The sequence below is a fragment of the Pleurodeles waltl genome, unplaced genomic scaffold, assembly GCF_031143425.1.
Source record: "Pleurodeles waltl isolate 20211129_DDA unplaced genomic scaffold, aPleWal1.hap1.20221129 scaffold_54, whole genome shotgun sequence".
In the NCBI taxonomy this organism is placed as follows: Eukaryota; Metazoa; Chordata; class Amphibia; order Caudata; family Salamandridae; genus Pleurodeles; species Pleurodeles waltl.
In genome coordinates, this window is record NW_027150248.1 from 2,327,519 (window position 1) to 2,433,632 (window position 106,114).

At 47.9% G+C, this 106,114-nt stretch overlaps 2 protein-coding genes across 3 annotated transcripts; one reads left to right on the forward strand and one right to left on the reverse strand.

Annotated features, from left to right (window-relative positions):
* Positions 1-7,196: 7,196 nt before the first annotated feature.
* Positions 7,197-41,104, reverse strand: LOC138278705 (zinc finger protein 664-like). 2 transcript variants are annotated; one of them, XM_069219280.1, is made up of 3 exons: positions 40,743-41,104; positions 28,021-28,141; positions 7,197-10,392 (listed from the first exon to the last, which is right to left on the reverse strand). In XM_069219280.1, exon 3 carries the CDS (start codon positions 9,447-9,449, stop codon positions 8,844-8,846), a length of 606 nt encoding a protein of 201 aa, XP_069075381.1. In that variant the 5' UTR covers positions 9,450-10,392; positions 28,021-28,141; positions 40,743-41,104; the 3' UTR covers positions 7,197-8,843. The 2 variants fall into 2 exon arrangements, with proteins under 2 accessions (XP_069075381.1, XP_069075380.1); XM_069219279.1 differs by lacking the exon at positions 28,021-28,141.
* A 90-nt stretch (positions 41,105-41,194) lies between these two features.
* Positions 41,195-76,511, forward strand: LOC138278701 (zinc finger protein 850-like). The gene is made up of 3 exons (XM_069219274.1): positions 41,195-41,303; positions 65,812-65,866; positions 68,792-76,511. The coding sequence occupies exon 3, from the start codon at positions 69,501-69,503 to the stop codon at positions 71,583-71,585; it is 2,085 nt and encodes a 694-aa protein (XP_069075375.1). The 5' UTR covers positions 41,195-41,303; positions 65,812-65,866; positions 68,792-69,500; the 3' UTR covers positions 71,586-76,511.
* The last annotated feature ends 29,603 nt before the right edge of the window (positions 76,512-106,114 follow it).

A 106,114-nucleotide genomic window follows, 5' to 3' on the forward strand; every position in this document is an offset into this window, starting at 1 on the left:
AGGAATCTGCGGATCATTCCATTAGGAGGCTGGCCTGGCTTATAGTGGTACTTACACCTTGTGCCAGGTCCAATTATCCCTTATTAGTAGAATAGAGGTGTTTCTAGCAGCTTAGGCTGACAGAGGTAGCTATGGCAAAGCAGCTTAGGCTGAACTAGGAGACAAGCAAAGCTCCTACTATACCACTTATATCATATAGCACAATATCATAAGAAAACACAATACTCAGAGTTATTACAAATAAAGGTACTTTAAAAGTATCTCAGAGGATACCCTCACTTAGGAGGTAAGTAATATACACAAATTATATGTACACAAACCCAAAACAAGTAAGTAACAGTAAGAAAAGTAGGGCAAACAATGTAGAATCACAATAGAATGCAATAGGTAGGAATAGGCCTAGGGGCAACACAAACCATATACTCCAAAAGTGGAATGCGAATCACAAATGGACCCCAGGCCTATGGTAGGTTGTAGAGGGTCGCTGGGACTGTAAGAAAACAGTAAGGGTGTCCAAAATACCCCACCCCAAGACCCTGAAAAGTAGGAGTAAAGTTACCCTACTATCCCAGAAAGACAGTATAGTCGAGATAGGGGATTCTGCAAGAACCACAACCACCAGCAAAACACTGAAGACGGATTCCTGGACCTGAGGACCTGTAAAGGAAGGGGACCAAGTCCAAGAGTCGCGCAAGTGTCGGGGGGGGCAGGAGCCCACTAAACCCCGGATGAAGGTGCAAAAGGGCTGCCTCCGGGTGGAAGAAGCAGAAGATTCTGCAACAACGGAAGGTGCCAGGAACTTCTCCTTTGGTCAGAAGATGTCCCATGGCGTGCTGGAGGATGCAGAAGTGTTTCCACGCAGAAATACTGCAAACAGGCCTTGCTAGCTGCAAGAGTCGCAGTTGAGGATTTTGGGTGCTGCTGGGGCCAGGAAGGACCAGGATGTCCCTCCTTGGAGGAGGAGACAGAGGAGGTGCTCAGCAACTCAGAGAGCCCCTACAGAAGCAGGCAGCACCCACAGAAGTACCGGAACAGGCACTTAGAAGACCTGAGGACAGCGGTCGACTCGGAGTCACAAAGGAGGGTCCCACGACGTCAGAGTCCAACTCAGCGAGTTGGGCAATGCAGGACAGAGTGCTGGGGACCCAGTCTAGGGTGTGCACAAAGGAAGTCTTGGAAAAGTGCACAGAAGCCCGACGCAGCTGCAGATCACGCAGTACACAGGATTACTGTCTGGCGTGGGGAGGCAAGGACTTACCTCCACCAAATTTGGACAGAAGGGCCACTGGACTGTGGGAGACACTTGGACCCAGCTCCTGTGTTCCAGGGACCATGCTTGTCAGGATGAGAGGGGACCCAGAGGACCGGTGATGCAGAGGTTTGGTTCCTGCGTTGGCAGGGGGAAGATTCTGTTGACCCCCTGGAGATTTCTTCTTGGCTTCCAGTGCAGGGTGAAGGCGGCCAGCCTCAGAGCATGCACCACCAGGAAACAGTCGAGAAAGCCGGCAGGATGAGGCGCTACAATGTTGCTGGTAGTCGTCTTGCTACTTTGTTGCAGTTTTGCAGGCGTCCTGGAGCAGTCAGCAGTCGATCATTGGCAGAAGTCGAAGAGGGAAGTGCAGGGGACCTCTGGTGAGCTCTTGCATTAGTTATCTGAGGAACAGCCCAGAGGAGAGACCCTAAATAGCCAAAAAAGGAGGTTTGGCTACTAAGAAAGGAGGCTTGGCTACTGAAAGAGGTAAGCACCTATCAGGAGGGGTCTGTGACGTCACCTGCTGGCACTGGCCACTCAGAGTTGTTCATTGTGCCCCAACACCTCTGAATCCAAGATGGCAGAGGTCTGGGACACACTGGAGGAGCTATGGGCACCTCCCCTGGGAGGTGCTGGTCAGGGGAGTGGTCACACCCCTTTCATTAGTCCAGTTTCACACCAGAGCAGGGCTGGGGGATCCCTGAACCGGTGTAGACTGGCTTATGCAGAGATGGGCACCATCTGTGCCCATCAAAGCAATTCCAGAGGCTGGGGGAGGCTACTCCTCCCCAGCCCTTCACACCTGTTTCCAAAGGGAGAGGGTGTAACACCCTCTCTCAGAGGAAATCCTTTGTTCTGCCTTCCTGAGACCAGGCTGCCCAGGACCCAGGGGGCAGAAACCTGTCTGAGGTTGGCAGCAGCAGCAGCTGCAGTGGAAACCCCGGAAAGGCAGTTTGGCAGTACCCGGGTTCTGTGCTAGAGACCCGGGGATGCATGGAATTGTCCCCCCAATACCAGAATGGTATTGGGGTGACAATTCCATGAACCTATACATGTTACATGGCCATGTTCGGAGTTACCATTGTGATGCTACACATAGGTAGTGACCTATATGTAGTGCACGTGTGTAATGGTATCCCCACACTCACAAAGTCCGGGGAATTTGCCCTGAACAATGTGGGGGCACCTTGGCTAGTACCAGGGTGCCCACATACTAAGTAACTTTGCACCTAACCATCACTAAGTGAGGGTTAGACATATAGGTGACTTATAAGTTACTTAAGTGCAGTGTAAAATGGCTGTGAAATAACATGGACGTTATTTCACTCAGGCTGCAGTGGCAGGCCTGTGTGAGAATTGTCTAAGCTCCCTATGGGTGGCAAAAGAAATGCTGCAGCCCATAGGGATCTCCTGGAACCCCAATACCCTGGGTACCTAGGTACCATATACAAGGGAATTATAAAGGTGTTCCAGTGTGCCAATGAGTATTGGTAAAATTAGTCACTAGCCTGCAGTAACAATTGTGAAAGCAGAGAGAGCATAACCACTGAGGTTCTGGTTAGCAGAGCCTCAGTGATACAGTTAGGCATCACACAGGGAACACATACAGGGCATACATTATGAGCACTGGGGCCCTGTCTGGCAGGATCCCAGTGACACAAGGGCTAAAACCACATATATACAGTGAAATATGGGGGTAACATGCCAGGCAAGATGGTACTTTCCTACAATTCCCTTCCTCAGTCAGAGAACTTGGAACAAACTTGGAACTGGGTGGTCAGCACCTCCCACTTTTATACACCCAAAGGAAACAAGGGATGTGGATTCTCTGTCTGCACTCTCAGAGTGTGTTTGGGGTTCTTCTGTCTTGTGTCCTCTCCAGGCTGTCTTCCAAACTCAGCTTTTGCTCAGAGTGATGCTCCAACAAATGACAGAGCTCAAGAAGACTAATCAGCAGACCCTTGCGGCAGAAGGAGCTAATCCAATGTCCAAAGGGAGCCCTGTCTCCTCTTCCCTCCCTTCAGTGTCCAGGTTTCCTCCCTCTACTTCAGGAAAGTCAGAAATACCCTTTCACTGTCCAGGAAAACAACTGAAACGCCACCCTGTGTACTTGGATAGTCCATTACTCTTGTTCACTCTTACACCGCACTGGCTACACACAAATACACACACATAACACACACTGGAATGTTAGCACCAGGACCTGGGTAAGAGCACAAAAGCAGAATTTTACACAAGTGGGCTGGCAGGCCTCTATTGCTATGACTCGGACAAAAAGGTATGTTCATCAGAACGATTTCACAACCCACAGTATGCTGTCCCCACTGCTCCACATGCTAAACCTACGATGGACATCTACTGTACAACACATGGCGGCATGCTTGAGTTGCTCCTCCAGATACAGGGCAGGTCCTGGACCTCACTCACATGAAGGGATAGGGTTAGGCCTTCCCTCACCCACTGGATTAGTGTGAAACTGGGGCAAAAGCAAAACCCAGGATCCAAGATACTCGAGGTTAGGCAATCAGGGCAGGGATACATGACTGTCAGGGCAGGGATACATGACTGTTAGGGCAGGGATACATGACTGTCAGGGCAGGGATACATGACTGTCAGGGCAGGGACACATGACTGTCAGGGCAGGGACACATGACTGTCAGGGCAGGGATACATGACTGTCAGGGCAGGGACACATGACTGTTAGGGCAGGGATACATGACTGTCAGGGCAGGGATACATGACTGTCAGGGCAGGGATACATGACTGGACATTCCCAACTCAATACTAATGCTAACCCTATTAAGCATCCTACAATATTGCAGATACTTAAACAGAGGGACCCTAAACCCTGTCATGACACTGCACAGATTTACCAGGAAGAGTCCGCAGCCTATCTCCCCAAGGAGGGTCATGTATAAAGGCCTGCCACCAACTATTGGTAGTGTCAATGCCTAGTCTTTGGGGCAGTAGTCACCCATGCCTAAAGATGTACCATATAGAGATGCTTGTAACCCACCAGAATATAGCACTGCTTCATTAGCAACTTGCTACAGTCACTTAGAGCACTTGTGATGGGACTCGTGAGGCAGGTCTCCTGCACAAGAAAACATCCTAGTTGTGCCAGTGTGCTAAACTGAAGAACAGGTTATCACATGAACATTGTGCCAGGAACTTTCACCTAACCCGACAGACAGTGTCTGCTGTTCGCCCACCAGTTTGGTCGTATGTACTACCGTTTTCTAAGAACTAGAATCCTTTCTTGGGTCGAGTCATATCTTGACCGCAGAGCTAACTAGGACTTTGTTTTTGTGATATTCCCGATTCTACCTGCTCCACCTACATATACATTTATCCTTTTAAAAGTAGCATTCCTATGAAAAGTAACATATTTTTAAAAGTAACCTCTCTAACAGGCCATTACAAAGTAATTTGTCTAAATTGACTCTGTCGTACTTAGGATGAGTCATGTCCTCAAGATGGCCCTTTTCCAAGCCTTCTCTTTGCTTTTACATATCGTTGTTATTGGATGTGTTGGCCAAAGAAGCTCAATTAGAATGAACAAAGACCGCAAATCCGAAATTACACTGAGAAGTTAAATTAAAACCCAAATCTGGAAAACGTGTCACCAGTGACACAGATCCATCTTGTCGCCCGAGTCATTCCTTATGTTGAGCTCCAAACCTATAACCTCCTGAAGTAAGCCTTCACTTCTCAGAAAAGTGACCCAAATATTTCTGCAGGAAGATCTTGCATATTGTAAAAATGATTGCTGATCCCTCTAAAGGACAGCCTGGTAATGACCGATCAAAAGAACCAGTAGAAAACAAGATGTTTGAAGTTTGGTAGGTTTCCCAGGGTCAGCTCTGACTGCAGGGGTCTAGGGAAGATTACCTTTCCACCTTCAAGAGTCTGCACTAGTCGGTGTGATAGTTATCTGTAGATTATCAATATATTACTTAGTGGAGGCCTAGTCACTGTCGGTCATAAGAACTCTGTGGCCAAGTCCTTCCAGAACAAAGTCTGCCCATTCCCTGTGCACATCAAGCATTTCTGGACAGAAACCAATTAAGGCCCATATTTATACTTTTTTAGCCCCGTATTTGCATCATTTATTAACGCAAAAGAGGCGCAAACTTACAAAATACAATTCTATTTTGTAAGTTTGCGTTGCTTTTGCGTCAAAAAGCAACGCAAATGCAGCGCTAAAAAAGTATAAATATGGGCCTAAGTTTTATCCACACTGTAGATGGCTGGCCTGGCTTATAGTAGGTACCTGATGGTACTTACACCTTGTGCCAGGTCCAGTTATCCCTTATTGATAGATTAGTAGTGTTCTAGCAGCTTAGGCTGATAGAGGTAGCTATATTAGGAGGTGTCTCTGACGTCACCTGCTGGCACTGGCCACTCAGAGGCCTCCATTATTCCATTAAATTGATACATCAATATTATACAATGCTGTTTCCCAAACTGTGGGTCGCGACCCACTGGGGAGGCCACCAGCCAATTTCTGGTGGGTCGCGGAAGAGTAATAAATAACGGTGCCTTTACATTTTGTATTTATCTTGTCACATTTACTGTGCTGTAAAGGTAGAGGTCAAACATTAGGATACGTCTTGTGACAATTTCCTGCTTATTCTGTTAACATGGTGAATGCTGTTTACTTTTCTTACTCTGGCTGCAAGACAAGAGGAGTTTTTAAAGTGAACTGTGTTGCAACCTCGCTGGTGCACATGAGGTGTGAAAGGAAAGGCTGTAGGGTGTCATTTTTTTAACACTCAACATTTAAATACCTGCACCTTTCTTAACTGCAGATATAATTCAGACTATATCAACAGTTAGGAAAGCAAAAATGAAACCAGTTTTTTTGTAATCCTGAAGTGTGATGAGAACAAAGATTTTAAAATGATCAAAACAAATCAGGACAGTTTTACTGGGTGATGCACAAAGGATATTCACTGAAACTCTAATTCCTTACATTATCATTTCTATGCTATAAACCTTTTTCAGTAAAGCTGTATGTCTGCTAGTTTAGTGGTCATTTGAATGGATAATGTGCTGTCTGTAGATGACACTGCGTTACTGTATGATGCTTTAATAACTTATTAGCGACTCACGCCCGCCATGCATTGTTCTGTTTTCAATGATGAGATTTCAAATGTTGCACTGATGGTATCAATGATGCTATTGAACATGTGATAAATGATTTAATATGTGCGGTAACTGGCTGTGCATGGTGAGGGTGTGAGTTAAAGTTACTTTAGGGCATGAGTTATGGTTACTAGAAATAATTAGAACTGGTGAATTTCAGTGATTTGTGAGTTTAAAACATTATGTTGTCACTGGAATTTTTACCTAACTATAACACCACTTTAAACTCTTTTTTCAGTGAATTTCTAAGATATTTTTTAAATGTAAAGCAAGATATAATAACTCATAACTATAACATCACCTTAACCTTGTCTATTTCAGAGAGTTTCTAGGTTTGTTTTTAACATAAAGGCTTATATTTTACTACTATACGTAAAGCCAACCCCTGCCACACACAACCTTCGTACATGCGTGGAATGGGGTTACCCACAGGGCTGGCCAGCTACCAGAGGGAAGCCAACACCTGTCATGCACAGTTATTACAGTCATTAAGTTGAAGGTTTTGCAGCCAGGCCCTGCATCCAACCCCTTGCACAAAAGCAACCCCCGCCACACATCGCCTTTGGTCGTGTACATCATGAGGTGGGCTGCAGCCCTGGTCTATGGACAGGTCCTGCATCCAACACGTTGCAAGCAGCCAATCCCATGCCACACAAGGTCTTCTGGCATGCGCAGGGTGCAGCATGTCCTGGTCACACTCAGGAAGACTAATAATGTTGTTAAAGAGTCACAACACCAAAATATAACAAGTGGCCTATTGGTTAAAAGAAAGACCCGAAGACATATTTTTTTTTAATAAAACCAAAATGTATCTGAGTCTTTCTTTGAACATTTTTCAACTCACAAAAGAGAATCAGAAAAAAACACATAAGAGCCTTAAACTCCAGACCATGGAGCTCCTGTTAGGAGTGTTTCTGAAAAATATGGTAAGTTCTCCTACAGTCATGGATTCCAAGCCCTCGTCTCTCAATCATTATTCTTTTCCTTTTTATTTTAGGTGTTTCATGCAGCTCCACTCCACCGCCCTTTATAAGCCCCAGGGACCCCATCCCCAGGGCCGTACTCATTTATTTAGGGGAGGGAGCGTGTACCTCTGCAGGACCAAAACCTCTGGGCTGTTTTCTACTGTACATGGAGGTGGGCTGTGCATCCTCTGAAGATTCACTAAAACAACTCCCACAATGTTTGCAATGGTATGGTTTTTCCCCAGTGTGTGTTCACTGATATCTTTGTAGGTCTGATAATTGACTAAAGCTCTTCACACGTTCACCGCACCAGAATGTATTTCCCCTGTTTGTGGTTATTGATGTCTTTGTAAGCCTGATAAGTGACTAAAGTTATTTTTCAGTGCAATTTCATGGTTTTGCCCCAGGTGTGTTTGCTGATGAATCCTTAATGCGGACTTGTGACTAAAACTACTTTCACATTCATTGCAGTGATATTGCTTTTCCCCTCTGTGGTTTCTCTGATTTATCCTTAGGTTTGAGGAATTACTAACTCTACTGCCACAATCCCTCCTTGGTATGGTTTTTCTCCAATGTGTGTTCATTGATGTCCTTGTAGGTCTGATAATTGACTAAAGCTCTTCACATATTCACTGCACCTAAATAGTTTTTCCCTAGTGTGTGTTCTCTGATGCTCCTTTAAGTGTGCGGGTTGAAAAAAGCTCTTCACATATTCACTGCATTTAAATGGGTTCTCTTCAGTGTGAGTTCACTGGTAAATCCTTTATGTTGCAGATTCACTAAAACTACTTTCACATTCACTGCAATGATGTGTTTTTCCCTATTATGTGTCTGATGATATCTTTGTAGGTTTGCTAATCGACTAGAGCTTTTTCCACATTCACAGCACTTTAATGGTTTTTCCCCAGTGTGCGTTCGCAGATGAATACTTACGGTTGAATAACAACTAAAACTACTTCCACAGTCATTTCAATCATATGGTTTTTCACCTGTGTGTGTTCGCTGAGGACTTCGTAGTTGTGATAACCAACGAAAACTTCACACATTCACTGCAATGGAGTGTTTTTTTCCCCTGTGTGTGTTCGTTGCTGTTTTTGTAGGTCTGATAACCGACTATAGCTCTTTGCACATTCAATGCACTTGAATGCCATTTCTTCTGTGTGAGTTCGCTGATTAATCCTTAATCACGAAGAGTCAATAAAACCACTGCCACATGCACTGCAATGGTATGGTTTTTCCCCTGTGTGTGTTTGCCGGTGTCTTTGTAGGTTTGATAATTGACTAAAGCTCTATACACATCCACTGAACTTAATTGGTCTTTCCACCCTGTGTGTGTACGCTGATGCTCTTTTAGGTGTGCTGTTTCACTAAAGCTCTTTCCACATTGATTACACTTGAATGTTTTTTCTCCTGTGTGTCTTTGTTGATGAATCCTTAATGTTGATTAGTGACTAAAACTACTTCCACATTAATTACAATCATATGGTTTTATCCCCATGTGTTCGTTCATGCACTTTTAGGTTTGATAACTGACTAAAGCTCTTCACACATTCACTGCAACTGAATGGCTTTTCTCCTGTGTGTGTTCGCAGATGGTTGTGTAGGGTTGATAACTGACTAAAGCTTTTCATACATTCAGTGCATTTAAAAGGTTTTTCCTCTGTGTGTGTTCGCTGATGAATCCTGAGATTTGAGGAATCACTAAAACTACTTCCACATTCATTGCAATGGTAGGGTTTTTCCCCAGTGTGTGTTCGTTGATGTTTTTGTAGGTCTGATAACCGAATAAAGCTCTTCACACATTCACTGCACTTGAATGCCTTTTCTCCTGTGTGACTTCGCTGATGAACCCTTAATTGTGATGAGTCAATAAAACTTCTTTCACATTCACTGCAATGGTATGGTTTTTCCCCTGTGTGTGTTCGCTGATGTTTTTGCAGGTGTGATAACTGAATAAAGCTCTTCACACAGTGACTGCACTTGAATGTTTTTTCTCTTGTGTGTGTTTGTTGATGTCTTTGTAGGACTGACAAGTGACTAAAGCTCTTCACACATTCACTGCACTTGAATGGCTTTTCCCCCATGTGTGTTAGCTGATGACTCTACAGGGTTGACAAGTGACTAAAGCTCTTCCCACATTCACTATACTAGAATGTTTTTCTTGTGTGTGTTCGGTGATGTCGCTTTAATAGAGATGAGAAACTAAAGCTCCCACTAAATGTGTATTATTTTCTTTCTTGGTTGGTTTCTGTGGGTTGGGTATATCTTTGTCTACATCCCAAGACTTTGTTTCCTGATGGGCCAATATGGCTGATAAAGCACTTGTGCTATTCTAACGTCCTGTATAAGTGTGGCGTTTTGCACATTTGATTTCTGGTTTAACAATAATGTGCCATAGCCATTAAATACTTGCCACACTCATAATATGTATAACGTTTGTTTGTAGGCGATTGTGTCTTTAGATTGAATTATGGTTTTGTACGCTTGTGGGTAAAGATTCATCTTCCCTCTGGCACGTGCAAGTTGGGACAGTCCATTGTATTGTAGATAGCTGAACTCCTCGTTTCTTTACCCTTTGGTTGTCTGGCTCCACTACGGTGTGCCTTTCTCTGGTTGCTGTGGTTTGACCAGAAAGAGTTTACGATACACTTAGAGCAGTGAATTATGGTCTATTATTGCTTTAGAAAACAAAGAACTGCTGTAACCACTTCATACTGATCCCACGATCACAGCTGGTGTTGGAAACCGGTTTATTCAGGAGGTGGTTTGTATTTGTTGTTGTCTTTATTTTCTAGAGTTCATTTCTTAGTCTTGTGACATGGAAGCGCACAGCTCAGACACTTACATCCACTGAATTGCCCTCGACTGCTTCTTCAAGGATCTGTCAGTTTATATGCAGGTTCTTCTGTTGCTGATTGCATATATGTTTTCCTAAATACCGGAGCTTATTGTTGGTGACTGTTTATTGCAGATTTGCAGTTTTGTCTTCATTAATCATAATAATGTAATGCATTCAAGGCTTGTTTTCTGTTGGATGTAAAGAGATTTAAAATTACTAAATGGAAACATAATGGAATGTGAATACATAATATTTAACTGGTTGTTAATGACATTTCTTCTTTACTGTCTCTGAGACTTAGCAAAGAATATTTCAGCATACATGGATATTTAACTAATAATTCTGTTGAACACGTCACATCTTATTATCTTCAGAAAAGGTGATTTACCAGTGTACACAGAGTAAGTTGGGGAAAAAAGCGCGGTCATGGAGCACCCACGTGCTAAAGGTACAGTTTTAGGTAGATGCACATGGACTCGATTTAATTTAAACAAGAATAGATTATGGAAAAAAGGATGGATCAGGCTGGGCTGCTGTCTTCAGGAAGTATATAACAAAGGTAACTCATCAGGAAGTATATAACAAAAGTTTATCTTCAGTAATTCTATTCACATACTTCTCAGTCTTTTTCTGTTCACATTGGAACACCTCAAATCCTGTTCTTTAAGTCATCCTCAACACTTTTAACAGCTCCCCTGGTTCAAGCATTTTTGGTTTCTTCTAAGCAGGAAGACTGGAGCATTACTGCAAGTTAAGGTAGGATTCCTATAGCCATAACGTCAGTCCATCTGCCTAAAACCAGTGTAGCTCACAGGGCCTGCTTCTGGCCCTGAAAGACAACTTAAAAAAGGAATCATATGCACAGATAAGGCAATCAAACATTGATTAATAACATTTAATATTCAACGATATCAGTCATTTAGTCCTTATAGTGAATCCATCACAATCAATAGTTTACTCCACCTATCTCAGCATCAGATGTGTGCATATTCATCTTTTCTATTCCCTTTTTTCTACCTTTACATGATATTTGACTTAATGTTGTCCATCTGGGGCCCAGGATGCTACTTTGTGGGTGTACATTGTGCCCAGTGTATTTTCAGTGTTGGAAAGCCTCAGTTTTATTAGAGGCACTGTATTATCTCACCACTGCTGGGGCTTGCAGTCATAAGGCCATTACCTAAGTTGGGAGGACCATGGACTTTCAAGATGGAAGTGAACAGATTTCAGCATCTACTTTGATCCAGACTGCTTGTGAATACTATTAGGAAATAAAAACTTCTGAATTAGCACGAGCCTGATAATTGTATCACTATAAACACTACTGGACACATTGGAGGAGATGTACAGTGTGATTTGCCTGTACCTGACTGAAACCCTTCGTCTTCTGCTAGTAGAGAATGAGCCCTGATGAAGTCCCGGAGTGGATGATATTCTGCGTGAAAAGTGGTTTATTATATGGTGTGGTTGTGCAACCTCATCATAAAATGAAGGCACAATCCTGTGTTGAGACAAGTCAGGTTTGTTTGTAAAACCTCAGCTCAGTCCTGGGCAGCCGTAGCTTGGAGCAGTCAGGCTTGATCAAAGGAACAGGTGTAAAGCACGAAGATGTACCAGAACTGTTGAATAAAAAGAAAACACAATAAAAATCCAACACCAAATTATAAAATAGATTGTATTTCTATCTTTGAATAGACACTTCAATGACAAACATCTGGAGATGTTAACTAATAAATCAATGCTTTCCACTAATGCATTAAATATTTTTAATCTACGTGACTCATGGTTAGGGTTAGCCACAACAGGTAACTTGAATATAGGTACAAGAGCACTCTTGTGTGGTCCAACTCCAATACGGAACCAGTCAGGTCCAGTAGTTTCCTCTTGGTTTAAGCAGTCTTAAGTTCCAGGTCCTATCAGTGAACTGCTGTTGAAATCAATGGAGTGGTCCTGATGCAAGAGATGCAGGACGGTGAAGATTCTCAAGGATCCTGAGGTGGCTGAGCCAGTGTTATGGGGTCCTCATATGGCAACCCCTTGGCCCACGAGTTTGAGGGAGCGACTTTAACCTCAGCGGTCGAAGTCCTGCAACTTCCAGTTGGAAAACAGCACAAAAACAGTTGCCACTGGTCTACTGTTCTCCTGTTACAACAAATTCAACAGTTCCCTTTAACTTTCTGTAACGTCTGTACAGAGCCACCAAACTGCACTCTGACATCTCTTCCTGGTCCAACAGACTGAGGCGCAATGTTTGAGGGTCAGAACTTGGTCTCCCAGGCTGCACCTCAGCTTTCGGTGATGTTCAGGCTTGCTAGTGTCGGGCTCTCAATGGTGCAGTCAGTTAATTCCCTGCGGCTGTAACTGTAACAGATAGTCAGCCATCTGACTCTTGGTGTCACCTTCTCTGCCAGGGGCTTGTAGACAACTACAGGCAGAGCCCTCTCTTTGCTAGTTTAAGGTCCAAGGCACAGTCCTGTCTTTGGTGCAGCCTCTTTTTGCTGGGTCCAGGGACAACAGGGCAGCCTTTCTTTGGTCCTCTCTCCAGTACAGATGTTACCTGAGAAATGGGTGTCAGGGGTGCCACTTTTATGCCCACTACGAGCTAGGGGGATGTGGCTACTAACTAGCCAATGGGCTACCAGGTCCCTTCCGCCTGATGACGCCCACTCCCAACATGGCAGAACTCTTTTCTCATTGTGATGAGCACCCTAGCACAGCCCAGAGGTGTGGCTACCTAGAGGTGCACTCTCCTTCAAAACACGGTTTGACAATAGCTTCTCCCTCTATGCCCGCGATGTCTCCTAAAACAGAAGAACCAATGGGACGATGGCGAGGACTTTGGATTGGCTCCATTCGATCCATGTGAGTCAAAGCACATTCATAGCAGAAAGTCTGAGCACTGGATTATTTCCATGTTTGCTCGCATCACAAGAATGGGCCTTTTAAAAACACCTCGAGGACAGACCAGAGGTTGATGTACCAGTGACTTTGTTTTTGGTTGTAACCGCACTACGGCGGCTTAATTTTATGATATATGGTCTGATTTATTATACAATGCAGTCTGGCCACCTTACCACTTATAAAGGCTGTATTAGTGAACAAGATTTTGATATCCAGTCTTTTGTTCATCCTGAAGAGGCCTAAAATTATTAAAGGCGAAACATGTCAACCTATCTTTGTAACAGAGGATTTACTATAAGATGAATGATGATGCAAATTTCATGTGGAAGGGCCTGGACCATTTAATGGCCTTTGATATTGGTTTCACCTTCCCTCCTTTTTTTTTGCTACCACCAGGTGGATCATAAACTCAAATATATTTGATGTACCACCTACTCTAAAAACAATGAATGTTTGGAAAGACAAGGAATGGTTGTGTAGGTAAGAATGTACAAATAACAAAAGCATTAGATGTTGCTTTGTTATTGTGTATTCATGTACATGTAATTCTTTTGATAATCCAGGTTATTGTTGTTCTTTTTATATGGTTTATATTATTTGTTTGCTAATAAAAAGGAATCATTAACAAGTACACACAAGCGATAGAACAGGGAGAAATGAGTTTTCATCAATTACGTGGTTGAATAATTTGAGATGAGAAATTCATACTAATGTAATCAAATTAAGTTAAATTTGTGGTCAAGTCATCAGGATATTTTTCTCATGCTTTCCACATCATATGTTCCTGCTAAAACAAAAGAGAAGCCCCTTCCATGAGTGACTACTATTTGCCCTTCAATGGCAGCTTCGCCTCTGAAGTTCACCTTTGGGAGCACACCTACTCTGGCCATCTTGCCAGTCGCACCTCTTCCTTCGGCAGGTCCTTTGTTCCTCTTCCCGAGAGTCGTTCTCACATCTCCCCAGGAGGGCAGAAGGCTACCTCGAGGACAGCAGCCTTTGTGGAACCATAAACGGCTACAGGAACACTTTGGGCAATAAAGTGGCAACTTTTGTACAAAAGGTACATTAAATTCTACTTGAGCAACAAGTCAGTTTCATACAATGATTTATTTGATAACTTCAAGTACCATATTCAGTAGTATCATTTTGAAGACACCACTTCTGAGTTGTTAGAGTCTAACTCCATACTCGCCAATGGGGCTACTAGCCTTTCCACAGTAAAACAACAATGTGGAGTTTTTAGTGTCAGGACATGTAAAGTCAATAAAACACATGTCCTTCTTTTCAATATAATGCCTCCTACCTTTAGAAAAAGGAAGGTGTTGGACTTTGCCATTAATTTAAAGGGCATACTCAAGTTAACAAGTAGAAAGTGCTCTGCCAGCCAGCAGCGGTGGGCGGGGAGTCATGTGTTGCTTGGTCACACTTGTGGTGGTACAATAAGTGCTGGAGTCCACAGGGGGCACTTACCTTACAGGCACTAGGTACCACTGGTATAATATACTAGGCATATATGAGTATTTTAACTTATGCCAGTTGTGGGTAAACCAATTAGACATACACATGTTAGGGATCAAAGCAATGGCACAGAGGTCTGAGTGGCAGGACTCAGTGCACCTTCAGAGTCAAAAAACCAGCAGCATCAGGCCAAAGGTTTGGGGTTCTCATGCCAACACTTTGGCTGTGTCTTTAAAAGTGGATTTGTAATTAAGAAGTATTTTTCACTAAATGGCGGACTGGCAATGAATTCTTCTGTCCTAGGAATTCCAATGTGCTGTTCACCTCTCCTGTGCGATCTGCATGTGAATAACAAACAAAGAACACTTGGGACTAGCACTGCTCAATGCTGGTGGACTAAATACAAGAGACATCTGTGAGTTCTGGCACTTTTATTGGAGTAATGTTAGCTCTATAGTAAAATAGGATTTATGCTTGAAATTTGGACCCGGGTATTGAGTGCTTCTTCTACTCGGATGTATTTCTGCTTAAATTCTGGATTTAGTGGCAGTTGATAGCAGCTGGACTCCCAAGAGCTGAGCTCCAAAACATTCAGTCGCCACATCTGGGGTTAGGTGCAGTATGGGTATGCCATGACTTCATTTTTTGTGTTATCTGCCACCCTTGCCAGACTTCTTTTCTCTTCTTGTTCCAGTGCTTGTCACCCATCATCATGAACTGTCCAGAGTCGACTTCACTATTGGTTCACTCTGATGCTTCCATTGATTAATGCTCTTTATCTTACTGACTTTTCTCCATTTTTTTACCAATGTGCATCGTCAGAGAAGAAGACGGGTTGCATCAAGAGAGCCAATGAGAGCCCATCTGGTTTAGACTTTTGTAGTCATGAATTCCAATGGCAGTTGGGAACTGCAGTCTTTTGGTAACTGCATTTAACTTGACTACTCTACAGACAAAGAAAGTAAAGTAATTCATAATACTTGCCTCTGTGCTTTTAATGAATTTGAGATTTTCAACGCTTTCCACTCAGGAAATTCTAAACTCAGAGCATTCACACAAGATATGTCATGGTGTAATGTTATCTGTATTTGACAACCGACTATTTTGACCACTGACTCCATTTTGTGCTTAGCTTCAGTTGCCGTCACAGTGGCGGTGCAGGGTTTTTCCACACCGAGCGTGTTTTCCACATAGAACTTGTTTGCGCTTTTCTCACCAGCACAGGGTTCACCGTATTGGAACAAAACATGGGGATGTGAAAGGTGGACGTTATAAGAGAGAATCTCAGCCTGGGAATGTTTTCATCAAGGAAAAGTACATCTCCTCTGTCTCTGGAATGCGCACTGGGGCAGGGCTCATTCCTTTGAGTGTTTACGACGCAGACCGAGTACAGCCACCACTTGAATGTCATAACAGAAAGGGGGGGAGATTGCCAGAATCTTCCTCTTGAGTTTGTTTAAGGTATATAAGGTGGGCAAACTTGGCACTGAGGTAGAAGGAGCTCACCTGAATGTGGACGCACAGTTCAGGAAAAACTCTAATGTTGGGAATACCTCCTGTCTTAGCCATCCAGGGTTCCTCAGCTTGATCCTGGCCAGGATGAAGAATTTAACCCCCACATGACACATTTTAATTCTTAAGTATTTAACCTGACTTCGTGTGTGTATATATATATATATATTCATTGTCGATGTATTAAACATTTTCTGTCTGTCATTGTTTAACTGCTGTGAGTATTTTGGCATCTACACGTGGGTCACTGCATTCAAGTTAAACGCTCATGTTCATATTTTTGTGTGCTTTTATTTGATATCTGGCAAGTGTCTTAATAAATTCAGTACTCAGACTGAGTGTGCTACATTCTTTGGCATTGTTTCCTCTTAGTTTAAAGTAGAGCAACACACATGGGATGTGCATACTTGGTAGATAACATAGTCAGATGGTTGTAGGAGGCTGGACTGGTTTGCAGTGAGTACCAAGGGGTACTTACACCTTGCACCAGGCCCAGGTATCCCTTATTACTGTAGAGGGGTGTCTAGCAGCTTAGGCTGATAGATAATGGTAGCTTAGCAGAGCAGCTTAGGCTGAACTAGGAGACGAGTGAAGCTCCTACAGTACCACTAGTGTCATATGCACAATATCATAAGAAAGCACAATACACAGATATACTAAAAATAAAGGTACTTTATTTTTATGACAATATGCCAAAGTATCTCAGTGAGTACCCTCAGTATGAGGATAGCAAATATACACAATATATATGTACACAATACCAAAAATATGCAGTATAGTAGTAGAAAACAGTGCAAACAATGTATAGTTACAATAGGATGCAATGGGGACACATAGGGATAGGGGCAACACAAACCATATACTCCAAAAGTGGAATGCGAACCACGAATGGACCCCAAACCTATGTGACCTTGTAGAGGGTCGCTGGGACTGGAAAACAGTGAGGGTTAGAAAAATAGCCCACCCCAAGACCCTGAAAAGTGAGTGCAAAGTGCCCTAAAGTTCCCCAAAGGACATAGAAGTCGTGATAGGGGAATTCTGCAGGAAAGACACAAACCAGCAATGCAACAACGATGGATTTCCAAACGCGGGTACCTGTGGAACAAGGGGACCAAGTCCAAAAGACACAAGCAAGTCGGAGATGGGCAGATGCCCAGGAAATGCCAGCTGTAGGTGCAAAGAAGCTGCTACTAGGTAGTAGAAGCTGAGGATTCTGCAGGAACGACAAGGGCTAGAAACTTCCCCTTTGGAGGATGGATGTCCCTCGTCGTGAAGAGTCGTGCAGAAGTGTTTTCCTGCCGAAAGACTGCCAACAAGCCTTGCTAGCTGCAAATCGTGCGGTTACGGTTTTTGGATGCTGCTGTGGCCCACAAGGGACCAGGATGTCGCCAATTGCGTCAGGGGACAGAGGGGGCGCCCAGCAAGACAAGGAGCCCTCTCAGAAGCAGGCAGCACCCACAGAAGTGCCAGAACAGGCACTACGAAGAGGAGTGAAACGGTGCTCACCCGAAGTTGCACAAAGGAGTCCCACGCCGCCGGAGGACGACTTAGAAAGTCCTGCAATGCAGGTTAGAGTGCCGTGGACCCAGGCTTGGCTGTGCACAAAGGATTTCCACCAGAAGTGCACAGAGGCCGGAGTAGCTGCAAAAGACGCGGTTCCCAGCAATGCAGTCTGGCGTGGGGAGGCAAGGACTTACCTCCACCAAACTTGGACTGAAGAGTCACTGGACTGTGGGAGTCACTTGGACAGAGTTGCTGGATTCAAGGGACCTCGCTCGTCGTGCTGAGAGGAGACCCAGGGGACCGGTGATGCAGTTCTTTGGTGCCTGCGGTAGCAGGGGGAAGATTCCGTCGACCCACGGGAGATTTCCTCGGAGCTTCTAGTGCAGAGAGGAGGCAGACTACCCCCACAGCATGCACCGCCAGGAAAACAGTCGAGAAGGCGGCAGGATCAGCGTTACAGAGTTGCAGTAGTCGTCTTTGCTACTTTGTTGCAGTGTTGCAGGCTTCCAGCGCGGTCAGCAGTCGATTCCTTGGCAGAAGGTGAAGAGAGATGCAGAGGAACTCCGATGAGCTCTTACATTCGTTATCTAAGGAATTCCCCAAAGCAGAGACCCTAAATAGCCAGAAAAGAGGGTTTGGCTACTTAGGAGAGAGGATAGGCTAGCAACACCTGAAGGAGCCTATCAGAAGGAGTCTCTGACGTCACCTGCTGGCCCTGGCCACTCAGAGCAGTCCAGTGTGCCAGCAGCACCTCTGTTTCCAAGATGGCAGAGGTCTGGAGCACACTGGAGGAGCTCTGGGCACCAGGGGAGGTGCAGGTCAGGGGAGTGGTCACTCCCCTTTCCTTTGTCCAGTTTTCACGCCAGAGCAGGGCTGAGGGGTCCCTGAACTGGTGTAGACTGGCTTATGCAGAAATGGGCACCATCTGTGCCCATGAAAGCATTTCCAGAGGCTGGGGGAGACTACTCCTCCCCTGCCTTAACACCTTTTTCCAAAGGGAGAGGGTGTAACACCCTCTCTCTGTGGAAGTCCTTTGTTCTGCCTTCCTGGGCCAAGCCTGGCTGGACCCCAGGAGGGCAGAAACCTGTCTGAGGGGTTGGCAGCAGCAGCAGCTGCAGTGAAACCCCTGAAAAGGCAGTTTGGCAGAACCCGGGTCTGTGCTACAGACCCGTGGGATCATGGGATTGTGCCAACAATGCCAGGATGGCATAGAGGGGGCAATTCCATGATCTTAGACATGTTACATGGCCATATTCGGAGTTACCATTGTGAAGCTACACATAGGTAGTGAGCTATGTGTAGTGCACGCGTGTAATGGTGTCCCCGCACTCACAAAGTCCGGGGAATTTGCCCTGAACGATGTGGGAGCACCTTGGCTAGTGCCACGGTGCCCTCACACTAAGTAACTTAGCACCCAACCTTTACTAAGTAAAGGTTAGACATATAGGTGACTTATAAGTTACTTAAGTGCAGTGAAAATGGCTGTGAAATAATGTGTGCATTATTTCACTCAGGCTGCAGTGGCAGGCCTGTGTAAGAATTGTCAGAGCTCCCTATGGGTGGCAAAAGAAATGCTGCAGCCCATAGGGATCTCCTGGAACCCCACTACCCTGGGTACCTCAGTACCATATACTAGGGAATTATAAGGGTGTTCCAGTATGCCAATGTGAATTGGTGAAATTGGTCACTAGCCTGTTAGTGACAATTTGGAAAGGAATGAGAGAGCATAACCACTGAGGTTCTGGATAGCAGAGCCTCAGTGAGACAGTTAGGCATCACACAGGGAACACATACATATAGGTCACAAACTTATGAGCACTGGGGTCCTGGCTAGCAGGGTCCCAGTGACACATAACAATCATACTGAAAACATAGGGTTTTCACTATGAGCACTGGGCCCTGGCTGGCAGGATCTCAGTGAGACAGTGAAAACACCCTGACATACACTCGCAAACAGGCCAAAAGTGGGGGGTAACAAGGCTAGAAAGAGGCTACTTTCTCACAATGGTTGAAAGGAAAGAAGCTGGAAAAGAGAAAATGAAGAAGGGAAGATAAGGGCAAAAGAAACCCAGCATCTCCAAGGGCTCAGCCTCTAAAGAATATAGGCCCTCATTATGATACTGGTGGTAAACACCACCTACTGCAGCGGCGATGGCTGCCAAAAGAGTGTCGACGCCAGTAGACCACCGGCAGCTGTATTATGAGAAATAATACTGCCTGGCGGTGTTCTACTGGGGGACACTGCTGGTGGCAGCAGTGCCCCGTCCCATCTCTTTCCGGAGGACCCCCTGCACACAGGTAAGTGGTGGTCTGACAGGGGAGGCGGGTGGGGGTGTTGTGTGTGTGGGGGGGTGTGGGGGCACATGTCACATAGTTAAGAGGTCCACAGTAAAGTAAATCTCTCTTGTTTTATGCCCCATCTTTAGGTGTTTATAAATGGTGGTGTGTGTATATGTTTTAAGGCCACACCTGTTAGATAACATGAGGTCGTCACCCTGCCGCCACAGACACACCTGCCATACAGCCTGAATTGCAACAGAACAAAGGGCAGAAAAACATGGGGCTTAACCTACATGAGGAGACTTATTCCCCTGGGCAAAACCTCCACACAGCTTAATACCTGTTAACCAAGGGCTGTAAAGGACATTGAATTAGGCTTTTCCACTGAGTGAGACTCTTTCCAGTTATTTGCACCTGTGCCTCATCCTGATCTTCTTCATATACTGCTGAGAACATGCAGAGACACAAAATTCATGTAGGAAGAGGAACTTAGCTAAAGAGGGGGGTGCAGTGCTTCACTATTAGATTCAAGTGAATTACAATCTCATTGTGTTGTGTAATAGTTTGTTTTACTGCAAGATTAAAGCACTTCCTTTGGACATTGAGGCCCTCATCGTGAAATTGGCGGTAAATTCCGCTAACCGCCATGGTGACAGCTGCCAATGTACTGCTGAGGAGGCGGACATCTGTGATACTATTAATTGTGTTTGACCAATGACTTTGTGTTTCACCATTGCGCATATTAGTTGCTCAATGTTCACCAGTAGCACATTATGGGGGTCATTCCGACCCTGGCGGTCCAAGACCGCCAGGGCCGGGGCCCACGGAAGCACCGCCAACAGGCTGGCGGTGCTTCAATGCCCATTCTGACTGCAGCGTTAAAGCTGCGGTCAGAAAAGGCAATCCGGCGGTTTCCCGCCGGATTTCCCCTGCTTGGGCTGAATCTCTATGGCGGCGCTGATTCCGACCCCCTTCCCGCCATCCTGTTCCTGGCGGTTTTTACCGCCAGGAACAGGATGGCGGGAACGGGTGTCGTGGAGCCCCTGGGGGCCCCATAAAGATTTTCACTGTCTGCATTGCAGACAGTGAAAATCGAGGTGGGTGCAACTGCATCCGTCGCACCCCTGCAACTCCGCCGGCTCCATTCGGAGCCGGCTTCATTGTTGCAGGGCCTTTCCCGCTGGGCCGGCGGGCGCTCCTTTGGCGGGCGCCCGCCGGCCCAGCGGGAAAGCCATAATGGCCTCCGCGGTCTTTTGACCGCGGAGCAGCCAAATGGCGGTTTCCGCTTGGCGGGCGGTGCCCGCCGCCCGCCAATGTCGGAATGAGGGCCTATATGTTTTGTTCAGTTTAGCTGCCTATTGGCTTTGACATGGCATTAGCCATTACATTCTGTATTCAGTTTAGCTGCCTATTGGCTTTGACATGACATTAGACATTACATTTGATATTTAGGTTAGCTGCCTATTGGCTTTAACGTGGGGTTAGACATTGCAGATGAGCTGTGTTTTTCCAAGCTGTGTTTTTCCACAAGATGGACCAAGCTGTTTTCTTCACACCAGATCTTAGTTGATAAGAGCACGTAGATTTTGTGTTTACCTCGCAATCCAGTCTGAAAACGAGGAGCTTGGGAGAATTGCCCACTCTCCAGGTTTCTCCGGTTCTCACACTGAGTTTGCTTTTAAGTATGACTCTGGGCTACAGCAGAGGTAGATTGAATCTGCTTGACTTCAGACAGGAACGGAGACGTCAGTTGCCTGTCTCCCGTTTGGGTAGAAAATCTCTTTCTCGCAGTTGACCGGAGTCATCAACTTGCAGACCCCAGAAAGATGAAGCTTAATATAGGCTCTACAGCCTAGCCCACACTGTGATGAATTTTGACTTTTATGCTTTGCTTTGAAGTTATGCTATAATATAATCACATCTATTTGCTGTGTACATTGCAACTGAGAAGTACTTTGATATATTTTGCTTTCATTGCTGTAACGACTTTTGAACGTGTGCTTCCAATCTATTAATTTCGTCTCTCAAGAACCTTGTGGTGGAGAATTAATAACAATAAATGTCTTCTTTAAACTCAGAAGTGCATTCCAGAGAGGTTCTGTAAGCTCGGTTATGAGATAAGGGCAGGAAAGCAGAACAACATCCGTTCGCCAAATTATGATACACACACACCAATGTAACAGAATACTGCCACATACACAAATCCACTAACCCAAAGGTCAGTGTTAAAGTGTCCGTACCAACACCCATACCGTTACGCCAACAAAACAACACCCACCACATCATGATCCCAGAGTCACCATGGTGGACATTCAATGGCGGTAAACCATTGGCGGTACACACCGGCACGCTCAGAATGGATACCCAAATACTAAACTACACAACACTCGCCAATACCAAAAACACACACCGGACACCAATACGCACACCACACCCACCCACCCACAGCACTATAAAACACACACACACATTACCCACAACCTTTTACAACTACAAATTATTGGACAACACATACACCCATACATCCCTCACACACCTCAATTCACAGACCCAACCCCATTACCCTCATACCCACAGCCATGTTCGAGCGCTAGAAGAAGAGCCTTAAGCTCGGCCAACTGGGCTGTGCAGTCCCCTAAGGTCTGAGTGTAGGTATTATGAGGATGGAAAACTCCGTCTTCCATTACCCCGCACACGGCCGCGCAAGCTGCCGAGTATTGATGTTTAGTACCCACAGCCGGTTGTGCCGATCCGTCAGTATAAATGATGGTATCACAACTGTCTATTGGCAATATATGTAGAGGAGCGGGGTACTCCTGTTCATACTGGAGAAATTCTTGCGTCTGAAGTCTTGGGTCAAACACATAATCAACATCAGTGGCGGTCAGAGACGTTGCCCATTGAATCCAGCGTGGATGTAATGCCTTAGCATTTGGAACGCTCGTTTTAGTGACAGCCTCTAAGGCCGGTACCGGGGAGACAACAATAATGCGCTTCCCCTGGGCAAGTGGCCTCTCCTTTATGACGGCCATCTGAACTGCTGTCAGAATTTTTTCAGTAGAAGCAAAACGTTTCTCCGCATTGGAGTACAAATGTGATTTGTATGCTATCGGCACCGTGTCACCCTCATTAAAGGTGACATAGGTAAATCCAAGGGCACCAGCTATTATTCTGATGACCAAATTTGTTTTATTATCACGTGTGAACAAGTGTCTAGCTTCCAGCATGTCCTGTTGTATGTCCCTAAGGATGTGTGTGTGTTCAATTGTCCATCGCCTGCTAGAAAAATTGGGCTGAATTAAGTCATAAAGCGGTTTGATGCGTTCAGCATAATCTGGAATGTATGTTCTGCCAAAATTAAAGAAACCCAGTAATGACTGTAATTTCTTAAGCGTGTTTGGAGGCTGTAGCTGAGCACACTTTTCTAGGAAGTGCGGGCCAGGTTCTTTCCCTCGTTTGATAGCTCATATCCTAGTAACAATACACTAAGAAATGCTATCTTGCTTTTCTTAAAATTAAATTTATAGCCGAAGGCTGCAAATCCCAAAATTATCCGATCGACCCTTGCAAGATGAATGTCAAGGGTGTCGTCAGTGAGATAGATATCATCCACATAGGATAATGCATCGGAATCAACCTTGTGCAAGATTGATGTTACACGGGCCGAGAACAGTCCTGGGCTGTTTTTATAGACTTGGGGTAAACGACAAAAGCGTTTCTAAGAGCCAAAGGAAAATGCACTTAGGTCTCTACTTTCATGTGCTAAATTCTGGCAGAAAAATCCATTAGATATATCCAATGTAGTTTTGTATTTTTTATGCACTATATTATTAATCAGCGCTGTGCTGTGTGAATTTTGTATAGCATATGTGCGTGTATGACTATTCAAGTGTCTATAATCAACCACTATTCTATATGAATGATCTGGTTTCGCAACGGAAAATAGCGGATTATTCATTGCCAATGTACAGGGCTAAATTACTCCCTGGTATTTAAGTTGTGACAGTATCTCCGTCACTGGAGCTTTTGCTTCATGTTTAACAGGGTATTGTGGCAGCGGGTGCGGTGTAGACCGAACGGGAATAACATGACAAGGAGATTCCTTGTCCCAACCTACATGATTACGGTATAATGCAGGTGCCTGCGCTAAAGCCCATTCAGCAGCATAGGCTTTTTTGTCTGCCCCCGGAACAAGATCGGAGAAAGAAGGCAAAATGACATCTTCCCCATGTGTGCACCGTTTGTGGATTAATCCCAGTAGCCAATTGATATCCACCAGCTACTGGCGGTGCTGGACGCGCTGGTGTAGTGTTCAATGTTCGCATTACGAACTGAACCAATCGTCTATATAATGCCACTAATTCATTATATAATATTCTCAAATCTACAATCGGCATAGTCTGTATGCCTGGGTGAGGTGTATATGTGGCAAACATGGGCCATGTAGGCCCTTCATTACTTAAAGGACCTAGCCTCACCCGTCGTAGTACATGTGGTAGGGCGCCTTCAAACCAGTTCTGATGCTCTTGATACGTGAGCGATATTTCATGATACTGGTATGCTTCGTATCTTACGGGTACGTCAGCAATGTCATATGTGTGAAATGTGTGCGTTCGTTGGTCAGCCTCAGGAAAGGCAACCCAACAGTAAAAAATTTCTGTTTGGTAGGCTTCAGTCGCTTCTATAATCAGAGTAAATTCCCTGGCCTCTTCTGTAAGGCCATGCGCTAATAAATGTTATGTAAGTGCATGTCTAGCATTTGCAGGAATGTCTATGGTATTAGCCATAGTTGTTTAGAGAAACAGAACACCAAAAAATAGGGGAAGTTTTTCCTTTTGTGAGTTCGAGCTCAAACAACCTACAGCTTAAGTAGGTGTTACCTGTTTGGCTGAGGAGGATTCTCCCAAAGACCACGGACGTCTCCGTATAATGGTACTGAGGGTACCTGTTGTCTGTGAGACAGTGATAGTCAGGGTATCCGTAAATTAGTGCCTAAACACCATTGTTGGTGGCGCCATGTCGTAGTTTGGACTCTTGCTCTGAGCAAGACTGCTGGTCTCAGGATGACAGTACTTTCGTTTGTAGGTGACTAAGTTTCTTCCTACAACTAGTTGTAACTGTTGTCCAAACCTTACCGGCTTACTAGCAGTACCTCACCAGAAACACAATAGTAAAAGGTGATTTGTAGCAGTCGCTTACGCATGGACTCAAAACTAGATCTCTCAGGGTTGTCGTGGTTAAACGGAAATTACCCTTTTCTCACAGATTTATTATGTCTCATACAAACAAAGGCAATAACACGGATGCAGTGAAGTTATAATAGTTTTTATTCAACATAACTGCAATTTGCGATAAGTTGCATGAACTGCAATGATTAGGATAATGAATATACCAAGCAATATTATTGTGAAGAAGAGAGTCATTGTTATAAAGACCACCACCATTGTGCAATATATGAGAGAAATATATGTATATGTATAAGATGGAATAAGCCCTATTACCCTAAGGAGAATAGGTCTAACCTCCTACCTAAAAGAAGAGCTGGGTTCGTTAAACCTAATCTGTCAAAGCCGTGTCCATGAGAGGAGCCCCCAACCCTCATTACCTTGGAATGAGGTCTCTATCTCAGACTCCGCAGGGACACGAAGACTGGGTCAGCGTCAAGATGACTGCAGCATCGGTATCAGCGATGGTGGCGATGCCCTCTGGTCGGAATCCCTCTGATTATCTGTCTAAAAGTGTGTTGTATTTATACAGATCTACAAGGTCCCCTGACATAAGTGTTATTCATAACAATAGGTAACAGGCATGCTTGGGGCGGCAATTAATATCAACAATCCCTCGAAAGTATGTAGAGGGAAAATCCCTAAGTGTGAATGCCTACTGTATGTTTGTCTTTCGTGCTTGATCTTGACGCCTTAGCGCAGTGACACTGATAACAAGTGGCCTAACTATAAACAAGGCCGCCATCTTAACGGAAATAAATAATTAAATGGACTAAGACAGAGCAAGCTAAGTAGGTTAAAAGTCACTGGGTGACGGGGGCACAAGTTTACAAGCCTACGGCTAAGCTAACTCCTGTTATCCCATTAAAATAAACTAGGATTCACTACACATACACCACCCAACACACATGTCCCCACTAAGGCACCCCCGTTTTACAAATGAGGAGCTGCGGGTCATGGTGGAGGAAATATTCAGGGCAGAGCCACAGCTGTTTGGAGCACAGGTACAGCAAATATTCATTGCCAGGAAGATGGAGCTATAGCGGAGGATCGTGGACAGGGTGAACGTCGTGGGACAGCATCCAAGAACATGGGACGACATCAGGAAGAGGTGGAACGACCTACTGGTGAAGGTACGTTCCGTGGCAGCAAGGCACCAGCTCGCCATCCAGAAGACTGGTGGTGGACCCTCACCTCCTCCCCCACAGCTCACAGCATGGGAGGAGCAAGTCTTGGCAAACCTTTCATCCTGAGGCACTCACTGGAGTAGCTGGAGACCTGGACACTGGTAAGTCAATATTTACTACTTATCACCCCCCATACCTGCATGCCATCTCAACCCCTCATTCTCACTCCCATAACTCCACTCCATCCCACACACTGTACCTACACATCTGACTAACCCCAATGCCAAGCTCTGCATGCTATACCATTGCAGGGACAGCCCTCCCAGCCCTGCATGTACACCCATCACAAAAGCATGCACAGCATAAGGGAACTAACAATGCCACAATACATCACCATAGACATACAAAGGTGGCAGGGCAATAGCAACGATAGAGGGGAAGCTAGGGATGTAAAATATGTCACAGACATGAAGCATAATACATCACTTACATCCCAAGAGGTGCCCCAGCCAATCTCAGCGGAAAGGAGGTGCCATGACTAACCAGTCCCCCAAAAGAAGATGCCCCACGTGTTAACAGTAACTCTGGACTTCTGGATCTGGATGAACTACCTGGCCCATCAGGGACCACTGGTCAGTCGGTCACCCCAGCCCACTCCCAGTCAACCACAGAGCCTCCCCCACCAGTATCCAATACCACATCACCCACCCAGTGTCGCCACACCTTTGTCCCCAGAACACGTCAATCAGCAGTGTGCCCACCTGTACAGGGACCCCAGTCCACATGTCGCCCCCAAGACAATCAGGGACCTAGGTTCAGTGGCAGTGGGCACAGCGTTCAGGGGACAGAGGCACAGGGCAACAGGGACAGTGGAAGGACCACTGTGTGCCAGGGGAGTAGAGGCCCAGGGAACCAACTCTCCAGGAGGCACTCACCAAGATCCTGGGGGCCTACCAACAATCCCAGGACATGATGGACCAGCTCCTTATCAACATGCAAGAGAACAAGTGGCTGCAGGAGGAACACCATCAGGAGATCACGGAGGACTTGCAGGCCCTCAACACCACCATGATCTCCATAGCAGGGGTGCTGGCAGACATGGCCAATATCATGAGGGAATCGACAGCGCAGCAGCGGGCCCCTACCACTAGCCAGTATATTGACCAGCCCTCCACTTCCGCTGCAGCTAGTGGGGTCGGAGGTTCTGCCACAGGACCCACAGGCCACCAGCACCCCTCCCCTGCAGAAGGTGAACCACCCCAGAAACATTCCCTGTGGCCCAGACAGAAGCCAGAGACACTTGCCAAGACCAAGACCACTGTCAGGAAATGAGACTCTCCTGATTGTCCCCTTGTGTCCCATCCTGTCATCTTGTCCACTTTCAACTGCCTTTGCTCCCCTTCCTATGGCGCCTTGGACACTGGACCTGTGCTACAAACAGACTGGAACATTACCCTGGACTTTCCTCTACCATCACCCCATTCCATTGCACCTTCTCCTCAATTATTTGCACTACAATAAACCCCCCTGAACACAACTTGAGTGACAATGTTTTATGTGTTGAAAAAGCGCATTTATGGGAACAGTCACATCTAGTGCAAATGGTCTGAACACTGTGATAGCATACTAATAATGAACTGTAGCTGTCTGTAGTAATCACATCAGGACACTGTTGTCATATCACCAACATCTATACAATTACAAGCCATAGGTGACAGTAAGTTGAGATGCAAATTAAGTGAATGCCTTCATGCTACAGCCACACAGATAAAATCAATCGTCAGAGTAATGGTCAGTTCCACCGTCTCACCTGTGTGTCATTGGAAGTATTGACGTATAACTGATGTTCTGTTGTCCTCATCCTCTGCCTCCTCAGCCTCACCGTCCTCAGGGTCCACTGCTGCCACATGGGCATCTCCAGTCTCCTCCTCCTGCAGAAAAGGCACATGTTGTCTGAGGGCAAGGTTGTGCAACATGCAGTATGCCACTACTATCTGGCAGACCTTCTCGGGTGAGTAGCACAGGGATCCACCTTCAGATGGAGGCATCTGAATCTGGCCTTCAGGAGGCCATAGGTCCTTTCGATTATTCTCCTGGTTCGCCCATGTGCATCATTATAACGGTCAGGAGCCATGATAGGCTTAGGTGGCCAGGGTCACCTGCAAGTATTGAGGGACAAACATTAGCCTTACACAATGCTATGGGGATAACACCTGAAGACATACACTGACATACAGTGGGTGGGGACTCTGGCTCACCTATTAGCCACACCCTGTGCCATCACATTTGGGATGCTGTTATTCCTCAGAACAAAGGCGTCATGCATCGACCCAGGATACTTGGCAGTGACATGGGAGATGTGCTGGTCCGCCAGGCACACCATTTGCACATTCAGACATTCAGTGAGTGGAAACTCTTCCGATTCCTTAACACCTGTTCATTCTCGTGGGGGGGGGGGGAACAAACGCAATATGTGTACCGTCAGTCGCTCCAATAATAATGGATATATGTCCCATTGCATAGAATCCAGCCTTCACCGTGGCCAAACCTTCCACCTGGGGGAAAGCAATGTAGCTGCACATGTGCTTCACCAAGGCAGACAATAGCCTTGCCAGCAAGACTGAGAACATTGGCTGTGACATTCCTGCTGCCAAGCCCACTGTCACTTGGAAAAAAACAGTGGCCAGGAAATAGAGCACTTACAGAACATGCACAAGAGGGGGGATCCCAGTGGGGTGACGGATAGCTGATATCAGGTCAGGCTCCAATTGGCAACACAGCTCTGTGACTGTGGCCCTGTTCAGTCTATAGGTGAGTATTATGTGCCTGTCCTCCAGTGTAGCTAAGTCCACAAGGGGTCTGTACACAGGGGTTTGTTTCCTCCTCCTATTCATCCGCTGTGGTAGGTATCTAAGGGACACAAGATTGAGTAGGCTGTCACAATTTGAACAATGGAACCACCACCTTAGTGTACATACAGCATTAATGTGATGGGACAGTGGGAATGTGCAATTTTCAGCAATGACGCAGTTATGGAAGTTCTGAATGTTGTCCACCAACATGAAATGTCAACCGCCTGTCCTGTATGTAGGGACAGGTGCAAGTAACATTGGGCGTCGTGGCGGAAGGCGATTCTGCACCGCTGTGCAATTCCTCATTGGCTAATTTGGAGCTCTATGGAGTACAGTGACCAATGGGGATCAGAAGTGACGGTGTACACCGTGCGGACGTGACCGCCATTTTCTATCTGAATACTCACTTGATTCCTCACTCTCCACAGGACAACACCTACACTGCGTGTGCTGCTGTGACCTGTGTCTGGAACCCACCATGGCTCGTATGACTGGGGAAAGGGCCCCAGCCTTCACTTCGATGAAGTTGGAGCGCTTGGTGGATAGGGTCCTACCCCAGAATGAACAGCTGTATGGGCCTCCAGACCAACAGGTGAGTATACCTTGGGCACCATGCATGTGGGAAGGTTGCATGGAGATGTGTGTGCAGGCATCGTGTCATTTGGGGGGGGGGGGGTCTGTTGGTAATGTCCTAGTTGGGCGCCGGTCGATGTGTGTGCCAATGGAGCTGGAAATGGGATTTGTGGGCCATATGTGTGACAGGCTGGATTGTATGAGTAATGGTGTTCTCCTGTCTGTATTACCTCTGCAGGTCATTGTAGGAAAGTACCATCTTGCCTGGCATGTTACCCCCATTTTTCACTGTATATATGTTGTTTTAGTTGTATGTGTCACTGGGACCCTGTTCACCAGGGCCCCAGTGCTCATAAGTGTGCCTGAATGTGTTACCTGTGTAGTGACTAACTGTCTCACTGAGGCTCTTCTAATCAGAACCTCAGTGGTTATGCTCTCTCATTTCTTTCTAAATTGTCACTAACAGGCTAGTGACCAATTTTACCAATTTACATTGGCTTACTGGAACACCCTTATAATTCCCTAGTATATGGTACTGAGGTACCCAGGGTATTGGGGTTCCAGGAGATCCCTATGGGCTGCAGCATTTCTTTTGCCACCCATAGGGAGCTCTGACAATTCTTACACAGGCCTGCCACTGCAGCCTGAGTGAAATAACGTCCACGTTATTTCACAGCCATTTTACACTGCACTTAAGTAACTTATAAGTCACCTATATGTCTAACCTTTACCTGGTAAAGGTTAGGTGCAAAGTTACTTAGTGTGAGGGCACCCTGGCACTAGCCAAGGTGCCCCCACATTGTTCAGAGCCAATTCCCTGAACTTTGTGAGTGCGGGGATGTAGGAGGCTGGACTGGCTTGTAGTGAGTACCAAGGGGTACTTGCACCTTGCACCAGGCCCAGTTATCCCTTATTAGTGTATAGGGTGTCTAGCAGCTTAGGCTGATAGATAATGGTAGCTTAGCAGAGCAGCTTAGGCTGAACTAGGAGACGTGTGAAGCTACTACAGTACCACTTAGTGTCATATGCACAATATCATAAGAAAACACAATACACAGTTATACTAAAAATAAAGGTACTTTATTTTTATGACAATATGCCAAAGTATCTTAGAGTGTACCCTCAGTGAGAGGATAGGAAATATACACAAGATATATATACACAATAGCAAAAATATGCAGTATAGTCTTAGAAAACAGTGCAAACAATGTATAGCTACAATAGGATGCAATGGGGAAACATAGGGATAGGGGCAACACAAACCATATACTCCAAAAGTGGAATGCGAACCACGAATGGACCCCAAACCTATGTGACCTTGTAGAGGGTCGCTGGGACTATTAGAAAATAGTGAGAGTTAGAAAAATAACCCTCCCCAAGACCCTGAAAAGTGAGTGCAAAGTGCACTAAAGTTCCCCTAAGGACAAAATAGTCGTGTTAGAGGAATAATGCAGGAAAGACACAAACCAGCAATGCAACAACTGTGGATTTCCAATCTAGGGTACCTGTGGAACAAGGGGACCAAGTCCAAAAGTCACAAGCAAGTCGGAGATGGGCAGATGCCCAGGAAATGCCAGCTGCGGGTGCAAAGAAGCTTCGACTGGACAGAAGAAGCTGAGGTTTCTGCAGGAACGAAAAGGGCTAGAGACTTCCCCTTTGGTGGACGGATCCCTCTCGCCTTGGAGAGTCGTGAAGAAGTGTTTTCCCGCTGAAAGGACGCCAACAAGCCTTGCTAGTCGCAAATCGTGCGTTTGGCGTTTTTGGACGCTGCTGGGGCCCAGGAGGGACCAGGAGGTCGCAAATTGAACCTGAAGAGAGAGGGGACGTCGAGCACGACAAAGAGCCCTCACTGAAGCAGGTAGCACCCGAAGAAGTGCCAGAAACAGGCACTACGAGGATGCGTGAAACGGTGCTCGCCGAAGTTGCACAAAGGAGTCCCACGTCGCCGGAGACCAACTTAGAAAGTCGTGCAATGCAGGTTAGAGTGCCGTGGACCCAGGCTTGGCTGTGCACAAAGGATTTCCGCCGGAAGTGCACAGGGGCCGGAGTAGCTGCAAAGTCGCGGTTCCCAGCAATGCAGCCCAGCGAGGTGAGGCAAGGACTTACCTCCACCAAACTTGGACTGAAGAGTCACTGGACTGTGGGGGTCACTTGGACAGAGTCGCTGGATTCGAGGGACCTCGCTCGTCGTGCTGAGAGGAGACCCAAGGGACCGGTAATGCAGCTTTTTGGTGCCTGCGGTTGCAGGGGGAAGATTCCGTCGACCCACGGGAGATTTCTTCGGAGCTTCTGGTGCAGAGAGGAGGCAGGCTACCCCCACAGCATGCACAAGCAGGAAAACAGTCGAGAAGGCGGCAGGATCAGCGTTACAGAGTTGCAGTAGTCGTCTTTGCTACTATGTTGCAGGTTTGCAGGCTTCCAGCGCGGTCAGCAGTCGATTCCTTATCAGAAGGTGAAGAGGGAGATGCAGAGGAACTCGGATGAGCTCTTGCATTCGTTATCTAAAGTTTCCCCAGAGACAGAGACCCTAAATAGCCAGAAAAGAGGGTTTGGCTACCTAGGAGAGAGGATAGGCTAGCAACACCTGAAGGAGCCTATCACAAGGAGTCTCTGACGTCACCTGGTGGCACTGGCCACTCAGAGCAGTCCAGTGTGCCAGCAGCACCTCTGTTTCCAAGATGACAGAGGTCTGGAGCACACTGGAGGAGCTCTGGACACCTCCCAGGGGAGGTGCAGGTCAGGGGAGTGGTCACTCCCCTTTCCTTTGTCCAGTTTCGCGCCAGAGCAGGGGCTAAGGGGTCCCTGAACCGGTGTAGACTGGCTTATGCAGAATTGGGCACCTCTGTGCCCAACAAAGCATTTCCAGAGGCTGGGGGAGGCTACTCCTCCCCTGCCTTCACACCATTTTCCAAAGGGAGAGGGTGTCACACCCTCTCTCAGAGGAAGTTCTTTGTTCTGCCATCCTGGGCCAGGCCTGGCTGGACCCCAGGAGGGCAGATGCCTGTCTGAGGGGTTGGCAGCAGCAGCAGCTGCAGTGAAACCCCAGGAAGGGCAGTTTGGCAGTACCCGGGTCTGTGCTACAGACCACTGGGATCATGGGATTGTGCCAACTATGCCAGGATGGCATAGAGGGGGCAATTCCATGATCATAGACATGTTACATGGCCATATTCGGAGTTACCATTGTGAAGCTACATATAGGTAGTGACCTATATGTAGTGCACGCGTGTAATGGTGTCCCCGCACTCACAAAGTTCAGGGAATTGGCTCTGAACAATGTGGGGGCACCTTGGCTAGTGCCAGGGTGCCCACACACTAAGTAACTTTGCACCCAACCTTCACCAGGTGAAGGTTAGACATATAGGTGACTTATAAGTTACTTAAGTGCAGTGTAAAATGGCTGTGAAATAACGTGGACGTTATTTCACTCAGGCTGCAGTGGCAGGCCTGTGTAAGAATTGTCAGAGCTCCCTATGGGTGGCAAAAGAAATGCTGCAGCCCATAGGGATCTCCTGGAACCCCAATACCCTGGGTACCTCAGTACCATATACTAGGGAATTATAAGGGTGTTCCAGTAAGCCAATGTAAATTGGTAAAAATGGTCACTAGCCTGTTAGTGACAATTTGGAAAGAAATGAGAGAGCATAACCACTGAGGTTCTGATTAGCAGAGCCTCAGTGAGACAGTTAGTCACTACACAGGTAACACATTCAGGCACACTTATGAGCACTGGGGCCCTGGGTTACCAGGGTCCCAGTGACACATACAACTAAAACAACATATATACAGTGAAAAATGGGGGTAACATGCCAGGCAAGATGGTACTTTCCTACAGGGGACACCATTACACGCGTGCATTACATATAGGTCACTACCTATATGTAGCTTCACAATGGTAACTCCGAATATGGCCATGTAACATGTCTAAGATCATGGAATTGCCCCCTCTATGCCATCCTGGCATTGTTGGCACAATTCCATGATCCCAGTGGTCTGTAGCACAGACCCTGGTACTGCCAAACTGCCTTTCCTGGGGTTTCACTGCAGCTGCTGCTGCTGCCAACCCCTCAGACAGGTTTCTGCCCCCCTGGGGTCAAGCCAGGCTTGTCCCAGGATGGCAGAACAAAGGACTTCCTCTGAGAGAGGGTGTTACACCCTCTCCCTTTGGAAAATGGTGTGAAGGCAGGGGAGGAGTAGCCTCCCCCAGCCTCTGGAAATGCTTTCTTGGGCACAGATGTGCCCAATTCTGCATAAGCCAGTCTACACCGGTTCAGGGACCCCTTAGCCCCTGCTCTGGCACGAAACTGGACAAAGGAAAGGGGAGTGACCACTCCCCTGACCTGCACCTCCCCTGGGAGGTGTCCAGAGCTCCTCCAGTGTGCTCCAGACCTCTGCCATCTTGGAAACAGAGGTGCTGCTGGCACACTGGACTGCTCTGAGTGGCCAGTGCCACCAGGTGACGTCAGAGACTCCTTGTGATAGGCTCCTTCAGATGTTGCTAGCCTATCCTCTCTCCTAGGTAGCCAAACCCTCTTTTCTGGCTATTTAGGGTCTCTGTCTCTGGGGAAACTTTAGATAACGAATGCAAGAGCTCATCCGAGTTCCTCTGCATCTCTCTCTTCACCTTCTGCCAAGGAATCGACTGCTGACCGCGCTGGAAGCCTGCAACACTGCAACAAAGTAGCAAAGACGACTACTGCAACTCTGGAACGCTGATCCTGCCGCCTTCTCGACTGTTTTCCTGTTTGTGCATGCTGTGGGGGTAGTCTGCCTCCTCTCTGCACCAGAAGCTCCGAAGAAATCTCCTGTGGGTCGACTGAATCTTCCCCCTGCAACCGCAGGCACCAAAAAGCTGCATTACCGGTCCCTTGGGTCTCCTCTCAGCACGACGAGCGAGGTCCCTCGAATCCAGCAACTCTGTCCAAGTGACTCCCACAGTCCAGTGACTCTTCAGTCCAAGTTTGGTGGAGGTAAGTCCTTGCCTCACCTCGCTGGGCTGCATTGCTGGGAACCGCGACTTTTGCAGCTACTCCGGCCTCCGTGCACTTTCGGTGGAAATCCTTTGTGCACAGTCGAGCCTGGGTCCACGGCACTCTAACCTGCATTGCACGACCTCCTAAGTTGTTCTCCGGCGACGTGGGACTTCTTTGTGCGACTTCGGGTAAACACCGTTTCACGCATCCTCGTAGTGCCTGTTTCTGGCACTTCTCCGGGTGCTACCTGCTGCTGAGAGGGCTCCTTGTCTTGCTCGACGTCCCCTCTCTCTCCTGGTCCAATTTGCGACCTCCTGGTCCCTCCAGGGCCACAGCAGCGTCCAAAAAAGCTAACCGCACAATTTGCAGCTAGCAAGGCTTGTTGGCGTTCTTTCGGCGGGAAAACACTTCTGCACGACTCTCCACGGCGAGAGGGATCCGTCCACCAAAGGGGAAGTCTCTAGCCCTTTTCATTCCTGCAGAAACCTCAGCTTCTTCTGTCCAGTAGAAGCTTCCTTGCACCCACAGCTGGCATTTCCTGGGCATATGCCCATCTCCGACTTGCTTGTGACTTTTGGACTTGGTCCCCTTGTTCCACAGGTACCCTAGATTGGAAATCCACAGTTGTTGCATTGTTGGTTTGTGTCTTTCCTGCATTATTCCTCTATCACGACTTCTTTGTCTCTTGGGGAACTTTGGTGCACTTTGCACTCACTTTTCAGGGTCTTGGGGAGGGCTAATTTTCTAACTCTCACTATTTTCTAATAGTCCCAGCGACCCTCTACAAGGTCACATAGGTTTGGGGTCCATTCGTGGTTCGCATTCCACTTTTGGAGTATATGGTTTGTGTTGCCCCTATCCCTATGTGTCCCCATTGCATCCTATTGTAACTATACATTGTTTGCACTGTTTTCTAAGACTATACTGCATATTTTTGCTATTGTGTATATATATCTTGTGTATATTTCCTATCCTCTCACTGAGGGTACACTCTAAGATACTTTGGCATATTGTCATAAAAATAAAGTACCTTTATTTTTAGTATAACTGTGTATTGTGTTTTCTTATGATATTGTGCAAGTGACACTTGTGGTACTGTAGTAGCTTCACACGTCTCCTAGTTCAGCCTAAGCTGCTCTGCTAAGCTACCATTATCTATCAGCCTAAGCTGCTAGACACCCTATACACTAATAAGGGATAACTGGGCCTGGTGCAAGGTGCAAGTACCCCTTGGTATTCACTACAAGCCAGTCCAGCCTCCTACAGTCATCGCCCAGCAAAAGAAGGGATTGTGGCATGCCATCGCCAAGGAAGTGCAGACCCTGGGGGTCTACAGCAGACGGAGCACCCACTGCAGGAAACAAAGGGAGGACCTGAGACGCTGGGCATGGAAGACCATGGAGGCCTAGCTGGGGATGGCCTCCCAACAAGGAAGGGGTGCCCGTCGGAACCTGACCCCCCTGATGGCCCAAATACTGGTGGGGGCCTACCCATAGCTGGATGGGTGCTTGAGGGCATCACAGCAGCCACAAGGGGGTGAGTACAGTGGGCGTTACTACAATAATTGGTAGGTGGCATGGGATCCGGTTGGTGGGTATGAGTTAGTGGGTGCCCCTTAATGCCAGGTCAGACATTGCAGCGTCATCCTGCTCAAAGGGTAATGGGTGTCTAGCAAATTCAGGTAACCTAGCTCAGTTGCATTCCATGTGAGTCAGGGCTTCGTGGGTCCCAGGAGGGGTGCAGTTGGCGGTGGTTGGCCCTCATCTTGCTGTGGCATCTAGCCAATTGAATGCCAGTGCAATGCATAGTGCTCAATCCTGATCGCTGTGTGTGATGGTACTGTGAATGCCAATTGTGGTGTTGGTGCTGTAATTGACCCAGTGCTCCCTTTCTCTCCCCCTTTCTCCTTCTGTCATCCTGTTCATGTGTGCATTAGCATCATCTGGCGGAGGAGCAGGGGCACCAGTGACAGAGGGAGCTGCATCCCACGGGATGCAGGAGGCAGAGTCCACTGATGCCGAGGGAAACAGTGGGACGGAGGGCGAGGGGAGCACCATGGCGGAGACAGGAGGTGACAACACAGACTCTGATTCCTCCTCTGATGGAAGTTCCCTGGTGGTGGCGGACACCTCTGTGACCACCCCAACTGCAGGTACAGCCAGAACCCCGTACTAGCACTGCCCTCCCAGTAGCCCCTCAGAGAGTTGCCCGTGCCCGCTCACCCAGGAGGGTGGGCATCAACTTCGCCCCAGGCACCTTAGGTCCTTCCCCAGTGAGCTCTGCTGCCCTGAATGAGGAGGTTATTGACCTCTTGAGATCCATCTCTGTAGGGCACTTAACCATTGTGAATGCCATCCAGTGGCTGGCCTCCCAGATGCAGCAATGCAATGAATTCCTGGAGGGCATCCACAGTGGATTGGCGGCCCAAGGAAGATCAATTCAGGCTCTGGCCTCCTCTCTGATGGCAGCCATTGTCCCTATCCCTACCGCCCCCCCTCCAACTACCACTTCCCAGTCCCAGTCTCCTCAACCCCAACCCATCTCATGCACACATACAGACGAGCATGCACACAAGGCATCACACAAGAGTGGCACAGTCAAACACAGGCACCATACTTCAGTCCACAAGCACTCACACAAACAACAGACAGTTCACATCCACATCCACTGCCTCCTCTGTCTCCTCCTCCTCCTCCACCTCCCTCACAATCACGTCCACACTCACACCTGCATGCACTCACACCTGCATGCACTGCTTGCTGCATGGCACCACCAGCATCACCACACCAAGCAGCACATGCACCTCACTAGCAGACAACTCCACATCAATCCATGCATCCCCTGTGTCCTCTTGCACCCTGTCTGCCCCCCCATCCTAAAGGACACAAACGTAGGCACTCAGACCCCCAACAGCCATCCACCTCACATCAGCACACTGCCCATGCACCTGCACCCAAGTCCAGCAGACGTACTCCTCCAACAACCACCCCCTCAGCTTCCACTCCCATCCCTTCTCCCTCAACCCGCCTCAATGTCCCTAAGAAGCTTTTCCCTGCCTAACTTGACCTCTTCCTTCCCCCTATCCTGCCCATAAGAGCAGGGTCCAAACGACCCAGCCCAGCACCTCAGCCAAATAGTCCACGGGTGGTGAAACTGACTTTCAAGGCTACCAATGTGAGTAGTGATCAAAAACTAAAAGAATCCTAGAATGGTTCAGGTGGGAATGAGTAAAACCGGGGCACTCAATTCCATAGGTCTCCTACCCATACAATCTAGATGTGTGATGGATCCATGCTCACAATGTCAAGGTGTCACACAGACAACAAAACACACAAACCTTAATGCATAAACATGCCACAGGGAAATGGCACACTGAACATTATCAGTCCAAATGCACAGGCCTGAATGCCCAAGTCAAATGATTTGCATTCTTGTCACTGCAACATGAATCAGTCTGCAACATGTCTCATACAAGAGCCACACCTCCTAGAAAAGGACTGATTTAGGTCCAAAAGGTTCCTCCATTAATGTTTGTCTTCCTCTAAGTCAGAGGAGTTGCAATACTATTTGCTACATCCTTCTGCCGGGAAGCATGGAATAAAATATTTGAAGAAAAGAAGAGTGTGCTGGCCGTACCAATCCAACATCACTCCATGGCCCAAAGATTGCCAACATTTACTCATCTACCTCTTCCTAAAAGAAATTTCTGTGACAAGTAGTGTCTGCAATACCGCATATATAGAATTATAGATGGCTAATAGTAAACTACGGGGCTGTTTTTCACTGAGTAGTTCTGAGTGACATCAAATAGACAATGAGAGCAAAGCTCAAGTTGTCGGTGATGTGAGTCTGCTCCATTTACTTTCAGAGGATTTTATTTCAGCACAATGGAACATATCGCCTAATTTAATGCACCTCGCCTCTCCCCACTGCCCGAACACCTGTCTGTCCAGCCTCAAGCTGAACTCTGTGTTTCCACAGAGGGGTATAAATGGGGGTGAATGTTTAGCAAGCCGTAGCTGTTCTACCATTGCATCCTACTGTATATTTGTAGTGGTATCCCATTTATTGGAGAATGAGTCAAGTCGTGGCCCTCCATTTTGGAATTTGCCAGAAGTCTGATTCCGACCTCGGTCACTATAACAGGAAGTTCTATTGTGTTGCTTAATAACAGGCCTTATAACTTGGGATCTACAGGCCTCGCTTTCTCACTGGCTGGTTGCAGCCCCAATTTTAACTCGCCTTTATAAATCCTTTGTAGATATAGGGCAATGCCTCCATCTATGAAGAAGGCATTAATTACTGTGCTGCCCTATAAGGGAAAGAAAGCATACAATGATCATCATAAAGATTTCTCATAGTGTAGTAAGATGCAGGGCAGGTTGGCCAGATTATCTATAGTGCAGTAAAAAGTAGTGCATGTTACGCAGATTTCTTATAGTGCAGTACGGCGCAGTGCAAGATGCACACATTTCACACAGTGCAGTCAAAATCAGTGCAGCAGACACAGAGTTTTCGCAGTATAATAAAAAGCAGTTTAGTGTATACAGATTTCTCATAGCCCAGTACAATGCAGTAGGATGCAGTGCAGTGCACAGGCTCCTCATAGTGCAGTAGGATGCAGTGCAGTGCTCAGATCCCTCTCAGTGCAGTAAGATGCAGTACATGCACAGATTCCTCACAGTGCACTAAGATGCAGTGTAGTGTGCACAGATTTGCAGTAAGGTGCAGTGCAGTGTGACAGATTCCTCTCAATGAAGTAAGATGCAGTGAAGTGCACAGATCCCTCACAGTGCAGTAAGATGCACTGCACAGATTCCTCACAGTGCAGTAAGGTGCAGTTCACAGATTCCTCATATTGCAGTAAGATGCAGTGCAGTGCACAGATCCCTCATAGTGCAGTAAGAAGCAGTACAGTGCACAGATTCCTTACAGTGCAGTAGGACACAGTGCACAGATTCCTCATAGTGCAGTAAGATGCAGAGCAGAATCCTCACAGTACAGTAAGATGCAGTGCACAGAATTCTTACAGTGCAGTAAGATACAGTGCAGTGTACATATCCCTCAGAGTTCAGTAAGATCCAATACAGTGCACAGACTCCGCATAATGCAGTAAGATGCAGTGCACAGATTTCTCACAGTGCAGTAAATTGCAGTGCAGTGTGCACAGATGCCTCAGTGCAGTAAGATTCAGTGCAGTGCACAGACCCCTCAGTGCAGTAAGATGCAGTGCAGTGCACAGATCCCCTCTTTAACACAAATGATGCCCACAAACACCCCCGGAAGGAAAGCCCCACAGAGGTCCCTGGATAGAATAGGCCTAGCTCAGCCCGGCTCCTGGCAGAGATTCCTCACAGTGCAGTAAGGTGCAGTAAGGTGCACAGATCCCCTCTTTAACACAAATGATGACCACAAACACCCCCAGGGCCGGAAGGAAAGTCCCCCAGAGGTCCACGGATAGAAGAGTCCAGCTCAGCCTGGCTCCTGACAGAGATTTCTCACAGTGCAGTAAGATGCAGTGCAGTGTGCACAGATTTCTCACAGTGCAGTAAGCTACAGTGCAGTGCACAGATCCCCTCTTTAACACATATGGTGACCACATACACCCCCAGGGCCGGAAGGAAAGCCCCACAGAGGTCCCCGGATATAAGAGCCCTGCTCAGCCTGGCACCATCCAGAGATTCTTCATAGTGCAGTAAGATGCAGTGCACAGGTTCCTCACAGTGCAGTAAGATGCAGTGAAGTGCACAGATTGGTCACAGTGCAGTAAGATGCAGTGCACAACCCCTCAGTGCAGTAAAATGCAGTGCACAGATTCCTCACAGTGCAATACGATGCAGTGTACAGATTTCTCATAGAGCAGCAAGATGCAGTGCAGTGCACAGATTCCTTACAGTGTAGTAAGATGCAGTGCAGTGTGCACAGATTCCTCAGTGCAGTAAGATGCAGTGCACTGCACAGATCCCCTCTTTAACACAAATGATGACCACAAACACCCCCAGGGCCGGAAGGAAAGCCCCCCAGAGGTCCCCGGATAGAAGAGCCCAGCTCAGCCCGGCTCCTGGCAGAGATTTCCTCCAGGATTATTCAGTCTATTTCTACAAACACCGCAGAAGGTGCTGACAATCTCCTACCTGAGCAGAAACCTGTGCAGACATTTCCAGGCTCTCTCCTCCTCCTGGGGCTGGGGGGCAGGTGCAGATTTGGGGTCTGAGGGGGCGAAAGGGTCTGTGAGGGTCTGAAGATGAAGATAACTGCACAGACAGACAGGGGGTCCTTCCTCCTCTGCAGCAGGCTGGACACAGAGGGAGAGGCCTGAAGTGATGTCAGCATCCGGTGCTTGTGCTGTCTCTGCCACCAGTGACCTGGAAGAAGAAACTTCTGTCCCTGTTAGTAGCAGGACGGGACCTTGTGTTGGAGACAAACATTGACGTTTACTAGACATCCTTTTCTCTCTTCTTACAAAGATCTGTTCAAGTGGAGCTGCTTTTATATCTGAGCGCAGAACAAGCGTCGTCTCTTCAGAACTCAGAAACTGTGACCAGAAACTCCCCTTAGTGAGAGGAAGCGGGGTTTCCTCTTCCGGGTGAGCGGCGGCAGAGACAGCACCAGCAGCGGATGCTGACATCACTTCCGGCCGCTCCCTCCTGCTCTTTGCCTCCAGTGCTGATGGTTCTCCCGGACTCCTGCCTGAGGTGAGTTCTCTTCAGTTTGTTGATCCCTCTGGGTTCGGGGTCTCCCCGCTCCCTCGGCCTGAGAGAGGGACCCTGAAACTGAAAGAGAGGGGTTTTAATCGTGACCTGAGACGCATTCCTGCCCTGCCCTGCAGGTACCACGCATCAGGAGTTAGACTCACGCATTTTAGTGCAGGTGTGCGCATCACCGCACTAAGGTGCATTAGTCACGCATAATTGGAGCTCCTCTGATTTTGTGAGATCACGAGGCGCTGCATTTGTTTGCACACAATGACTCCAGCATGCCCGGTTGTCTCTGTGCTGCCAGGCATTTTTTACAGAGCTGCTGTGACACAGAATTACTTAACACTTTCCAGCGCAGCCAGCATAGTGGATATCATGTTCCTTTAGGGAAATGGATCATAGAGTAAACCTGCCCCCCCCGATCACGTGAATTTGGCAGGGCTATCTTATTGCCTTAGTCTAACTCCTGATGCGTGGTACTTGGCAGGGATCATAGCTTTAGTCTAACTCCTGATGTGTTGTACTGGGCAGGGCTGTATCATAGCGTTAGTCTAACTCCTGATGCGCGGTACTTGGCAAGGCTGTCTCATAGCGTTAGTCTAACTCCTGATGTGTTGTACTGGGCAGGACTGTATCATAGCGTTAGTCTAACTCCTGATGCGTGGTACTTGGCAGGGCTGTATCATAGCGTTAGTCTAACTCCTGATGCGTGGTACTTGGCAGGGCTGTATCATAGCGTTAGTCTAACTCCTGATGTGTTGTACTGGGCAGGACTGTATCATAGCGTTAGTCTAACTCCTGATGCGTGGTGCTTGGAAAGGCTGTCTCATAGCGTTAGTCTATCTCCTGATGTGTTGTACTGGGCAGGGTTGTATCATAGCGTTAGTCTAACTCCTGATGTGTTGTACTGAGCAGGGCTGTATCATAGCGTTAGTCTAACTCCTGATGTGTTGTACTGGGCAGGGCTGTATCATAGCGTTAGTCTAACTCCTGATGCTTGGTACTTGGCAGGGCTGTATCATAGCATTAGTCTAACTCCTGATATGTTGTACGGGCAGGGCTGCTATCTCTCATATTGCACCATGGCATTACAGTGCAAATCCTGCCATAAGTGGTACACAGCCAGAAGCAATGTATGCTGTTTAAGAGAGGTAGAAAGGTACTGATAGCTGTGGAAGGTAGAGATTTATTTTTGCGGTTTCATGTAGCGTGACCTCGACCCACAAGCATTGGTGCCCTTGACATGAGCACAAGTTACATTACACAAGGTCACATTAATTTTTTAAGCCTTTCACCCTTTTTCGGTCTATGTTACTCTAAGTTTAAGTTTCTGTCTTTCTGCCCCGTGTTTGTAATTGTCAGTGCAAGTTCACCCATCCCTTTATGCCCCACATATTGATTTTGGTGTGCGTGCCCTGGTCCCTGCTTTTATGCTCTAAATCTGCATTAAGTTGTAGTGGCAGCCTGCTCAGGTGTTTATGCATATGTTACTGTGTCTGTGTGTCTCAGTGTCCGTCTGTCAGTCTTAATGTGTCTCAGTGTCCATCTGTCCGTGTCTGCATTAAGTTGTAGTGGCAGCCTACTCATGTCTTTATGCGCCTGTTACTGTGTCTGTGTGTCTCAGTGTCGGTCTGTCTGTGTCTGCATTAAGTTGTAGTTGCAGCCTGCTCATGTCTTTATGCGCCTGTTACTGTGTCTGTGTGTCTCAGTGTCCGTCTGTCCGTGTCTGCATTAAGTTGTCGTGGCAGCCTGCTCATGTTTTTATGCACCTCTTAATGTGTCTGGGTGTCTCAGTGTCCGTCTGTCCGTGTCTGCATTAAGTTGCAGTGGCTGCCTGCTCGTGCTATTATGCCGTGTGTCTGTACATAGTGTATGTTACTGTGTCTGTGTGTCTCAGTGTCCGTCTGTCTGTGTCTGCATTAAGTTGTAGTTGCAGCCTGCTCATGTCTTTATGCGCCTGTTACTGTGTCTTTGTGTCTCAGTGTCCGTCTGTCCGTGTCTGCATTAAGTTGTAGTGGCAGCCTACTCATGTCTTTATGCGCCTGTTACTGTGTCTGTGTCTCAGAGTCCGTCTGTCCGTGTCTGCATTAAGTTGTAGTGGCTGCCTGCTCATGTCTTTATGCTCTATGTCTGTACATAGAGCTTGTAACGGTGTCTGTGTGTCCCATTGTCCGTCTGTCAATGTCTGCATTAAGTTGTAGTGGCAGCCTGCTCATCTTTTTATGCACCTGTTACTGTGTCTGTGTGTCCCAGTGTCCGTCTGTCCGTGTCTGCATTAAGTTGCAGTGGCTGCCTGCTCATGCCATTATGCCCTGTTTCTGTAGATAATAGTGTCTGTTACTGTGTCTGTGTGTCTCAGTGTCCGTCTGTCCGTGTCTGCATTAAGTTGTAATGGCTGCCTGCTCATGTCTTTATGCCTCATGCCTGTGCTTATCACCTCTTACTGTGTCTGTGTGTCTCAGTGTCCGTCTGTCCGTGTCTGCATTAAGTTGCAGTGGCTGCCTGCTCATGCCATTATGCTCTGTGTCTGTACATAACCACCTGTTACTGTGTCTGTGTGTCTCAGTGTCTGTGTTACTGTGTCTGCGTGTCTCAGTGTCCGTCTGTCCGTGTTACTGTGTCTGCGTGTCTCCATGTCCGTCTCCCCAGGTTACCGTGTCTGCGTGTCTCCGTCTGTCCGTGTCTGCCTGCTCATGCCATTATACCCTCTGTCTGTACATAGGCGCCTGTTACTGTGCCTGTGTGTCTTCGTGTCTGTCTGTCCGTGTCTGCATTAAGTTGCAGTGTCTGCCTGCTCATATCTTTATGCCTCGTGTCTGTACATAGCACCTGTTACTGTGTCTGTGTGTCTCAGTGTCCATCTGTCCATGTTATTGTGTTTATGTGTCTCAGTGTCCATGCCTGCATTAAGTTGCAGTGGCTGCCTGCTCATGCCATTATGCCCTATGTCTGTACATAGGAGCCTGTTACTGTGTCTGTGTGTCTTAGTGTCTGTCAGTCCATGATACTGTGTCTCAGTGTCCGTCTGTCAGTGTTACTGTGTCCGTCTGTCCGTGTTACTGTGTCCATCTGTCCGTGTGTGTATTAAGTTGCAGTGGCTGCCCTTGTCAAAGCAAAAATATGCAGAGGAATGCCCAGCATTGCTGCATGAGCCTCCAACTCCACTTCTGCCCAAGCTGATGTCTCTAAATCATTCCCTAATAGACAGTCTACAGGTAAATCTGAGGCAACCACAACTTTCTTTGGACCAGTAACCCCCCCACCCCCCAGTTGAAATTCACAACAGCCATGGGGTGGCTAAGAGTGTTGTTATGAGCGTCTGTCACTTGGTACTGCTGACCAAGTAGGTGTTGTTGAGGGTGCACCAGTTTCTCTATCACCATGGTAACACTGGCTCCTGTGTCCCTGTTGGCCTGAACCTCAACACCATTTATTAGGGGAAGTTGCTTCTACTTATCCATATTAAGGGGACAAGCAACCAAGGTGACCAAATCAATGGCACCTTCAGAGACTAACACAGCCTCTGTGGTTTCCCTAACAAGACCAACCCCAACTAAGTTACCAAAAGTGAGCCCAGCTACTCCCTTGGATTGGCTATTAGTAGGTTTGCTCCCACCACCACTGCTATTACTAGGGGCACTAGAATTTGCAGTAAGGGTTGTGATAGTGGGAGGTTTGGTGTTTTTCTTTGGACAACTGGCATCAGTTGTCAAATGGCCTTTGACTTTACACAAATAACACCAAGGCTTTTTAGGTTGATTATTGGAAAAGGATTTGGACCCACCGCCCCCACCAGAGGATTTTTTTGGGCCTGATGAAGACTCATTTTTACTTTTGTCCCCACCCTTGTCAGAAGACTTACCATCCTTCTTCTTGCCATCCTTGTCACCTCCTGTATGAACTTTTCTGTTCACTCTTGTTCTGACCTGTTTGTCTGCCTTCTTCCCCAATTCTTGGGGAGAGGTCAGATCTGAGTCCACTAGATATTGGTGTAACAAGTCAGATACACAGTTATTCAGGATATGCTCTCTCAGAATAAGATTATACAGGCTTTCATAGTCAGAAACTCTACTGCCATGTAACCACCCCTCCAAGGCCTCCACTGAACAGTCTACAAAGTCTGTCCAGTCTTGTGAGGACTCTTTTCTGGTGTCTCTAAACGTAATCCTGTATTGTTCAGTGGTTAAGCCAAATCCATCCAAGAGTGCATCCTTCAAAACTGAAAAATTGTTAGCATCACTTTCTCTAAAAGTAAGGAGCCTATCCCTACACTTTCCAGTGGAATTTAGCCACAACATAGCAGCCCACTGCCTTTGAGGGACCCCCTGTACCATACAGGCCCTTTCAAGTGCAGCAAACCACTTGTTGATGTCATCCCCCTCCTTGTAAGGGGGGGACTATCTTGTGCAGATTCCTGGAATCATGCTCTCTAACAGGATTACTATCAGGAATACTGCTGTTGCTGCCACCATGGGGTTCTAACCCCAATCTCTGTCTTTCCTTCTGCAGGTCTAGGGATTCCCTATCTAAGGCCAGCTGTTGCTGTTTAAGCTTCAGTCTGGTCTCTTCAACCCTCAACTTTTTGAGTTCCTTTTCTAACATGTTGTCTTCAGGGTGGGTGGGTTGGGAATGCTTGGACACAGAAGATAAATTGGAAACAACAGAGGGGGATCTGTCCCTAACTGACTGAACCCTATCAACTTGGCCTCTAGGAATAAAGACTTCCCTACTGTGATGGGAACCTCTATTACTACCAACATTACTGGGTGTCTTGTTAGAGGGCAAATCCTGATCAGAACTCTCCCTACTTCCCTCAAGGAGATCCCCTGAGTCAGATTGGGAACCTTCTATTAACCTCTCATTTGAAGTGCCTGCTTGGGAGTCATCATTCACAATAAGCATGTTAAATAGAAATTCTTTGGTAGGGTTCTTTCCTATCACTAAACCTCTATATAAGTAGTGTTGGACTTTTGCTTATGCAGGGTCATCCCCAGTCTTTTTGCCTCCTGCCTCCTATTTTTTTTCTGACCTGTCGCTGTTGGCTTTTGAACTCTGAGCACTTTCCCACTGCTAACCAGTGCTAAAGTGCATATGCTCTCTGTGTGAAATTGTATGTGATTGGTTTATCCATGATTGGCATATTTGATTTACTAGTAAGTCCCTAGTAAGGTGCACTAGAGGTGCCAGGGCCTGTAAATCAAATGCTACTAGTGGGCCTGCAGCACTGGTTGTGCCACCCACATAAGTAGCTCTGTAATCATGTCTCAGACCTGCCACTGCAGTGTCTGTGTGTGTATTTTTACACTGTAAATTCGACTTGGCAAGTGTACCCACTTGCCAGGCCTAAACCTTCCCTTTTCTTACATGTAAGGCACCCCTAAGGTAGGCCCTAGGTAGCCCCAAGGGCAGGGTGCAGTGTATGGATAAGGTAGGACATATAGTAATGTGGTTTATATGTCCTGACAGTGAAATACTGCTAAATTCGTTTTTCACTGTTGCAAGGACTGTCTCTCTCATAGGATAATATGGGGGCTACCTTTAAATATGATTAAAGCGTAGATTCCCCTAGAGAGTAGATGGACATGTGGAGTTTGGGGTCCCTGAACTCACAATTTAAAAATACATCTTTTAGTAAAGTTGATTTTAAGATTGTGCGTTTGAAAATGCCACTTTTAGAAAGTGAGCATTTTCTTGCTTAAACCATTCTGTGACTCTGCCTTGTTTGTGGATTCCCTGTCTGGGTCAGTTTGACAGTTGGGTTGTTTTTCACCTCACACCAGACAGTGACACAAAGGGAGCTGGGGTGTAACCTGCATTTCCTGATTAGCCATCTCTGCTAGGAGGGAGGGGTGGAGTGGTCACTCTCATCTGAAAGGACTGTGCCTGCCTCTAACAATGCCGGCTCCAACCCCCTGGTGTGTGTCTGAGGCCTTGCCTGGGCAAGGCAGGATTTCACAAGTAGGTGTGAGTCCCCTTTGAAGAAAGGTGACTTCAAAGACTAAAATGGGTATAAGAAGGGCACCCAAATCTACAGACTTTAGAAACACTTCTGGAATCAAGAGGAACCTCTGCCTGGAGAAGAGCTGTTAGCTGAGGAGGAAGTGCTGCCCTGCCTGTGACTGTGCTTTGTGGAGCTTTCCTGCAGTGCTGCTTCTGCCAGAGTAAGAGGGCAAAGACTGGACTTTGTGTGCCTTCCATCTTGAGAAGAAATCTCAAAGGGCTTGATCTAGAGCTTGCCTCCTGTTGTTTGAAGTCTCAGGGACAGCAAAGACTTCTCTCTGCCAGCACCTGGAGCCTCTGGAGAGACTCCTACTCTGCCCTGTGGTGCCCATCCAGTTCCTGGGACCCTGAAAGGAGAAGCTGGCAGCCTAAAGACAAGAAAATCCACGCACAGAGCGCCGTGCGGGGAAAAGATCGACGCGAATCCGATCGGCGGCTGAAAAACGACGCGCCGCCAGCTCCGCGGCTGAGAAACGACGCTCGCAGGAAACGCGACCGAAGAATCGACGCACGGAGCAGGAGAAACGACGCGCAGCATCGCTGACGGAGGCTGGGAGATCGCAACCTGTGCGGCTGGATCGTCAACTCATCGTGCGGCTGGATTTTTGACTCGAGTACCGCCGTGCAGAGTTATTTTCGACGCACGCCCGCCCGTGCGGGGTTATTTTTGACGCACACCAGGTACATTTTCACTCTAGCAGCGCTAGTGTGTTTTTAAAACTACTTAAAGACTCTTTTTGATTTTTAATTAATAACTTGACTTGTGTATGGTGGATTTTTGTCGTTTTGGTCTTGTTTTGTTTAGATAAATATTTCCTATTTTTCTAAACCTGTGTTGTGTCATTTTGTAGTGTTTTCATTGAGTTACTGTGTGTGTTGGTACAAATACTTTACGCCTAGCACTCTGAGGTTAAGCCTACTGCTCTGCCAAGCTACCAAGGGGGTAAGCAGGGGTTAGCTGAGGGTGATTCTCTTTTACCCTGACTAGAGTGAGGGTCTTTGCTTGAACAGGGGGTAACCTGACTGTCAACTAAGGACCCCATTTCTAACATTGGTGATCAGCGGTCGGGATTTGGACTTGTATTTGTACTTGACATACAGTGATTAAGTGTACACCACTGTTTTGATCTCAGACCATTACGTGACCACATACTACTTGTTTGGTGATCTTTTGCTTTTTCTCTTAAGGACTCCTTTTTGTTCTACTTCCATGATTTTGCTGATCCCTTGACTGATTCTTTTTACTTCATTGGGAACTTATTTTCTGCCTTTGGAACTTTGCACTTGTGACCATCATGTCTCAATCTGGAGATGCAACAGCTGGAGCTGTGTTTGAAATGGAGAAACTGAAGGAGTACTCAGTTGCTCAATTGAAACAGTTCCTTAAAGATCTTGACTGTCCCACTAAGAGCTCCACCAGGGAGGGGGAGCTGCAAAAGACACAGAGGGCCGGGGTGACAATCAAGAAGGCTGGAGGGCACACAGCGGAGGAGAATGTGGGTGGGGAAGTGCAGAGGATACACAGTGGTGTAGTGGAGGTACCTGTTACGCCTGGGGGGAGGGTCCCCAGGAGGGGTAGCAGGGTGTCGTCTAAGGGTCTGACTCCTAAAGATGTGCAGGACAGACAGGCAGAAAGGGTTCGCAGGTTGGAGGCAGAAAAGTTGAGGATGCAAAGGGAGTATGACAAGTGGGAAAGGGACTTCGAGATACAAAGGATGATTTATGCTTACAAGCTTAAATTGAAACCGCTGGAAGTCATGAGGGCTGAATCCAGCTGGAATGGTGGCAGCAACAATTTTATATCTAGTGCTGCTGAAGAAATGCACATGCCCAGAGATGTGGTGCCCTACTTGAAGGAGGGAGTTAACACACACCAGGAGGTTCAGGGGTATGAGGTAGCTCCAGTGATGCACAGGGTCCCTGAGGTGGATTGGGGAACTGGCATGGGGAGTCATATTCCTACTGGTGGGAAGGACACTCTACTGACTCTAGGTGAGAGTGACAGGGAGAGGGGTTCCCCCCAGGTAGAAGTCCTGGTTATGGAGTGTGAAGACATCCCAGAAGAGTGTGGGTTGAGTGTCAGGGACAGTCAGGTACTGTCTCACCAGTCTCAGAAGGGTGATGTGGGGTGCTTTTCCAAAGCAGAGTCACTTGATGGTTGGGTGAAGGGTACTTTGGTTAATTCATGTAAGGGGCTGAGTGATGTAATTGCTGGAGAGCATATGTCTAGTCCTTATTTTCCAGAGCTACGCCAACACCAGGTGGAGTGTGAGCTCTCTGACCCCAGGGAGCTTACAATGGAGGCAGACCTCTTGGTGAGTACCAGAGAGTCTGAAGAGGCATTTGGGGGTGCTCCTGAGAGGAGTGGTCTAGGTATTTCCCAACCAGGTGAGGTAGGGAAGGATTGTAGTGTCCCAGGTAGGTCCCAGTGTAGTGGGATGGGTGAGGGACCCCATGTCCAGTCTCTGAGGAGAGGGAATGGGGATGGGCTGAGGTCCAAGGTGCCCGAGATCCGGTCCCAGGTCCTGGAGGGTTCCATGAGGGAACACCAGGAGGGGAGCCTAGCCTTTACCATAGGGCCATCTGTTGAGGGAGACCCCACAGTGTCAGGAGAACTTGGGGGGGCGGCTGTAGCCAGCGTCCCACCAGTTCTGGTGTCTGGCAGTACCACTCCTAGTGAGGGGGTGCAGAAGTCCAGACAGAGGGTTGAGAGGGGGTTGCGGACCCCAGTGGAGAACCTGGAGGGTCAGGGGTCAGCTCTGAGAGCAGAGCCCCCCAGGAATGACCTTGGTAAGACCATTTCGGGGTTGGGGGGAATCCAGACTCTGTCAGATGGGCAGAGGTCAGGAGACCTGCGCCAGCCAGACTCTTGTGTGGCCCTTGGGGACAGTGTGTCCCTTGAGGGGGGTAAGTGTGCCCCCCTGGAAGTCCTGGTGTGCCAGGCAGTGGTTCAACCGCAGGGTGGTGACCCTGGGTTGGATGACCAGGTTCAGAGGGTAAACTCTGACCTGGTGGGGGGTAGGTATGCCCCCCAGGAAGTCCTGGGTTGCCAGGCAGTGGTCCAGTCTGTGGGTACAGACCCTGGACTGGAGGATCAGGTGCAGGGGGTAAACCCTGACCTGAAGGGGTGGGCGGTTTGCCCAATCACCCCCCCGGTGTGATTTCAAGGGGTACTCTCCCTGAGGGGGGGGTGCAGAACCCTGAGAGTAGGGACAGGGGAGAAAGAGCCTCACCCCTGGCCCTGGTCCAACCTGAAGGTACAGACCCCAGGTTGGCGGACCAGTTGCAGGTTAACAGCCCTGCACTGGTGGAAGAATTGTGCAGGACTGCTTCTACAAGCACCCTGACAGTTTCTGACTCTGGGGGTGCCGCTTCGGCAGGGAGGGTACAGAGCCCCAGAGGGGCCCCAGGTTGTCATCCCTGACCTGGTGGAAGAGAGAGTGGTCAAAGGGTGCCAGGCACCTGGGGCTACCGCCCCCCACTCTCCGCAGTCACAGTGGTTGGAGAGGCCTGAGGTCGGGCTCTCATCCCTGACAGTTGTCCGGGGCCACCGTGGCTTGCTGTCCTGGTGGACAGAGTTACCCCTGGGGGGGGGGGACGAGAGTCACACCCCGGGGGTGGAGTGGGCAACACCACTGTGTTGGCCCTGGTGGTACTATCTGCCCATTGCAATTCATCTGTGAGCAAAGTAAAGTTAGGTGCTGCACAGATGGTGTCTGTAGATGTGGAGAAGGGTTCCCCCTGGGTTAGCTTAGTGGGCCCTGCGAGTATGGACAGAGGGATCCAACTGGAGTCAGGAAGGCGTAGAACTGGAACATGCCCCTGCTGTTGTGGGCCTGGGTCCTTGTTCTATCGCCCCAATCAGGAAAGTACATCAAGGTATTTATTGTTCTCCCCTGGCTTTAGGCTGGTAGGGGGTCGTGTTGGACTTTTGCTTATGCAGGGTCATCCCCAGTCTTTTTGCCTCCTGCCTCCTATTTTTTTTCTGACCTGTCGCTGTTGGCTTTTGAACTCTGAGCACTTTCCCACTGCTAACCAGTGCTAAAGTGCATATGCTCTCTGTGTGAAATTGTATGTGATTGGTTTATTCATGATTGGCATATTTGATTTACTAGTAAGTCCCTAGTAAGGTGCACTAGAGGTGCCAGGGCCTGTAAATCAAATGCTACTAGTGGGCCTGCAGCACTGGTTGTGCCACCCACATAAGTAGCTCTGTAATCATGTCTCAGACCTGCCACTGCAGTGTCTGTGTGTGTATTTTTACACTGTAAATTCGACTTGGCAAGTGTACCCACTTGCCAGGCCTAAACCTTCCCTTTTCTTACATGTAAGGCACCCCTAAGGTAGGCCCTAGGTAGCCCCAAGGGCAGGGTGCAGTGTATGGATAAGGTAGGACATATAGTAATGTGGTTTATATGTCCTGACAGTGAAATACTGCTAAATTCGTTTTTCACTGTTGCAAGGACTGTCTCTCTCATAGGATAATATGGGGGCTACCTTTAAATATGATTAAAGCGTAGATTCCCCTAGAGAGTAGATGGACATGTGGAGTTTGGGGTCCCTGAACTCACAATTTAAAAATACATCTTTTAGTAAAGTTGATTTTAAGATTGTGCGTTTGAAAATGCCACTTTTAGAAAGTGAGCATTTCTTGCTTAAACCATTCTGTGACTCTGCCTTGTTTGTGGATTCCCTGTCTGGGTCAGTTTGACAGTTGGGTTGTTTTTCACCTCAAACCAGACAGTGACACAAAGGGAGCTGGGGTGTAACCTGCATTTCCTGATTAGCCATCTCTGCTAGGAGGGAGGGGTGGAGTGGTCACTCTCATCTGAAAGGACTGTGCCTGCCTCTAGCAATGCCGGCTCCAACCCCCTGGTGTGTGTCTGAGGCCTTGCCTGGGCAAGGCAGGATTTCACAAGTAGGTGTGAGTCCCCTTTGAAGAAAGGTGACTTCAAAGACTAAAATGGGTATAAGAAGGGCACCCAAATCTACAGACTTTAGAAACACTTCTGGAATCAAGAGGAACCTCTGCCTGGAGAAGAGCTGTTAGCTGAGGAGGAAGTGCTGCCCTGCCTGTGACTGTGCTTTGTGGAGCTTTCCTGCAGTGCTGCTTCTGCCAGAGTAAGAGGGCAAAGACTGGACTTTGTGTGCCTTCCATTTTGAGAAGAAATCTCAAAGGGCTTGATCTAGAGCTTGCCTCCTGTTGTTTGAAGTCTCAGGGACAGCAAAGACTTCTCTCTGCCAGCACCTGGAGCCTCTGGAGAGACTCCTACTCTGCCCTGTGGTGCCCATCCAGTTCCTGGGACCCTGAAAGGAGAAGCTGGCAGCCTAAAGACAAGAAAATCCATGCACAGAGCGCCGTGCGGGGAAAAGATCGACACGAATCCGATCGGCGGCTGAAAAACGACGCGCCGCCAGCTCCGCGGCTGAGAAACGACGCTCGCAGGAAACGCGACCGAAGAATCGACGCACGGAGCAGGAGAAACGACGCGCAGCATCGCTGACGGAGGCTGGGAGATCGCAACCTGCGCGGCTGGATCGTCAACTCATCGTGCGGCTGGATTTTTGACTCGAGTACCGCCGTGCAGAGTTATTTTCGACGCACGCCCGCCCGTGCGGGGTTATTTTTGACGCACACCAGGTACATTTTCACTCTAGCAGCGCTAGTGTGTTTTTAAAACTACTTAAAGACTCTTTTTGATTTTTAATTAATATCTTGACTTGTGTATGGTGGATTTTTGTCGTTTTGGTCTTGTTTTGTTTAGATAAATATTTCCTATTTTTCTAAACCTGTGTTGTGTCATTTTGTAGTGTTTTCATTGAGTTACTGTGTGTGTTGGTACAAATACTTTACGCCTAGCACTCTGAGGTTAAGCCTACTGCTCTGCCAAGCTACCAAGGGGGTAAGCAGGGGTTAGCTGAGGGTGATTCTCTTTTACCCTGACTAGAGTGAGGGTCTTTGCTTGAACAGGGGGTAACCTGACTGTCAACCAAGGACCCCATTTCTAACATTGGTGATCAGCGGTCGGGATTTGGACTTGTATTTGTACTTGACATACAGTGATTAAGTGTACACTACTGTTTTGATCTCAGACCACTACGTGACCACATACTACTTGTTTGGTGATCTTTTGCTTTTTCTCTTAAGGACTCCTTTTTGTTCTACTTCCATGATTTTGCTGATCCCTTGACTGATTCTTTTTACTTCATTGGGAACTTATTTTCTGCCTTTGGAACTTTGCACTTGTGACCATCATGTCGCAATCTGGAGATGCAACAGCTGGAGCTGTGTTTGAAATGGAGAAACTGAAGGAGTACTCAGTTGCTCAATTGAAACAGTTCCTTAAAGATCTTGACTGTCCCACTAAGAGCTCCACCAGGGAGGGGGAGCTGCAAAAGGCACAGAGGGCCGGGGTGACAATCAAGAAGGCTGGAGGGCACACAGAGGAGGAGAATGTGGGTGGGGAAGTGCAGAGGATACACAGTGGTGTAGTGGAGGTACCTGTTACGCCTGGGGGGAGGGTCCCCAGGAGGGGTAGCAGGGTGTCGTCTAAGGGTCTGACTCCTAAAGATGTGCAGGACAGACAGGCAGAAAGGGTTCGCAGGTTGGAGGCAGAAAAGTTGAGGATGCAAAGGGAGTATGACAAGTGGGAAAGGGACTTCGAGATACAAAGGATGATTTATGCTTACAAGCTTAAATTGAAACCGCTGGAAGTCATGAGGGCTGAATCCAGCTGGAATGGTGGCAGCAACAATTTTATATCTAGTGCTGCTGAAGAAATGCACATGCCCAGAGATGTGGTGCCCTACTTGAAGGAGGGAGTTAACACACACCAGGAGGTTCAGGGGTATGAGGTAGCTCCAGTGATGCACAGGGTCCCTGAGGTGGATTGGGGAACTGGCATGGGGAGTCATATTCCTACTGGTGGGAAGGACACTCTACTGACTCTAGGTGAGAGTGACAGGGAGAGGGGTTCCCCCCAGGTAGAAGTCCTGGTTATGGAGTGTGAAGACATCCCAGAAGAGTGTGGGTTGAGTGTCAGGGACAGTCAGGTACTGTCTCACCAGTCTCAGAAGGGTGATGTGGGGTGCTTTTCCAAAGCAGAGTCACTGGATGGTTGGGTGAAGGGTACTTTGGTTAATTCATGTAAGGGGCTGAGTGATGTAATTGCTGGAGAGCATATGTCTAGTCCTTATTTTCCAGAGCTACGCCAACACCAGGTGGAGTGTGAGCTCTCTGACCCCAGGGAGCTTACAATGGAGGCAGACCTCTTGGTGAGTACCAGAGAGTCTGAAGAGGCATTTGGGGGTGCTCCTGAGAGGAGTGGTCTAGGTATTTCCCAACCAGGTGAGGTAGGGAAGGATTGTAGTGTCCCAGGTAGGTCCCAGTGTAGTGGGATGGGTGAGGGACCCCATGTCCAGTCTCTGAGGAGAGGGAATGGGGATGGGCTGAGGTCCAAGGTGCCCGAGATCCGGTCCCAGGTCCTGGAGGGTTCCATGAGGGAACACCAGGAGGGGAGCCTAGCCTGTACCATAGGGCCATCTGTTGAGGGAGACCCCATAGTGTCAGAAGAACTTGGGGGGGCGGCTGTAGCCAGCGTCCCACCAGTTCTGGTGTCTGGCAGTACCACTCCTAGTGAGGGGGTGCAGAAGTCCAGACAGAGGGTTGAGAGGGGGTTGTGGACCCCTGTGGAGAACCTGGAGGGTCAGGGGTCAGCTCTGAGAGCAGAGCCCCCCAGGAATGACCTTGGTAAGACCATTTCGGGGTTGGGGGGAATCCAGACTCTGTCAGATGGGCAGAGGTCAGGAGACCTGCGCCAGCCAGACTCTTGTGTGGCCCTTGGGGACAGTGTGTCCCTTGAGGGGGGTAAGTGTGCCCCCCTGGAAGTCCTGGTGTGCCAGGCAGTTGTTCAACCGCAGGGTGGTGACCCTGGGTTGGATGACCAGGTTCAGAGGGTAAACTCTGACCTAGTGGGGGGTAGGTATGCCCCCCAGGAAGTCCTGGGTTGCAAGGCAGTGGTCCAGTCTGTGGGTACAGACCCTGGACTGGAGGATCAGGTGCAGGGGGTAAACCCTGACCTGAAGGGGTGGGCGGTTTGCCCAATCACCCCCCTGGTGTGATTTCAAGGGATACTCTCCCTGAGGGGGGGGTGCAGAACCCTGAGAGTAGGGACAGGGGAGAAAGAGCCTCACCCCTGGCCCTGGTCCAACCTGAAGGTACAGACCCCAGGTTGGCGGACCAGTTGCAGGTTAACAGCCCTGCACTGGTGGAAGAATTGTGCAGGACTGCTTCTACAAGCACCCTGGCAGTTTTTGACTCTGGGGGTGCCGCTTCGGCAGGGAGGGTACAGAGCCCCAGAGGGGAGGACCAGGGTCAGGTTGTCATCCCTGACCTGGTTGAAGAGAGAGTGGTCAAAGGGTGCCAGGCACCTGGGGCTACCGCCCCCCACTCTCCGCAGTCACAGTGGTTGGAGAGGCCTGAGGTCGGGCTCTCATCCCTGACAGTTGTCCGGGGCCACCGTGGCTTGCTGTCCTCGTGAACAGAGTTACCCCTGGGGGGAGGGACGAGAGTCACACCCCGGGGGTGGAGTGGGCAACACCACTGTGTTGGCCCTGGTGGTACTATCTGCCCATTGCAATTCATCTGTGAGCAAAGTAAAGTTAGGTGCTGCACAGATGGTGTCTGTAGATGTGGAGAAGGGTTCCCCCTGGGTTAGCTTAGTGGGCCCTGAGAGTATGGACAGAGGGATCCAACTGGAGTCAGGAAGGCGTAGAACTGGAACATGCCCCTGCTGTTGTGGGCCTGGGTCCTTGTTCTATCGCCCCAATCAGGAAAGTACATCAAGGTATTGATTGTTTTCCCCTGGCTTTAGGCTGGTAGGGGGTCGTGTTGGACTTTTGCTTATGCAGGGTCATCCCCAGTCTTTTTGCCTCCTGCCTCCTATTTTTTTTCTGACCTGTCGCTGTTGGCTTTTGAACTCTGAGCACTTTCCCACTGCTAACCAGTGCTAAAGTGCATATGCTCTCTGTGTGAAATTGTATGTGATTGGTTTATCCATGATTGGCATATTTGATTTACTAGTAAGTCCCTAGTAAGGTGCACTAGAGGTGCCAGGGCCTGTAAATCAAATGCTACTAGTGGGCCTGCAGCACTGGTTGTGCCACCCACATAAGTAGCTCTGTAATCATGTCTCAGACCTGCCACTGCAGTGTCTGTGTGTGTATTTTTACACTGTAAATTCGACTTGGCAAGTGTACCCACTTGCCAGGCCTAAACCTTCCCTTTTCTTACATGTAAGGCACCCCTAAGGTAGGCCCTAGGTAGCCCCAAGGGCAGGGTGCAGTGTATGGATAAGGTAGGACATATAGTAATGTGGTTTATATGTCCTGACAGTGAAATACTGCTAAATTCGTTTTTCACTGTTGCAAGGACTGTCTCTCTCATAGGATAATATGGGGGCTACCTTTAAATATGATTAAAGCGTAGATTCCCCTAGAGCATGGGTACTCACAAACTTTTTCTCGGGGGCCAAAATTGCAGTATGGTTTGCGGCCGAGGGCCGCACTGAAGTGACAGCGGGGGGCGGGGCTTAGAGGGGGCGGGGCTTAGAGGGGGAACAACCACCCCACCCCCTTTTTCAAAACAATGCCCCTACCCCAGTAACACACACAGCGCGCACACATACAGCGCCATCTGCTCTCACCCCTACCCCAGTAACACACACAGCGCGCACACACACAGCGCCATCTGCTCTCACCCCTACCCCAGTAACACACACAGCGCCATCTGCTCTCACCCCTACCCCAGTAACACACACTGCGCCATCTGCACACAGCGCCATCTGCTCCCACCCCTACCCCAGTAACACACACAGCGCCATCTGCTCTCACCCCTACCCCAGTAACACACACTGCGCCATCTGCACACAGCGCCATCTGCTCCCACCCCTACCCCAGTAACACACACACCGCCATCTGCACACAGCGCCATCTGCTCTCACCCCTACCCCAGTAACACACACTGCGCCATCTGCACACAGCGCCATCTGCTCCCACCCCTAACCCAGTAACACACACAGCGCCATCTGCACACAGCGCCATCTGCTCTCACCCCTACCCCAGTAACACACACTGCGCCATCTGCACACAGCGCCATCTGCTCCCACCCCTACCCCAGTAACACACACAGCGCCATCTGCACACAGCGCCATCTGCTCTCACCCCTACCCCAGTAACACACACAGCGCCATCTGCTCTCACCCCTACCCCAGTAACACACACTGCGCCATCTGCACACAGCGCCATCTGCTCCCACCCTTACCCCAGTAACACACACAGCGCACACACACACAGCGCCATCTGCTCTCACCCCTACCCCAGTAACACACACAGCGCACACACATACAGCGCCATCTGCTCTCACCCCTACCCCAGTAACACACACAGCGCGCACACACACAGCGCCATCTGCTCTCACCCCTACCCCAGTAACACACACACACAGCGCACACACACAGCGCAATCTGCACTCACGCCTATCCCAGTAACACACACTACATTAAAAACAAATAAATAAATAACCAAAGAGCCTTACCTGACTCAAAGCACTGTAAAGATGCCACAAATGTGGAACAGCAGGCAGGCAGGCGGGCAGCAGACGTGGAGCCGGTGACAGGAAGCAGACGACCAAAGCCCCATAAAAGTTAGCTGCAAGCGCTGACTTTTATGGGGCTTTGGCTTCCAGGATCGTCAGGGCAACGCCATAAACAATGGCCGCCGTATGTAAACATAGAGGAGGGCCGCGGGAGCATGCTCCCGCGGCCCTCTTCTATGTTTACATACTGCTGCCATTATGATGTGGCGTTTGGTGTGCGTCTCGCGGGCCGCCAAGCTAGGTCCGTGGGGCCGCTGGCGGCCCGCGGGCCGTACTTTGAGTACCGTTGCCCTAGAGAGTAGATGGACATGTGGAGTTTGGGGTCCCTGAACTCACAATTTAAAAATACATCTTTTAGTAAAGTTGATTTTAAGATTGTGCGTTTGAAAATGCCACTTTTAGAAAGTGAGCATTTTCTTGCTTAAACCATTCTGTGACTCTGCCTTGTTTGTGGATTCCCTGTCTGGGTCAGTTTGACAGTTGGGTTGTTTTTCACCTCAAACCAGACAGTGACACAAAGGGAGCTGGGGTGTAACCTGCATTTCCTGATTAGCCATCTCTGCTAGGAGGGAGGGGTGGAGTGGTCACTCTCATCTGAAAGGACTGTGCCTGCCTCTAGCAATGCCGGCTCCAACCCCCTGGTGTGTGTCTGAGGCCTTGCCTGGGCAAGGCAGGATTTCACAAGTAGGTGTGAGTCCCCTTTGAAGAAAGGTGACTTCAAAGACTAAAATGGGTATAAGAAGGGCACCCAAATCTACAGACTTTAGAAACACTTCTGGAATCAAGAGGAACCTCTGCCTGGAGAAGAGCTGTTAGCTGAGGAGGAAGTGCTGCCCTGCCTGTGACTGTGCTTTGTGGAGCTTTCCTGCAGTGCTGCTTCTGCCAGAGTAAGAGGGCAAAGACTGGACTTTGTGTGCCTTCCATCTTGAGAAGAAATCTCCAAGGGCTTGATCTAGAGCTTGCCTCCTGTTGCTTGAAGTCTCAGGGACAGCAAAGACTTCTCTCTGCCAGCACCTGGAGCCTCTGGAGAGACTCCTACTCTGCCCTGTGGTGCCCATCCAGTTCCTGGGACCCTGAAAGGAGAAGCTGGCAGCCTAAAGACAAGAAAATCCACGCACAGAGCGCCGTGCGGGGAAAAGATCTACGCGAATCCGATCGGCGGCTGAAAAACGACGCACCGCCAGCTCCGCGGCTGAGAAACGACGCTCGCAGGAAACGCGACCGAAGAATCGACGCACGGAGCAGGAGAAACGACGCGCAGCATCGCTGACGGAGGCTGGGAGATCGCAACCTGCGCGGCTGGATCGTCAACTCATCGTGCGGCTGGATTTTTGACTCGAGTACCGCCGTGCGGAGTTATTTTCGACGCACGCCCGCCCGTGCGGGGTTATTTTTGACGCACACCAGGTACATTTTCACTCTAGCAGCGCTAGTGTGTTTTTAAAACTACTTAAAGACTCTTTTTGATTTTTAATTAATAACTTGACTTGTGTATGGTGGATTTTTGTCGTTTTGGTCTTGTTTTGTTTAGATAAATATTTCCTATTTTTCTAAACCTGTGTTGTGTCATTTTGTAGTGTTTTCATTGAGTTACTGTGTGTGTTGGTACAAATACTTTACGCCTAGCACTCTGAGGTTAAGCCTACTGCTCTGCCAAGCTACCAAGGGGGTAAGCAGGGGTTAGCTGAGGGTGATTCTCTTTTACCCTGACTAGAGTGAGGGTCTTTGCTTGAACAGGGGGTAACCTGACTGTCAACCAAGGACCCCATTTCTAACAAGTAGAGACTCCTTAGGCTCATGAAATTCAAATTGTCATAAGTAGTATTGACCATTTTAAGAGTAGAATCTTCTACAGACATGATAGTAAAAGGTTTAGAAATAGTGAGAAGGAAGAGAAAGTTTCAGAACTTTTTAAAGAACAGAGAAATAACTTTTTCTAACTTTTTAGAAACTTTTAGAAGTTTTAGAATACTTTTCGCACTTTGTAAAAAGTTTAAGAGGAGAAAAGCAAAACTTTTTGGTTAGGTGTACATACACTGAACTGTTTTGTATATTATTCTCTTATAAAAAAGTACACAATGACAAAGTGGTAAGTAGTTACAAGTACTTATCCCACCGCTGCACAACCAATATAGGAGGCTGGCCTGGCTTATAGTGGGTACAAGAGGTACTTACACCTTGTGCCAGGTCTAGTTAACCCTTATTAGTGTAGAAGAGGTGTTTCTAGCAGCTTAGGCTGATAGAAGGTAGCTATGGCAAAGCAGCTTAGGCTGAACTAGGAGACATGTAAAGCTCCTACTATACCTCTTGTGTCATATGCACAATATGATAAAAAAATACAATATGCAGAAGTATTAAAAATAAAGATACTTTATTTTTATGACAATTTGCCAAAAGTATCTCAGTGAGTACCCTCAGTATGAGGATAAGATATATACACAAGATATATGTACACAAACCAAACTTAGGTAAGCAATAGCAAAAAAAGTAATGTAAACAGTGTAGAATTACAATAGATTGCAATAGGAGCCCATAGGTATAGGGGCAACACAAACCATATACTCCAAAAGTGGAATGCAAACCACGAATGGACCCCAAACCTATGTGAGCTTGTAGAGAGTCGCTGGGACTGTAAGAAAACAGCGAGGGTTAGAAAAATAGCCCACCCCAAGACCCTGAAAGGTAGGTGTAAAGTGAGCCTACTACCCCCAGAGAGCACAGAAGTTGTGATAGGGGGATTCTGCAGGAAGAACAAACACCAGCAATGCAACAACAGTGGATTATCGGACCTGAGTACCTGTAAGACAAGGGGACCAAGTCCAATAGTCGTGACAGTGTCAACAGTGGGCAGGAGCCGAGGAAATGCAAGCTGAGGGTGCAAGGAAGCTGCCACCGAATGGAATAACTTGGAGTTCTGCAAGAAAGAAGAGAGCTAGGGACGTCTCCTTTGGAAGACGGATGTCCCACATCGCGATGAAGCTTGCAGAGGTGTTCCCAAGCAGAAAGACCGCACACAAGCCTTGCTAGCTGCACGGGTCGCGGTAGAGGTTTTTGGGTGCTGCTGTGGCCCAGGAGGGACCAGGATGTCGCCACTTGAAGAAGGAGATAGAGGGGGCGCCCAGCAACTCAGGGAGCCCTCACAGAAGCAGGCAGCACCCGCAGACGTACCTGAACAGGCACATGGAAGAAGAGTGAACTGGATGCGAAGTCACAATAGGGAGTCCCACGACGCTAGAGGACAACTCAGAAGGTTGTGCACTGCAGGTTAGAGTGTCGGGGACCCAGGCTTTGCTGTGCACGAAGGAAATCCTGGAAGAGTGCACAGGAGCCGTAGCAGCTGCAAATCACGCGGTACCCAGCAATGCAGTCTAACGTGGGGAGGCAAGGACTTACCTTCACCAAACTTGGACTGAAGAGTCACTAGACTGTGGGAGTCACTTGGACAGAGTTGCTGAGTTCCAGGGACCACGCTCGTCGGGCTGAGAGGGGACCCAGAGGACCAGTGATGCAGTCTTTTGGTGCCTGCGGTTGCAGGGGGAAGATTCCGTCGACCCACAGGAGATTTCTTCAGAGCTCCTGGTGCAGGGAGGGGGCAGGCTACCCCCAGAGCATGCACCACCTGGAAACAGTCGAGAAAGTCAGCAGGATGAGGCGATACAAGGTTGCTAGTAGTCGTCTTGCTACTTTGTTGCAGTTTTGCGGGCGTCCTGAGCAGTCAGCGGTCGATTCTTTGGTAGAAGGTGAAGAGGGAGATGCAGAGGGACTCTGGTGAGCTCTTGCATTCGTTATCTAAACAATTCCCCAAAGCAGAGACCCTAAATAGCCAGAAAAGGAGGTTTGGCTACCAAGGAAGGAGGATTGGCTACCAAGAGAGGTAAGAGCCTATCAGAAGGAGCCTCTGACATCACCTGCTGGCACTGGCCACTCAGAGCAGTCCAATGTGCCACAAACACCTCTGTTTCCAAGATGGCAGAAGTCTGGGACACACTGGAGGAGCTCTGGGCACCTCCCCTGGGAGGTGCAGGTCAGCGGAGTGGTCACTCCCCTTTCCTTTGTCCAATTTCGCACCAGAGCAGGGCTGGGGGATCCCTAAACCGGTGTAGACTGGCTTATGCAGAGATGGGCACCATCTGTGCCCATCAAAGCATTTCCAGAGGCTGGGGGAGGCTACTCCTCCCCAGCCCTGATGCCTATTTCCAAAGGGAGAGGGTGTTACACCCTCTCTCAGAGGAAATCCTTTGTTCTGCCTTCCTGGGCCAGGGCTGCCTGGACCCCAGGAGGGCAGAAACCTGTCTGAGGGGTTGGCAGCAGTAGCAGCTGCATTGGAGACCCCAGAAAGGCAGTTTGGCAGTACCCAGGTACTATGCTAGAGACCCGGGGGATCATGGAATTGTCCCCCCAATGCCAGAATGGCATTGGGGTGACAATTCCATGATCTTAGACATGTTACATGGCCATGTTCGGAGTTACCATTGTGACGCTGTACATAGGTAGTGACCTATGTACAGTGCAGGCGTGTAATGGTGTCCCCGCACTCACAAAGTCCGGAGAATTTGCCCTGAACGATGTGGGGGCACTTTGGCTAGTGCCAGGGTGCCCACACACTAAGTAACTTTGCACCCAACATTCACCAGGTGAAGGTGGTTAGACATATAGGTGACTTATAAGTTGCTTAAGTGCAGTGGTAAATGGCTGTGAAATAACGGAAACGTTATTTCACGCAGGCTGCAGTGGCAGGCCTGTGTAAGAATTGTCAGAGCTCCCTATGGGTGGCAAAAGAAATGCTGCATCCCATAGGGATCTCCTGGAACCCCAATACCCTGGGTACCTCAGTACCATATACTAGGGAATTATATGGGTGTACCAGTATGCCAATGTGAATTGGTAACTTTAGTCACTAGCCTGTTAGTGACAAATTTGGAAAGCAGAGAGAGCATAACCACTGAGGTTCTGGTTAGCAGAGCCTCAGTGAGACAGTCAAGCATCACACATACAGGGCACACATATGAGCACTGGGGCCCTGTCTGGCAGGGTCCCAGTGACACATAGACTAAAACAACATAAATACAGTGAAATATGGAGGTAACATGCCAGGCAAGATGGTACTTTCCTACAGTCACTGCACTGCATCTTACTGAAGCATGAGAAACAAGTGCACACTGCAGCACAAAGAATCTGCGCACACTGCACTGCTTTTTACTGCACAATGAGAAACCTGTGCATGCTGGAATTCATCTTAGTGCAGTGTGAGAGATCTGAGCACACTACACTGCCTTTTAGTGTATTATTAGTAATCTGTGCACACTGCACTGTAGCTCACAAGACACAGAGAGCAAAAGCAGTGTCCTTGCGCAAAGGAATTCTGATGGTAGAGGGGTGTCTAGGGCGCAGTACATACCATTCATTCAGACAATGGTCCTGCATTGGTGCAAAAGAGAAGCTATGCCTGCTCTGAGATTATGCCCACATTATTTACACCAATTTTGTGCTGAGCAATAGGTTAGTAGAGTGTGCCAATGGTATTAAGTACAAGAGTGAGTTGGTTACATAATCTGGATGGCATTCAGAGAGCTTTGAATAATTTGCCTGGAGGATGCCTAGATGGTATGAACTGTGCCCTAGACCCCCCTGTACCATCAGAATTCCTTTGCGGCTATACCCACAGAAATCTGGGCTGGTGAGGGAGTGGTGTGGAGGTGGAGGACAAGGGCGCTCCAGGCTTTGGCTTTAAGGTAGAAGAAGGAGGGTCCTCCAGTGAAGCACCAGCGTATGATTGGTACCTTTGCAAGGGTCAGTTGAGTGAAGTTTCCTGTTCGGTTGGTAGAGAAGAAGGCGGTGGTTCATATAGGCCGGGTCTTGGTTATGGAGGGCTTTGCAGGCATGTGTCAGAAGTTTGAAGTTGCATCTCTTCTGGACCTGGAGCCAGTGGAGGTTTTTTAGGTGTTGGGTGATGTGGGGTCTCTTGGGTAGGTTGAGGATCAGTCTGGCGGCTGCGTTCTGGATAGTCTGGAGTCTTTGGGTTCAGTGGTGGTACCTCCGTAGAGTGCGTTGCCGTAGTCCAGTCATCAGCTGGTGATGAGAGCTTGCGTCACTGTCTTCCTTGTGCTGATGGGGAGTCAGTTGGAAAATCAAGCGAAGTGTGTGGAAACAGTCTGAGGAAACAGCATTGACCTGGCATTTCGTGGAGAGTTCGCTGCCAAGGATGAGGCCAAGGTTTTCGGCATGATCTTTAGGTGTAGGGTGAGTGGGGCTCTAAAGGCCACCAGGAGTCATTCCAGAGGGCTGAGTGGCTTCCAAATATCAGAACATCTGGTTTTTGTCAGTGTTGAGCTTCAGACAGTTGTTTTTCATCCATGCGGAAATGTTATTCGTACAGTTGGGGAAGTTGGTCTTTGTCCTGGTGGGATCGGTCAAGAACAAGAAGATGAGCGGTGTGTCATTTGCATAAGAGTTGATGTTGATGTTGTGCGATCTCACAATGTCTGCGTGGGGTGTCATGTAGACGTTGAAGAGAGTAGGGCTGATGGAGGAGCCTTGGAACACCGGAGATGGATTGTTTTGGGGAATGAAAGGGAGGTGGAGGACTCCCTGGGTGCCTCCCGTGAGGTAGGATTCTGTCCAGCATCTGTGATTCTGGTCTGGCATAATCAGTTGATAAGTGTGCGGTCGGAGACAGTATCAAAAGTGGTCGATCAGGGCGGCTGCCTCTCCTCTGTCGAGCAGGATGCAGATGTTGTCTGTTGCAGTGATTAGAAGCTGTCTCGGTGCTGGGATTGGCTCTGAATCCCGATTGTGAGGGGTCTAGCAGGTCGTTTCTCTCCAGGTATTCGGTGAGTTTGAGGTTGATGGCCGTATTCAGTACCATGGTGAGGAACAGTAGCAGAGACTGGTCGGTAGTTTTGGAGCACACTGGGGTCTGCTGAGGGCTTCTTGAAAAGAGCTTCGTAGACTTCTTGTGATGAGGGGATGGAGTTCTAATTGGTTGCCATGCAGGCAAACTCTCGGATGGTGGTGAAGAGTTCCTTGGTTTGGTTGGCGCTGGTTTCAATTCGGTGGGCTAGGGCTTCTATTCTTGCAGTTTAGATCTGGCATTGGTAGCTGTTGAAGGGCAATTTGAAGGTGACTCGGCCAGTGTGGTTCTTGCTGGTGTGCCACCTTCTCTCCAGTTGTTTGCACCTGCGTTTTGAATTGCTGACCTCCGGGGTGCTGGCGTGTTAAATGAACAATTTCATCTAACATTTGATCCAAAATGCAGGAACCACTGATTTCTTTGGATTTGTAGTTTTACACTCATAATTTACCCTAATGGCCCACTGTGGGTCCGCTCAGGTAAAAGAATCTATCTGAAATGTTTGTTGACTGTTCACATTAACCCCTTGACTGGTGGGTCTCCCCGCCCTGTGCTGAGTCAATTTATTGTCTATTTGTGGTAGTTTGCACTTAGGGCTCCATAACATTTTTCAACATAAAGTACCCACTGCAAATTTGTGCCCTCTTTTTCTCTTACATCCTAGGGATTATAAAGGTACCCATGGTTTGTGGATGCCCCTGGAGGAGCCTGAGAGAATAGGCAAAATATAGCTATATTTTTCGTTAAAATCTTTTTAAAAAAATTAAAGTGCGCTGGATAAAAGTGTCTGTTTTTCCCTAAAAATTGCATCATCAAATATTTGCTGTACTAAGGTCACCGTCATATATTAGCCTGATTATGAGCTAGTTAATTTATCCAAAGAGAGGCACAGTCTGGTTGTGGTGGTCTTTCTTATTATCTAGTACTTTCCTCAATTATTGATATACAGATTATATGACAGTTTTCCAGGGAATAATCTCCTTTCGGTTCTCTTGTTCCAGGTCCTAGGTCTGGAGTCCTCCTGCCAGTCATTTGGAATGAAGGGAAATAATGTAGGTAAGTCACCTACTAGATTTATAATGTTCCTTTTGTTTTTTAAATCTCCACTATGTCCTTTCTCCCTAGTGATATGCAACCAGGAGTGTGTAGGGTTGGAGAACAGCGCTCAAAAGATAGACATCTCCCTTTGTCGGTTTGGAAATCTATTCACATCATAAGTGTTAAAATTAAGGAAAAATATAGCCTTGCCCGGAAGAACAATCAGGCTGATTAACTCTATGGGGAGATTTAGGAAAGAATTTAAGACTTTTGTGTTTCAGCAGGATTGAGCAGTCTTGGGCGGGTGCAACTTACCCTTTCATCTTACCTAGAGTGCTGTACAGTATGTAAGAACTCTGCATTCATTCATTAATGAGGTACGGAGTCTTTGTCCTACCCCCTTGGTTTCTATATAATGCAGGATGAGGAGCCCCCTCTCCCCTTGTGTTTAAAAGCTGGTAAGCTCACTCGGGATGTCCCTGTGTGCCTCTGGAGTGGTACTGTGACTTGTGAAGACTTGGACAGCAGGGCAGCCACTCCAGATTACTCTTTGTCTGCTCTCTATTACTTCATTTCTCCACTGATGAAGGGCTAAAACCAGAAACACGTGTCTAGAGATAACAGCACTACCTGCACCATGGTGAAAAAACTACAGCAGCTTTGAAGTAAGTGATGTGAGTGGAAGTGATGGTGGCAGCAGTCTCTTCTGGGTTGATGATGGACCATTTGGTTAGCATTTGCTGTTTGGCTAAGATCGGGAGGCATTTGACTAGGTCTGTCGGGTCCGATAGTAGGTTGAAGATACTGTAAATGGCTGGAGATTTGTTGCTGAAGAATTGAGAAGGGTCCTCCGAGGTGGTATTGGTACCATACAGCAATAATCGATACTCAGTGGGTTTCGTAGAGCCTTAGGCCCCTATGCCACTGCGCCTGCTGTACATTCAAATAGTGGCCTCTAGTGCCTACAAGGAAACTGCAGTTGCGACTGCTTGTTTAGTAGTAAAATATAGAAATAATCGGTGCTCAGTGGTTTTCCTAGAGCTTTTGCCCCCCGCGCCATTGCACTTGTTGCACCAGTCATGTCATGGCCCTCGTGCCTGCAAGGTAACTGCTCTTGGGACTGCTTGTTCAGTGGCAACATATAGCAATAATTGGTGGGTTTCCTAGAGCTTTTGGCCTCTGTGCCCCCTGTGAACAACACTTCCCTAAGGAATGACACCTGGTAGCCTTCAGCACTCGGACCCACGCCGACGAAGCACACCTGCAACCTCAGCATCATCCCAGGCAGCAAACTCCCCATGAATTGCCAGATCAACGTAGTCTCCTCCTTCGTATGCCCAAATCGATATTCAGGTGTCTCTCTGTCAACACCAGGAAAGTCATCACTCAAGCTCAAGTCACCAGCCGGCTGGACTGCGGCAATGCACTCTACGCCTGACTCCCTGTATCCGCTAAAGCAACAGTGGAGGATGCTCCTACCTCAACGCCAAGTCCTGGAACAACCTCTCCCTGCCCCTCAGAATATCATCCTCTCACCCTGAATTCAGAAAAGGACCCAAGACCTGGTTCTTCACCTGATCCCAGCAGAAACCCAGTGCCTGGATACCCTACAGGTAATTAGCTGTGCTCTACAAATCTGAATTGACAGATTGATTGATAAGCCAAGTATGAGTTTGCCAATAGTTGGCCCCTCATCGACTTTGCGGTTTAAGGAGTTCCATAGAAGACAGATTTGTTTCCTGGCGAAACACAATGTGAGTCTGCTTCGAAAGTAGGAATAAAATAATTGACTGCATCTGTGTTTGGCCATTCCCTGGATATTCAATGACAGTATGAAATATGTGGGCATAAATGTTGTGTGATGCGTTAGCATTTTAGTGTCTAGATGTCCATCTGCCCTCCTCCAGCTTTGAAATTCTAGAGGCTGTGATCACAGTCAGTCCCCGACACACGTGTATAGAGTAATGCTGAGTGTCCACGAACAAAAACATAAAATAATTACCCCAACCCCCATTCCTGGTTGTGTCTCAAACATGGCCATGACCAAAGGAAAGCTGAAAAAGAAATCGGAGAAGAGAGGAACAAGTTCCATCAAGGTCTGGGGGTTTACAGTCTCTTGGGTTGTCCAAGAGAGATATGCACAATCCGTACCCTAATAGTGGTGCCCATTTTTGCTCTCCCTATCCCCCAGCCAAGGCCACGAGGAATATAGCCTTCTCAACATGCGCTCTGAGAGGCCCCTCCACTCCAAAACAGGGCACAGTTTGTGGTGTCATGGCACTCGGTCAGACGTCATTGGCAATTATTTCATGTGATGTGATGTGGGTCAGCAAGGGAGCCATCCAGCCAGCACTGACTTGTTCACATCTGTCCTGTCCCTGAGGATGGCCTGATCTGCTTGTAGGAGTCCCATTATCAATCACTAAGAAGTCTAATTTAGTTTCCACAATAGTTTATACATCCTTGATGGCCTGATGGCACCTGAGCTGATCCAGTGTGAACAGGAAAGCATTGAAGTATGTGAATGCAGTTACCTTTGTTATATACTTCCAGAGGAATTAACTTTGTTATATGCACTTCCCGAAACTAAAGAAACAGCAGTACATCTGGATCCTTCTTTTTCCACAATCTGTTTTTGTTTAAATTAAATCTTGTCCATGTGTATCTACCTAAAGCTGCAGCTGTAGCATGGTGGTTCTCCGTGCTTGCCGTTTCTGTACTAAGTAACTATGTGAACACTGGTAAATCACCTCTTTTTAAGAAGAAAATAGGACGGGATGTGTTCAACAGAACATTTAGCTAAATATCTGTGTATGGTGAATTTACCCTCGCTAAGTTTCAATCATGGTAAAGAAGAGATGGTGTTTATATCCAGTTAAACATTGTGTATCACATTCTGTTATATTTACATTTTGTAATTTCGAATCTCTTTGCATCCCACAGGACACATTCCTTGAATGCATCAATTGCTTTGGAATAACAACAATGGTTCAGTAAATCAACAACAAATGGTCATAAATAATCAACTCCAGTATTCAGGAAAACATCAGTGCAGTCAGAGACTGAGGACCCTGAACATAGACTGATAGATGCTGGAAGAAGCTCCGAAGGACAATTCAGTGAACGCAGGAGTCTGAGCTGTGCACCTTCACACCACACGACTAAGAAATAACCTCTAGAGAATTAAGGCAACAACACTGATAAACCACCTCCTGAATAAACAGGCGATCAACACCAGCTTTAATCATGGAGTCTTTATGATGTGGCTAGCACAGTGCTCTGATTCCTAAAATGATAACAGGCCATAACTCAGTGCTCCAGGTGTATTGTAAACTCTTCCTCTCTACACCACAGCAACCAGAGAAAAGCACAAAGGAGTGAAGAAAACAACTGAAGGGTAAAGAAGAGAGGACTTCTGCTGTCTTCAATACCGCGGACTGTCCCAATCTGCACCAACCGAAATGAGGTTAATCCTTACCCACAAGCATTGAAAAATGCTATCCAATCTAATCTCTCGTAAGGAAGCCTTGCTCATATTATGAGTGTGGCAAGTATTTAGTGACCATTGTATTTTACTTTTAAATTGGAAATCAAATGTTCTTAATACAAACAAATACAGGGAAGTGAGAATAACACAAGTGCTTTATCAACCATGTTGGCCCATCAGGAAACACAGTCCTGGGATGTAGAAAAATATATACCCGACCTAGAGGCACTACCCAATAAAGAAGAATCATACACAGGCAGTGAGAGCTTTAGTTTGTCATCACTATTAAAGCACCATCTGCAAACACACACAGGAGAAAAGCCATTCAGATGCAGTGAATGTGCGAAACGTTTTAGTCAGTCATCATACCTCCAAGTACATCAGCGAACACACACTGGGGAAAAACCATACCATTGCAGTGAATGTGTGAAGAGCTTCAATTGGTTATCACACCTACGAATACATCAGCGAACGCACACAGGGGAGAAACCATACCATTGCAGTGAATGTGTGAAGAGCTTTAGCCAGTTATCAACCCTACAACAACATCAGCGAACACACACCAGGAACAAATCGTACCATTGCAGTGAGTGTGGAAAGAGCTTTAGTTCTTTATCACACGTCCAAAGACATCAGCGAACACACACTGGGGAGAAGCCATACCATTGCAATGAATGTGTGAAGAGCTTCAGTCATTTATCAGATCTCCAAAAACATCACCAAACACACACAGTGGAGAAACCATACCATTGCAGTGAATGTGTGAAGAGCTTTTGCCACTTATCAACCCTACAACAACATCAGCAATTACACACTGGGGAAAAACTGTACCATTGCAGTGAATGTAGAAAGAGCTTTAGTCTATTATCATACCTCCAAAGACATCAGCGAACACACATGGGGGAGAAGCCATACTATTACAAAGAATGTGTGAAGAGCTTCAGTCCTTTATCAGATCGACAAAAACAACAGCAATCACACACAGGTGAAAAACCATACCATTGCAATGAATGCGTGAAGAGTTTCAGTCTTTTATCAAATCTCCAAAAACATCAGCGATCACATTCAGGTGAAAAACCATACCAATGCAGCGAATGTGGAAGTACTTTTAGTAAATCTTCCTCATTAAGGAAACATCAGCAAATACACACAGGTGAAAAGCCATTCAAGTGCAATGAATGTGTGAAGAGCTTTAGTCAGTCATCACACCTCCTAAGCCATCAGCAAACACACACTGGGGAAAAACCATACCACTGCAGTGACTGTGGAAGTAACTTTAGTGGCTCTTCGACATTAAGGAATCATCAGCGAATACACACAGGAGAAAAGCCATTCAAGTGCAATGAATGTGTGAAGAGCTTTAGTCATTTATCAGCTCTCATAAGCCATCAGCGAACACACACAGGGGAAAAACCGTACCAGTGCAGCGAATGTGGAAGTACTTTTAGTAAATCTTCCTCATTAAGGAAACATCAGCAAATACACACAGGGGAAAAGCCATTCAAGTGCAATGAATGTGTGAAGAGCTTTAGTCAGTCATCACACCTCCTAAGCCATCAGCGAACACACACTGGGGAAAAGCCATTCAAGTGCAGTGACTGTGGAAGTAACTTTAGTGGCTCTTCGACATTAAGGAATCATCAGCGAATACACACAGGAGAAAAGCCATTCAAGTGCAATGAATGTGTGAAGAGCTTTAGTCATTTATCAGCTCTCCAGTGTCATCAGCGTACACACACAGGGGAAAAACCATACCATTGCAAGGAATGTGGAAGTAGTTTTAGTCATTCTTCAACATTAAAGAAACATCAGCGAATACACACAGGGGAAAAGCCATTCAAGTGCTCTGAATGTGTGAAGAGCTTTAGTCAGTTACCGCACCTCCTAAGCCATCAGCAAACACACACTGGGGAAAAGCCATTCAAGTGCACTGAATGTGTGAAGAGCTTTAGTCGGTTATCGAACCTCCAAAGACATCAGCGAATGCACACAGGGGAAAAGCCATTCAAGTGCAGTGAATGTGTGAAGACCTTTAGTTGCTTATCGAACCTCCAAAGACATCAGCGTACTCACACTGGGGAAAAACCATACCACTGCAGTGACTGTGGAAGTAGCTTTAGTCATTCTTCGACATTAAGGACTCATCAGCGAATACACACAGGAGAAAAGCCATTCAAGTGCAATGACTGTGGAAAGAGCTTCAGTTGTTTATCAAACCTAAAACAGCATCAGCGAACACACACTTGGTAGAAACGATATGACTGCAGTGAATGTGGAAGTAGCTTTAGTCAAATATCACAATTACAAAAACATCAGCAAACACACTCGGGTGATAAACCATTCAGTTGAACTGAGTGTGTGAAGAGCTTTAGTCACTCAGCACTCCTAATTAAACATCAACATACACACTTGAGGGAAAAACCATTCAGATGCAGTGAATGTATGAAGATTTACAGTCGGTTAGCACACCTCCAAAGACATTATCGAACACATGCAGGGGAAAAACCATACAGTTGCAGTGATGTTATCAAGAGCTTTAGTTGGTTGTCACACCTCCAAATACATCAGCGAACACACACAGGGGGAAACCATTCAAGTGCAGTGAATGTGACAAGCTTTAGTCTATTACCAAGCCTACAAAGCCATCAGCGAATTACAGAAGAAGATAAAATTACAACTATGTGGGACATCCAAATGCCAGATGATCAAAAGGTTGATGATAGAAGTTCCGACTAGTCAGAAAAGAAAAATCACACACAAAGCTTTGTAGAATTATAAGAGTGTCTGTTGTCAATGATTGCTCATTTCATTTCTCTACAAATAAAAAAAAAAAAGAAGTTGCAAGGCACACATTAATACATCAGCAGAGTGTGGACTAAAAGATAGGAAACTTTTCTTCTCCCATGAACTAGAGTCATAAAGAAAACCATCCAAGCACACCTGTCATTGCTGCCCATAAAGGCAACATTACAACCACTACTTGGACTAACAAGTGTATTTTCAGCTAACTTTGGGACATAGTGGTAAAACCTATAAACCCATCACACTCAAACTGATTTAACAAGCACACCCTGGAGAATATTCATAGCTGGTTGTGGTGTTTGGTACTTGTATGCAACATTGATGGTTGAGTGACAGCAGCCAGAGAACAGTGTCCAAAAGCATGAGAATTGAAAGTAGGAAAATGTGAGCTGTAACTCTCTGGGTTAATGCTTGTAGTGCACGACATGTACCTCCCAAGGCCTGATGCATGAGAAGTGACGCTCATTTCCATCATCACATGATCCTTCCCATGGTCCTTCCCCAGTGCCGTTCAACAGCTGCATCCTTAGGAGACTGGACGGCTCACCATGGACTATGGAAATGATTCATTGTTAGAATAATTGCATGTAAATATATTTTATGAGTTTCTTATTTGCAGAGAATCATTCATCCAAATCCTGTTTGGTGCAAGGTTAGGGTGTATGCTAATCAAAGAGTGAATCAGTGTATACTAATCAAGGAGCGAATCAGTGTATACTAAGCAAGGAGCGAATCAGTGTATGTTAATCAATTAATAATAACTTCATTTAGTTGTTGTCAGCTGTACAGTGCATTATTACGATTTATACAAAAACCCAACTACCCACCATATCATGCAGTATTTCATCATGAACAGCTTATACAAATCACAACTGTGTCCAGAGCAGTGGCCTTCAACCCTGAAGTGCATTATTCAAACATTATTAAGATCACAGTCACATTTTATAGCTTCTATAAAGTCCATAAACAAAAAACATAGACAAACTTAAGATCAGATATTAAAAACTATCAATAAAATCACGTGGCTATCTTAAAATACTATTATTTTAAAATGAACTATTAACTAGGTGCGTTGAGAGACATGTTATCTACGAATATGATAAATCACCACTCCCATCCTTGAATTGGCTGACTTCATTCTAATTTTGTATTATTAATAGCTTTGCACATGCCGATATAGTATATTCTCCTAGATGTACGTATGGTTCTTTTTCAAGAAGAGCATTTATAGTAGTAGCAAATTTTGCTCCACAACATGCCAAAGTGATTGACGTTCCTGATAGGCAAGTAATAAGGGCTTACATACAAGCGCGTATATTCATTTTCTTGAAAGTTGGTTTAAAAAATGTCTTCGTGGAAGTAGTGACTCTTGGACATGTGCACATTAAATGACAAAGTGACTCTAATTTATAACCTCATAAATGACAATTTGTTTCTGTCTTTTCACCCCTCTACGCTGGGGTGAGATCTTTGGACTCAAATATGCCAAATCGAAAAAACATGAAACGCTGTTTAGAGACATGATGGAAGTGTATGGCAATGTATGCTTGAGGTTTCCAACTGGTATACATATCCATAACAGTCCAGGCGTGCTGTTGTTTTACTAGGATTTTTTAAATCTTAAGTGAATTACTTGTTTTTTGAAGAAAGATTACTGCACCTAGCAAATGCTGCAAGCCTCCTGTAGACCTAGCTCTGTCATTGCTTCCTCAAAATAGGCACCCCACGAGTTGGCTTGCTTTCCTTCCATCTGGGCCTTTATCGCCAACCAGCAGAGACTAGTCAAAGCTCCTCTTTCTGAGATACGGAGACGCCAACATAATTTCACGAAGGCATTTAGTCGTTCGAATATTTGATGTTGAATTCAAAATTCCAAACAAACGTGTGCTGGAGAAGTTTCTTTTGGGAGGCAAAAAGACTGCCTTTTAGGCCTTTGTTTGAAGCTGATTTAAAGTAGCAGTTTCTTTGCCGTGCCAGAGTTTAACACCATATGTCAGAGAGGGTGAATCGATGGTAAACAAATGACAAAATGCATCCCACAGACACTCCCAGGTATTTATATGAATAAACAGATTCAACCTGCTGCCCTTTTATAAACCACCTGTGTGCTTTATATTTGAAGTCCACCAGCAGCACCACTTTTGTTTTCCGTAAGTTCAGCACTTGCTTCTCAATATAACTTCCCAGAGCATTGATCGATCTTTGAAGGCCGATGGGCGTTTGACTTAGTATTACTATGTCAAATGCATATTGCAGGAACAGTATCTTCTCCTTCGCTAATACTGGAGGGTGGCTATCTTCAACTGACAAATATTTATACAAATCTGCTAGATATGAATTATAAATGCACGTGGCCAATACACATCCTTGTTTTAAGCCATTCCTTGTACACATTTTTGAAGTGAGCCTACTGCCATGCCCTAATTTCACCTGGACCCACATATCACTATATATGCCAATAATTGCAATTAGCATTTTCTCTGACATGCCCCAATGCTCCAATTTCCTCCATAGACGGGTTTGCAGCACTCGATCAAAAGCTGACTAAAGATCAATAAAATAGGCAAACAACCTAGATAGAATCAGTGTATGATAGCAAAATTATTGCTAGGAGAAAAAGACATTGAAAAGTTTAGTTCCTAACAGGTTTTTCAAGACTTGAAGATTAAGTAAAGACTGAATCTTGAGTTGTAAAGAATTCCAGCTCTTAGAAGCTAGAATCCAGAACTATCCACTCCCTGCTACACATTTGTGGAGCCTTGACACTGGAAAATAAATCTGGATTCAGAAGAAAAGTGACACAAATGATAATCAGGTTTGTGTCTATTAACAAAAAGGAACGCTCATTTTATAAATTCTGCTGGTGAATGCAGGAACTCAAAAAGTATGTATTGCCTCGTGAGCAAAGAGAGAACATTTGTGACACAGTTGAGCCTTTCTCAAGCCACAAATAAGGTAGACCTCAGCCTTCTAAATCATCTGCTTTTGTGTTGCTGGAGCTGCCAAATGTGCAGCCTTCGCATAGCCCAGCCTTGTGCAAGCGAAGGAGTCTCCAATTAAATATTCATGGGAATGCATTCCACTGAATTAATAGTAACAAAGTGCTGAGTCCCTTCTTCTGACCACCATCACCACATCCTAGTAGTGGTAGTTTGGGATGGGGTTGATTTTAGAACTTGGAAATGAAACTGTTACTTGCTGTTAAATGCCAGAATTAGCACAGCACATCTGTGCCCTCAGAGCTCTGTACATCCGGGCATGTTTCATATCGAAGGTTTTTATCACATTGCCGGTAGAGAGCCTGGCATTGCATCATTGCCAAAAGCGGCATTCGGTGGCATCACCAAAGCCATATGGCGTTCACTCTGGCACAAAGACAGTTTTTTTTTTCTACTCTTGGTGCAGATATGGAGCTCGCTTTCTCAAAGAGTCTTGACTTTTCTCTTCACTTGGGGGTATTGCAATGTGAAGAGCATGCATGTAGAGGGAGATTGTTTTGTAGACACCTTTGGGGCTTCTTCTGTGCAGCCCAAGCTACTCTGTACACAAGGACTTAAGGACAGGTTACATAGACGATTTTGTAAAGCCACGTCCGCTGCTGTGGAGTTTCAAATGGACAAATGATTGTGCGTCCTTTAATCTAATTGTAATCGAAGAGTGTCCTTCCTGTGACTTTGGTTACAAAGTACACTGGCTTCATTATACCAGGACCACCCTAGCTGGACCAGGGAGACCTTCTTTATTTATTTCCCCTGCTTCAAAAGCTGCTAGTGAGAAGCAGCGGGTGAAGTTGCCCTTTATGAATGTAAGGCCGGCAGCCAGAGAATCCGTGGAACATCAAAAAACTTTTATCAGGGCTTATGGGGTGGTCCATACCACACTGGGGCTTGAACCCTCTCTTATCACAATACATACTTGGGAACGAGCACTCTTAGACAGTTTAGTTTGGGCATTCTTTGGTGTCATTTATCATTTCCATTAGGATAATATGAAAGTCTCAGTCTGTATTTGTCACTGCAATAAATTATCACCACAAATGCTGGTACGTTTGACTTTTTTGTGCAAATATTATACGCCTTTTATCAGTCGCTACTCAACACGCCTCTTGAAAATATTAGGTTTCGACAGACCAGCCTTATGTTATTTACAAATGTTTTCCACAAAATCAACTATTCGGCACTGCAAATCTTTGTTGTTTTAATAGTATTCATTTTATGTGCTGCGGGTTTGTTTTTAATCGTAAACCTAAAAATACCGTATTGGTTATTCAATGTGCTAGGTTTTCTAAGTATGTTTTAATCTTTGCTTATTTATTGTTTTTATGTGTTTTTTTTCTATTTGTATCTGCTATTATGATTATTCACTCATATTCGAATAAACATGGATTGATTGAAAATGAGAGGTTGTGGATTAGACGTTATTTTTAAGGAACACTGGAGCAACAAAACAGTACAGTTTTATGCCCCTCACATTACTGAATTATCTGACTTAGTGCTAAAACCCTCTCCCTCTGTGTTCCTAGTTGTGGTTATATCTTACCGCCCCCTGATAGTAACTTTGTTCACTCCTTGATCAAACTGACTTCACCGCCACTATCTTACCCTCATTTTTTATCTTAAGGGGTTTTAATTTAATATTAGGGTAGATGATGTCTCAGATGCAATTTCTAGAGACCTTTTGGACTCTATGGAGGCAGTTGGTCTTACGCAGCCGATTACTGGACCTATTCATAAGGACGGCCATAGTATTGGCCTTATCCTTGCCGTGGATAATTTGAAAACCATCAACAAAACACTCACCCAGATTTGGACCGGTCATTTTCTTATTCTATTTTGTCTTCAAGCTTCTGATTCCTTACACTCCATCTGCTCTTCGACTAAAATTATCATTTAGAAATGCCCAAGGGCGAAACAGGTGCCTGAAGCTTTGTCGAGTGCGCTTTATACCACCTTATTCTGGTCAGCCGCAGCTGAGGCCGACAATAATAGTTCAGCCCCTGCTATGGACACAGAAGTGCCTCAATCAGTCCCCTTTTTGCCACCTGAATTTCCAGTGGAGGAAGCTGCCGTTTCATATCAGAAATGGATTAAGCAGACCTTGCGCCTGTATTCCAGTTAAGACAATTCGTCCCTGCAAACGGCCCTCCGCACCAGGTTAAAAGGACGACCTAGGACTAGTTATACTTGAGTGTAAAACTAGTGAAAAGCATTGGCGAGTAAACTACTCCTAAGAAATTAATGGCCTGATTTAGAGTTTGGCAAACGGATTACTCCTTCACAAACGTGATAGATATCCTGTCCGCGGTATTATGATTCCCATAGGGTATAATGGGATTCTGAAACGGAGGATGGGATATCCATCACGTTTGTGATGGAGCAACCCAATCCGACAAAATCTAAATCAGGTCCAAAGTCTGAATTATTAAGAGCACAAAAAAGAAACTATTCACTCATTTCTGCTGCTAAAACAGAGCACTATACTAGAGCATCACTCAATGCGTCTACCACCTCTGAGTTAATAAGAGCACAAACAAGAAACTATTCACTCATAGAGTACTATACTAGAGCATCACTCAATGCGTCTACCACCTCTGAATTAATAAGAGCACAAACAAGAAACTATTCACTTATAGAGCACTATACTAGAGCATCACTCAATGCGTCTACCGCCTCTGAATTAATGAGTACAAACAAGAAACTATTCACTCATAAAGCACTATACTAGAGCATCACTCAATGCGTCTACCGCCTCTGAATTAATAAGAGCACAAACAAGAAACTATTCACTCATAGAGAAATATACTAGAGCATCACTCAATGCGTCTACCGCCTCTGCATTAATAAGAGCACAAACAAGAAACTATTCACTCATAGAGCACTATACTAGAGCATCACTCAATGCGTCTACTGCCTCTGCATTAATAAGAGCACAAACAAGAAACTATTCACTCATAGAGCACTATACTAGAGCATCACTCAATGTGTCTACCACCTCTGCATTAATAAGAGCACAGAAAGAAACTATTCACTCATAGAGCACTATACTAGAGCATCACTCAATGCGTCTACCGCCTTTGAACAACTATTCTCTGTAGTCCAGTCTCCAGCAAAACCATCCTCACCTCCAGTACAGTTGAACTCTCTCAACAGTTGTGTGACTGTCTCTCATTTTGGTTTGAGAAAAAAGTTGTAAATATTGTAAGTAGTACCATCTGGCGGGTAAAAAGCTGTGGTGATTTCATTCAAAAAATGCCAACCGACCCCTCGGTCTCTAGTTATTTTAGACGTATTTCTGTGCTCTATTTTTCGGGACTTCGGAAAAATATGTCAACAAGCCTCTTTCCTATTTCCTTGAAGATCCTAATTTACTTGATCCAGCAGAGTCTGGCTTTTGACCAGCTCATCAAACAGAATCTGACTAGGTGCCTCTGTCAGATGATGTTAGAAGGGCAGCAGAGAAGGGTGATTTTTAGTTCGAGCCTAGACAGCGCTTGCACTGTCAAGTGATCTGTTGTATTCAGTTTGTGGGCTTGTGACTCCTCCCATTGCTGCTATTCCTTAGAACAAAAGCATCTTTCACGGTCCCAGGTTACTTAGCATTGACGTGGGAGATGCACTGGTCCACCAAGCACACCATCTGCACAGTCATGGAGTGGAAACTCTTACGATTGCTGAACACCTGTTCATTCTGGCGGGGGGGAACAAATGCAATATGTGTTCCATCAGTTGCCCCAATTTTGTTGGGGATATTTCCCATTGCATAAACCTCGACCTTCACAGTGGCCAAATCCTCAACTTGGGGGAATGCAATGTAGCTGCACATGTGTTTTTATCAGGGCAGACAATACTTTTGTCAGCACTATTGAGAACATTGGCTGTGACATTCCTGCTGCCAAGCCCACTGTCACTTGGAAAGAACCAGTTGCCAGGAAATGGAGTACTGATAGCACTTGCACAAGAGGGGGATCCCAGTGGGGTGACGGATAGCAGATATCAATTCAGGCTCCAATTGGGCACACAGCTCTGTGATTGTGGCCCTGTCTAGTCTATAGGTGACTATTATGTGCCTGTCCTCCAGTGTAGCCAAGTCCATCAGGGGTCTGTACACGGGGGTATGTCTCCTTCTCTTATTCATATGGGACAAAAGAGTGAGGAGCCTGTCACAAACTGAACAATGGAGCCACAACAGTAGTTTGCATTCTGTAAACATGTAATGGGTCAGTGTGATTTGTCCAGTATGTGCCTATTTCTCCTGTGACAAAGCATTATTCTATAGGACTGCCCACCCCCCTGAAATGGCGTCCGTCTGTCCTGTGTGGAGGGACTGGTGGAAGTGAGGTAATTTGGCTGACGTTGTGCGCTGTGGCGGGAGTAGGTCGGGAACCGCCGTGCAACTCCTCATTGGTTAATATTGGGCCCTAAGGGTTACAGTGGCCAGTAGTGATCTACGCCGGCGGAGACGGTATGCACCGCTGCGGACGTGCCCGCCATTTTCTATCTGATTCCTCACTTGTTACCTGACCTTCCATAGGAGAGGACCTACACTGCATGTGCTGCTGTGACCTGTGTCTGGAATCTACCATGGCACGTGTGACCTGGGAAAGGGCCCCAGCCTTCACTTCGGAGGAGTTGGAGCTATTGGTGGATGGGGTCCTACCCTAGTACGACTGCTGTATGGGCCTCCAGACCAACAGGTGAGTACACTGTGGGCATGATGCATGTGGCATGGATGCATGGAGATGTGTATGAAGGCATTGTGTAAGGGGGGATTATTTGTTGGCGGTGTAAATGTTGTGGGCTGGGCTATGTATGTGCCAATGGTGCTTGAAAGGGGTATGGTGGGCCATGTGTGTGACAGGCTGGACTGTCTGTCTAATGGTATGCTCCTGTCTGTATTGCCTCTGCAGGTCAGTGCCCATCAAAAGAAGGGTATATGGCGTGCCATCGCCAAGGAGGTGCGGACCCTGGAGGTCTATGGCAGGCGGAGCAGCCACTGTCGCAAACGGTGGTAGGACCTGAGACACTAGGCACGGAATACCGCAGAGGCCCAGTTGGGGATGGCCTCCCAATGAGGAAGGGGTGCCCGTCGGACCCGGACCCCCCGATGGCCCGCATAAAGGAGGTGGCCTATCCAGAGCTGAATTGGGCGCTTGAGGTCAAAACAGCAGCCACCAGGGGGTGAGTACAGTGGCTATCATTACAGCTTACGCCTGGTGGGGTGGTATCTGGGTGGTGGTTGTGTGTCAGTGGGTGCCCCTAGGCCAGGCCAGGCATAGCAGCGTAGGTCCTCTGCTGGCTAGGGGTCTGAAGGGAAAATAATGGCTACCTAACTTGTTAGCATTCACTACTGGCCACGGCTGCATGGGTCCCAGGTGTGCTGTAGTTGGCGGTGTGTGCCCCTCCTCATGCCTTGGTGGCATATCACTGGGAGTGCAATGCATAGTGTGTAGGCCTGTTCCCTGTGTGTGAGGTTGCTGTGTACGCCAATGGTGGTGTTGGTGCAGTCATTGTCCCAGTGTATCCTTTGTTTCTCCCCCCCCTTTCTTGTTTTGTCATCCTGTCCTTATGTGCATTAGCATCATCTGGCGGAGCAGCGGAGGCACCGGTGACGGAGGGAGTTGCATCCCACAGGACCCAGGAGGTAGAGTCCACCGACACTGAGAGCACCAGTGGGATGGAGGGTGAGGGGAGCACCATGGCAGAGACTGCAGGGGACAATACAGACTCTGATACCTCCTCCGATGGGAGCTCCCTGGTGGTGGTGGAACCTCTGTGACCACCCCAGCTACATGTACAGCCGCCACCCCTGTACCAGCACCACCCTCCCAGCAGCCCCTCAGCGAGTTGCCCGTGCCCGCTCACCCAGGAGGGTGGGCATCTCCTTCGCCCAAGGCACCTCAAGCCCTGCCCCAGTCACTCCTGCTGCTCTGAGTGAGGAGGCTATTTACCTCCAGAGATCCATCTCTGTAGGGCTGTCAACCATTGTGAATGCCATTCAGGGGCTGGTAGCCCAGATGCAACAATCTAATGCATTCCTGGGGGGCATTCACACTGGATTGGCGGCCCAAGAGAGATCAATTCAGGCTCTGGCTACCTCTGTGATAGCAGCCATTGTCCCTGTTTCTACCGTCCCCCCTCCAACTTCCACTTCCCAGGCCCATTCTCCTCAACCACAACCCATCCCAAGCACACAGCCTGACAAGCATGCACACAGGACAACACCCAAGAGTGTCACAGGCAAACACAAGCACCACACTTCATCCCACAGGCCCTCACACAAACACCATCCAGTTGCAGACACAACAACATCCACTATTTCCACTGTCTCTCTCTCTTCCTCCTCCTCCACCTCCCACCCAATTATGTCCACACTCATGCCTGCATGTACTACATCATCATCCACTACCTGCATCATCACCACACCAAGCAAAACACACACCTCACTGGCAGACACCTCCACAACAACCATGCACACGTCCCCTGTGTCTTCTCCCACCGTGTCCCCCCCCCAAGGTACACAGTCGCAAGCACTCATACACCCAACAGCCATCCACCTCACAACAGCATACAGACCATGCACCTGCACCCAAATCCAGCAGACAAAAACTTCCAACAACCACTCCCTCATCCTCCACTCTCATTACTTCTCCCTCTTCCTGCCCCAATGTCCCTAAAAATCTTTTCCTTTCGTCCAATGACCTCTTCCCTACCCCTCCCTCCCGTCCTGCATGTATGGCCAGGGTATCAAGAACCCAGCCAAGCACTTCAGCCACGGGCCCACTTCCATCCGTACCTACTCGTTGTGGAAAGGATTCCAGGCCACAAATACTGAAGGGAAAGGAGCCTGTCCCAGCCAGCAGAAAGAGGAAGGAGCCTGCAGCAGCAGCTGTCACAGAGCCCCCACCACTAACTGTGGCTGTGCAGCCATCAGTGAGTACAGGGGCTGAGCAGGAGCCTCCCACTACCTCCACCACCACCACAGTGCAGCCATCGCAGGGTGCAGGGGCTGAGCAGAAGCCTCCCACTACCACCACCACAGTGCAACCATTGCCGGGTGCAGGGGCTGAGCAGGAGCCTCCCACTACCAACACCACCACCACAGTGCAGCCATCGCAAGGTGCAGGGGCTGAGCAGGAGCCTCCCACTACCACCACCCCGACCACAGTGCAGCCTTTGCAGGGGCTGAGCTGGAGCCTCCCACTACAACCACGACCACCACAGTGCAGCCATCACAGGGTGCAGGGGCTGAGCAGGAGCCTCCCACTACCACCATGACGCCCACAACAGTGCAGCCATCGCAAGGTGCAGGGCCTGAGCAGGAGCCTCCCGCTACCACCACTACCACCATAGTGCAGCCATCACCGCCAGTGGACGCAATGTGATCCAGCCTCCATGGGCTACTGTGCGGCCTGTCCCCTCCAGAACCAGTGGGGAAGACACCCACCTGAGAGACTGTGGCCTTGCACTCCCCAGGACCAAGCACAGGGCATGTTGCGCCTCCAGAGCATGTGGTCTTGTTCCCGCATCTGGCTGAGGTGCCCACCCTGAGGTGCCTGCCTATTTGCCAACTGATGCCCCTGCAGTGTTCTCCCCGTATTGATGCAGGTAACCAGTGAGGCCTTGGACTTTGCCCTGTGGCCATGTGGCCCCCGTGAACTGAGGACTGGGCAGCGTCTCTTTTTTTGTACATGTGTACATATCTGTTGCATTGGCAAACTTATTATTAATATTGTGTTGATCTTATTACAATCACTTTAGTAAATTCCTGTTGTCCTTACATTATTCAGCTGATTTACGCAGATTAACTTGTTTTCTTGGGCAGCTGGTTGTGTGTATGGTGTGTATGTCTGGGGTGTGTGTTGTGCATGTGTGTGTCACTCTCGTTTTCCTCCCCGCCCTCCCTTGTGTGCTAGGAGGCTGTACTCACCGTCGGCATCTTCGCCGGCGTTGGTGTTCATGGTGGAGAAAGACGTGTAATATCATCAGGAAAACTTGCAGTTCTGGTTCCATGGCGGTGTGGTTCTTCCCTGTGTCTCGCATGGTGAGTTCTTTCACTTCTGCAAAGTGTTTCCGTCAGGCTTTTTAAGGCTTTGGTACCGCCCCGGAAAAGGTGGTGGATTGTCTTGTCATAATATGGTGGGTGGAACTTAGTCTTCTGCTTGGCTGTAGGCAGCTACTGCTGTGGTGACTGTTGTTTCCGCCCGGCGGTCGGTGTGGCACATTGGCTGTCTTTTGGAGATCTTTCCGCCATGGTCATAATTTGGCTGTAGTTACCGCCAGACTGTTGGGGGTATTACTGTAGGAGGCTGGACTGGCTTGTAGTGAGTACCAAGGGGTACTTGCACCTTGCACCAGGCCCAGTTATCCCTTATTAGTGTATAGGGTGTCTAGCAGCTTAGGCTGATAGATAATGGTAGCTTAGCAGAGCAGCTTAGGCTGAACTAGGAGACGTGTGAAGCTACTACAGTACCACAAGTGTCACTTGCACAATATCATAAGAAAACACAATACACAGTTATACTCAAAATAAAGGTACTTTATTTTTATGACAATATGCCAAAGTATCTTAGAGTGTACCCTCAGTGAGAGGATAGGAAATATACACAAGATATATATACACAATAGCAAAAATATGCAGTATAGTCTTAGAAAACAGTGCAAACAATGTATAGTTACAATAGGATGCAATGGGGACACATAGGGATACGGGCAACACAAACCATACACTCCAAAAGTGGAATGCGAACCACGAATGGACCCCAAACCTATGTGACCTTGTAGAGGGTCGCTGGGACTATTAGAAAATAGTGAGAGTTAGAAAAATAACCCTCCCCAAGACCCTGAAAAGTGAGTGCAAAGTGCACTAAAGTTCCCCCAAGGACAAAGAAGTCGTGATAGAGGAATAATGCAGGAAAGACACAAACCAACAATGCAACAACGATGGATTTCCAATCTAGGGTACCTGTGGAACAAGGGGACCAAGTCCAAAAGTCACAAGCAAGTCGGAGATGGGCATATGCCCAGGAAATGCCAGCTGTGGATGCAAAGAAGCTTCTACTGGACAGAAGAAGCTGAGGTTTCTGCAGGCACGAAAAGGGCTAGAGACTTCCCCTTTGGTGGACGGATCCATCTCGCCGTGGAGAGTCGCGCAGAAGTGTTTTCCCGCCGAAAGAACGCCAACAAGCCTTGCTAGCTGCAAATCGTGCGGTTAGCGTTTTTGGACGCTGCTGTGGCCCAGGAGGGACCAGGAGGTCGCAAATTGGACCAGGACGTAGAGGGGACATCGAGCAAGACAAGGAGCCCTCTCAGCAGCAGGTAGCACCCGGAGAAGTGCCAGAAACAGGCACTACGAGGATGCGTGAAACGGTGCTCACCCGAAGTTACACAAAGGAGTCCCACGTCGCCGGAGACCAACTTAGAAAGTCGTGCAATGCAGATTAGAGTGCCGTGGACCCAGGCTTGGCTGTGCACAAAGGATTTCCGCCGGAAGTGCACAGGGGCCGGAGTAGCTGCAAAAGTCGCGGTTCCCAGCAATGCAGTCTAGCGAGGTGAGGCAAGGACTTACCTCCACCAAACTTGGACTGAAGAGTCACTGGACTGTGGGAGACACTTGGACAGAGTTGCTGGATTCGAGGGACCTCGCTCGTCGTGCTGAGAGGAGACCCAAGGGACCGGTAATGCAGCTTTTTGGTGCCTGCGGTTGCAGGGGGAAGATTCCGTCGACCCACGGGAGATTTCTTCGGAGCTTCTAGTGCAGAGAGGAGGCAGACTACCCCCACAGCATGCACCACCAGGAAAACAGTAGAGAAGGCGGCAGGATCAGCGTTACAGAGTTGCAGTAGTCGTCTTTGCTACTTTGTTGCAGTGTTGCAGGCTTCCAGCGCGGTCAGCAGTCGATTCCTTGGCAGAAGGTGAAGAGAGAGATGCAGAGGAACTCTGATGAGCTCTTGCATTCGTTATCTAAAGTTTCCCCAGAGACAGAGACCCTAAATAGCCAGAAAAGAGGGTTTGGCTACTTAGGAGAGAGGATAGGCTAGCAACACCTGAAGGAGCCTATCACAAGGAGTCTCTGACGTCACCTGGTGGCACTGGCCACTCAGAGCAGTCCAGTGTGCCAGCAGCACCTCTGTTTCCAAGATGGCAGAGGTCTGGAGCACACTGGAGGAGCTCTGGACACCTCCCAGGGGAGGTGCAGGTCAGGGGAGTGGTCACTCCCCTTTCCTTTGTCCAGTATCGCGCCAGAGCAGGGCTAAGGGGTCCCCTGAACCGGTGTAGACTGGCTTATGCAGAATTGGGCACATCTGTGCCCAAGAAAGCATTTCCAGAGGCTGGGGGAGGCTACTCCTCCCCTGCCTTCACACCATTTTCCAAAGGGAGAGGGTGTAACACCCTCTCTCAGAGGAAGTCCTTTGTTCTGCCATCCTGGGACAAGCCTGGCTTGACCCCAGGAGGGCAGAAACCTGTCTGAGGGGTTGGCAGCAGCAGCAGCTGCAGTGAAACCCCAGGAAAGGCAGTTTGGCAGTACCAGGGTCTGTGCTACAGACCACTGGGATCATGGAATTGTGCCAACTATGCCAGGATGGCATAGAGGGGGCAATTCCATGATCATAGACATGTTACATGGCCATATTTGGAGTTACCATTGTGAAGCTACATATAGGTAGTGACCTATATGTAGTGCACGTGTGTAATGGTGTCCCCGCACTCACAAAGTTCAGGGAATTGGCTCTGAACAATGTGTGGGCACCTTGGCTAGTGCCAGGGTGCCCTCACACTAAGTAACTTTGCACCTAACCTTTACCAGGTAAAGGTTAGACATATAGGTGACTTATAAGTTACTTAAGTGCAGTGTAAAATGGCTGTGAAATAATGTGGACGTTATTTCACTCAGGCTGCAGTGGCAGGCCTGTGTAAGAATTGTCAGAGCTCCCTATGGGTGGCAAAAGAAATGCTGCAGCCCATAGGGATCTCCTGGAACCCCAATACCCTGGGTACCTCAGTACCATATACTAGGGAATTATAAGGGTGTTCCAGTAAGCCAATGTAAATTGGTAAAATTGGTCACTAGCCTGTTAGTGACAATTTAGAAAGAAATGAGAGAGCATAACCACTGAGGTTCTGATTAGCAGAGCCTCAGTGAGACAGTTAGTCACTACACAGGTAACACATTCAGGCACACTTATGAGCACTGGGGCCCTGGTGAACAGGGTCCCAGTGACACATACAACTAAAACAACATATATACAGTGAAAAATGGGGGTAACATGCCAGGCAAGATGGTACTTTCCTACACAACCCCCCCCCAAACGAAGGACAATAAGACTAGCCATGACCTGATGAGTCTTCATTGTCTAAGTGGAAATATCTGGAGAGTCCATCTGCATTGGAGTGGCTACTCCCAGGTCTATGTTCCACTGTATAGTCCATTCCCTGTAGGGATATGGACCACCTCAACAATTTAGGATTTTCACCTTTCATTTGTTTTAGCCAAAGTAGAGGTTTGTGGTCTGTCTGAACAATGAAGTGAGTGCCAAACAGGTATGGCCTCAACTTCTTCAGAGCCCAGACCACAGCAAAGGCCTCCCTCTCTATGGCAGACCAACGCTTTTCTCTAGGGGTCAACCTCCTACTAATAAAAGCAACAGGTTGATCCTGGCCCTCAGAATTAAGTTGTGATAGGACTGCCCCTACTCCTAATTCAGATGCATCAGTTTGGACATAGAATTTTTTAGAGTAACAAGGGCTTTTCAGGACAGGTGCAGAGCACATGGCCTGTTTCAGCTCCTCAAAAGCTTTCTGACAGTTTGCTGTCCATAATACCTTTTTAGGCATTTTCTTGGATGTGAGGTCATTAAGAGGGGCTGCAATGGAGCCATAGTTCTTAATGAACCTCCTGTAATACCCAGTGAGGCCTAGGAAGGCTCTCACCTGAGTCTGAGTGGTAGGGGGAACCCAATCAATAATTGTTTGGATTTTCCCCTGGAGTAGTGCAATCTGTTCCCCACCAACAAGGTGTCCCAGATAAAACACCTTACCCTGCCCTATCTGGCACTTTGAAGCCTTGATAGTGAGGCCTGCCTTTTGCAGGGCCTCCAAAACTTTCCATAGGTGGACCAGGTGATCATCCCAGCTGGAGCTAAATACAGCTATATCGTCCACATATGCTGCACTGAAAGCTTCCAGGCCTTGCAGGACTGTATTCACCAACCTCTGAAAAGTGGCAGGTGCATTTTTCAAACCAAAAGGCATTACAGTAAACTGGTAATGTCCTCCAATGGTTGAAAATGCAGTCTTAGGTTTAGCATCTTCTGACAATTTGATCTGCCAATACCCTGCAGTCAAATCAAAAGTGCTTAGATACTTGGCAGATGCCAGTGTATCTATGAGCTCATCTGCCCTGGGTATAGGGTGAGCATCAGTTTTGGTTACCAAGTTGAGACCTCTATAGTCTACACAAAACCGCATTTCCTTCTTTCCATCTTTGGAATGGGGTTTTGGTACAAGTACCACAGGAGAAGCCCATGGACTTTCAGAGTGCTCAACCACTCCCAGTTCTAACATTTTCTGTACCTCTTGCTTTATGCAGTCCCTGACATGGTCAGGCTGCCTATAGATCTTACTTTTGACAGGCAAGCTGTCTCCAGTATCTATAGTGTGCTCACACCAAGAAGTTGTACCTGGCACAGTAAAGAAGAGTTCAGAGAATTGATCTAGGAGATTTATGCAATGGTCTTTCTGCTCAGCAGTAAGACAATCAGCCAAAACTACACCTTCCACAAGAGCATCTTGTTCTGTGGAAGAGAAGAGATCAGGTAGAGGATCACTGTCTTCTTCCTGTCCCTCATCAGTTGCCATGAGCAGGGTGAGATCAGCCATGTCATAGTAGGGTTTCAGGCAGTTTACATGGAGTACCCTAAGGGGACTCCTTGCAGTGCCTAAGTCAACTAAATAGGTGACTTCACCCTTTTTCTCAACAATTGTGTGGGGTCCACTCCATTTATCTTGGAGTGCTCTTGGGGCCACAGGCTCCAAGACCCACACTTTCTGCCCTGGTTGGTACTGAACCAAAACAGCCTTCTGATCATGCCATTGCTTCTGGAGCTCTTGGCTGGCCTGAAGGTTTTTACTGGCCTTTTTCATATACTCAGCCATCCTTGATCTGAGGCCAAGTACATAGTCCACAATATCCTGCTTAGGAGCTTTTAAAGGTTGTTCCCAACCCTCCTTTACAAGTGTGAGTGGACCCCTAACAGGGTGTCCAAAAAGAAGTTCAAAGGGGCTGAAGCCCACTCCTTTCTGGGGTACCTCCCTGTAGGAAAAAAGAAGGCATGGTAGAAGGATATCCCATCTCCTGCAGAGTTTTTCAGGGAGACCCATAATCATGCCTTTGAGAGTTTTGTTAAATCTCTCCACCAGTCCATTTGTTTGTGGATGATAGGGTGTAGTGAATGTATAAGTTACACCACACTCCTTCCACATGGCCTTTAAGTATGCAGACATGAAATTGCTTCCCCTGTCTGATACTACTTCCTTTGGGAAGCCCACCCTGGAAAATATTCCCAGGAGGGCCTTTGCCACTGCAGGAGCTGTAGTGGTCCTTAAAGGAATAGCTTCAGGGTATCTTGTGGCATGGTCCACTACCACCAAGATGAATCTATTGCCTGAAGCAGTAGGAGGGTCAAGGGGGCCAACTATGTCAACCCCTACCCTTTCAAAGGGAACCCCAACCACAGGCAGTGGAATAAGGGGTGCCTTTGGAGTGCCACCTGTCTTGCCACTGGCTTGACAGGTTTCACAGGACTTACAAAATTCTTTTGTGTCCTCAGACATCCTAGGCCAATGAAACAAGGGAACAAGTCTGTCCCATTTGCCCCAGATGCCCAGCTAGGGGAATGTCGTGTGCAAGAGTTAGGAGGAACTTTCTGTACTCCTGAGGAATCACTAATCTCCTGGCAGCTCCAGGTTTAGGATCCCTATGCTCAGTGTACAAGAGGTTGTCCTCCCAGTAAACTCTGTGAGAGTCACTGACATCCCCATTAGCCTGTTTGACAGCTTGCTGTCTTAGACCCTCTAATGTGGGACAGGTTTGCTGTGCCACACTCAGCTCCTCTCTGGCAGACCCCCCTTCACCCAAAAGCTCAGCAGTATCTGCTTCAAGCTCCTCTGGTGTAGGTTCTGCACAGGGAGGGAATTCTTCTTCCACTGAAGTTGAATCCACTGTAGAGGGAGGGATAGTAGGAAGTGGTTTGCTTCTACTAGCCCTAGCTTTAGGGAGCACTTGGTCCATTGTTCCAGGATCCAAGCTTCCCTGTCCTTTTTGCTTTTTGGCCTGAGCCCTGGTTAAAGCAAAAATATGCCCTGGGATGCCCAGCATTGCTGCATGGGCCTCCAACTCCACATCTGACCAAGCTGATGTCTCCAAATCATTTCCTAGTAGACTTTCTACAGGTAAATCTGTGGCTACCACAACTTTCTTTGGACCAGTAACCCCCCCACCCCAGTTGAGATTAACAACAGCCATGGGGTGGCTAAGTGTGTTGTTGTGAGCATCGGTTACTTGGTACTGGTGACCAAGTAGGTGTTGTTCAGGGTGGACCAGTTTCTCTATGACCATAGTCACACTGGCACCAGTGTCCCTGTAGGCCTGAACCTCAACACCATTTATTAGGGGTAGCTGCTTGTACTTATCCATATTAAGGGGACAAGCAGCTAAGGTGGCTAAATGAATAGCCCCCTCAGAGACTAACACAGCCTCTGTGGCCTCCCTAACAAGACCAACCCCAACTAAATTACCAATAGTGAGCCCAGCTACTCCCTTGGATTGGCTATTAGTAGGTTTGCTCCCACCACCACTGCTATTAGTAGGGACACTAGGTGTAGCAGTAGGGGTTGTAGTGGTAGGAGGCTTGGTGCTTTTCTTTGGACAACTGAGATCTGTTGTCCAATGTCCTTTTACTTTACATAAATAGCACCATGGTTTCTTTTCTTTGTTTTGATTAAAGGAGGATTTGGACCCACCACCCCCACCAGAGTGTTTTTGTGGGCCTGATGAAGACTCATTTTTAGATTTGTCCCCACCCTTGTCAGAAGACTTACCATCCTTCTTTTTGTTGCCATCTTTGTCACCCCCTGTATGAACTTTTCTGTTCACCCTTGTTCTGACCCATTTGTCTGCCTTCTTTCCCAATTCTTGGGGAGAGGTCAGATCAGAGTCCACCAAGTACTGGTGCAACAAATCAGACACACAATTATTAAGAATATGCTCTCTCAGGATCAAGTTATACAGGCTTTCAAAGTCAGTAACCTTACTGCCATTTAACCACCTCTCCAAGGCCTTCAATGAATGGTCAATGAAATCAACCCAGTCTTGTGAAGACTCCTTTTTGGTCTCTCTGAACTTTATCCTGTATTGTTCAGTGGTTAAGCCATAACCATCCAGGAGTGCATTCTTAAGAACTGTAAAATTATTGGCATCACTTTCTTTCACAGTAAGGAGCCTATCCCTACCTTTTCCACTAAATGATAGCCATAGGATAGCAGCCCACTGCCTTTGAGGGACATCCTGTACAACACAGGCCATCTCAAGTGCAGCAAACCACTTGTTAATGTCATCCCCCTCCTTATAAGGGGGAACTATCTTGTGCAGATTCCTGGAATCATGCTCTTTTACAGGATGACTATGGGGAATACTGCTGCTGCCACCATGGGTTTCTAAACCCAACTTCTGTCTTTCCCTCTCTATTTCTAAAGACTGTCTATCCAAATCCAGCTGTTGCTTTTTAAGCTTCAGTCTGGTTTGTTCCACCCTCAACTTATTGAGTTCCCTTTCTAACAATCTGTCATCAGGGCTGGTGGGAGGGACATTTCTAGATACAGAGGTATGATGGGAATGAACAGAAGGAGACCTGTCCCTTACAGAGGGCACCCTAACAGCTTGGCTGACAGTGTAATGTGAGAGCACATCATCTGTATGATGTGACTCCACCTCAGTACCAACTATGCTAGACTGTCTTGTAATGGGCAGGCTAAGAAGTTTCTTTCCTGAACCTTTTCCTGGGGGAGTCCCTGGATCAGATTGAGAACCATTAGCTACTTTTTCAACAGATGGGGCACTTTTAGCCTTATCTTGTTCTCTAAGCATGTTAAGTAACAGTTCCAAGGAAGGATTCTTCCCTACACTCAAACCTCTCTCTATGCAGAGACTCCTTGTTCCTTTCCAGCTAAGGTGATCATATGCAATCTTAGACAGGTCAACATTTTGGCCTGTGCCAGACATTTTTAGAGAGAGTTAAAGTGATAGAAAAAGAGAAAAAAGTTTTCAGAACTTTTTGGAAAGACAGAAAAAATCTTTTTAAACTTTTAAGAACTTTTTGAAAGTTTAGAAGTACTTTTCAGCACTTAGAAAAGAGTGAAAAGAGGAAATGCTAAACTTTTTAGCTATGTGTACACACACTGAACTTGTTTTGTATATTTTTCTCTTATGAAAAGTACAATGGCAAGAGTGGTAAGCAGTCTCAAAGCACTTATCCCACCGCTGCACAACCAATGTAGGAGGCTGGACTGGCTTGTAGTGAGTACCAAGGGGTACTTGCACCTTGCACCAGGCCCAGTTATCCCTTATTAGTGTATAGGGTGTCTAGCAGCTTAGGCTGATAGATAATGGTAGCTTAGCAGAGCAGCTTAGGCTGAACTAGGAGACGTGTGAAGCTACTACAGTACCACAAGTGTTACTTGCACAATATCATAAGAAAACACAATACACAGTTATACTAAAAATAAAGGTACTTTATTTTTATGACAATATGCCAAAGTATCTTAGAGTGTACCCTCAGTGAGAGGATAGGAAATATACACAAGATATATATACACAATAGCAAAAATATGCAGTATAGTCTTAGAAAACAGTGCAAACAATGTATAGTTACAATAGGATGCAATGGGGACACATAGGGATACGGGCAACACAAACCATATACTCCAAAAGTGGAATGCGAACCACGAATGGACTCCAAACCTATGTGACCTTGTAGAGGGTCGCTGGGACTATTAGAAAATAGTGAGAGTTAGTAAAATAACCCTCCCCAAGACCCTGAAAAGTGAGTGCAAAGTGCACTAAAGTTCCCCCAAGGACAAAGAAGTCGTGATAGAGGAATAATGCAGGAAAGACACAAACCAACAATGCAACAACGATGGATTTCCAATCTAGGGTACCTGTGGAACAAGGGGACCAAGTCCAAAAGTCACAAGCAAGTCGGAGATGGGCATATGCCCAGGAAATGCCAGCTGTGGATGCAAAGAAGCTTCTACTGGACAGAAGAAACTGAGGTTTCTGCAGGCACAAAAAGGGCTAGAGACTTCCCCTTTGGTGGACGGATCCCTCTCGCCGTGGAGAGTCGTGCAGAAGTGTTTTCCCGCCGAAAGAACACCAACAAGCCTTGCTAGCTGCAAATCGTGCGGTTAGCGTTTTTGGACACTGCTGTGGCCCAGGAGGGACCAGGAGGTCGCAAATTGGACCAGGAGGTAGAGGGGACGTCGAGCAAGATAAGGAGCCCTCTTAGCAGCAGGTAGCACCCGGAAAAGTGCCAGAAACAGGCACTACGAGGATGCGTGAAACGGTGCTCACCCGAAGTTACACAAAGGAGTCCCACGTCGCCGGAGACCAACTTAGAAAGTCGTGCAATGCAGGTTAGAGTGCCGTGGACCCAGGCTTGGCTGTGCACAAAGGATTTCCGCCGGAAGTGCACAGGGGCCAGAGTAGCTGCAAAAGTCACGGTTCCCAGCAATGCAGTCTAGCGAGGTGAGGCAAGGACTTACCTCCACCAAACTTGGACTGAAGAGTCACTGGACTGTGGGAGACACTTGGACAGAGTTGCTGGATTTGAGGGACCTCGCTCGTCGTGCTGAGAGGAGACCCAAGGGACCGGTAATGCAGCTTTTTGGTGCCTGCGGTTGCAGGGGCAAGATTCCGTCGACCCACAGGAGATTTCTTCGGAGCTTCTAGTGCAGAGAGGAGGCAGACTACCCCCACAGCATGCACCACCAGGAAAACAGTCGAGAAGGCGGCAGGATCAGCGTTACAGAGTTGCAGTAGTCGTCTTTGCTACTTTGTTGCAGTGTTGCAGGCTTCCAGCGCGGTCAGCAGTCGATTCCTTGGCAGAAGGTGAAGAGAGAGATGCAGAGGAACTCTGATGAGCTCTTGCATTCGTTATCTAAAGTTTCCCCAGAGACAGAGACCCTAAATAGCCAGAAAAGAGGGTTTGGCTACTTAGGAGAGAGGATAGGCTAGCAACACCTGAAGGAGCCTATCACAAGGAGTCTCTGACGTCACCTGGTGGCACTGGCCACTCAGAGCAGTCCAGTGTGCCAGCAGCACCTCTGTTTCCAAGATGGCAGAGGTCTGGAGCACACTGGAGGAGCTCTGGACACCTCCCAGGGGAGGTGCAGGTCAGGGGAGTGGTCACTCCCCTTTCCTTTGTCCAGTTTCGCGCCAGAGCAGGGCTAAGGGGTCCCCTGAACCGGTGTAGACTGGCTTATGCAGAATTGGGCACATCTGTGCCCAAGAAAGCATTTCCAGAGGCTGGGGGAGGCTACTCCTCCCCTGCCTTCCCACCATTTTCCAAAGGGAGAGGGTGTAACACCCTCTCTCAGAGGAAGTCCTTTGTTCTGCCATCCTGGGACAAGCCTGGCTTGACCCCAGGAGGGCAGAAACCTGTCTGAGGGGTTGGCAGCAGCAGCAGCTGCAGTGAAACCCCAGGAAAGGCAGTTTGGCAGTACCAGGGTCTGTGCTACAGACCACTGGGATCATGGAATTGTGCCAACTATGCCAGGATGGCATAGAGGGGGCAATTCCATGATCATAGACATGTTACATGGCCATATTCGGAGTTACCATTGTGAAGCTACATATAGGTAGTGACCTATATGTCGTGCACGCGTGTAATGGTGTCCCTGCACTCACAAAGTTTAGGGAATTGGCTCTGAACAATGTGGGGGCACCTCGGCTAGTGCCAGGGTGCCCTCACACTAGGTAACTTTGCACCTAACCTTTACCAGGTAAAGGTTAGACATATAGGTGACTTATAAGTTACTTAAGTGCAGTGTAAAATGGCTGTGAAATAACGTGGACGTTATGTCACTCAGGCTGCAGTGGCAGGCCTGTGTAAGAATTGTCAGAGCTCCCTATGGGTGGCAAAAGAAATGCTGCAGCCCATAGGGATCTCCTGGAACCCCAATACCCTGGGTACCTCAGTACCATATACTAGGGAATTATAAGGGTGTTCCAGTAAGCCAATGTAAATTGGTAAAATTGGTCACTAGCCTGTTAGTGACAATTTAGAAAGAAATGAGAAAGCATAACCACTGAGGTTCTGATTAGCAGAGTCTCAGTGAGACAGTTAGTCACTACACAGGTAACACATTCAGGCACACTTATGAGCACTGGGGCCCTGGTGAACAGGGTCCCAGTGACACATACAACTAAAACAACATATATAGAGTGAAAAATGGGGGTAAAATGCCAGGCAAGATGGTACTTTCCTACAATTACCGACACTTTATCACTGACCTCCAGGGTCGTAATGAGGGCCATAATGTGGTCATAATATGGCGGATGGTGACAGAGTAACCCCATCCACCAAACTCTAAATCAAACCCAGTCTTTGGTGACAGTGGTGACTGCTGCTCGTGGATCACGGTGCATCTGCAATTCATGAGCAGGAATCTGTTTGAATGCCGCTGCTGGAAAGGTGAGACTCTCCCCTTTCTGGTAATGCCTGCCTCAGACTGCAGTGTTCCCTGGGGACGGGTCAGAGGAACAAGGGGAGGGAGGTTTCATCATCGAATACAAGTGCCGTTTCCTTACCTGCTCCTCATCGCGCCATCCAGTGAAATCAGTGATATCGGCAATGGGGAGCATTTACCGACATGGAAGCGATTCCGTGTCTGCACCAATAAATATTTCCATATGACAGTCCACCTGCCTCTAAATAGAGTGGGGAGACCTGATTGCCAGACAGAGTTGTGGAGTGCTCTGTCCTTCACACTAACTATCCACCCACTCTACTTAGAGTTAGAATCAGGTGCCGGTCAGGTTTATGCCGGTGGAGCCCCTCCCTTGGAGCCATTAGAGAAGTTGGTCTATTTTTCTTTATGACCACCAGCAAAGTTCCTGCAGTCTCAAAGAGTATAATTAAATAATGACTGCTGGAGGCTTGGAGACAGCTCCCAGGGTGTAGAGGTTGTTATGTTTAACAAGAAACAATGCCCTCTTTGGGAGTTAGTTTTGTAAAGTGAAAAGAATTGATGAGCATTGGCATGAAGCATGACAGCTGCTCAGCGATCTTTTGGTGCCTAAAACATGCAGTGGATTGTACATATTTATGTGGAATTTATGTGGCACAAACCTAACCAGTAGGCAGCAGAGAGCTGTACAGGTCAAGGCTGCCTGCTCCAATTCAGGAAACAGTTGAGGACGCAGCTCCTTAAATAAGTAGTTCACTAAATTTAGCGTGCAGTAGAGTGTATGTATCTATATAGAATGTTTGTACCATGAACCTAGCCACACGGCTGAAGAGCTCTGGACAGGGTTGAAGCTGCTCCAATTCAGGAAAGAGTGGAAGAGGCACCTCTTCAAGAACACACACCATGCATTAACCACCCACAAACGTCTCCTGTCTTTATGTTTATCTTAGACCCTGTACAGTACTCCACTGCCTTTTGGCTAGGTTTGTGCTATACACGTACAACATATGCACATAGAATGGACAACACCTATTTGATTCTAAACAGCATCGCTGTATTGATATCATATCTGCCATTTGACTTTTCCCCGTTGTGAGATATTTGTTTTTTAATGTACCCAACATTTGTTACTACATTGAGGCCCCTTCCGACTCCAAGAGCCTATATGTGTAGATGTCTGCATTGTCACCATGATCCGAAGGACCTTAAATGGAACCTTTGTGAGCCCCTTCTGGCTCAAGTCTTCAGCGGTATAGCAAACTGCGCTTGATTAAAGCCTGAATTCTAAACTCACTATAGCTGCATGTATAATGCTTGTTCCGGGGGTCTTTCCCTGTTAACTGACCCAGTCCTTGAATTCACTGGTATGTGGGGGACGTCGACCAAAGGGGTCAGGCTCTGGGAGGAAAAGCTGCAGTGGAATGCTGGTGTTGTGTACATGGTGGGTGTGAGGATAATAAAATGAAGAAATAATCAAGGGCATTACTTATGATGAAATGACCATATACTAGCCAAGTATCTTTTCCTTATCAGTCATTAGATACAGATCCTACAGCGCTACCACTTCCCTTATAAGAGCTAGGACTGGATGTGGAAAGGTTTATCGATTCGCTCACCAATGTGCATCGGGTGTGTACAAAAGGACATTTCATCCAATAAAAACTGGGAGAACAGAACAAACAGCGATTTGATACTTTTCCAAATCGTGATTCCTTATTTGGTTACACCTAAAGAATCACTAGTTAAATGTACAAAGGATTGGCGGTTACTGAACAGGCACAGATTGGGCCTTTTGATCATGCAGTTTACCACCAAGTGGAAGCAGCAACCAGGTACAAACTATAAAAGTAGACCCAAAATGTAATACATGTTTTACAATGGTAACCCTGCATGCTATGGGGAAGAGAATGCAGATCTAGCTGGTACTGAAGATGGCGTAGGCCCGCAGGTGAAACCAGTAGAGTTGCATTCCGTGGGGACGATGTGGTTATATTTCTTCAGGTTCTTCTTGTGATCTGCAGCTGGTTGCAGAATCCCTGGGAAGGAGAGGAGGAAAGAGTGTGGAGTCAGGGAGGAGGCAGGGCATGCTTAACAGTGTACGATCCCTGAAGTTCCTTTTCTGGGAGAAACAATTTCACTTTTGTAAGTAGAATGGTTTTCACTTTCTTTGGCATAATAAGATAATTAAATTACATTAAATAATTTTCCATAAAATAAAAAGCTTGAGGTATGGTCAAACTACTGGGGACAAGGAAATTGGAAGATACACTTAAAAAAATGTTAAAACCTAGTTCTACAATGTACTGACTGTCAACATAATACTCACCTCCGTGTCCTTAATAGAATCTAAATTTCTTGACTCGAAAGCTAGAAAATGTTTTATTCAGGATCGGAGGCTTGGTATTATGCTTGTTTAAAGCTGTTGTAACAATAGAAGCCACATCTAGTAAAGGCTTATAACAGAATGTTTTAAATGCTGAATCCGTAGACCAATCCGCACCTTTCATGAAGTCCTGCAACTGTGAACCTAAGGAGTAAGATTTAGAAGCAATGGCTCCTCGCACTGAATGTGGACCAAAAATAGATGTGTCTGTACCTGCTTCTGACAAAATCCATTTCACCAAGCAAGCTAACGTAGCGGATGACACTGGGTGAAAGGGTTTTTGAAGGGCAATCAGGAGTTGACCGCTGTTGGACTGTCTAAATTCTCGTGTGCAGTCTTCATATTCTTTTATACAATTTACAACACAAAGGCCCTCATTACAACCCTGGCGGTCGGTGTTAAAGCGGCGGTAAAACAAATGGAATCACGACCATGGTGGAAACCGCCAACATAGACAGCCACTTTAAAACTCCGACCGCCACGGCGGTAGAAACAAACAGCGCGGCGGTCACCTCTAACAGACAGGCGGAAGACAATGTACCGCCCACCCTATCACAACCCGGCAATCCGCCACCTTTTCCAGGGTGGAACCAACGCAAACAAAAACACAGCAGAAACAGGACTTGGAAGGGAAAACACTCACCTCTCCACACCCCACGAGGAACCAGGACGCCATGGACCCAGAACTCCAGATACTCCCTGCGATGGTCTTCCTGCTCCTCTATCAGGAGCACCAAAGACTGCGGCGACGACGACGACCACGGTCAGTATTGCACCTACAACACAGGGGAGGGAAAAAAGAGTGACACACGCAACACGCACACCCACAACACCATACTCACAAATACATGCAGCAAATTGATTTGAACGAATGTAATCAATAAAAATCAGATAGTGCAATTTCAAAAATCAGTATATACAAATATGTACACCAACTACACAAGTCCGGATATTATTCAAACATCGTCCGTGGATCAGAGTCCCAAAATGCATGGGCGAGGCCCACACATGACACCAGACTTCAAACAGAGAGAACACTGCAGGAGCATCAGATCGAAATGAAACAGGCACCTCAGGGGGAGGGGGGCACCTCAGCCTGATGAATGCCACTGCTCCACGAGGGGGTTCCATGCCCACTGATGTATCCTGGGGAGTGCAAAGCCACAGTTTCCCAAGTCTCTCCAGTGGGTGTTTTGCCCACTGCTTTATCCTGGGGAGTGCAAAGCCACAGTATCCTGTATCCTGGGGAGTACAAAGCCACAGTCTCTCAAGTGGATAAAAGTCTCCACTGGTTCTGCAGGGGGCTTTGTGCCCAGATTGCTTCATCCTGCCAAGGACTGAGGTAGTGGATGTAATACTCCACTGGTTCTGGAGGGGGCTTTGTGCCCAGAGTGCTTCATCCTGCCAAGGACTGAGGTAGTGGATGTATTTCTCCACTGGTTCTGGAGGGGGCTTGGTGCCCAGAGTGCTTCATCCTGCCAAGGACTGAGGTAGTAGATGCCTTTCTCCACTAGTTCTGGAGGGGGCATTGTGCCCAGAGTGCTTCATCCTGCCAAGGACAGAGGTAGTGGATGCCTTTCTCCACTGAAAGTCGTGCATCATGGAAGCTGCCCAGGCTCCTGGAACTGACCACCAGCCTCGGGCAACTGGCCACTGGGGATGGCAGCCATGTCTGCGGTGGTGCCACAGGCTCAGGATGTCACTGGGCCGCTGGTGGTGCCTGCGGCGGGGTCAGTCACGGCGGTGCTGGCGGCGGGCTCTGTGGCAGCGGTGCTGGCGGCGGGCTCTGTGGCATCGGGGCTGGCGGCGGGCTCTGTGGCATCGGGGCTGGCGGCGGGCTCTGTGGCGGTGGTTCTTGCGGCAGCCTCTGTGGCATCGGGGTTGGCGGGGGGCTCTGTGGCAGCGGTGCTGGCGGCGGGCTCTGTAGCAGTGGTGCTGGCGGCGGGTTCTGTGGCAGTGGTGCTGGCAGCGGGCTCTGTGGCAGTGGTGCTGGCGGCGGTGCTGGTGGCAGGCTCAGTGACTGCGGTGCTGGTGGCGGGCTCAATGACAGCGGTGCTGGTGGAGGTCTTCTCCGCCTTACAACTGTCTTGCCACCATCCCCTTTTGTTTTTCCTGAGCCCTTGGTGGCAGGTGTTTTCCTCTTCTCCCTCTGGGATGTGGGCAACTTTCTTACATTTTGCAGGTGGCGGAAAGTCCTTGCCCTCGCTCCGTGGCACACTGGCAGCCCTGTTCGTTGGCGCACTCCAATAGCCCGCAGTTGCTGGCACCACTGTGCCTGGTGATGTGGTGGCTGAGGTGCTGGGTCGGGACCTGGAAAGCCTGGCCCTAGGGGAAGGACGGGGGTGTAGGGAAGTGGTCAATATTAGCCAGGAAACGTTTTTTAGAGACACTGGGATGGGTAGATGGAGGGGGTTTAGGAGTGGAGGAAGAGGTAGTGGTTGTAGGAGGTGTACGTTTGCTGAATTTGGGTGAAGGTGCATGGGCTGGAGGCTGTTGTGAAGTGGATGGCTGTTGGGTGGGTGTGTGCCTGTGTTTGTGTACTTTGGGAGGAGGGCTCAAAGACACACTGGTAGAGGACACAGGGGATGTGTGAATGGTAGTGGGGGTGGTGAGTGCACCTGAGAGGTGTGTGGTGATGGGCGTGCTGTTGATGTAGGTAGTGGCTGAAGATGTAGTGCATGCAGGTGTGAGTGGAGACGAGACAGCAGGGAGGAGGAGGACAAGGAGGAGGGGGACACAGTGGAGGCAGTGGATGTTGGTATGTGTGCATGGGTATGATGCTTGTGTGAGTGCCGGTGGGATGTGTGGTGCTTATGTTTGCCTGAGCCACCCTTGTGTGTTGAGGTGTGTGCATTCTGGTCTGATGGTGTGCTTGGGATAGGCTGAGGTACAGGGGATTGGGTCTGGGTGGAAGAAGTTAGAGGGGGGAGGCTGGACACACGGACAATGGCTGCCATCAGTGCTGAGGCCAGAGCCTGAAATGCTCTCTGTTGGGCTGCCTGGCCAGAACAAATGCCCTCCAGGTAGGCATTTGTTTGTTGCAAATGCCTCTCAACACCCTGGATGGCATTCACAATGGTAGATTGCCAACAGTGAGGGATCTCAGGAGGTCAATAGTCTCCTCACTGAGGGCAGCAGGGCTGACTGGGGCAGGGCCTGAGGTGCCTGGGGCGAAGGAGATGCCCACCCTCCTGGGTGAGCGGCCACTGGACACACGCTGAGGGGCTGCTGGGAGGGCGGTGCTGGTAGGGGGGTGGCGGCTGTACCTGTTGATGCGGGGGACACAGAGAGGCCCGCCACTGCAAGGGAGCTCCCATCAGAGGAGGAGTCGCTGTCGCTGCTGTCACCTCCTGTCCCCGCCGTGGAGCTCCCCTCGCCCTCCGTCCCACTGGTGGCTTCAGACTCCGTTGTCTCGCCCTCAAGGGCCAAGTGGGATGCAGCTCCCTCCTGCTCCGGTGCCACTGCTCCTCAGCCTGATGATGCTATTGCACACAAGAATAGGGAGACCACAAAAAGGGGGGATGAAGACAGAAGAAAGACATGTTCAGTGCATGCAATATCACTACAGTTGGCAGACACTACAGACACAGCAGCCTTCTGCACTACACCATGCACTTATAGTTCCTAGATTATTCACAGGGCCATCGGGTACAAGGCCAATGCCCGATTGTTGCACACATGGAAGTCACAGGAGCCTGACTAGGTGTAGATGGCTCTTACCGCCGGTGGGATTGGGGTGCCACATAGGTTGCCTCACAAAGTGACCTTGCCTACAAAGCTCACCCTGGCCTAGGGGAACCCACTGCCCACCTCCCCCACCCAGACACCTCGTAATGCGCGCAGAGTCAGATGGATGTGACTGTACTCACCCCCTTGTGGCTGCTGTGATGCCTTCAAGTGCCCATCCAACTCTGGATACGCCACCGCCAGGATCCGGAACATCAGGGGGGTCATGGTGCAACGGGCACCCCTCCCACGTTGGGAGGCCATCCCCACTGGGCCTCCAACATCTTCTTGCTCCAGCGGCGATTGTCCTCCCATCTTTTCCGACAGTGGTTGCTCCGTCTGTGGTGGACCCCCAGGGTCCGGACGTCCTTGGCGATGGCACGCCAAATAACCTTCTGGTGGGTGCTGACCTACAGGAATAGTACAGGGGACAAGGAAAAACTTTAACCATCCGGACCGTCACAGTCATTGGCCCACGTTCCCACCATTGCCCTGACAGACATACACTCACGGTCCGCTCATGCAGGGCTCAGTCCCCCCCCATGTATCTTCCATCCACACCACTCCAAACAGGCATTGGCCATGCAGCATGCTCACAATGTACTCACCTGTTTGTCTGGAGGACCGTAGAGTAGCGTGTACTGGGGGAGGACCCCATCCACTAACTTCTCCAACTCCTCCGAAGTGAAGGCAGGGTTTCTTTCCCCAGACACATGAGCCATTGTCGCTTCCAGACTGAGGTCACAGCAGCACTTGCAGTGTAGGTCCTCTCTTGTTGAAGGTCAGGTATCAAGTGAGTGTACAGATAGAAAATGGCGGTCATGTCCGCGGCGGTGCGTACCGTCACCGCCAGCGTACATCGTCATTGACTCCTGGGACCTATAGGGTCCAATGTTAACCAATGCAGGATTGCGCTGCGGTCTTCGACCGCCTACCGCAACGGTGTAAAACGCCAGCACAGTTACCTCATATCCCCTTGTCCCACCTTACAGGTCAGGCAGCTGCCATTTCAGGGGGCCACATGGCATTAATAATAACTGTGTCACACCTATCTAGGCCTTGCATACACCCAGTAACAGGCACATTGCCGATTTAAAAATTTGTGCAAATGACATTTTGTAATACCTCAGTGTTGGCTGACTCTCTGCTCACTGTTCTTCTCCATAGGACACGTCTGCTGGGGCAGGTGATGAGATGGCGGCATCCTCCGGTGTACAGACCGCTGGTGGACCTGTCGACAATGGACGAGATACATGTAATAGTCACCTACAGACTTGATCGTGCAACAATCAATGAACTGTGTGCCCAGATGGAGCCAGACCTGATGTCAGCTATCTGCCATCCCACAGGAATACCCCCTCTAGTGCAGGTCCTGTCAGTACTCCATTTCCTGGCAAGTGGATCTTTTCAAATTACAGTGACCATTGCATCAGGGATGTCCCAGCCAATGTTCTCTAACGTGTTGTCCAGATTGTTGTCTGCCCTGCTGAAACACATGCGCAGCTACATCATTTTCCCTCAGGTGGAGGATTTGCCTACAGTGAAAGGTGACTTCTATGCCCTGGGACATATCCACAACATCATTGGTGCCACTGATGGTACACATGTGGCATTAGTACCCCCCGCAGGAGTGAACAGGTGTACAGAAACCAGAAGAGCTATCATTCTATGAATGTGCAGATGGTGTGTTTGGCCAACCAGTACATCTCCCATGTGAGTGCCAAGTTTCCTGGCTCAGTGCATGACACTTACATTCTGAGGAATAGCAGCATCCCTAAAGTGATGGGGCAACTCCAGAGGCACCCTGTGTGGCTAATTGGTGAGGACAAGGACCCTATACCCTATGAATAGTTATCTGGGTCTGGGGTTGTCCCTACGGGTTAGTGTGTGTCTAACAGTTGTCCCTCGACATTTGCAGGTGAATCTGGGTACCCCAACCTGTCATGGCTACTGACCCCAGTGAGGAATCCCAGCACAAGGGCAGAGGAACGCTACAATGAGGCACATGGGTGAACTAGGAGGATTATAGAAAGAACCTTTGGCCTCCTGAAGGCCAGGTTCCAGTGCCTCCATATGACAGGTGGTTCTCTCTGCTACTCACCAAAGAAGGTGTGCCAGATCATCGTGGCCTGCTGTATGCTGCACAACCTGGCTTTCCGACGACAAGTGCCTTTTCTGCAGGAGGATGGTCCAGCCGGAGGTCTTGTGGCAGCTGTGGAGCCTGTGGACAGTGAAGAAGAGGAGGCAGAAGAAGAGGATATCGACAACAGAAACAACATTATCCAGCAATACTTCCAGAGAGACACAGGTAAGAAGATATCACTGTTCCATAGTTATTGTAAATACACATTTGTGAAAGCACAGACTGATTCCAGATTGTTTTGTGATTCAAGGGTGTTTATTTCTGTGCAAATAAGTGGAGGGGGTTGTAAAATGGGCAGGGTTGATCGTGGAGGAATGTCCATGGCAGAGTCCAGTATATTAATTTCACAGGTGCATTGTCCAAAGGGGCATAGGAGGTGGAGCTAGGGCAGTTGATGGATGGACAGGGTGACAAAGTGGGACAGAAGGATGACATTCAGGGGGGGTCTCATTTCCTGGCGGGGGTCTTGGCATTGTTCTCTGTCTCGTTCCTGGATCACAGGGACCGTTTGCGGGGTGGTTCTTCATCTGCAGGGGGTGGGGTGCTGGTGTGGTGGTCCTCTGGCGGTGTCTCCTGTCCACTAGCGCCGGCGGAGGTGGTGGGCTGTTCATCATCCAGGCTAGTGTCAGGGGCCCCTTGTTGTGCCACAGTGTCCCTCCTGGTGTTGGCAAGGTCCTTCACCACCCCTACAATGGTGACCAGGGTGGTGTTGATGGACTTGAATTCCTCCCTGATCCCCAGATAGTGTTCCTCCTGCAGCCGCTGGGTCTCCTGAAAGTTGGCCAGTACCGTTGCCATCGTCACCTGGGAATGATGGTACGTTCCCATGAAGTTGGAGAGTGCCTTATAGAGAGTGGGTTCCCTGGGCCTGTCCTCCCCTGTCGCACAGCAGTCCTCCCAGTTCCCCTGTTTTCCTGTGGCTCTGTCCCCTGAACCGTGTGCCCACTGCCCCCAGGTCCCTGATTTTCTTGGGGTGGTGGGTTTGCCTGGGTTCACTCTGCTGCTTGATGTGTCTTAGGGACAGATGGATGGGTCCGCTGGGTGGGTGCTGTGCTGGTGTTTCCTGAGGGGGGAGGCTCTGTGGTGGCTTGTGCCAGTGTCAGGGGAACCGACTGTCCTGAGGTCCCAGACAGGCCGGGCTGGTCATCTTGATCCAGTTGGACAGAGCTGCTGTCATCACTGTGGGCCTCTTCTGTGGGGGTACTGGATATGTCTAGTACCTCCTGTCCGGTGACGTTGGTTAGGGGTCCTGCAGGGGTGTAAAGGCATGATTATTGCATCTGTGGGTGCCATTGTGTGCAATGGGTGAGTGACCCTGTACTCCAGTGCTTGCATTCTTGTCTAGGACCTTGTGTGATAATTGGTTTGGGGTCTGTGTGGGTATCTGTTGTGGACATGCTTTGGTGATGGGTGTCCATGCTTTGGTGTTGCATGCAGGGCTTGGTGTTGGGGTGTGTGGGTTGTGATAGTGGGACATTTGTGAGGTGTTGGGGTGAGGGTGGGGGTATGTGATAGCATGCAGGTAGGGTGGGGGGATGAGTTAGTAAAGATTTGCCTTACCAGAGTCCATTGGGGGTATGTGATAGCATGCAGGTAGGGTGGGGGGGATGAGGTAGTAAAGATTTGCCTTACCAGAGTCCATTCCTCCTGCTACTCCTGCAAGGCCCTCAGGATGCAGTATAGCCAAGACTTGCTCCTCCCATATTGTTAGTTGTTGGGGAGGAGGTGGGGGTCCGCCGCCAGTCCTCTGTACTGCAGTCTGGTGTCTTGAGACCACGTAACGCACCTTCCCCCGTAGGCCGTTCCACCTCTTCCTGGTGTCATCCCTAGTTCTTGGATGCTGTCCCACTGCGTTGACCCTATCGACTATTCTGCGCCATAGCTCCATCTTCCTAGCAATGGCGGTGTCCTGCACCTGTGATCCGAATAGCTGTGGCTCTACCCGGACGATTTCCTCTACCATGACCCTTAGCTCCTCCTCAGAGAACCTGGGGTGTTGTTGAGGTGCCATGATGTGGTGTGGGTGATGTGTGAGGTGGTGTGTGTTGTGATGTGTGAGGGGATGTGTTTCTGTGTGTTGTCTGAGGTGCGTAGATGGTGTGTGAGTGATGGTGTTGTGTGCCTGTGGATGCTAGTGTTGTTTCTGGTGGTGTCTCTCTCTGGCCTTCTTTCTCAATTTTGGTAGTAAGGGTTTGTGGGTGATGTGGGTGTGTGTTTTATATTGTATTGGGTGTGTGGGAATGGTGTGTTTATGTGCATCAGGTGTGTGTATTTCGAATTGTCCAATGTGGTTGTGTTTTGTAAATGTGTGTGTATTTTGAGCGCGACGGTGTGTACCACCAATGGAATACCACGGTTGAAAGACCACCGCGTGGATTCGTGGGTCGTGATAATGTGTGGGCGTATTCCTGTTGGCGTGATGGTGGAGGTTTTGTTATCGCCAGTTTACCACTGACCTTTGGTGTGGCCGACTTGTGTGGGTGTCTGGATTTTGGCGGATTCTGAGCTGTGGGTCGTAATAGTTGTAGCAGAATTCCACCACTGCAGCGGTGTGTTGGCGGTCTTCTGCACGGTCGTAAGCGGGATTTTCTGCTAATGTTGTAATGAGGGCCAAAGTTTCTAGTTTTCATGAAAACTGGGATAAGAAATCTGCTTAGAGAAAGTTTTTGTGCATCTTGAGATGGAAAAGGCAACCCCCTATGGAGAAAATACACAACCTGAGAGAACCAGAGCCATGACATCAGACACTCTTCTGCATGACACTAAGCATAATATGAGCATTAATTTGGCTAAGAGCTGTTACCTAGAAAGGTCAGCGTTACATGGCCAAGGTTGCAGGAATTTAAGAACAATGTTGACGTCCCAGAGAACTGAATATTTGGGAGTAGGATGATTAGCTAGGCGAATGCCTTGCATGACTCTACTTACCAGAGGATGTTCCCCTATAGGTTTACCATCCAGAGCGGTATGTCCAGAGGAAATGGCT

Coding starts and splice junctions, on each gene's coding strand:
- LOC138278701 (XM_069219274.1), top strand. CDS start 69,501: ATGTTGGCCCATCAGGAAACACAGTCCTGGGATGTAGAAAAATATATA.
- LOC138278705 (XM_069219279.1), bottom strand. CDS start 9,449: ATGGGGGAAAAGCCATTCAAGTGCAGTGAATGTGTGAAGAGCTTTAGT.